At 39.9% G+C, this 119,830-nt stretch overlaps 3 protein-coding genes across 4 annotated transcripts; 1 reads left to right on the top strand and 2 right to left on the bottom strand.

Moving 5' to 3' along the window:
* Positions 1-5,492: 5,492 nt before the first annotated feature.
* LOC136374137 (vitelline membrane outer layer protein 1-like) lies at positions 5,493-7,179 on the bottom strand. The gene is made up of 3 exons (XM_066339349.1): positions 7,012-7,179; positions 6,459-6,556; positions 5,493-5,778 (listed from the first exon to the last, which is right to left on the bottom strand). The coding sequence occupies exons 1-3, from the start codon at positions 7,177-7,179 to the stop codon at positions 5,493-5,495; spliced, it is 552 nt and encodes a 183-aa protein (XP_066195446.1).
* A 20,834-nt stretch (positions 7,180-28,013) lies between these two features.
* On the top strand, positions 28,014-29,687 carry LOC136374141 (vitelline membrane outer layer protein 1-like). The gene is made up of 3 exons (XM_066339361.1): positions 28,014-28,181; positions 28,757-28,860; positions 29,393-29,687. Exons 1-3 carry the CDS (start codon positions 28,014-28,016, stop codon positions 29,685-29,687), a joined length of 567 nt encoding a protein of 188 aa, XP_066195458.1.
* A 21,537-nt stretch (positions 29,688-51,224) lies between these two features.
* CWF19L2 (CWF19 like cell cycle control factor 2) lies at positions 51,225-111,462 on the bottom strand. 2 transcript variants are annotated; one of them, XM_066313004.1, is made up of 18 exons: positions 111,345-111,462; positions 101,628-101,738; positions 100,814-100,933; positions 99,315-99,422; positions 97,798-97,917; positions 96,507-96,600; positions 95,307-95,422; positions 94,314-95,044; positions 88,328-88,421; positions 85,369-85,458; positions 72,916-73,041; positions 71,517-71,654; positions 61,939-62,151; positions 60,244-60,360; positions 56,014-56,169; positions 54,628-54,708; positions 52,661-52,762; positions 51,225-51,779 (listed from the first exon to the last, which is right to left on the bottom strand). In XM_066313004.1, the coding sequence occupies exons 2-18, from the start codon at positions 101,667-101,669 to the stop codon at positions 51,639-51,641; spliced, it is 2,589 nt and encodes an 862-aa protein (XP_066169101.1). In that variant the 5' UTR covers positions 101,670-101,738; positions 111,345-111,462; the 3' UTR covers positions 51,225-51,638. The 2 variants fall into 2 exon arrangements, with proteins under 2 accessions (XP_066169101.1, XP_066169100.1); XM_066313003.1 differs by lacking the exon at positions 111,345-111,462 and adding an exon at positions 107,929-107,986.
* Positions 111,463-119,830: the final 8,368 nt, after the last annotated feature.

Raw genomic sequence — 119,830 nt, forward strand, 5'->3', positions numbered from 1 at the left:
CCAGCATGGCCCAGAGGAGAAACCTAGTTACATTTTTTCCATAAAACAGTGATGTGTTCTCAGAAATTTGTTTGAAAAAATCTAGACATAGAAGTGATATTTTCTTCATTTAAGCACTACTTTCCCTGAGATGAAAGTCTCCTTTAAAATTAGAAAAGCTTTGTCCCCTGGACACTGCTCTTCCCAGCAAGCAGACAGAAGTTGCTGTCACAGTGAAGTACAAACATTGTAACTAGCAGGAGACAGAATTTATTTTTGTCTTTTCTTCTCAGAAAAGGACATGTTCAAATCAACTTTTAGAATCTATTTCATGTTTTCAATTGACAGCACTTCTACCCATGTTGTGGATTCTATAGCAATAAACTAGAATTACTAAAGGTGGTCTTATTTGATAAGTAGCAAAAGCTGAGACAGAAAGTTGCTTTCTAAATTACTTCTGGTTATCTCACTATAAAAAGTTCACTGACATAAAAAAAATTGCTGGCGCAAGGATTGAAGGACGTTCAAGAGATAACATCAGATTGGGGAATTAATTTTTTAATCTACTTCTACTACATGCAAAAGTGAAATTGGTTAATTTTTTTTGAATGCATGAAGAAAGTCTTTTAGGGTAAGAGTGGCCCTTTCTGGATTTTAATGAAGCCAGTTATGTAAAGTTTTGTCCACGGACTTCTAAGTCATTCATGGACAGCTGCAGAATGCTTCCCTGAAATGACTCACACAGTAACCTGACTTTTCATACTGTCCTGCTCCCTCTGAAAATGTTCTTTTTCACAAATAATAAATTTATTAAACTCCTGCACATGTTCTTGTAGCACTGTCACTTTTTTCCTTTTCTACACAGCACTAAAGAGGTCATTGGTGTCCATTTTGCTGGTTTATGCTCTTTAAGAAATGCACCAAACTATCACTACTCCATTGCTACTGTTGAACTGATATTAAATGATCAAAAAGAAATCTCTGTAGGAGATTTCAGAAAAGCCTCTGTGTTGTAGAGACCCAGCTGCAAGTGGATTCAAATGTCACCCAGTTAGGTGGGTGCCAAAGCTTTAGCAAGCTTTAAAGCCACCAAGCTTTAGCAAGCAGTACAGAGTCATTGTGTGTGCCGTAAGGGGTTATGAGCTGGCTGATGTCTACCAAGTTTTGCTCCAGTAGAACATGTAAAGCTCAGGAAGCACACACCAAATGCAAAGGTCTCTGCTAAAGATTTTATATTATCTGTCCAAGAGCAATACATTTTCTATATATCTGGTGTTGCTGCCTTGCTGCTAATCCTGTTTATGCATTGCCAGACAGCTCATTCGTTTCCCCAGCTTTCACTGAGCCAGCTACTCCTTTTCCCTGCCAGGACAACACCTTCTAACATTACTCACTGGAACCTGGACTGCCTTGGATAGGCTCCCTCTCTGCAGAGATGAAGACAGAGCAGGCAGGTACAAACCATAGAACAACTTAGAAAAAGTGAGTGTTCAAGCACAATACCATAGATATTCAGTCCTGTGGGACAAAGGCATGCCCACAGGCTCAGTACTGTGAGGGAGCATGAAAGCCAGAATTCAATCCTTCATGAGTCATCTCTCCAGAGTCCTGATGTCTTTCTTTTAATGACCCATAGGTTAATGTTCTCTGCTCCTCACATTCTGTAACAACATTTCTAAATAATTCAAAACCAGATGTTTTTAATTGTTTCTTCATTAGCAATCGCACTAGTTAATTAGTTCTGGTTTTATGGGGTTGAAACACTTGCTATAACAGGTTGAGCATGAGCTGCATGGTGAACTCATCATGTATAGTATTATCAGTGACGTGTAGCTAAACCATCTTCAGGTGTTTCCTCTGTATCTCACAAAAACTAACAATGTAAGCCTCAGAGCACATTTGATGGATGGAATATTTATTTTCCTTGTGCAACAGGAACAAGATGGCCATAAAGGCTAGGATTTCTACGGTCATCTTTCTCAGAGGCAGGCTCACAGCTTGGTTCATTGGAGCACTGCTAACAGCAGGTCTGGTCTTGGTCTGATTCAGTCTTATTCAATAGAATTGACTTTTAAAAATTTGGAAAAGTTCCAGGCCTGCTGCTTCTGCCAGTCTCCCTGGGAGCTGTGCCACATATGCATGGATCAGTGGAAAACTCCTCCTTGCCTTCCCCAAGCCTACTCATGCTCCAGATCCAAAATTGCCACATTATCAACAGATTCAGGGATAATTCTTGCTTGGTCCTTAGTGTTGCCACTAGTCCCACCAACATTCCACAGGAAGTGTTTATTAGTTCTTTGGCAACTTCCTGACTCTTAGATGCGCCAGAGACACACAGCCACTTTTCTAAGTCATGCAGATGGAGCTACTCACAGATTCCAGCTATGCACATTTTCAGCCACACCAGCTCCAGCACACTTAGATGATGGTTTTATACCTTCATTTCTGTTATAAGAGTGATTCATCCACTCTGAGTGAAGTAAATGCCTGAGACCTACTTTCCAGTTTGTGTGTGACCCACGTTTTGCAAGTGGACCATCGGAGGAGACCCAGCTGGTCCATCAATATTCAGATGATTAAAAAATAGCCATCTGTTTTTTAAGTTGCTGATAAGTACATGAGAAAACATGTGAGGAGGAGATGTTATTCTGTTTTCCAAACATTCCTTGGAGCAGCTCTCATTTGGAGTTTCTATTCACACTCTGACAGGAAGCTGTGTTACACCTAGCACAACAGGAAAGCATAGGTCAGTTTTGCTGGCACTGTGAATAATACTTCCCACAGTAAAACCTCAAAATTTAACTGAATCATTCATTTGCAAAGAAAGAGCAGATGTTCAGAGTCTCCCAGCCTGAGTTACCCTCTGGAGAGGGAATGTGCAATACAAACTACAAGTTTTCCATCATCTACATTTACATGTGCAAACAGATATATAAGAAAACCAGTACTGCTTCTTGAACAAGTCACTCAAAAGAAATACCATTCCTTCGTTCAAGCACTTCAGCTCAGTGGCATTGATCATCCAAAAATTAACTCTCTTAGAAACTTTCTCTATATGGAGATGATGAACTACCTGACCTTTTTCCCCACACATGATTGGCTGCACATACAACTCAGTATATCTTTCAAAAACACACAACTTACTCACATGCTAAAACAAAAGCACTTGAAATGTCCTGTTGTGAGATTGGCTGGTGGCACTGATCACACAGTGTTACAGTATTGATGGGGTTTGCTTGTCCTACATGCTCTGGTGGAAGGCGACCAGAAGCTGGCCCTGTAAAACTTCTGTGAAGTGCATGGAGCCACCTCTGCCTCAGCAAGGGGATTCCCCCGGCTTTGGAAAACGATGCAGATAATCATGTCACCATGATTCCTGCTCACTTTCATCGAATTAAGCCTGTTTTGCTTAGATCAGTGCAGCTATTTTTACTTTTATGTCCTCAAATATTGCCTCACTAATTATACTGGATGTCAGTTTGCAAGCTGAAATTATTTCTGTTTCACAGGAAAATGAAAGCCAAGAAACAAGATGCAAACTAAAATGTATCCTCTTGTGGGGTTTGAAAACAGTCATTTTCAAAGCTAAGCCTCAGTGTGGACCCTGCTAACTCCAGTTAACTGTGATAGCATCCGAATTTAGTTCTAGTTTAGTTTGGTTCACCTTAAAAAGGTTGCAATTTTGGGGTTGTTTGGTTTTGTTGGTTTTGGGGGGGGGTGGAGTTTGTTTTGCCTTTTTTTTTTTCTTTTTCTTTTTCTTTTTTCTTTTTCTTTTTCTTTTTTTTCTAATTGCAGGAGCTGAGGAATGTATATGTTTATAGAGAGCTGAATATATCAGAAATAAAATTTTTTTAGAAACTCCAAAATTGAGATGGAAGCTACAAAATCGTTCCTTGATGCTAATAATCAGTATTTCAAGTCATGACTGCCCTGGTTTTACAAAATCAGCATTTCTTCAATAAAGCATTAGCACACTTAAAATGTCTGCAATCAAGAGGAGGACAGAAAGCAGTTAAAGGATCATTTAGAAATACCAAATGTTAAGAAAATAAGTCGTATCCTGAAATTAAACAAATTAGAACTATGAAAATTTGCAGCAGAAGGTCTGACTGGAAAATTTCATATTAATTTTTTTTAAACAAAATCGTTCAAATGCAGGGATTTTTCTGAGATGCTTCTTGCACTATGGGAGCTTTGCTGAAGTGCTTCAGTAGAAGAAAATACAGTTATTATTCAAGTACTTTTTGAGGTAAGTGATGGTAAGAAAAACTTGTATGCCTGAAGAGCCAGAGTGGTTATGGTTACTATGTATGTGCTAAGGAGAGGATGTGAACTGACAGAAGGAACCTCCACCATCAGCTCTATGCAGCTCTACCTGGCCGTGGTCCCAAACACAACATCCCCACAGCCTAACCCCAGCAGTCACCTGGAGAATGCCAGCATCATGCCCCTACCTTTTTTCAAGCACACCAAGATGCACAGTGCATTACTTTGAGGGAATAGCAAAAGCTACACTTCCTCAAAGGTGCTCAGAGAGGCAGCAAGTCTTCTCAAACTCTTGACAGAGAGACTTGCTGGCTTGATAGAGCGTGATAATGATCTCCAAACATTATTTTTCCCTGAACCAAGAGTACATTCTTTACATCTAGCATATCAGGGCAAGGTAATAACTTCCAGCTTACCCCGCAAATTAGAGCATAAAAAATGGATGAACGACATAGAGTTTATTTTTAGTTTGGATTCTCCCCCCTTCTATTTAAAGCATGAAGCCCAGAGGCAACAAACAAAATCCAAGCCCCAGGAAAATGTTTTGCCCTAACAGCCAGATGAGCCAGCAAAGCAGCAGTGAGGAAGGCCTGGGGAGGTACAACCCACCCGGGTGGTTCAGTGCCACACAGCTGAATGCACAGTGTAAACACACTTTCTAGCTGTGTTTCCTAAAGCAGGAGCTCAGGCAGGAGCTAACAGATTGCTTGCAAAAAGCATGCACAAGTCTTGAGGCAATTCAAGCTAGGAGTAGGCAATGACAGCAAACCTTTGGCGCTTCTCATGAGCCCACCCAAACTTCTGTTCCATCCTGTTTGTCCCTCATTATTCATTCTGGTTTTGATCAGAAACTTCAAATAGACTCAAATATCATTCTCCCCTATTTGTCCTATCAACATATCAAGTATAACATCAAATAAGGGAAAAACAGACAGACGAAACCTCAAAGAAACTTACCAGTCAGAGAAAAAGAAAGCTGAGAAATCTGTCAGCTCAGCAATAGCTAGAGATTGAGCATTTTCACAGCAACATGCCAGCAGTACATGATGTCATGATTTGGTTACGCTAACATAGCAGTAGCTGTACAAGACATCATCATTATCTAAGGTATTGGCCAGAACAGCAAGATGCAAGCAGTCAAAACATCACAGGCATGTCCCAGGACAAAGCTAGAGCAAATCTTTACTGATGCTTCACTTGCTGTGGGACATGGGAGGTGTAGGCAGTGATGAAGGTGGAGCAAGTGCTCATTTGCAGCAGAAGAACTTCACATTGTTGAGTGCTGTGTCATCCTGAAGTCCCTGTGGGGGCTCTACCCTGGTCTGGAGACCACATATCTTGCAGCTGTTGGTCCAGGGGCCAAAGCTGCCCCATGACAGTCCATCACCTACCAGCACAGCTTCATCTGAGCATCTGAACTGGATGTTGTTGGCTGCTGTGTCATCACCTGCTCTTTGGGACTCCTCTGTTCTCAGGGAGAAGGAGATAAGATAGCCTCCAGGGCAAACTTGGAAGCTGGTCCAGGAACCCCACCTGGTAAAAAGCAAATGAAAAAATGTCTGGGCTCTATGAGCTGCTGGGAAATGCTCCTTTTCCTCATCATGCTGCTCTGAATCTTAACACTTCTTTGACACAGCATCCTGATGCAGTCAGGGGATTTACTTTCTCCTTTTGTTTTCCTTGCCTTCCAAATATGTACTTTTTTCTTCATTGATATCTCATCAGAAGACACCAGGAAGGCTCAGATTGGATTGTTATGGTTGCGGTGGAGGGTCCCAGGGCAACCTGAGCTCTTGTTTTATGAGGCATCCCTGATGTGTGACAGGTAAACACCAGGCAGCCGGGAGAGCAGCCAGAGGTGCAGTACTGCTCCCTGCAGCATGGCCAGGGCTAGGACCAGGCAGTTTATACATGTATGGTGAGAAACCAAAGAAAGACTCTGACCCTGGGACCATACTTCAGGTGTTCACAGTGCTCTGCAGAAAATCCAAGGGCAAAAAAAATGTGCTGAAGTGAAGTAACTATATTTAATAGCCCTCAAAATTAATGAAAAAACCAAACCCTAGCCACTTGTTAGACAACAGCAACTTGCTAGACAACAGCACTGTGTATGCAGCAAGACAGAGAGAAGAGACCCCTGCAAATGGTGACACCCATGAGTGTTTCGTGAGCTGGTGCATGACAAATAGGAGAGAAACCACAGTGCCACTTACTCTCCCACCGAGGACTCAATGGTTATTGAGTCATCCTGACAGTGCAGGCGTATGCCATTCAGAGCAGTGTCATCTCTTCCAAACTGGTCGGGCTCCACCTGCAATGGAAGTCACACAGGGACAGAGGTGAAGGCAAGGGGCAAAGCACCCAGGAAAAGTCCTTTACGTGCCTGTCATAAACAGTCCCACCTCCTTTCTGCAATGGGAAAGAGAAAATATCTTCAGAAGCACATCAGAAAAGATGGCTGTCACTGGGAAACCACCTAAGCCTTGTAACATATTCTTTGTGTTTTCTAGCTATTTCTGACCCAAGAGGTAAGGCAGAGCCTCAGAATCTCATGACAGACACTGGTGGTGGATACTTCTCTTTCTGAATCCAGATTTTCGCATCCACATGACTTCTCCCAGCAACATCAGCCACATGCAGACTTTTCTGGTGTAGCTACTTGCCAGAAAACTCCTAGTTTTGTGTACAGAGTATCATATTCAAGAAGAGAAAAACTGCAGAAGATCCTTAGGGACAGGAGATGGTAGGGAACAGGGAGAGTTTTACCTTGAGCGCGAATCCATTGGCATAGCCGTGATGGCAGAACTGCCGGCTGCCCCACCTGCCCCAGTGGCCTCCGTTGGGCACAGTGAGGACAGAGGTGAATTCACGTACTCCTGTGCCTGGGGGGCAGAGGAGAAGCAGGGTGAGTGCAGCTGGCATCAGGAACTTCATCTCTCATGCTCTGCATCTGCTGAAGGAGAGTTGGTGTATGGACTGGGGAATTTATACCCTCCCAAGGCTGCTTGCCTTTCCCTACCATTCCATTGGCAAACACCACTGGAACAATAGTTTCCACCCAGGCAGTGACACAGCACTTGCTGACCTGCTCTCAGTGTCCATGAGGAGATCTTCTGGGAGTTCAGCAGCTGACACACAGCAGATACTGTGGCCATAGGTGACTCCACCATCACTGTAAGGCTATGGGATCACCTACGTGCTCCTCGCTGTGCTTGTGGTAGAAGCTTAATATCGATTTCTGCTTCTGGCTATTCAGATATTTGGGAATGTTTGCCTTCTGAGATTAACTGCCATAACCATTTTACATATTGCTATTTGGCAAGAACAGTCAGACTGAATGAAGAAACATAAGGGACCTGGTCTGGAACAAAGAATAAGTAAACTCAAGTCCTGTGTCTCCCAATATCTTCTGTTGAATAGGATTCCTCGGAGTCTCAGCAAATTAGGTAATTTATGGTTTTAAAATATCCTTCTTTTCAACAGCCTTTTTTATCTCAATAAAATCTGTATGTTTTTCTTTTGCAGCAAGCTTAACCAAAGTCAGATATGCTGGGATGCCCACAGTGATTCTCAGGGCTAAGTGCCACTGGGGACAAGTTCAAAGGCAGTGTTTCTAGAAAGGTGATAGCGAGCCTGAGGGCACAGTCTTTGAGGATGTCACAACGCAGAGAGAGAGGTGATTTTGAAACCCTGGAGTTAAGATTCTCTTAACACAGAGCTAACCAGTGCTTTGGAGGACTCTGGGTTGGCCTTGCAGCATCTGGCAGAAGCTTTCCCTCAGTTCAATAGGCAAAGAAGAGAGAATACATTTTAGAGAAGTATCTTGATCCTCAGGACATTAAAGCAAGATGAGTTGCCAAACCTTGAACTAACAGAAGGCAAAGAATTTCCCTCTTCCAGGTTTCTCTTCCAGTTCCTGTTCTGCTCTGTCTGTTCCTGTCCCACTAAAAGATGGTGTTGCTTTTCCCACTCCTGACTCTGCATTCCCCTCACCCTCGTCAGTGGTCTGTACAGGTGGCAATATATGCAAATTAAGATTATGGGAAGTTGGATGAGGCTTTTAGTGAAAGACACTAAAAGAGCACAGCACATGATGACAGCCCAACCTGTTTTCCCTTTTAAACCAAAACTTTTGTTTTACTTCTCCAAAGGGATGTCAAAATCCAGAGGAGATGTGTTTTCTCCCAGAAGGACTGTGAAATCACATCTGGCAAACCAGGTGTGTTTGTTCAGGCAGGGTCAAACAGTGGTAGCCAAGGACATTCAGACCTGCCCTTGGCAGCAAATGGATGGAAAGGAGCAGAAGGAGTCAGAAGGAAATGGCTGGGACCTGGTTAAGGCTGCAAAAGGAGCAGGATTCCCCCACTCATTTCTCCTTGGCTGGCCCAAAACCATCACTCTTGATCACTCCACCTCTAGCAACAGTGATGCAGGTCCACAGCCTGGCAGGACCAATTCTCCTCCTCAGACTCTGCTCAAATCATAAGATTCCGCCTTTTCCCATCCCCAGAGGAGGATCCCAGGACAACAGTGAGCCCACAGCATGCAGGGGAGTGGGACAAGGCAGGAGGTGAGGACTCCTTCAGGGATTTGGACATGAGAAGTAACTTCTGTTCACACTTCACAGGTCCAGGAGAAAACTCAAGCTCAAGAGGAGAGCAATTAGAGAGCTATTAGTCCAGGACCTGAGAAGTATAATTTTCCCATTTATAACCAAGCAGCTGGTAACCTGGCCTGCCAAATGTGAGATGCCTTGGACTTGATTTTATTGTACATCACTTAGCTAGCACTTAATATGTGCAGAGCAGACACTGATTTTACTACCATGTAACAGTGCCAAATTTTGCTTGGATGCCTCAAGTTTCCAAAGATCAGCTTACACAGACTACCAAAATTAAAAAAAAAAAAAAGTCTACAATGGTGAGATCCAAATCTCTTACTGACACACCCACCCTGCTTTCTTGCTCCTTCTCCTGTATTTTAATATCCTTGAAAATGTCAGAACAGTTTTAAAGTAAATTGGAAAATGGTTGAATTTGATTAATGAAACCTGACTAAAGTAAAATTATGATGATACAGGGTATTTCATCCTTTCATTATTCATCCAGATTAATACAATTATTTTTGCAGCAGAGGAGCATAAAAGTTTTTGCTACTACTTTTCAGCTTTTGTAAAAGCTTCTGTTTTTTCATAAAGAGATTAATATAACATTAATCAGGATATTGATTTTATAAAATTATTATTGTGATGTTATGACATTTTAAATCTACATAGAACATGGAAAATTGTCTATAGCATACAAAAACATACCATACAAAATGTGCTTATTTTATGATGTTATTGGAAAAATTATATATTAACTGTTCTGGAAAATTCATTAATTTTTGATTTTTACATCTGAAACCACTGTACATTTAGCAATACGAGCTTCTTTTGGCAGTGTTGTGTTGTCTTTCTCATATTCATGTAGACCTTCTGCTGCCCAAAAGGTGGAGATAATCTGAGATGCTGGACTCTTTTGGGTGAGCTGTGGGAAGACTTAAAAGCAGCAAGTGCCCAGAAACTCCAAACAGGAGAGAAAGTAAACAGCATTCCCTAAAAGAGAAGTCAATAAACGTGGGGTAATGGTTTTGACTGAATGACTGCATGCTCTAGGCCATTGAACACTCCTCCCACACTGTCAGCAAGGCACTGCTTGCCACCCATCAGCTCTCAGCAACCACGTTCCTCAGCAGCTCTAATGCCAAACCTGACCATCAATGGCTATAAATCCATTGTAAATCACACAGCCTGGCTCTGCCAAACCTTCCTCACCTGCAGCTTGGGATGTAGATAAGAGCCTCCACAGCTAACCGCATCCTGCAAACGACACACCGTCTCATGGAAACGATATGCCAGCAAACCCAGAAATCACACCTAGTGCCAAAAAACCTGAAAGAGCAATAAAGAACATGTTCCATTCTATGAAAATATGAGTAAGCAAAGGGTTGCATTATTTAGAAAGGTGAGATTCTGAATGAGCACGGACATTTACAGTGCAGATGTCTCCATCTGAAATAATTGCAGTGAGCTCCCTTCATAGCTGCTGAGAGAGACAACATGATGACAATAGAGAGGAGCAGAGATCTTCACATGAACCTCTCCCTAAAATCATCCAATCATCACTGCTGACTGCAGGGAGGCATGATCCCATTGGAACTAGTCTTATCACCTCAGACTCTTTAGGTTTTTCAGGCTAAAAACAGGACTGCTGAATGAGAATTAGTTTTCAGTTATATGGCCAAATGTTTAAGAGAAAGTGAGTGATCAAATTATGTGCTATCTGGTCCTCATTTTCTTATTTCCTAAATTGACTCAGATTAATAGAAAATTGAACAGCAGGAAAAAAAGTGAAAGACATCAGAAATGAGACAAGAGCTGGGATTTTCTAGATGCATGAGCAGAAAGAGAAGTTTTAAAGCAAATAATGTAAGTATAGCCATTTCTCAGATAAAAGAGGAGATAATTTCACATTAGTGATGGGATGTAAAGACGACCTACACTTAGAGATATTGTTCCCCTTGTGAAGTTATTTTCAGTGTTTTCCCACTTGCCCACAACCCTCAGCTTTGATATAAAATTTTATCTTGAAAATTTAGATAGTTATCTACTAGGCTGAGCATACATTATTATTTTAAACACAGCAATTACAATCTGTATAGTTTCTCACATTTTTTATTTCTATGTAATTCATAGAACTAATTTCCTTCATCTATGAATCTGTATGTCTTCTTTCTATTGCCCTATTCTTTACTTGCTTGTTTCAATTTTTGTTTACAATTACTAGTAACATTTCAACACATTCTCCTGAAAGCCTAATTGCCCTGCTGTGGAATCTCTTCATTTCTTTCAGTTTCCAATTCCTGTCCAGGACCCAGCATGTGAAAACTACTTTTTTATTCCTTCTTCATTCTTCCCACTAAATTAATTTCAGCATTACCTGCCCACACAAGAACAGAAAACACATAAAATGTCCACCTGCCATTGAAATCTCATTGTGATTTCCACTTGCATACGATGGCCAGCAAGCAAATCAAATATCCCTAAGAAACCTGCTGAGCAGAAAGAAAGCAGAGACCATGGCCAGTATCAAAGAAATTGCTTCTCTTATGTCCCATGGTTTTTCACATCTTTTGCACTGAGACATTCACTTCTTTTTCTCATAGCTGTGTTAGGTCCAGAATCAGCAGGAAAGGAGGTTCACAAATAAGGACCAGAAAATAGTAGCTAAAAAAATAAGGAGTATCTGCTCAGTCAGGATTGTACAATGGCAGCCGAGGACAGAGAAAATACTGTCCAGGTGTGCTGGAAAGAGGTGGAGGGTGGAAGTGGAGGTGGAGGTGAAGAGAACACCTGGGACCTGCAGATAAAGGCCAGAGCAGACAACTCAGTCCATTTTTGCCCTGGGTACAGAACACCACTAGGCAAGAACAGAAACCGAGGTGTTGTCTCATTTGGTACTAACAGCTGACTCTTTCTGAAGGTCTAATCCTGCACACTGTTTTCTAGACCTCTCATCATTTTTGCTGATCTCTTCTGGACTGTACTCTGTTGGTCAAACACTGCTTTGAACAGAATTTCAACAGAGATCTTGTCACTGCAGCATGATAGTTTAAAGGCAGAAGTTTTCTAATGGTTAATTTAGTTGAAATACCCAGGATTTTAGGGTGGTACTTGCCTCTCTCTTCCTGTAGAGCTGCTGCCTCACCAGTGACTCTCCCTCAACTCTCTGAAAGTGGCTACTCTCATGTTAGTGCAATAGTTTGCACCTTTGCTTATTTTGAATTCTATCCCCAATCCTCTAGTGTCTTCATCTACCAGGCTGATGACATGTACAAATTTAAAAAACAAACTCTCTATTTTACTTTGTAATAAAACAAATTAAAATATTGAGTAACTTTAGACCTAGAATTGTCTCCTGGGGGTCATGGCTTGATATGTGTTTTTACAGTTCTATCAGGCTTTCAATATTTTTTACTATTGATTCAAATTGCTAATTAACAAAAAACCCCACAAAGAAATGGAGAGCCAGACCCTCCTGTGGTGCAGATTTACTGTCAGCCAGAGACCAAATGCCAATTTACACCCACTGCAAATCTTCAACTAAAGATCACTCCACATATGAAAACTTTAGCAACTTATTCTGAAAATTCATTGGGAAAAGTTCTCAGGAAACCTATCCATAACCACAGCCACAGAGCTGATCCACTCCCTTGAAACTGAGGCTGAAAAATGCCAAGACAAAAAGACAGATTAAGCTCTACTGAGGGTTGGGAGAGAGAAAGAAGGGAAAGAAAGAAAGAAACCGCAAAAAGCTCTGAAAATAAAGCTGAGTATTTGTAGATAATTTTGAGAAGTACCACATTATTCAAAGTTCCCTTTCTTTTTTAAATAAAGGACTTTATTAACAGATCCTGAACACAGGTAAAGGAGAGGATGAAAAGAAAGGAGAGGGCATGTCTTTGGCATAAAATATCTGAAAATGTTTAATATTTGTAAACATCTTTTTCCTACATCAAAATTTATCTCCTAAGGCAATTCAGGTGTTGGTAGAAAATACTTCAGCAACAACTGTGAGCTACATGCTCATAAACAGAACAGATTACACTTTGATCTATGCCCAGAGCCAGGCAATGTGATGGTACACACTATGCCTCCCATTTTGACAGAAAGTCTTGAGGCCACTACCTGTGGAAGAGAGTCCATATTCTTCCAGGAAATCCATACATGAATTACAATCCCCTCCCAGTCCAGAGCAAGGTAGAAATAAATGACGGCTTTTGGGAACTACCATGTGCAATTGCTGCTGGCCATTGCAGTCTGAACGTTTTCACTTTGAGAAAAGACTCAAGGAAGAGACTTTTCTCTCCCTCAAGAGTTCTTCACAGGCAGTCATGCTGATCCAGGGAATTTACTGTGAAACAGACCCTGTTGTCTATCATTAGCTTCCTACCTCTGGAATTCATGCTGCAAAGACTGTAAGCACAGCATTAATGTCCTGAATTTAATTTATATTCCTAAAGTTCACCAAGTGTTAAAGAGCTTTGCTGTATTTGATCTTGCAGCACCTTAAAAGCTCAGATCTTCAACTGTGAGCCTTCAAGGTCCCAAAGCCCTGACCACTGACCAGTGGAGTGATGACTTGGGAGTCAGCCCTGGTCCTGCCACAGCTTCAGCAGCTTTGCTGATGGTTGCTCTGAGGTCTCTGTCAGGAACAGATGAATATGGGGGAGACATTGGTTAGGCACAGGTTAACCCATGATATCCTGTACCTGGGAGTAGTTTGGAATGGAAACATGAAGGAAATATAGTCCTGCTGAGTTATGATTAGGTATTTATGCTGTGGTTTTGAGCCTGCTGTATGCTTCATACATACAGCAGGCTGAAGTCAAAGTTGACTTCAACTCCTGCAAACACACTGATCCAGACCTACATCCCTCATCTCACCTCCATCACAGCCGTCAAGAGCAAGAATTGGTCACCACCTACAAACAATGGTAGCTGTTCAGGGTATGATCTATTTACTATTTACACTCTGTTAAAACCTTCATCTGGAAAGGTCCAGTTTACTTGGTGAGTTTCCACAGCTTTCTTCCCTGAGGTATCCAAGGACTCCACAAACAGTAGTTTCCCTTGTGAAACAAGGGAGTGACATTTCTCCATGCAATATTCCAGGCACCAAAGTGCACAGACTAAAGACAGAATCACCCATTCCCTCTGAGGGCCATATTTCCTTGACTATATTTCAAAGTTTTGAGTATTACATAGGATATAACAATTCAAGGCAAAAATACAACTGAAAGAAAACAAAGAAAATGCCATTCTGAAGTCAAGACCATAGTGCCTCATTGCAAACTCAGACAACAATCAATGATTAGGAATTCATTTATGAATGAGTGAAATAATCGACCTTGAATCACCAAGGGAGTCATGACAGAGATGCCCAAGGCAGCATTCACCATCCAGACACAGGTTTAGGTCTGCAGGCCTTGTCTTGATGACCTGTCATCCCTGATTGACCATAGCTAGACCCTGACTCCCTGCACCTGATCCTGGTGCCAAGATTGAGACCCCTTTGCAATATTTTATGCTTTGTCCCTTGCCCAAAAACCTTGGAAAGGAAAAGAGGAGCAATTATCCCAGCATCACTAAAATTGTAGCACTAAATGGGGCATGTGTGCCACATCCCACCAGCAAGTAATGCTATTGCTGCCAAGGCTTATCTGCATAGGAGAATTTTTTTGTTGTTGTTGTTGTTGCATTTAATGTTCATGCCAATTAAAGATGACAAAGTAATGTGGAGAGAGAATTCATATAACTTGCGCTGAACCCTTGCTGGTTTGTATCACTCTCCTCCCAGCTGAGCCAATTGGCACAAGGTTCCTGATCCCTTCCTCTCCTGATCCCTTCCACTCCTGATCCCTTCCTCTCCAGAGTCACTCAGAGCAGAGGCAAGCCTCACACTCATGGGAGCTGACAGTCTCTGAATAGACTTGAAATTTCTGTGGCAGTATCCATGCAAATCACCTGTCCTGAGAACTTCATACACAGAGGATAGCCACATGTAATGACAGCTCATCTTTATACGTTTGTAAATTTATATGCATGTATCAAGAAAGGGTTAAATTCTTTAACAAGTTTAATATTGTTTGGTCCCCATCAAAGCCTGCCATTACAGCTGATCTGTGCAGGATCTTGCCTACAAGCAGATCTCCTACAGCAAGCCCGTGTAACTCTTTCTCTTTGCTGCCACAGGCAGTTTTCAGACAGTCCTGAGAGCTTCTTCTCTTGGAAGATTCATTATGACCATGCTGGGCTCTGCTTTGCTATCTCACTGCTCTAAAGAGTCTGCGTGTATGCACTTGTCAATCATGCTGGTTTTGGCATATCACTGAAACCCTGACACTGCTGTGTCCATCTCTTCCCCCAATGTTCATCCCTCATAACATCCTGGACAGGGGAGAGACCCTCATGTGGAGCAAAAGGGCTGAGGGAATACCTGAGTGCTGGCACAGTGGTCCCTGCCACCTTGAGGAAGGACCTCAGGAATAGCAGAGGGAGACAGGAAAGCAGACAGCTTCTTTTTATTCTTTTTATGGCATTGCCTGGAGGTCAAAGCCCTTTCTCAATGGTTCTCTTCACTACCTCAGGTCTGGGTGTCCCTGGCTCCTACTGTGTCACCCTGCCTGAGCAAACACACCTGGTCCTTCAGCTTCTCTCTTGGGTTCTTGCTTGGTTTCTTATTTCAGGGGAAAAGAGAGCCTTAATGTAAAAGCTCCTTTTCCCAGCTATTTGTTATGCTATGGTCCCTTCTGTTCTGTACTCAGATGAAACTCCTGTCCTTTTGGAGTGGGCCTTTGTATCCCAGTCCTGCTGCCTTTGGATCCTTCAGAAAATATTTTTCTTGCAACACTTTGCTGAGCCCAGCATGTCTTCAGTATTAAATTAATGACATAAAAATACTAAATCAAACAAATAATTGGTTACTCATGATATACTAATTAGTGAGTTTCCAGCATACCTGTTACAGTGGTTAATTTTCTAAGCAGTTTTTTAAAGGAGCTATTGCCCCTCAAGCAGTGCACACTGTGGCATCAGTAGAATTTGAATTTGCAAAATTCATGGCACAAGCCTCCACCATCTGAGTGGGGATCACAACTGTAGGAGAAGTAAGCTGCCATTTTAGTATACAATTTTTTGTCTGCCTACCTCAAGCCATAGCCTTATCACTGTTCCACAAAACTTTCCAGAAAGACTTCTGCATTGAGTCAGGCACTGCAACAACAAAAGGAAAGTTTCTGCACTAATGTACATAGACTGCAAAAGCTTCAAGCTACTGAAATCAGTCTTAGAGGAGCAACAGAAGGAATCTTCAACAGGCATTGCTAGCCAGGCTGTACACAGCAATAATGCATATAACTCCTGCTTGAAGATAATGTTAGCATCATGCTGAGTCCAGATATCTCCCAGTTTCTTTTAATAATGGAAATATATTTCAGATGGAAACATAGAAAATATTTGTTGGGGTTTTGGGGGCTTTTTTTTGTTTGTTTGTTTGGATTTTTGTGGCACCTATCAGGCTTCATTTAGCACGCACACAAAGACTTGGGCTGTGCATGAAACAAGCAGAAAAAATATTAAAAAAGTAAGAAAAATAAATACCCTCTACAAATAAACAAATAAGCCCCTTGCTCTTAATGTACCTTTCAGCAGCATCATTCTTCTGCCCCAAGGCAGAGTTAAGGTGCAGTTAGGCTTAGGGCTGGGGCCACAAGGTCCTGAGGAATGGAGGTCCCCCTGCATCTTGCTTGGTGGAAGAGTTTGAGAGATAAAACACTGTGGTCTAGATAAAGGATGCCTGGAGAGAAAATTGAATGACTATCTGTAAAGAGCTGAACTTTTTTCATAGTGGTGAATTATTAGAAGCAATATCAGAAAGGGAAGTTTGAAACTAAGAAAACATTTGCCCTCAAAAAATTCGTCCATTGCACTTTCTCCATCAAAGTTAGATGTACTTCTTTACTGGCAAGAGGTAGATGTAATTTTAACAGGGAAAACGTGCTACCCCAAGGACTTCTTATTTCCTTCAGGGAAGAAAAATGCAGCTATGCACTGCTTGCAGGGAAACTGTGCTTGCCTTGCTGCCAAGAGCAGCCTGTGTGCAAGGCTCCAGGTTTGGCAACCACAAAAGCATGCCTCGGCAGATGATGTTTTTCACCAAGTACTTAATCCTCTGATCATTTGGGGTTACCCTGGGTTTCATCTCTCTCTTCAGAACTGCTGGAAGCCCCCACAGGGCTCCCCATTAGGGCTGCCAGGCAGCGGGGTGAGCAGAGAGAAGCTGCTGATGGAAAGCACTGCTCTCACACTGCCACCATTCCAGAGCCCGGTGTCAGTGACAGCCCATGTCAGTGTCACTTCTGTGTCACTGGAGACCTGCTCAACTCCACGTCAAGGAGCAATGGATGTGCTATCACCAGGCCAGAGCTCACAGATACCATATCACAGGCCCTTGGTCTCCTTTTCTCCTGTTGCTTGCAGGGAGCAGGAGCACAAAGCACATTTTTGTCATCCCTGTTCCTAAGGAGGGGACTCTTGGGCAGCCAGGGGAAATCTCCACTATCACCTTAGTGGATGCATTGGATTTGTACTACAGGTAAAAGCCACCTTTGCTGCCAGTAGTGTTTTATGTCAGCTACCCACATGTCATTAACTCTGTCTAAAAACCTTCCTTGATCCCAGAACATGATTTTTCACTGTACCACCACCTGCAGTGACTGCAGCAGTTCACAGTTCCTAGGCGACATGCCAAAAAATCTCACATCTAGATTTCCCACAGAATGTCCAGTTTTTCAGTAATTTTACACAGCTGGAATCTGGATTTCTTCCCTTTCTTGAACACCTATGGACATTTCTCAAGAAAATCTTTCACAAAAATAAGGCAATCCATGAAGACATGAACCCTGTTAACCTCCCACACAAATGCCCAAAAGGTCAGCCTCTGTTTCCCTCATCTTTAATTATTCCTCCAAGTTGGATTGCACTTGGTCTCTGAAAGGCTTTGAACACTACAAATGTTATCTCCATACTTCACTTGAGTAACACTTGCTTTGGGGAATTTCCTCAGTGCTTTGGTCATTTTGTCCCCTCTTCACCCACAGTCAGGCATAGAAGAGCAAAGCCCATGAGTTTCTTGAAATTCAGGTCCAAGCAGCTTGGCCACAGTAGCTTCACCAGTGAGGCTGATGTCTTTTTTAATTTTAGCTGTGTCCCTACATGAAATGCAGTTACAAAAATTAAAATACAAACTAAAAAAAAAAAAATTTAAGAAAATACCACCACAATTTTCTCTCCAAACTGGGGCATGTCACTGTGGAAAAACACTCTATTAACAGCATGAGTCTCTTCTGTGTCCACATCTGCACAATTTTATCATGTAATTAGACCATGGCTCTGGCCAGTGAGGGATCTATTAGCTAAAATACCTCAGACAAAAGAAAGCCTTAGTGCATAAATTAATGCAAATCAAGCTTGGGCTCTTTCCTCCCATAATGCTGAGAGCTTTGTGTTCTCTGTGTTCCTGCAAGAAATGAACACTGCTATGGCCTGGGGACAACTAGCTGATGAGGGGGGAGACAAGGGCAAGGCAGAAGACAAGATCCAGGACTTGAGCTTTGAAGCCTGGATGAGAAAGAACTACTCAGAAAACAGTCAACTTTGTGGATCGGTATCGAAACCACACCAACCATGGTGTGTCCACTGGAGTGTCACCTGGAGGTAACACAGAATTCAAATGCTAGCCAGTGAAAATGCCTTCTTAGATAGGTCAGGAAATGAACATGCCTTCACAAAACAAATCGGGGATGGCTCAAATCTCCTCAGTAGCGTAGGAAAGTTCAGCTCCAAGACCTCACAAGTGCCAAGTGGAATTCACTCCACCTCTGCAGAGGAGAGCAGTGTTAGTGAGTGTCAGCTGCTGCAATGACTCTGGCTGCTACTGGTGCATTAGAGATCTGCTGTCCCTGCTCCACCAATCAGGTTTTCACTGCTGCACCAGGAGGACTCACACTGGAGAGGTTTTCTGGTCCCACTGTTGCAAACAAGTGAACATATTCCAAGGCATACATTGGAAGTCTTGTTCCCTAAATCATTCACTTAAATATGCAGTCCATGCCTGGTGATAGCAGACAAGGTCAAATGGGATTGGCTTTTTAGGCTTAGGGGTTTTTCGAGAGAGAGAGTTTATTTAAGCAAACCTCTTTTTCTACTCTTCTTTTCCCTGTTTGACCCACAAATGTCCTTTAACCTCTCCATCCCTTCATTAAAAAAGACCTGAGGCCAGTCTGAGAGAGTGTTTCCTAACCACAACCCAAGCTAGATCTGTGCCAGTGCTCAGGCAGGCTCACTTGGGCTCACCCAGCTCCATGAACAATGCTGTAGCTGGAGGAAAGTGCCAAGTATCCCAGAAAATTGGCTCCATGTTATTCATTTCATGTCAGTGCTTAGGCAGGATTTATTTCTTTGTTTGTTTTCTTCAATGGTGCTTGGGGGATATTTACCCTTCGCTAGGCTCACATTGCTGGTCAGGAAAAGACTCCCCAGGCAGCAGGAATTTGATGTCCCACAGTTTCTTATCTGCAACTCCAGTCCAGCTTGTATTAATAAAGGTTGAAGATTATTTAGGACTTCCAGTCTGTTGGCCAGTTGCAGAAGGGATGGGAAATTCAGGATAGACTTACACTCACAGTAAAGCATAACACATGTGTGATTTAACAAATATTTTCATATACTTAATCTAATAAACACAGCATATACATTAATGTATATGTGGCCCTGGTCACTTACATTCTCCTTTAACACTTTGTGTAACAGATCCCAGCTGTTCGACCACTTTTGCTCGCATTCTTGATGTTTCCCCAGTTTTATCCTGGAAATACAGAGAAAATAAACACTTTGTAATGATGCTTTTGGCAGCAGCCTTCTCCCATTTCCTAATGTGAAGCTCCTGTAGACTCCTGTCACTCGACATTTCACACTCCCCTCTCTGAGGCACTGATGGAGGCTTGGGTCCCTGGGGGCACAGTGCTGCTGGGGCAAGGCAAGCAGCCGAGCCAGGCCCCAGGGAAAGCTGTTCCCAGCAAGCTCACAGGCAACTGTGCCATCATCCTGCATGGCTGAGGGGAAGAGTTGGCATCCCTCTCCCACCCCTGTCCATTCTCTCTCACCTCCAGCAACCAACACCTCAGCCAAGGGACCCATGGCTGCAGAGTCCCCATGGTGCACACAGAGCCATGCCCACGAGAGCTGCCCTGCTCCCCATCCAGCTGTGCCCACTTGGGTGCCCACCAGCCCCAGGAGAAGCTACATGCCCAGAGAGTCTCCAGAGGATACAGCAGCTCCTGGGGGCTCTGCCAAAGCTCAGCAGCTGAAGGTCAGGATAGGCTCTTGGCTTGCAGAATTAGTCGTTTGATTAGAGCAAACAGGACTGGAAAGATGTTTAGGAGGTCTTCTGGTGCATTCCTGCTCCAAAGCCATCACTGCACACTAGGCACCACTGATACATTTCTGCTCAAACTTTCCCAAAAATCCTCCAGTGATAATCTTGCAACCTCCCTAGGCTTAATTATTGTTATTTAGGGTACTCCTTGGCCAATCTTAGCCTGCTGCAGTACTCATCCATCATTCTTTGTCTCAGACAGACAGAATCCAGACCATTCCCTTCCACTTTGCAGCAGCATTTTGGACTGTTGCAGGCTCTTAACCTGTGCCCCTCCCTCAGCAGCTGCGAGCTGTTTGCAATGCATGGGGTCCTGTTAAGCTCCCTGCAGACCCCGGGTGACTGCACTCCTACTGTGATAGGGTTTCTAAGTCTTTGGAGCAATGCCTTCCTCCCCAGCCTACTCCCTGCATCTTCCCCTCTGAACAGAGTTCCTGTACAGCCACCAGCCTCCCTCCTTGGTCCCTCACACTTGCCACCCAGCCTGGCTCTACATGGCATGGAGGGAGCCCAGTGAGGAAGAAGACAGAAAAACCTGGGGTAGATTTTTCTGCCCTGAGCACTCTGTGTTGTCCTTCCCACATCCTCCCCGTGCAGACCCCTGACTAAACTGCTGTTTCCAGGAATCCCTCTCCCCTGTCCTCCCACAGCTCAGCTGCATGGTCCCAGCTGTCATGCTCGTTATGCACAGATCAGGTTTTCCAGGCTGCTGATCATTTTTGTTGCTTTTTGTTGGACTCTATCCAGCCAGGCCATATCCTTTGGAAGTTCAGTGCCCTCAGTAGAGCAGGGCAGCCCCACTGGGGGCTCACACTTCTGAAAAGAAAACTCCCTCCATTTGTCTAGTAGGCTGTAATTTGGTTCACATTTCTCAGCATGGAGACGACCTGACACCTCTGACTCATCCATTGCCTTTGATCCTTTATGGCCCCCAGACCTTTCTCTGCAGAGTGATGCCAATGCAGGTATTTTTCTTCATGCAGCTGCTCATTTCTGCAGAAGGTGGGAGCTCACCCTTGTCCCTAGAAGAGAATTGCATCCTATTTCTCTCAAATTATTTCTCCAATTTGACAAGACCATTTGTCAAGCTCAAGCGGTGTCTTCCAAAGTACTTGCAGCCTATTCTGGCTTGCTGTGGCCTGCAAAGTTAATAAGCTTGTTATTTATTTTACAGACCACCATTAATAATGACCTGGCCTGACATTTCCCTGCTAGTGAATTTCTTCCCAGAGGCTGTTCTGTTCATTCTTCATGAAGCTTTCCCTTGGAAATTGGATTTGGTCAGGCAAGAGATAAGAAGAAACAAAGCTAAACGCAGATTATTACTCGTTTCCCATCTGAGGGGAAAAAAACTAACACATAATGCATGTCATCTGCTTCATTTAGCAGTCAGAGCCAGTAGCAAGTCACAAATGTGTGTCCCTATGCTGTGGGTGTGTCACACAGCCACCAAATCAAGACCACCTTCTGTGTGCCAGAGTGTCCCACAGAGGAGCTGAAAGAAGAGGACGGTGCATGCAGTGGCTGAGGCAAAGATTCTCAATGAGCCTTGGGGAGACCCCCAAAGCAGGACACAGCTGAAGGCAGGGGTCGAAAGGGAAAAGCCATGGGACCATAAACAGGCCTATAAACAGAGAAAAGCTCTCTGGCTGCACCTTTCCTTTGCGAACTGAGGATGTAACATACAACCAGTCTGTCTGTATCTCCTACAGCCCAAAAGGGCTGCCCAACTCTCCCAGGTCCTGAGCACTCACAGCCGCTTTCCTGCTGCACTGAGCTGTGCCTCTCCCCACCCCGCAGCTGCTCTCAGATGGCACAGGAGCAGATGGCAGCAGTGATCACAGAGGCTCTATTGCCCTGTGTTGCTGCAGTACAAATTCTCTCATTTCCAAAGCCAGGAGCTACGAAGTGCCTGCTCTTTCTGTAGGCTCAAGATGAACTGGTGACATGCAAACCCTCTGCAGCCACCTTCTGCTAGCTCTGTTCCTGTGTGCTCAGGAAAATGGAGCTCAGCAGCACAGCCCTGTCCCTGCTGTGCCCTTGGAGGCTCCTGGGCCAACAAAGGGATTGTTCCTCCTTGGCCACACTAAAGGATTTGCAGTGACAGTAAAGAACCTCTCTCCTTTTCCATGATCTACCTTCTGCCCTTGTACTTTCAGTACCCTGTCTCACAAGGAGAATTCATTTGTGATTGAGGTATTTTTCTTATGAGGTGTTCTGGGGTTTTTCTTCCCCTCTGTTTGCAATCAGCAAATGGGCCCTTGGAGTATAACAGCTACAAGAATATCTGAAACTCAGGTTTTAGCCTGGAGGGATGTTATTAAAGAAAAATTTTGGAGACTTTGAAGACAAGAGTAATGGGGATTTAACTATTCAAATGTTCAAAGTTTCCAGACAACACAGAAGATACCAGAAGGAAGTGCAAAGGAAGAGCTCAAAAGGATAAATCCGTGTGGTTTAGGAAAGAGAAGGGATGAGATAATGTCTGGAAATTGATTAAAGTAGAGAAGCGATTGTGTAAACTGGGAGGAAGAGCATAAATCAGGCAAGAAATGTGTTCAGAATTAACTCAAAGGACAAGTCCAGAGAAGAATTCTGCTGTCACAGTTATGGCAGTAACACTGCCATATATCTTCAGTTCAGTCCAAACAACATCTCAGCAGACATGGATTTTCACAGAACCTGAGCACCCTGCTCAAAGGAGGGACAACTTAAAAGAAAGATGAAGATTCTGAAGGTCATAGCCAGTCAAGTTTTGAAAATTATTTTTCCCACAAAAAATTCTTTTGTCGAATTTGTTTATTTTTGCCCTTCAAAGTGAGCAAGATCTGGCAGCAGTACATCATGCCAAGATAGCTATGGCTTTGCTTGGAATGAAGCACCAACAAAACTTTGCCAGTGATAAAGTTCCCAGGGCTCACCACCTGGAAGGAGCTTCTCAGAAGGTTTCATAAACAAAGAGAAGCACTTAATTCTCAATTAATTTCAATTCACTTTTGCACACACACACACCCCACCCCCATCCTCTCTTCAGATCTTCAGAAAAACTCTTCTAGGAATCTCTCCAAGCTGGCTGTGGGGCACCATCAGAGCTGCAGGATGCTCATGTCTTTCTGTATCTCAGGTCTGAGACAATGCTCTAGGTCTCTGTTGCCAGGTCCTCAGGAGTGCTTGGAGTAGCTCCCAGCTCTCTATTCCTTTTGCTCACTGAAAACCATGAATATAGACCCTGCATAGGGTCCTTCTCCATTCTTCCCACCCAAAGGCTGTCTTCAAAGAAATCCATGGGCTTGTAGACTGACTGACAGCAGGAGCAGCCTGAAGGTTGTGGTGCTGGAAGGACAGGACCAGGAAACACAAGTAATTAACTTTGACTTGGGGAAGGCTACAAGAAAATTATCAATGTTATACCATAAGGTAAAGGAGGCTGCAGGAGACAGTGAGTGCTAATATTGCAGCCAGATGGAAAAAACAGAAGCAACCTATCTGGTAGTAGATTTCATGTGAAAACATGACAGATTAAAGCACATTGAGGAACAAATAGCAAAGGGAATAAATGCTATTAATATTTCTTCACATCAAGGATACAGGACCTGTCAGAAAATCTGCAGGGCCAGCTGATATTATAAAAGATCACAGCAGATATGGCCAATTTTTAAATATTTATTTGCTCAGTGCTTACAGCGGAAGAAACTTTGTGTTCAAATGGCTCCAGCCATTCTTGGGGGTTGGGATTCTTATGAAAGATTAGGTAGAAATCAAAATTACTTCAGAAGAGAGATTTTAAAAGTCACAGAGTGAATAGCAATGAATGACTAAGACTGATAATAAGTACTCAGGAGATCTATGTCTCTAAACTGGAAGAGCTAAGATCATAGCAGTGATGGATGTGTCATTTAAAATTACTGGAAAGTTAAACAGGGGCAAACATGAGGTTAATTTTAAAATTTGCTCCATAGGTGACGGGAGTAACTACATGCCTCTTATTCCAGCTTAGATACTACAGTGGGGTCTGCCAATGTGTGCTGCATCTATGTGCTATGGCAATGTCTTTGCACGGGTGGCTTCTGTGAGAAGATGCCAGAGGCTGCTCCTGTATCAGACAGAGCCAGTGCCAGCCAGCCCCTGGACATATTCACCAAAGCTGAGCCCATCAGTGATGCTGGTGGCACCTCTCTAAAACATATTTAAGAAAGGGTAAAAATCCTGCACAGCATCTGGAGAGAGAAGTAAGAATACACGAGAGAAGCAGCCCTGCTGACACTGAGGTTAGTGCAGAGGAGGAGCAGGAGGTGCTCCAGACACTGGGGCTGAGATTCCCCTTCAGCCCCTGGTGCAGCCATTAGTGAAGCACTCGTGCACCTGCAACCCACAGAGAACCACAGGGGAGCAGAGACTTTTTGAGCCTCTGCATCTGTTTTTAAACTGTCAGGACAGAGGCAGGAGTACAACATTTCAAAGAATGACTGATGTCCTTGGCAGCACCTAAGAATTTTTGATACTCGGTCTTTTATCAAAGAACTATCTTTAGTTTATAGATGAGGGAACAATTTAACTGGTTTTATCTCCAGTGACATTAGAAAGGCCATTGCAAGAATGTTTTCAGCCCACACACAATTTAAAGTGGTTGTTCCTCACCACCATCTAAGAAGGTTTATGTTCCTAGAGAAGGTCAGCTGAGAACACAGCTCCTGCAGAGCCCCACTCATAAATGGGCAGTAAATGACAAAATACCTTCTGCCCTAAGGAAAGATTCACCTAACTTGCACTTAGGTATCTACAATGTAATTGTGTACATGCAATGTCAATAAGGCTACTGCAAGCACTTCATTCTTTAATCTTGATGTTTTGGCTGTGTGACTACCTTTTGCTCTTCTGCTGATTTCTGATTATTTTGAGCACGTACACTGTTTTCAAATATTTTGTTTTTGTTTTAATTCTCTGTTCTTTTTTTGTCATAGGGTGAAGGACTTAAGTTGTCCAAAAAAACCCCAGATATTTCCTTTTGGTTTATATGTTTGCGAAATTACAGTATTGATCTTTGCTCTGCACTGGCCATCAGGTCTTCACTTGCTGAGTCTAACACCATGCTGCCTTCTGAGAGCCTGATTAAAAGAAGAAAGGGCATGGCACATATAGCCCTAGGAGTAACTGCCTTACCTTACCAGCAGAGAAGTTTCCAGACTCACTGAGTTCAAACTCCAGCTTTCTAAAGTTACGTAATTAAAAAGCCACCCATCCTAGGCTTGCAAGCTGGTACTTTTCCTGCCTGACTAGAAAGCTGCAGGTTAACTGAAAAAGAGGCAGTGGGTGAAGAGCAAGAGCTTTCCCAGATGATAAAATGTTAATTAGCAGGGATGTTAGAGACATCACTGGATGCTCAGGGAAGCTCAGTGTACCAGCAGGTCTACTCATTGGCCCTGCACTCCAGCAGCACAAATTCAGTTGCTGGTACTGATCCCATCATTTTCATTTCAGTCCATTCCTTACTCCTAGGTCTGGGAAAGTTTTCTATAGGGAAAGGGGTGAGAAAGGAGGGGAGGGAAAGTTCTTTGACCCATGAAGATTCATCACTCTGGAAGAGTTAAAAATTAATGAGAGACAGGAGAGGAAAATATAAAGCTGAGATTAGTTCCTTGTTTGTTTTCTTGCTCCCCACCGTGAAGTTATAGAAATACATCCAGTGTTCTCTTTCTCCCACAGGCAGTTAATCACTTGTGTGAATAGTTTTCACTGCTTCCTGCTGGAATATCCCAGAACCACTGACCCAGTGTCACTGTCTGCCACCTCCTCCCCTCACAGCCAAAAGGAACAATAAAAAATCAGCTCAGCTGGGTCTTTCTGCAAGGAGGATCTCCCTTCTGTCACCTGCAGCGGCCAGACTGTTGGGGCTGGAGCTCAGATTGTTAGACAGAGAGGAAACTGGAGAAGATGTGTGAAAGCAGAGGATAGAAAAAACAGGCTCTGTCAATAAGAGGGACTCAAACAGAGAAAGGTTCAGCTCTGTGACTGTAACTACAAACTACGGAACATCTCTATTTTTTTGGCAACAGTCATCTTGGGGTTTCCTCCTCCACCTAGCTCCTCTTCACTGCTTTCTTTAAGATGCCTGTACAGTCGTAGGTATCTCTGCCACTGCTCAACCCTAACTTACCACATATCCTGAAAGCCTTAACATGCAGCCAGCATGGTTAATGGGAGGGCTGATAATATCACTTATTCACAACACTTCACTGGACACAGAACCTGGCAACAGCCCATTGCTCTTGCTTGTGGTTGCAGCCACTCTTACGAAGAAATCCAGTCAACACCTTAAACTTCGAAAATTCTATGCCACCAGGAATGGCAAAATATCCATGAGCTATCCATTCTCCTGAGCACGACCCTGCTCACACAGCCCTTCATTTCATCTTTCTGACATGTGTCTGCTGCCCATGAGATCCAAGAACACAGTAAGACATCTTTATCTTCACTGGCTCCTCTTGGGTGCTGTGAGTACCTGAGAGTCTTTACAATTCTACCTAAGAGGTAATATTAGAGGGTTTCAGCTGAAAGCAACATTTCCCCCTTCACCTGCACTAAGTGGCTCTTACAGAAGCAGGTCATTCCTTTCTTCAGTAATTGAAGCCTGGAATAACTTTTTCTCCCTATTTTGGCTGTGCTTATAGTGTTGGTATATACTTATAGATAGATAGATAGAGATACATACACATATATATTATACTGCTAATATATCCTGATATACTGGTAGTATAGGCCTCACAGGACAACTCTCCTTGGTGACATCACCACTGACTCTTCAATGGAATGGAAGCAGCTCATCCTACTCTAAAATTATTTGCAGGATACCCTTGAATATTTCTGTCAGCAGAGGTTTCTTCTCTGACTAGACACATTGGGAGAACAAGGAATGAAACAGGGAGTCACATCTGAGAAAGGCACCACAGCAGAAGTAGGGTCTGCTTCTGCTGGATACTCCCCCCCCCCTCTGGGTGCTCACACCTGCTGAAGACACACCTGGGCAGCTGGGAGCCTCACAGCTCCATGGCGTGATGCAGCCACAGGAAGTTTTTCTCCCCCTCCCCCGTCCCCAGTACAAGACACCAGTAAACTGAAGCGAGTTCAGCAAGGGCCACACCAGGCAGGCGGCAGCTGGAGCATTCATTTTGCAAGGTGAGACACTTTACTTTGTCACCTTCACTTGATGCATGTCCCAGATGAAAATGCAATGGCTTCCAGTGTAGGCACTTTCCTCAGCCTTAGTGAGGTGGGGAGGAAAGAAAGGAAAGCAAGGAAGAAACAAGTGAGAACTTCCACAGGGTGAAAGACCCTGGGACTGCTCCGTCTCAAGTTTTCCCTCAGCCTCTGAGAGGCTTCTTCCCCTTCCAGTCCATCACTTCTCCTCACACCTCTCTCTCTCTCTTCAACCCTTTCCTTGCAGCATTGCCAGGACCCTCCTCCAAACAACCATCTCCTTGAGGAATGTCCCCAGCCCTGCCCCCCTTTCCCTGCTTTTCATCCTCGGGTTTCCAGCGGATGCTTTCCCCGCAATCCCCCCGGCAGGGCACACCGGGAGCCTCCCCAGCGAGCACTCGGCGGAGCAGTGCATAGCAACAGCGACCTGCTCCCGGCAGCTTTGTTGACACTCCCCGAGGACTCGCACCCACCCTCCCGGCCAATAAATTCCCCTGTGCCAACCCCTCCATGCAGAGGCGCCAGCAGGTTCCTGCCATGCGGCTGGTGATCCCGGGCATCCTCTGCCTGCTGGGCTCCTGCCTCGGGGGCACAGGGGCACGGCAATATGAGTCCATCCTCACGGTGCCAAACGGAGGGCCCTGGGGCTCCTGGGGGCACAGGCAATTCTGCCCCAGCGGCTACGCAAAGGGATTTGAATTGAAGGTAAGCTTGGACTTCCTCTTCAGGGCGGGGAACAAAACCTGCTGTGAGACAATGTTCTTCTGTTCTGATCCTAGCCCGGCTGGCCACAGCACTTTGTCCCATCACAGCAGTTTGTATTGTGTCTGCATCAGGCAGGCTTCACAGCAAGACATTTCTAGTGTAGAGTATCTCTCCAGGCTCCTTAGCCTGTGATTAGTAAGTGATTCCTTAGCAGAGGGGTCACTGGGTAAGAAAATTCCTGGGGTTGGTACAGCAGAGCCTGTTCCCAGGGGCAAGTCCCACCTGCCAGCACCCCAGCTCTGGGTATCACAGCGCATGGTGACAGGGTGGGCATGGCCTGGGACAGCAGCCACCAAGCTCTCCTGTTTCCAGAGCGCCTGCTCCACTGCTTGGAGAGAAACAGAGAAAGGCAACAGCAAAATGGGCTTCCTGAGAGATGTGATGGAGCCGCCTCACAGCCCTGCTCAGCTGCACTAACGTTCTTGCTCTGTCCCCAAAGCCTCCTCACCACCATGACTCATCTCATCACCTCTTTTAAAAGGGTGACCTCTCCCTTTTTCTTTGTCTCTTCTAAGGTCCAGCCCTTCCAGGGATTTTGGCTGTTTGGTGACGACACGGCTCTGAACGGGGTCCGCCTGCTCTGCACGGACGGCACAGCCATCGAGTCCTCCGTGGGCGGGTGAGCAGCCTTCCCTTTCTCATCCTCCTGCAGGGCAGCAGCTCCTGAGGAGCTTGAAGGGAAACCAGTGCAATGGTTTCTCCACAGGCAGCCACACCCTCTGTGAAGGTGGCTCAAGTTTCCCCTTGAGGTGGATGAGTTCACCTTGGCCACAAAGTGTGAAGGTTTCAGGGCAAAGGTCTGGTCCCAGCGAAAGGAACAGTGCTTTGGAAAATGAGGGAAAGATCAGAAATTACAGATCTTAAAGCTATATTTTTTAATCTTACTTTGGAAAGTACATTAAGTAACAGGGACATAGCAAGCAGCTGAAGTTGCCAAGGGATTCTGCAGGAACAGGGCAGAGTGGAGCTGGTGGTGGCTGGGCATCCAGGGGATGATGGGGAAGGAGAGTGAAACAGGTGCTCCTAGAAACCCTCCACCCCCGTGTACGTCCCTTGCCCCAGGAGTGCCAGGAGCCCGGGCAGGTTGAGGTGTTGATTGCAGCTCAGCAGGGGCTGGACAAGCCTTGGTGAGTTGTTTTTCCCTCTGGCAGGTGGGGGAACTGGACCGAGGCCCAGCTGTGCTCCAGCAGCAGGCTGGTGTCGTTCTCTCTGCGCGTGGAAAGGTGGCAGTACCTGCAGGACAACACGGCAGTCAACAACGTCAGGTTCGCCTGCTCCAATGGGACACCGCTGGAGGGCTGGGGGCTTTCTGGGGGCCACTTCGGCCCATGGAGCAGCAACTGCACCTCTGGGGCCATCTGTGGGCTCCAAACAAAGGTGGAGAAACCCCAGGGAAAGTGGGATGACACAGCTCTCAATGACATGAGAGTCTTCTGCTGTGAGTAAGCGTGACTCTGCAGCCCATGCCAGCATCTACAAAGGTGCACAGCATTAAACCTTGAATCTGTCCTTGCACAAAGAGCAGTGTACAGTTTTTTTCTGTCTTATTTTGCCAAGGGTAGCCAGATCCCATGGCTACAACACTTCATAAGGGTCTTTGTGTTTATGGTGATTAAGCTTTGTTACAAATTTATAACCTACAAAATTTCTGTGAGGAAGCACAGGGGATTCCCACACATGTTGGTAAGGCAGGAGGTGGGACTATAAGGGCTGAACAACCAAGCAGAAGAGGGGTCATCTGCCCTGGCAGAAAATGTGGTTTCAAAGGAGAGGAAGGGGAACTCTTCCTCTGAGCATTATACTGGAAACTCTATTTCCATTATAATGCTTAGGATGTGCAGGGATCACTATTAGACATCCATCCATCCATCCATCCATCCATCCATCCATCCATCCATCCATCCATCCACAAATTAGTTTTAGTTCAAATACACCATGCAGCTTGTGGTCCCTGCTCCATTTATCTCCTTACAGCCTTCTCAGCACAGCACCTCAACACCTCCAGGTGCCCCGTGCAAAAGAGGCACCCCCAAGGATTTTTGTTTCAAAAACTGTAGTAATTCACATGTATTGAAGTCAGAAATGTACCACTGCATAGGTATTTTTCCTGAACCCACCATCTTCTCCTTCAGCATCCAAACCTCCTGCTCAGCTCTTTTCTGGAGTTCGTATTTTATGCTGCTTCCTGGGGCTGCAGGGAATACCTTGAGCGTGAGGACTGTGGCCATTACAAGGATGGGGCAGGGATTAGCCACAAACCCAGGGCTCACAGGGCATTATGCCGGAACAGGTTGGTTGGACAGCATTATGGTGCACGTGTGTGGGAAGGATTCAAGGAGGGAAGGAACAAAAAAGCAAGGATTAGGAGTGTTCCAGAGAGAATTGAAAGATTTTTTCAACACTTTCCTCAGTCTCGGGAGTGTGAAGAGGAGGCAAAAATCTGAGAAAGACATAAGAGGGAAGGAGAATATCCTCAGTTCTGTAAAGTTCATAGACTTTTCCCATAATCATGTAGTTGAAATTTGTTTGCTACAGTATTCTCTCGGATAAGTAAGTCTTGCTTACGAAGACTGTGAATGGTCCTCAGCCCCACCTGTGAGCCAAGAGTTTCTGTGCACACATCTGAACACACAATGTTATCTTTGCTTAGTCCCTGCTGGAGCCCAGATGTTCCAGAGGTTTCTGAAGCATTAACTGTATCATCCTGTGCCCTTATGCATCCAAAAGGACTGCCTGCCACTTGGCATGCAGCCAGGAAAAGCCTTACAATAGTTACATTTACAAGCACATTTAACCCTTTCTGCCAAGATGTTTAAACCAGGGTTTGAAAGTCCAACAGTCATATTTTTATTTCCAGTTTGGCTGGTTTCCACATGCTTCTCTTATTCCATACCCATACGGGTAAGACCCACAGAGCCACCTATTATCTCAGGAGAGTACCACATTTAAAATCAAAATAGAAACTGAATACATGATCTGGCAACAAGGTCACACATCCACATGGATGATTTCCAGTTTTAAGAGATAAAGGCACTCTGGAGGCAGCTCAATTTTTGTTACAGGAATCTCTCTCTACAATTAAATATAATAGGAAAATGCATAACTCAGCTTTTCTTCTGGAAAAGAAAGGGTCCCCTTGGGCACTTTGAAATGCACTGAGACAAAAAGATGGGATTCTTGTCATGAATGTCTCAAGGGTTTTTACGTTATTTTTGCATTATTATATCACTTTCATATTACTCATTATTCATTCACTTAAGCAAGTTGCTGTACACAGCACTTTACATGGCATTAAACATGAAAGAGTTTCTGTCAACAGGGGGATTCCTGCAAGAAAACTAGTCTTGAAAGTCATTTCATGGTCTTCCCACTCAGGTCTTAGCCCTCCTCATCATAACAAAAACATTTCATTGGGCTGAATCCAAATGGCATGGCATTTTTGAATAATAAATATCCCAGTTTCCAGGCAAAGGATATCTAACGGTGAAATACTGGAAGAGATCCCTGTCCATTACTCCTTCAAATTCATTATTTGACTAATATCAGATTTTCTACTGTGTATGTTACTACTCTACAGTAGTGAACATCAAGGTTTGTCACAGTCCACCACAAAATGACAAGGCTCGTGTCAAGCACTCACACCAGCATGTGACCACTCTTCTCTCAGGAAAACCAGAATGGAATACCAGATGGCAATCCAAGGCTCTTCAAAATTCATCTTGCTTCTTGTGCAATTATTCACCCTGATGTACCAGCAAGAGCTGGTTGAGATGTTTAATCTTACATCCCTTACTACATACATGTTTTGCCTTTAGGCATCTGTGGTGAAAAACAGCCAGCAGCATCCAGTTTTCCCCCATGCACTGGGCAGAACATTCACAGTGCTCAAAACTGTATGTGAGGATATTCACAGCCACACTTCCTCAAAAGACACAGGTGATGTGCAGCAGCAGCTGTTACTGAAGTAACACCAGTTATTCACACAGGGATGGGTTTGAGCCTCTGGGGGTGGGGACTAGCAATGAAATAACAGCCAGGGCTCACCTTGTAGGCATTTTCTTGGATATGGGGAGGGGTGGTGGTCTTGTTCTACCCAAAATAATAGCTTTGCTCCTCAGAAAGTCCTAGTTACTTGTCCAGTATGGACTGATTCAGACAGAGAAGTGCCAATGGAATTTCACCACAGTAAAGAAGTGCATCAGAGGGTATCCTCAAGCTAAAATCTTTAGTAAGGGAGCAGGTAATAAAGGCAATTCAATGATCTAATTTACACTCCAGTGAGCGAAATACAAACCATGGGGGTCTCTCCACGGCATAGACATGCACCCAACAGGAGCATTCCTGTGATGATACTGGCATGTTGTCCTTAGGCAGACAGCTGATAGCCCTTGCTCTCTCAGAGGGGCTCTGTCTCACTTTTACTGTCTGTTCTGGTGACAGACTTCACACATGAAAACCACAGTAATAGACCAGGGCTCCTGTGGCATTTGGCATTGTGCAACCAAAGAGCAGAAGGAAGGTCCATGCTCTAACCTTTGCTGCAACTCGAACACACACATTAGCAGGTATCCTCTTCATGCACTAAGTGAGATGACAGTGCACTTCTTAGAAGCCACAGTCCTGTCCCTGAGCTGTCACAACACTTGCAACACCCTTCCTGGAGTGAGAAAATAAATATTAGTAATGAAATAGACCAGGATGAAAAACACCTTGGAAATCTTCCTGGTGTTTCTCCCAAGAGCACTGAAGGAAGACACAGAACGTTTGGATCTTCCCCATTCTCATTCCAAGGTTTGGTTCCCCTGGTGCATTAGCAGCCTTTGGACATCCCTGTCACATGACACAGATGAAATAACAAATACTAAACCTGGGAAACTGCAGTATTCAGAGCTTTGAAAAATGTTCCTGTCAGACATCAGGAACTCACCTCCAGCCACTGAGCATTTCAAACAAACTACCTCTGTAACATAGGTCAGCCCTAGAAGTCTCAGGAAGTTTGTTTCCTCCCTAAAAGCAGCAAGGGTTGCTGCTCTAAACTGCACTGTTGCAGAGATGTTGCAACTGAGATGTTCCAGCCTAGAAGATCTCTGGTGCTTATCAGAATTCTCATCCTCTGAGACCACCACATTCCCTTCAAAAATACTGCAAAGTTTGAACTTGGCTCCACATTGAGCAAATGTCCCCAAGGTTCAGAACTCTTCCAAGCCAGTTTATTTCCTCTAGAACATCTTTAATGAAGTACTTATTTATATTTTCCTTGAAGTAGAAATACTGTGTCTGATTTTATCTCTTATTTTTTATTTTAGTAGGAGATTTGGTTTTGCTTCCACAAGTGTGTCTTTGACCTGTAGTAAAATCTGTACTGAAGTAATTGCTAATTCTGAACCAGTAATGATTCCAGTAAATCCAAGGAAGGGTACAAACAACTACATCCCTCTGACCTTTTTGTGCCCCATTTCAGTAACAAACATGTACTTTGAGCAAAATAACAAAATTTCTTGTGCTGTGGTTCTGCAGGGCCATAGCAGAGTGCTGCCTATACCCACATAATTAGAAGGAAGGTTAATTAATTGCTAAAGCACATGTTTCCAGTGGATAATTCAGACAGAAAGCATATTTAGGTAGCCTAACAGTTTATTAAATGAGATTATAATGGACACTTTGCTCCTTGGCAAGTGTCATTTCAAGATAAATTGATGTAACACTTTACCTCCGGAAAGTCCATTAGCAAAAGAAGGGCTGTAATCTCTACTGATGCAAACAAGTGTCAGCTGTCATTTCTTTGGTATTAATATTCCGCCCCCCCCCCCCCCCCCTTTTTTTTTTCTATACCCTGACATTTTATATCTTCTTTTTGATTTTCTGGCAAAAATAGCATTCAGCCTCAGCCATGACTTCAGATACACAATTTCTAGCACTTGCTGCTATATTGGAGATTTCCTTCTTCTTCTCAGCTTAACAACAGTGTTTGCAGGGACGTTTCTGTGGAGGACAGCCCTCTTCCTTGTGCAGGATCCAGCAGCTGACATGGGAATAACCAGCCTGCTGTACAGCTTCCCAGTGCTGCTGTGCCCAGGAAAGAGCAGTGGGGACAGCACAGCACCCACACCACTTTGCCAACACCTACAGCAGGTTCCTTGGATGTCCTTGGAGGAGGAAGCTGACCCCCTGCCAAGGTCTGAAGGTGGCCTTGAAGAGGAGGAAGTACACGTGTCCAGAGAGGCTGTACCCTCACTGGTGTGCATGGGGACCAGCCCCAGCACTGCTGCCCTTTACAGCCCCCTGGACCTTTCACAGCCATTTCAGTAACACACTTCACCCAGAACATTTCAGCAAAGGAAGCTGGAGCTTTTCTGCCTAACCTATGTTGTCTATGCAGCTGATTTTTCAGGCAAGGTTTCTTCCTAGTGTTTGAAGGGATAAGGACATCTTTTGAAAGCTTCCCAGCACCAACCTGCAACAGTGATACTGTGGGGGGAGCATCTTAATAGTAGGAAAAAAAATCTCTCATTCTTCTCTCTGAAATTATTTTCAACTATATTAAAAAACTAGAAAATTGATTCTACGAGGAAAGCAGACAGCACCATTTGCTGTTCTCATGGTGCTTTCAAGTCTCACATCTGGTTTTACAAGACACTAAGAAGGTGCAATAATTTCATCATCTTGCTAATATCTGTGTCTCAATTGCAGTTGTACTACATCTACCAAAGTCTCATTATGTAGTTCTTTGCCATTTCATCACAGTGGCTTGTCAAAAAACAACTACTGTCTAAGCACCCAATTGCCTTTCTTCTATAAATATTGCTTGTCTGCTTATGCAGCTTTATCTAAATGCACCTCTGTCATCTGTAATAAGGCAATAGGCCTAAAGAGTACTTAATGTCATCTTGTGTCTCCCACTTAGATACAGAACCCATTTTAAACCTAAACTGATGCATTTCCTACAGATCTTTCTTTCTGCTCCTTGTAGCAGTTTCCGATACCATGTCTCAGTAACAGCAACAGGGAGAAAGAACGTAAAACCGTTCCAATGTTAGTGCAATTTTCTTGGGCTGAAAAAAAAAGTCATAAAATCACAGAATATCATGTTGGAAAGGGACTTCAAGGATCACCTGCTTCAATCTTTCTTGGCAAAATCATGGTGTAGACAAGATGGCCAGCACCCAGTCCAACTTAAAATCTATAGCTGGGCAGGGAGCATTTGTCATGTCATCCATAAATGTCAGTTTTCCCCAACTTTTTTCATCAATTTGGGTTTTATTTTCTTTGGGCTTTAAGCTGTTTAGGCTGAGCATAATCTTACATAGGGTGTCTACTGTAAGAGAACATCTAGACCCTGCAACAAAGGGTTTGCCTCCTTCCCAAGGCTTTTCATGCAAACTCAGGTAATTCCAAGAGGAAGAAATGTTGTGTCTTAGGAGAACCTGCCTTTGACTAAGGAATTTGCATCTTTTTATACTCCTGGATAATTTTTCTAAGAAAATTAATGCAACATCTTGAAGGTTGAACATTAAGTTGATGGAAATTTCAATAACTGAGTTGGAAATCCCTCAGAAAATACAAGATTTATAATAGTAGAGAGATACAAAGACCACAAAATTGGCCGCAGAGCAGCCATTACAGAGTCATACATCTCCAGCATTAATTTTCATAAAAACTGAGTAATATAGCTTTAGTCAGGCCCAACAGCCACAAAAACCTGAGTCATTCCTTTGCACAGGAAGAATCAATTTTGTTAGAGGTCAAATTGTGCTGAGGTTCGTCAATAGAAAAACGTAATTAATAGATAAGCACAAGTCCTTGTTAGGCGATGTTGTCCTTAAGAGCACAGAAAAAGCAAGTCAAGAACCCTTGGACTCTTGTCCCTACTGTCCTTGGACTTGCCAGGAAATCTTTACTGCTGACCTGCAGCCCATGTGTCAGGCAATCCATACCAGTGTGGTTAAAAGGCTGGTGAAAAGGTCATCTCCAGCTCCTTGGGTTGAATGTCTTTCAGTCATTTCTTTCTATATCCTCAACTTTAGCATCTAAGGACACTTCTTTTAGTACAGTTTCACAAAGAATAATTGGCCAAATGAAGGTTTTTAAAAGAAAATCAGGTTTGATTTTCTTTCAGAAAATCACATTAAAGGAAGCTAGAGCAAATCCCCTGCCAGGGAAAAGCAGACTTTGTTGTACCTAACCACACTGTTAAAATCACTAATTAATGGAGAAAATGTGTTCCAGAGACACTATGATCTGTAGGTCCAGATTAATTAGGATAAACTTTAATTATTCAGTGGCAATACATGCCACCTTTGAAACCAAAATCATCAAAAGTGGGTGCTTGCAAGCTCAGCAACTATTCCAAGCACATTTCCCTCTGCTTGTACCAAGGCAGCAAGTAGACTTAATGCAATTCCTATTTTCTCTGCAAGGCCTAAAGCCACCTCAGTTAGGCAGATTGATTCCCACACATGGAAGAGGAGAGAGGACTTTGCAGAATATTTCTCCCCCTCTTTAGAAGAGCTGACTCAGACCTCTTGAAAACTCTTTTGTCTCTCCTAATCTTCCTATTGATTGGGGTGAAAATAAGAGGGAAAGTTTTTTTCCCAGCTGCCTCTCTCGGTTGCTCTTCCAATGTTTTGTTTTCCTTACTATTTTCAAAACCCAGTTTTGTACTTTCCCCAAGCACCCTCAGCAACCTCACCCAGCATCATTTCAGGGCCATCAAAACTCCTCCTCCATCCCCTCTGATCAACACTGCCAGCACACCTTGAGCAGCTTCCCCTTTTGTGCCTTGTCTCTCTTTTGGGATTAGCTTCTCTTCAGGATGGCATGACCTCGTAGCATGAAGAAATATCACCACCATTGCCATTAATCAAGGCTCTCCCACAGGTAGGAGCAGACATCAGCAGACTACAGGCAGTCAGGAAAACAAGGTTATTTCATTAGCAAATTTCAGATAAAAGCTGGACATCAGTCAACTAGATAACTACAATTCCTTTTGGCTTCCAAATTACAGAGTAAAATAGGATCATTTTCAAGTCTGGGTCCAGCAGCACTGTGGGAAGTGCATGACGATGGAATATGTACCTGGAAGGGATCATTTTCTTTATTTTGGTCTGCCTGTACCACCACATAAATCAGCAATATCTTCCTTAAACCTTGCCGTTTTCTTGCTTCGTTTTCTTGGCAGGTACAGCAGTTTCCTCTGAATTTTCCAGTTGTTTTCTCTTCAGCTCTGAGTCAGGAGGTGCTGGAGCTGGGGATGGTGGAGGCATTCGTCACTGGAAACCCCACTGGAAACATTTTTCTCCCAAGCCTAATTCCATGCTTGAGCTCAAACATGCCATGGAGCAGAGTCATTATCAAAGTCATGCCAGTGAGGTGTGTTGCTGTAAAATTGAGACCTCCACATAGGAACTTTGTAATTAAGGAATAAACACAGGCAATGAGTCATTACATTTGGTGCTGTGGGAGTTTTAGGGAAGCATGTTTTTGGTAATTCATGGAAATAAGACACGACTTTTACACAACTTCTTGCTTTGTTAGCAGTTGTAGGAAGTAGGACACAGATTTTTCCAGCAACAGGCATTTAGGTGTCTTATACACAGATGCTGACAACTGGGACTCCTCATTCCTTCTCCAGATGCTGACACTTGGACCTCACAGCTCTCACAAACAGCACAGGAAGATCACAAACAAAGAATGGCTTGGGGAAAGGATTTAATACAAAGATAGGACAGGAATGCTGGGCAGGCACAGGGTTCAACAGGCATTGAGCCATTTCTATTCCTCTTTCTCATTGCCTCACTCTTCTCACCCATTTACGCTAGTGTCTTCCACTAAACTTCCCATAATGAATTTTACATAATCCCACAAACCTCTTCTGATATCACACCATAAGCTTCACATAGACCCCAAATCTCCCTCAAATTCTGAACACACTTGCAATAACCATGTTTTCCCTCTCTATCAGTGACAAAGCTGAGGCTGATGCCATCAAGGCTGTGCCTCAGTAGGCTTTTTACTGGTCCATTTATTAGCACTAAAGATTTTTGTATTAACTGGGTTGTGTTAGCTTGACTTCCAATTGTCTCTGTCTCACCAAAAGAGGGAATCTAATTTCTAGGTATAAAGCATTCGATACAGGTAGTTAAAAGGTTGTTATGTACATGTCAACATGTCTCAAGATCAAATCTGAAAGACTTGAAAATGCACAACAATCATCTGGAATACAAGTATCCAAAATCACAGCTGTAGCATAACAGGAAAAGATATCTTTCTGTACCTCAGTTTCCCATCTCTAAATAAAAGACTGAGAATCTTTCCCATAAATTTTGATGTATTTGGCACAGAAACTGCTCTTGTTCTGTATAATCACAATATTTCTTGTCTCATCCTCTTGGCCACCCAAGTAGTAATAGTGTATTATTTTCCCTGTTCTTCAAATAACTTTTGTTTCAGCAAAGAAATAGCTATTAGACAATAAACTCATCATGCCAACAGAAAACTGAGGTCTGAAACTGGTATTACCAGGAATGAGCAAAGTCAGAAATACCACTGCATATCATTCTTGAAAGTCTTGAGCCATTCCACCAGAATAAAGTTATTAAAAAACAAAAACAAAAACAAAATAACAAAAACACAAGGATATTGAAAACTTCTTCTATTGTAATTGCAATCACAGTGGCAGTCAAGATTCACCAAACAACCGCATAATCTTCTCAAGCTTAGGGAAATATCTGTGCTGCTCTTTGCTGGGGAACTTTGGAGGACAGATGCCACATTGTGGGCTGTTTAGTCTGGAGCCAGGGACTCTTCTCAGCCCCTCAAGCAATAGTTTAAAAACAAAGAGAGACCTTCTTGCAAATGTAAGCTGTCATGAATCCATAACCAAACTCTTGACCTTTACAGCTGTACATTACTTTTACTAAGTTTTCTGTTTCCTGATCGTCTTGCAATACATCCAGAAACAATGAGCACAAGGAACAACAGATCCTCCAAAGATACATATCCTATCTGAAACCACAGGTTCGCTGTCAGCATAAGAGTCCAGAGCTCCACACCAGCAACTGCTCTTCTTTGCTGTGCTCAGCATGGGTACAGAGCCCAGAGCTCTGTCGTGCCCCTGGGATTTCTGATGACTTGACTGGAAGTGCCATATTACCCACAATGGTGTGAAGCAGGAGATCCCACCTGTTCTAGGGCCTGTACCAGGGCAAGCAAAAAAACAAAACAAAAAAAAAAAAAAAAAAAAAAAAAAAAACAAAAAAAAAAAAAATACAAAAAAAAAAACACCACCCAGAAACCAACCAAAACCCCAAACATCTGAAGTCATTAAATAAAATGGTTCATAAAAGTCAGCAAAAACTAAACATAGGTGCTTATCCAGTCAGAGAGACAGAGGGAGAGGCTACTGATGTGACCTAAGGGAATGCATACCACCATTTGTGAAAGAACTGGAACCCAGCAGAACACAGCTGGCATGTTTAAATTTGACCTAAATGGGGAAAGGAATAAAATACCATGTTCTTTTCATTAAGGGCAGAGAGACAAGGAGGAGAGGCATCTGACTGCTTCTGTCCAATTTACATCCTTCATTATTTTCTATCACCTCTATCATCCCTTTTTACCATCTTGTTTTTATGTGAAAGGCAGCAAAATTACACTTCAGAAAGATCATGTGTTACTACAATGCCTCATCTCATCTTGAGCAAAATATTTTTATAAAGTCCTTCATCTTGACTGTGGATTTGAACACAAACTCAAAGTAATTCCCATTCTGCCAAAATAACCTCCTTGCTGTTCTTCACATTTTCAGGATTGTGCTAAAGCTATAAAAGACATATATCCTAAACCTAACAATCACATAACATTTAACAGCATCATACAAGACCAAAGATGTGAATTGAATAGTGGAATGTACCAACATTTCCAGGGTTTCATTATCCTCGTAGGTTGATTTATGGAATCATAAAAAATCCATATATATATCTATTGCTTTCTCTGTAGGCCACTCAAACAAAAAACAGTCTCACAGAATTTTCAAAATCCTTTTTGTTTGTTTTTTTCTTACTCATATACATCAACCATTAGATGTTTACTTGCTTTTTTCTCACTTCCAAGGTATGGGTTACAAGAGTGCAGGTCCCTGGGTTCTCTTTAGTCTGTTTTTAGAAAAACATTTTTCTTCTGCAAGTCCTCTGAGACATTGCCCAATTCCTTTTACTTCTGAAATATAAGTACTGGTTTTTATAAAAACTTACCTTCATTTTTTTAGGAGCTGTCCTCAGTTAAGATCCTGAGGCTCTGGACAAAGGAGAGCTTGGTTTTCCCTGTATACCCTATCCCTCATTAGAACATTAAAATACATTGCCAAACATCTAACATTCAATTTGTGAAACATATTGAACCTTCCCACCTTTAATAAGACACAATTGGGCTGATATCTTAGAGCAAGAAAATTCAATAGTGTTCTGATGACTGCTGCAAGACTCACAGGAGAAAAGTTACATACTAAAGGATATAACTCCTGTATGGGACTAAAAATTATGGCAATAATTTCCTATATAAAAACACGAGCTACAATCCACCCTTCTTGGATTTGAGTTTCTCACAGTACAGATGTGTCTGTGTGAGGCAAGTGTCTTGAGTTCCTGTCACAGCCTATGGAGAGCCAGGCAGGGCAGGACATGGCTGGGAGTCCACTGACTCATCCCAAGAATACTCACACCAAGGAGACTGAATCACTCTCTCAACTCTGCTCACCATGCTGACTGTAGCAGGAGTTTAGACATCTTCCCTATACTGGTGGGAATCACCCACCCCAAACTTAAGCTGAGATGTATTCTACTCCTTGCCTCTCACCACTGAGACGCAAAAAACCTACACTTTTTTGAAACATTTCTTAGTGAAACTGCAGAAGTAAATTCCAAGCAAATTCTGACACATTATAGAAGAATTGAAGGCTGAGGATTACCTGCCAGCATGGGCAACACTGCCTTTGGTGGCTTCTCAGAAGACAAAAGGTAAATTGTTCAATTTAAAAACTGAATTCAAGAGAACTCTCTCTATTAGTCCAGGACCTGGACCAGGTCCTCTTCCAGAGGATACTGATGGACATTTGAAAGATATTTCTTTCCACATATGGACAAAGTTTCAAACAGGTCTATGATTTAGCTGGGAACAAACACAGGAAACCGCTGAGGTATTCAGAACTTCACTACCTCTTGCTGATGCCTGCATTGGAAAGAACACACAAACGATGTCAGCACAGCCTCCTCTCAGGAAGACTTGTCCCAACAGAAGGAAGAGATGCAGACATGAAATCACAGCTCATTATTTTTAATTCCCAAGGGCCATTTTCCTGTGATACTACAAAATTTGCCAAAGGTGACAAGAAAATGCTGCAGGACTTCTGCTTGCCTATGGCAGTTGTTAAACATAAACAGATTGTCACATGTGAGATTTACCTTCTTGTTTTTGCCCGGCAGTGGGAGAGCACAGCGGAAAGAAGAAGAGAATTTTCATAAAAGCTGAGAGTTATTGGAATATATCCTTTTGGAAACAGCTGTGGATTAGTGGATTATTTGATTATAGGAAGAAAGCACACAGACGGCTTTCAGAATCGTAACATTTTGCTTCCTGCAGCAACGCGTTCTATCTACTTGAGGGAATTTGGGACTAAAAAAGAAGCTTCACGGCCACTGGAGGGTGCAAAATTACCCAGCACAAAGAGCAGGTTTTGTGCACTTCAAAACAATCTTTCTGCTGCACAAATTCCCAAGAGAAAAGTGAAAATTATACTCTCTTTCTTGGCAGTAAAGCTCTATCTAGAAGAAATTTTTCAAAGATGAATTTTATTTAGACTGCATAAGACAGAAAACAAAGTAGAAATATTGAAAGCTTTGCTTAGATGGAAAGGTAACTTTTTAAGGAAGTGTGAAGATTATAATGAAGAGAACATAAGAAAATGCATTCTCTTTGAAAATTTGTTTTCTTCTTTTTCACCCCCACAAAAAAATTCCTTGAGAACAGGAACAAAGCTATGGGATATAGGTCTAGGCAATTTTACACATGTCATATTTGAATGTATCTGTAAATATTTATAAATGGTACTTTCACATCTCCCCCAAATATTCTACAGCATCCAGATAGTTTCTTGCTGATTTTTTTAGACACTGACACACATGTAAGTTACTGAATATTATGTTCTACCTCTTCTTTCCTTACTGCTGACAACTATTTTCCCCTTTGAACACTTAATTAATTGTGTTTGGAGTTTGGTCAAAATTATTCTTTTTTATAAAGTTAAAAGCCAAAATTACTTAATATCTCTTTTTCATCATCAGTTTTTTGAGAGTCTTCCTAATTCAGCGATGATGCCATGGTATCATTGCCTTCCTTTTAGTGTGTTAAAATCCTCTCCTTGTCCTTGATGAGCCTAAAAGCCACTAGATCCACTTCACATTTTAATCCTTCTGATCTGGTCCCTACACATTCCTGTTATGCCCTCACATAGCTCTCTATTAATTTTCCTTTCCCTAATTTTGAGTGGATTTTCATCTGTCCCATCAAACCTTGCCCTGTGCTGCCCACACTGCCCAGCAGAGAGTGCACACCGTTAACTGGAACCCCGCCCCAGCTCTAGTCTTCCTCTAGGTTGTTCCTCATTAGCAGAATGGGAATAAAAAGAATGAACTTTACTCTACTCTAGGTGGGTTTTTCTTAATGCCTAATGACATGCATGGCCTAATAATGTGACTGGGCAACAGCCAACACAACAGCTGATTTGGTCTGCAGTGTGCTGATCGCAATACAATATTTGTAAATTCTAAATCATAATGTATTTATGATATTTGAGAAACAGTTCAAAATGCCAACACTAATGCTATTCCTTTCCCATTATAATGAGTAGAAAGATGTATCAGAGACCTGTGATAGTATGATTTTGTTAACAGCTCTCAGTCTTTGCTGCAGGCTGCAGATACCCAGCTTCTCTAAGCCAACCAAATATTCTGAAGGTCAAACACTATGAATATTTGCTAACTTCAGCTTCAAGACCTGCTTGTTCAAGTCAAAAAGGATTCTTTCCTAGCTCCAAAATTTCCCTACACATTTATATTATATCTCTTTATATTCTTTGTGTATTTGTTTTAAATCATAATCCATCAGGAAGACATCCTTTATACCTATCAAATCCCTCTCCATGACTACTTGTCTCACTGGCCATTCATGGCTGCTAAGAGTGACATACAGTCAAACTCTGGCCAATACAAACAAAAAGCAGGGAGTAGCCTTCAAATACAGGGATCTGCACCACAGCATGGCAAAAACATTTCACCCAGAACTGGGACTACTCACCACATCTACCACAAAAGAGAACTCTCCAGCTTCAAATGGTGACAATGAATCAGTGAGAAAGTCAGACTTCCATATCTCCAAACAAAATAAAACTCTGAATTAATTCATTTCTTTAATCAAAGAATTGAAAGGAATCGAAATTTTCTGCTAGGCATGCTGTCAAACTGACAAAGTGACTCAGCAAGCAGAATAATTGGTCTGTAATGTGATTATATTTGGGGATTCAGGTTGGGATTTAGACATGCTGTTAAAGACTAAACTGAAATAACTGATTTACTGACAACAAAGTTGTCAGGCCTGCAGTTTAAAAAGGTCCTGCTGTCAGTCATTAAACAAGTGGGAACTCAGGGCAAAAAATAATTGGCTGCTGTGTCACCTTACTGGGGTTTCATTAGTAAATATCCTTAATAAGCTGATCCAGATGTGAAACACAGTTGCTGAGAAGGTGAGAGTGATAGTTTTTAGATTATTCCCCAAGACCTGCACTCTTGCACAACAGACTCCTTTCAGGAAAGGGAGATGATCAATAACCACACAGCCCATCTCCAACAAACAGACCCTCTCTCCAAGACCCCAGCCATTAGGAAAGGGAGCAGCAGAGGTCTCCAAGAACTCCCCAGGATCAGGCAGTACCAATCTACTTAACTAAGAGTCAGTCATACACAGAGGAGCTAAGCACAATACCACACAGGAGAAGCACTCTTGTTGCCACCCTGAAAGACTGCAGTGTTATGGGGAAAACAAAGCTAAGCAGAACAAAAAACCAAAAATATGCAATGAAAACTGCATAGCCAGAAATCTTCTGTGAAGCTAAAACGTATTGACCACAAGTTGCACTAAGATGTCTGCATAAACCAAGTAATGCAATTGCGGTAATTTAAGAAAATGAAACATTGCAACTTTATTGCCCAAATAATGCAGACACATGGAACACCACAGGACCAGTAGCATCAGAACTGAGGAACCACATGATGATAAAAACCAGAGCAGAGCAGAGGGGCAGAATCCCCTCCCTTGCCCTGCTGGCCATGTTGCCTTTGATGTATCCCAGGATACAACTGGCTTTCTGGGATGTGAGCACACAATGACACCACCATATTCTTCTTGGCCAGGCTATTCTCTGTGACTTCTTTTCCCAGTCTGTTCTCATGTCTGGGATTGCCCTGACCCAGAAGTAGCACTTAGACTTGTTAAACCTCCTGAGGTTCTCCTGGGCCCACTTCTCAAGCTTGTCCAGCCCACCAGGATGGCATCCCATCCTTCTCTTGTGCCAACTGTACCACACAGTTCACAACCTCTTGTGAGTCCTCACAATCCTCTTGCATGTCCTCATGTCCCAATATAAAAAAACAATCCAAGCTTTCTAGCAGTGCTGTTTTGGTAGGCAGAGACTCACTGACCTTTTTAAAGTAAATTATTTAATATCCCAGAATTATATTACTGTTCTCATCTGTACCTGTTTGTGTAAAAAATACACTAAGGAAGACAACCACATGGTTTAACTGCAGGACTCGTTTTTTGTGAGTGGAAATGAAGACAACAAAATCATCACAGACAGCAATTCCCATCAAGATTTGATTTCAAAGCTTTGCACAGAAGCTAAAAATAAAAGACTGTGCAGTTATAAATCATTTAAAACTGTGTTCATGGACAAAGAGCACTTCAAGAATGATGTGTTCACCTGAAGCAGATGGGATCCCAGCGATACAAAAGGAGCTAGAATCTGAGAGGGTTTTCTAGGTGCCCGAAGAAACCAAAATCCCAGCTGCTGGGTTGCAGCAGGGCATGTGCAAAGGCTTGCAGGGAAATTCACTTGGTCCAAAGAGACAGTAGGTTTGCAGGTGTCAGAGGGAAGCTGTGTTTGTCAAAACCTTCAGACATACTAAGTTCACATTTGTAAGGAGCTTTGAAGATCAAGGTCCTATGGATTAAGATTTCCTTGGAGGATAGGCTTTTTTGGTGTTTATTTTTCTTCAGTTGGAAACAAAGTTTTTTAAAGGATTTTTTATTTGATAGGGAGTATAAAATGTTATTTATCCAGCCTTGCAGACAGCTATATACAATGACAAGAACTACTCACACAGATGTCAGATGAATTCCATATCATCCGTTTCTGTTCTAATACTGGCCAAAGTATTTCTGCTCCAAAGAGAAAATAATTAAAAAGCTTTCCACAGAAGACTACACTTCAATAAAAGTGGGGAGCTGGTGAACAGGAACCTCTCAAGAAGCCATGTGTTGTTTGTAAAAAGATAACAGCCAAATTCTCTTTCCACTCTCTTCCAAAGCCTATCAAGTTCTTTAGGGCTCTTAAAATTCTAAATCTATGTTTTCATTACAGATAATATTTTCCTCAGAGTTTTCAGGAATGGCCAGCAGCCTATAGTTTTAAATTCCACTAAACTGACTGTAAATCACTGCAAGAACTCATGGTACATAATTTCAACCACCTCTCAAAACTCGTGCTGAGTGGTGACATGGTCACTATCTGTCAATAACAAAGAGCAGAGCTTGAATAGTGCTGTGAATTAGATCCGTGACCAAAACAATGCTGATAGGACACTGAACTTTCACATTTTGCTGAGCAGTGTTTGCACAACATCACGGCCTCTCCTGTTTCTGCATCTGCCCCCTCAGTGCTACGAGTGTGCAAGAGGCTGGGAAGGGACCCAGGCAAGAAGATGACCTGAATGAGAATGCTATCACATCAATATCTGATTTTAAGTCCACTTTTTCCTATGGAAAACTAGAATATAATCCTAAGAGTTCATTTCCATCTCACCTTTTACAGATTATACAAATTTCTGACTCTACTAAAAAGCAACCCTTCCTGTTGCATTTGGTACTTGAGATGCCCACAGCAACCATACCTATAGCAAGAATAATGGACTCAGAAGTTGCAGCAACATCAGCAACAGTCCAAGTGAGAGTAGGGGAACTGTTTAAGCACACAAACATTGGAGGGTGAACATGGATGTGGCACCAACTGCTAGTTGTTGCAATACAGCATTGCTGCTTAATTTTGCAGATGACTCAAGAGGGTGAAAAAAATTAAAAGCAGAAGTAGGATTTAAAATTATCTCATCAAAATGAAAATAAAAAAGGTCTATAAAAAGGAAATGAAGTCAATAATGATACAAGCAAGAACACAGACTTGGGTGTAATTTGCTATAATAGTAAACTGTTGTCTTGAGAGCAGGAGAGGATCTAAAGACTACAGGTAGTCATGGGCTTCACTATGTCAGAAGAAAGAAAAAACATACAGGAAAACACTGAAAGAAGATGCAGATTTTATCCTGAAGATGAGAATTTGGAGACAGCCTGACTGCCGTCGTCAGATATGCAAAAGTGGCCTCCAAAGAATGAAATAATGTTTCACACATTTGTAACACACAAGACGATACTGAACTTGAAGCAAATGTTTCATGATGAAAAACAGACCTAGGAATGCCAATGCCACAAATGTACTTGAATTTCTCTTTGGATCAGCTAGATAAAATTGTCTCCTTTCCTTCTCCTCTGATTCTATGGATGCCACAAACCATTTATGAAAGGCTTAAGGTTTACTTAATACATTTTATAAATCTAGTATTAGCAGATGTACATGAACAATTAAAAGTTGTAATTTCTTTTGCGTACTTAAAACTACCTTCTCCTCGTGATAAGGGACAGAAGATAAGAGACATGCTTAATGGTGCACAGCCCAGTGTAACTAGTAAAATCCCAGGAAGTCTCAGCACTCATTCCCTAAATGTAATCAGTACATATCCTAACACATAGAGTTACACAGAGACCTGGAGAGCTGGTCCCTAACAAACAGTAGCCATACCAGGCTTTGCACCTTTTCCACTAGGCAACATTAGCAAACCCTCATTGTCAGCCATGGGAAAGGGTGATTCAGGAAAAAACCCAATATTGCAGTACAGACTGGTCAGTCTGAGTGGCTAGGAGGCTGAACCAGCCATTCCTAGCAAGTTCTTACTAAGTCTTAGCAAGTATTGCTGACTTACCTAATGAAGGAGCAGCTTGGATAAAATAATGAAAATCTAAGTCCTGCAATAGCAGCCAGGAAAGATGAGCAAGGGACTGAAAGATCATAATGTCACCATTTCTGATACAATTTGCCTGTGGTAACTCTGAAGTAAAAACCTCCATATCCAGTTCCAACTGGAGATGCCACTATCCATAAAGCCATTATGACTGTTAGTTGTTATCTTCCACCTCATTAGCCTCCTGAACTGTGGTCAAGCATTCAAAAAGTTGTTCTACACTAAAAGAGAGAATATTTGAAGAGCTGGAAGAGCTGTAAAACTTTCAAACTACAAAGCCTACACCTGAAACTGGCCATAAAAACCATCTGGAGACATAGGAGATCACTTGGCATTCCCAAATGCCCTGCAACCTGTGACAAGAGGCAAGGGGAAGCTGCACAGCAGCAACTGTGTATTTATGCCCCATTAAATATCTATCAGTTGTTAGCTGCTCATGTCTTACAATGCTGTTCCAAAACATTTTCACACAAAATATCAGAATCAAGATCTTAAAATCACAGCAGAAAGAGCTGGGAGAGACTTGGAAAAGTCATCTTGCCTGGTCTCAAAAACAAACTGTATCGTTCTCATTCCAGATTGGCAGGTGACCAATAATAGTGCATCAGTGGTCAGAAATTACAAACCAGAAAATCTTGAATAAAAATATTACCTCAAAGACAGTGGTCCATGAAGAATACCTTCAACTTTATTCTAAAATCTTAATTGTGCTTGTGGGGTTTTTTTGGTAAATTTGTTCTTACCACATGTATGCGGCTAGGGTACTTGCTTTACAAAAGCTAAAAATTTAAAAATACTGAATTGATGAAATTTCAACTCTTATACAGAACTTAAAGTCAGCTCATCAGAGCAATTTCAGACTCTCAGCTGCCCTCAGACCACATGTACAAAGGCACACACAGCTTAAGCACTGAGGAATTAACTTTTAACAACTACCCACACATCAAGAGCTCAGACTCTGTTTTCTGTAATGTAACCAGTCTGCAAGATGTGCCTCTGTTGTATAGTGCTTAGGCAACACCCAGAAGCCAGGGGGGGTAAAGATGCTTGCAGGTAAATATCTTTTGTACTCTAGTGTCTAGTCCTAGTTTACCTAGGATATTAAAAATCTTGTTTACAAAACAGCTACACTTAAAGCAAGAGTATAGCAGCCTGTGTTTCTATGACTATTCACCTTTAGTCCAGTCAGAATTAGAAAAACATACTTTAATGATAAAATGACATATGCAGAAAACAGGAAATGCTGAAGAAATTTCAACCAAATTGAGAACTATCAAAATGTCTCTTCTTTCATAAGATTTCAAGAAACTGGTGAACTGCCATAAGAATTACTATTAATTTTAACACATCTTCCTTTCAGAAGAGTAGCAGCACATGCTACACAACCTTCTTGTAACAGAGGACAAGACACGGATATAATCTAGTATCTGCTAAATCATACACATAGATTCACTTGATGAAAGAAGATCCTTTTCCTCTCTGGTTACAACAATAGTACAGAAGCACATTTGTAACAATGTAAGAAATCAAGCTTCCAATCCCTGTTTTCCCTGAAAACACCTGAATTTATATCTTCTACCTTTTAGTGTCAAAGAACTTGGGTTATTGGGTATTCTTCCAGATGAAAGAGGTCTATTTAAAATATTTTAGTATTTGTAAGAGGAAAGACTGAAGTCTAAGCATACCATGGCTTCCACAAGTGCACTAACAAGCTGTGTTGACTGTCATGGTCTCATTAATATTTAGGAATATTTATGAGGAGGAGCAGCTTAACCTGATGATCATCAGTGTACGTGGTAAACACAGTCTCCCATTCTGAAAACTTCTAACAGGGTAAGAAACATTTTCCTGTATCACTAGAGTTTCTCTTATCCCATATTTCAGAGTCCTTTCCAAACAATACCAGCAGTTTTGTAGTTTTGCTGAAAGCAGAATAATAAAATAGGCACAGATCATGAGTCAGAGGACTTTTCTACATACAAGTTAGATATTCTTTGTCAAACATAGCACTTCCCTTGAGAAATACAAATTCTGAGAGAAGTGATGTCAGAAGAATTACATTTCCAGCACAGCACTGGATAGACTTTTCCATGGCCTTAAAAGACAGTCACCTCTGCTGCTTCCAGCCATCATCCCAGGGGGCAGATGAGACTGGAGGCTACATATGCTTTCAGAGAAAACAATTTTTAGTCATGCTTTACACGACCAAAGACTGCACTTTAGCTAAACTTGGTTCAGTATCACCACATTCTAAGCTACTACTAGCAGCCACTATTTCACATCCTGTTTGCTAAGCAATCTTTCCAGTAGCCTAAGGAAAATCAAAACTTACTGTCCCTTTTATCCATGGCTTGCTGGTGAGCACAGTGTAAATCAGACATCAGATCACTACAATCATCATCAAAGCTTACTTTTAAGTTATTTCTCATGCAGTGGCACCAATTTGCAAAGGACCTACAGAAAGTAATTCACAACACAGCACATTTCTGTCTCTCCCAGACTTATTTGCCAAAATGTGGCGGTGGGGGAGGAACAGGAAAAGCACCAGATCTTCAGCAAAGCTGCAAAAGACCACCAAGTGACTAGAAATGAACACTTATTCAACCCTGTAATATTCAGTGAACTATATCTTAATCTGAGCAGTTCACAATAATTAACAGAGCTATACAGAGCAGTAGTTTAGCAGTAAAAGGACAGAAGCACAGTGAGAGACTTACACAAAGCCTTAACTTCTCCCAATGCCAAGGGCCTTCCACCTTCCACCATTTGCAGCCTTTCCCTGGAGCACTGCAGCCTTCTGTTCACCAGCCTGCGCCCTTTCCCTTGTGCTGCTGCAATGTTTCTATCCTTCTATCCTGTATTCCTTGCTCTCCCAGCTCCCTACCCACACAGCCCAAGCCTACTGTGTTAGGGTTTCCACAGGAAGTGGTGGACACTGATGCAAGAATGATCCTTTCCCCACCTCATACTTCCCCCCCCCCTTTCATATTTTTACACAATAGAAAAAACAAAATCTAGCAAATAAAATGGTGGAAAGTGGTCCTTGAAATAGCATGCAGGCGTTTCCTAGTGACATCCATGCTTAACAATCAATTAAGATGCAACTCTTGCCTCTGGTCAGAGCACGCTTTAAACAGCTCTAAGGGCATCACAAGTAGGAAAAACAAGCAAGAATTTTGAGCTGCTCTTGATGAAAACTGTAAGAACAAAGTATTATGAGAAACCACCTGTGACACTAGAGGGGACACTCAGGGGAGGAGAGTCACCTGGGGATATCCCTGTGATGATTTTATTCTTTGCTGGCCATCAAAGAGTGTTTTCCCTTGAGATTCTTCTTTTACTGTTACTAAAAGTAATTCTTAGTATTAAAGCTGTCATTTGCCAGCAGCTATGGACTGTCTCATTATCCTTTGTGCATGAAAAACACTACTTCATATCGAAAGAAAGTACAAAAGAATTGCATTCATTCTTGTGTCGGGGGCAACAGCAGGTTTATCAATCACATCCTTCGTGAATGTTTGTTATTGCAATGACCTCAATTTAAAGACCACAATGACACAAAATCAGAAGACTATTTTCTGTACAATTTCCTTCTGCAGCAATGTATTTGTATTAATAAAAACGTTCTTAAAATGTACACCATTTTTGGGAAAAGTTCACCATGATAATTACACACTGGCTTAATACAATATAAAAAATATCAGTTGTCTCAAAGATTATAAAAAACTCCAAAAGCAAAAAGGTACTCAAATGGCCACAAGCATATAATCCTTTTGGATGCTCAGCTGAAAAAGAAAAACTAAATTCACTGGACAAATCTGGTTTTTCAGGCTTACAGCTACATGTGATCCAGATCTGTGAAACAGATCATCAGCAATTAAACAATATCCTATATTTTAAAATATATTAGCCACACATAATACATTGATGTCATTCTTAACATCTGAAGTATCCTTTAGTGTAATTCATGGCTTATATAGTCCTTGACTCCAGGTTGTTCTCATTCTTTCTTTTTGGTGAAGTCATATGGTTTCCACCACTGTGCAAACTGCAAAACCTTTTTCCGCTGCTCCTCAAAGTTCTGTCTGATTCCTTTTCTCCAGAGCCGTGGTTCCAAGTCCAGCATGCCACCAATAATTTCCTTTGCAAGTAAAAGACAGATGATGATAAATGCAAAGTTATCATACTACTTAACACTATCTTATCACAGAATGAAGAAATATTTATTTTCAAATTATGAGATTTTAAATTATTTTCTTCAAGTGCTAATTAAAACTTGACATTCTGAAAAATAAACCAATTTGAATATAGAACTGCAGTTGTTATATGGTTGCCTCAGCAAAATTCTTGTAAGCACAGCACATTGATGTACTGGTTAAATATCCTAACACTGCAAGCTTGTTAATGCATTAGTGCATTTGTGATTAAAGTAAGTTCAGAGAAAGAAAGCTGCCCACTTTGCTGTTTCTAGTGCTGTATTTATCCCCAATTACTCTTCATGTTTTTGCCCCACTGACTCTTTCAAAAAATGTTTTCTGTGACATAATAAAGAAAGGAAGAATTTATTACAGCTCTCCCTGTATATGCATTTTATAGTATGCATACCACAAGTAGCAATTTAAGCACACGAGGATTTTAGTAGGGGTTTGTATGTGTATGCACACTAATTTATACAAGCAGGTGTCAATGCACCTATGCATCAATACTATGGCCATGAAAATTCTTTAAGTAGATGCAAGTATCTTCCATCTATAAGATTATATACCTATAATGTCCAGTATGAGCAGTTCAGATCAAATGAAAAGAAACACAAATTTAGAACCACAATCTTAGTATCAACTAGTGAAAAAATCAACTACTCCTTCATTCAACATACCAAGTTACAATGACTCATCAAGAAAAAACAGATAATAAACTGAGATAGGGTACATCAAAGTAACTGTTCTGACAGCATCTTGGTTTAATTACTAAATTTTCCAAAACAGAGTATAATTGGTAAATTAATCTTTTACATAACAGTACCTTTCCAAAGTAATGAGGGAAATTGTGTTGATCTTCAATCACATGAGCAAATCCTCCCTGAAGGCCGAAGTCCACAGAAAAGTATGGCAACCCTTTAGGAACCTACACATGCAAAACCACATTTTCAGATGTTTAACGAACATTGCTGGCATTTAGTCAACCTCCCCACATGAGAATCAATTTGAATGTGGTTTTGTAGTTGACAGTATCATATTTTATTTTAAACTACCTCTCAAACCAACTACAAGTAGAATAAAATTGCAACAGAGAAATAGTAAAGCAATAGTAAAGCAGGTAAGGGAAAATAACAACATACAGCAACTGGACAAAAAGACAGTGAAGAAAAGATGACTGAGATGGCAGAACTTCCAGAGGCCACAGCTGGAATAGCAGGTAAGAGAGGGGGACCCCAAACAGCAGTGTGCACAGTGGACAAATGCCTCCCTGACTCCAGATCTCTGAGTTATGTAACTTTAACAGAAATTTTAAGATAACCACTAGCAAGCTGCATGTATTAAAGATAAGATGTTGACTGGCAATAGGAAATATTTACCCAATGAAAAAACTGACACTTACGGGGAAGAGGAAACAACTTTTTGGACAACATATTACCAGAAACCCCCTCTATGTGAATGGACAGATATTGTCCTTAACTTGCCAAAACAGACAACTTAATAATCTTGTCAGCCTGCAGGGAAGAAGCTGGATATCTGCCACAACAAAGACCCTTCAGCCTAACAGAAGTGAATCCATTTATTGCTACAGTACTGCAAGTAATTTCTGGTGTTTCACTGCAACAAGTTATTTTTCATTCCTTTAATTGTTGAGGATGTTTCTGTACTGGTAAGATTTACAAAGCCTCCAATTTATAAGCATTCCTTTGCTGCAGTCCAAATAACCATAAAACTTTCAGGAGGCGTGTTCCACACTTGAAATACTGACTCTAAAAATAATTAAGATTAAATACAGAGGGGCAATGTAGCATGGCAAGAAACATTTAACACTTTAAATGGACTTTAAAAAAACATTAAATAAGGAAAAATGGGTTGGCAGGTGACACCTTAAAGAAAAGGTCAGCTTTGTCCTATTTCTCACAATTTCTGCAAACAATCCACTGACTGAGCAATGTCTCAGCCATGAATGACTTTCCAGCCAGCTACCACCATCTCCCAATACAACTCTTCAAATTCCCAAACCTCAGCTCAGTCTCCAAGCCACACTCTCCCCTCTTCGTGCAGTCTACAAACATTTCTTACCCTACAATAATGTTAAAATCGCACAACTGTGTAACAATTTATGTTCAAATACATTGTATTAATGTAAAGAACTGCCCTGACTTAATCTGAAAACTGGCCTGCCTTCAATAAATATGTAATAGTCACAAAAATGTACGGCTCTATAACACGCATCTTCCACCTCAATATTAAAACGACAGAACAATCTTTGAACCTAACAGATCCGGCATTATCCCTCTAAGGTTTGTTTATATAAAGATGTTTCATCTCAGTATCCAGGAGACAGAGAAAGTACTGTTCCCTTGTTTTACAAAAGAAAGATTCATAACGCTATTTATATTTTCACTTCATAAACTTAGCAACACAAACGGCTGTTCTAGGTTAATGAAAAAGACACATCATATTTGTTCCAGGAAAGTAATTTGCAAATCTTTGATCTACCTTAATTCTTAAAGTTAATCAGGAAAATTATGCCAGTACATGTGCTCGAAGTGTCAGCTTTGTTCTCAACTAATGCTGGCAGCTTAGTCCACCAGTTGTTGAAATAAATGGGAATCTTTCTCCTAATGTCAGTTAAGAGTGCAGAATGGTAATTCTCCTCATACCTATGCCATCTTCTGATGCACTAATCTAATTGTGTTCCCTTTCTTCTCTCTTTGAAACAGTTAATAATGGAAAAATGTTAGAAGAATTTGATGATAAATTCAGGATACAGAACACTTCATTACTTACAGATTTCCGAATATCTTTTGAAGAAAGATCAATTAACTTCTTGTTCATGGACCACTCTTCATCAGACTCCATTATAGCTTTCTGTAAAATAATTTTATCTAACAGTGAAAATAGTCCATCATACAGCAAATGAGGGACTACATGTAGTGAAGTACATTGTAGTAGCACAAGTAAGAATTCCTTCTTAACAAAGTAACTTTATTTTTGGTAACCTTTCTCAATTCCACAAGCTCCTTTATAAAGACATCATATAGTATCTTCAGACCCACCCAATTCAGTTCCTCTCTTTCTTTTCCTATTTTAAGTTTTGCTTGACACAACTATCAAATAAAAGTTCACATTCTCTTTTTACTCACCCCATACAAAACCTCTTATGAATTTATTACACTAAATTAGCCTTCTCTTTTAAACACTAGGAGAAGAATCCAGCTTAGAAGGATGATTGCTCTTAAAAGCCCAAAGCTGACTCTGTATTCCCCATAGTATGGAATTTGCTATAGCACAAAGTAGGTACCTTTTAAATTTCATTAGCTGTGCATTTTAATGGTAGATACTTCCAAAATAAATGACATTACATTAAATCCTTTCTCTTTTGTTGTGTATTGAAAGAAAACACAAGTTTTACCAGCACCTGAAGCATGGCAGTCAGATCTAACAGGTGGAAATGTGGTTAAAATGCGGTAATTAGTTACCGTACTGTTGTTCAACATACTGCTGCCCCACTCCATCAAAACCTAATCACGTTATTTCCAGAAAGCACAAACAGTATTTCAAAAATCAAATAAAATAATTTACTTACAAAAGGCAAGTGATGAGTCAGTTGCTGAAAGCTGTAAGAACTAAGTTCCAGGCAAAAGCCTCAATGAACATTCTCTTAAAAGGTCAGGGGAAAGAGCAGAAAAGCTATAGAAGAACTATCTATCATGCTGTATAATGCTCATCAGAGGCCTAGGACACATTTAGAATTTGGGCTTACTGAAATAACATGGGGATGGAAGCACTATCTACCTTGGTTTAATTCTTGCCAAGGCACAAGTATTGTGCTTTAAGTTTACACTACAGGACTCAAGTAAGAAGTACTGCAATCCTTAAAGCACTTCAAGAGACTACAATTCTCTCATCTTCTTCTAGTATTTTCAGTGCAGTCAGACTTGGCACAAATGCTCAGAAAAAACAGCTCTTCCACTAGTCCACGCCTGAAAAACTAAATTATTTCACACCACTGATTTTAAGATCAAGGAACATTAGCAACGAATGGATCCAGAAGAAGGATCAAAGATTACATATTTTCAAAAACTGCACTTGACTATCAAAAATGTTTTCCAGAAATAGATGGATTATGACATATACATTCAAATTATTTCAGAAAAAAACATTTTCATGTACCTTAAAGTAGATAGGAGCCATATCTCCTACTTCCTTTGGAAGAGGAATGCATTCATATACCATATGATACCGCTTCTTCATACTCATGTTTGTTTCTAGGAACACACAGTCCAAGTCTTTAGCTTCAAACATTTTCACCAGTGCATTTCGGAACATCTGTTTAAAGAAAAAAAAATGTGTTACTTAAACTAGCTTTGCAAAACTTTCAGATAAAATGTACTATATCACTAGTATAGTATATTTGTAATAAACTAACAACAAAATGGAAAGCAATAGGAATCATACTAGGAAAAATCTGTATTATTTGCTAATTTAATATTAATTATATTTCCTCTGAATAAAAATAAAGAGGTCTAGGAAATTATTTTGAAATACACAATATAATTAACATTACAAACTTAGTTTTACAGCTGAAACTGAAACTATATTGAACTTCTCAACTGTAGTGCTCCATAAAAGAACATGGCTTTAACAGTAGGTCTCAAGCTGGCAGTTTCTAAAAAGGTAATGACCTGGCTTTTACTGACTATAGTTACAATTACCCTTTTACTACTCCTTCCAATTATACACTTTAAAAAAAATTTAAAGGGAAAGTATTTTCATTAGATATGCTTGATCTTTAAGCTGGATATTAATAATTGCCTCAAAAACATAAAGCCACCATCCTCACAGCATGGAAGCAAACCAAATGTACTACTCAAAACATGTTGCCTCAAACTACATTTCCCTTTCAGAGGGATGAGGTGCCTAATTCAAAGTATTTCACTTAATTCTGATAGCTCCAGTATCAGGGTCCTGCACAAACCCAAGGGGCCCTGCAGCCTCTTCTACCTGGTTGGGGCTCTGGCTGCCCATGTAGGTGGGGAGCTCTGATGTGCTGCAGTTGTGAACTGGACTGGATCTAGCAGAAAGACATGGGATATTAAAGAGTGGTGAGAAGTGTGGACCTGGCCTATCACTCAGGAGATGCAATTAAGTCCAGGCTGTTTCTTTTGGTCCTTGCCTGAGCTGTTTCAGGGATGCCTATGCCCAGCCAGGTACGGGGCAGCTGTTGGCTCTGACTTGATCTCAGACCTATGTCATCACTGTAAACCTTCCTGGCCATCACTGGGCCATGGATGACCTTGCCTACTAACATGAGAACACTCCTGGCCTGGTACCATGGGAGTGTGTCTTGTCAGTGAGATGACTTCCCCACCTGCCTTGCCCATCACCTTGAACCCCTGACTTGCTTTCCTGCAGAGCAGCTGGCTCTGGCCGTTCCTGGCTCTTGACAGTTGGCATTTGCATCCAAGATATGCAAAAGCATCATTCTACAGCTTACAATGTTCAAATGCTGCACAAATTATCAAGAACAAGGGATGATCTCTGACAGTCATTCAAACTCATATTCAAGTGCACAAAAGATCTAACTTTTTGACAGGGTGAATGTTTCTGGAAGTTTCTCAAGATCTTGAAAAATACTTTATAAAAATGAAGATTTTTGTCTTACACGTGCTTCTACATTATTTCCACAGGTACAGTGGCTTACAGCCAAGAAATCACTGAAACTGTGGGAGCCTCATAGACCAAAGTACCATAGCCTAAAGACTCACATGATTCATAGGTAGTCCTTTTTGCACTGATATTTTTTCCCAGTTAACAATGCTCAGAGGTACCAACAGCACCATTAAAAGGCTAATCCCATCTAAAGGTTTAAGATTCCTTATGTTAATCTAAATGGAGAGTTGATGAATCAAACACATCATCAACATCAGCAAGTATTGAAGTAAAATAGAAGGAAAACAAATCACTACCAAGTTTTCAATGCAACAGGACTAGAACTTGAGCTCTCCATCCTTTCTCCATCTTGTTCAGCATGAATCAAACTGAAAGCCTAAGAAACATGGCCAAATATCTATCTAAACTAGGCATTTAAGCTCTTCAAAGCAGGCCCTTGTGCCCTGAATTTCTCCTCACTAATATGCTGCTCCATGCTGTGACAGGAGAATGCTACTATCATTCCCCTCCAGCAACTGCTGAATTACAGCCAGAAAACACTGTCCAGTGTTCCATGACTGACTTGGGGCTCTACAGCACAGGGTGACAGGCTACTCTGGACTAACAACTTTTGGTCTACTCCTTGTCACTCCAGCCACCAGATCTCTACTTCTGAAACACACTGAAGCAAGCAACGTGATGAGATACTAACAGCTGAGAAATACTATTACTTACAGCTGGTACCCTAGAGTATTTACTGAAAGAGAAATCCACCAAAAAGCCTAGAATATCAGCAGATGTTAGTTAAATTTCCCCAGTTGCATTTTCTTGTTTTTAAATACATTGGATTTTTCCTCCAAATTCTGAGCAGGCCAAAGCATCAAGAATAATTAACACTAGAAAGGAGAAAACGATCCATAAGGGGAAATAAGAAAGCTTGGCTTATACTCAAATGCACACAACATCAATACATGCAACAGTTCAGTCAACACAGAATATGTAAAGATTTATATCCTTTCACAGAAAAAATATTCTATGCATATTTGCTTTGGCAAGTGAGCACATCAGTGTCTGAAGTACACAATATGTTAAATTCAAGAGCTTGAAGGCATACACTATAAAGAAACCCTTTTTGCTTTATTCCAATATATCCTAAAAAGAAAACCCAGCAAAAATAGCTAAAATACATACTTCATACAACACTTTGTGAATGCTTAAAGTGTGGTAATTTTTTTCCCTTCAACAGTAGTAAAAAATACGTTTCTGGCATCAGAAGGTTAGTCACTGACTGTCTGCTTATGCTCTCGCTAAAGCTTTCCAGACTCCTCCTTCTGTAATACATAGAAGCTGGTGAAAAAAGAAATCATGTATCCATCACTTTCCAAAATACTTCATTGCAAAGAATATTTAAGCTGCCTATGTATATATTCAAGGGATCAAAAGATAATGGTTTTAGCAACTAGTTAGCTACTAGTTAGCAACTAGCAAATATCAGCCTTTTCTAGCAAGTAAAAGACTAGTGTTGAAGACAGGGACTGCATCTGCTTATCTTTTCCTTATCCTATTTTATTTCTCATACAATTAAAAAATCATAATTGTTTAGTTAAAAGCTTAGAGTAAACAGAAGATCTAGGATAAACATTATTTATCACTTTGCCACATGCTCTTTCGTTCCTCCTGATTCTACTTGTTGCACTTATTTGCTTCTTATCCAACTTTCTTAGTCATTTCTGTCATATGCAAGAGAACTAATTTTCTTCCTGGTTAGAAGGAAGCATAATTTACTGTATGAAACGACATCAGACATGAACCTCGATGTGGGGAGCAAGTTTTACAAGTCAGAGAATCCATCTGCCAGACTAGGGACAAAACCAATGTTATTTAAATTATTATAAACTTATAAATGATTCTGGTTTTAAATCTCAGCAACTAGAACAATGAAACATTTCTCTAGCCTGATATAGTCTCCAATATTTCAATATAAGAAGTTGCAAATTGTTTTTCCCTTGTTATAATCCTGATGTCAGAATAGGGGGTTGACAAACACAGTCAATCTCCTAGGCAGAAGCTTGTTACATCCCTCCCTTGATTTTCCATCTCCAAAGAAAACAGAACTAAAAATCTTCAAAATGTCTTCATAAGAGAGTTGGAAAGCACAACCCATCATGCTTGGCACTTTATTTTAATAATTCTTTTCAAAAAAGGTAGAATATTGGATTTGAACAGGGATCTCATTGACTTTAGGAGTAAGACAGTTCTCTTTTAAATGACATCCACCCAAAAAAAGATTTAAAAACTGAATATATGTAAACAACATTAAAATTTCATTTTAAGTAATCTGCCTGCTCCAATGATTCTTTTCTTTTCCTTGGCACTCCCAAGAAAATCCTATGAAGCCAGTTATTCTATTTGCTGTAAAGGAGTAGCTGTATCTACTTCATTTCTAATAGACATTCCTCTAACATGGGTTCAAAGACCTCCAAGGATGCATGCTCTGCAGCATTCCAGGAAACTTCTTCCAGTGCTTATAAATTGAAAATTTGCTTCGGTATTTACCCTGCCTCTCTTTCCTGTTAATATCTGGCCACTAATTTTCATTCACAATGTGAGAATGTTCCACCCCTTAGTGGAATCAGAATAGAGCTGCCAGAATGCAAATTATGAAAACATGTGCTTATGACAAGGATATTATTATCTACAACAGAATTATTTTACAAAAGTGTTAGAATAGGAAACAGTTTCTCAGCAGACCTGGATTTCTTCCCAGATGTCTTCATCCAAAAGAGTGGCTGCAGTATGGTGCTGTAGAGGGGCTATCAGGCAGTGACCTTCAGTAAGGGATTGGCTGCCTGGTAGAGACAAGTACACCTAGGAAAAGCAAACAAAAACTCAAGTGCCCAGTTTTCCAGCATTAAAAACCTTCTCATTGCTGAGGCTAAGAAATTCATCATTTGCTAAATTCAAACCAACAGAAGCCATTAGCTACTAATTACAGCAAGGTATTAGCAATTTTAGGGCTTTTTAAAAGGGCCTATTGTCTACCAGTAGCTCAAATGAACCAGGACTATCTGGAGAGCAGTTCCACCACCAAGGCAGTAATATCAGCCGTATAAACAAACTGGTATAATAGCTGTTATGAAATCACACTGTTTAATGCATTCCAGTATTTTTAATATATATAGCTGTATGCAGTTTTCATAATATGTCTGTATGTGTGTATGTATGTATGTATATATATAAAAATAAAAATAATATATACAAAAACTGCACACTGTTCACTCATTCCCTGTTCCCAGTGGGATAGGGGGAAAGAATCCAGAAAAAAGTAGAATTTGCGCCTTGAGATAAAGACAGTTTAAAAGGACAGGAAATTAAATAACAATGATGATAATAATAACAACAACAACGTACAAACCAAGTGATGCACAATGCAACTGCTCACCACCCACCAGCCACTTCCCAGTCACTGGCCCCTGGTCAACTTTCCCCCTGGATTCATCCACTGAGCACGATGTCATATGGTCTGGAATATCCCTTAGGTCAGCTAGGGTCAGCTCAACTTCTTGTGCCCCTCTCACCTTCCCACTGGTGGGGCAGTATGAGAAGCAGTGGAGTCCCTGAGCACTGCTTAGCAACAACTACAAGTCTTATTAACATTACACTCATCCTAAATCAAAACACAGCACTGTATCAGCTATTGGGAAGAAAATCAAGTACTCCAGCCAAAATCAGGATACCTTGTGTATTTATCCATCTATTAGATAGATAAACAGAGATTATACACATATATGCACCTGTATTAATTTATATATAGAGAGATAATCTCTAAAAAAAAGGAATGCAATGTATCTTAAAACATATCTAGGCACCTAATTCCTTTACTTATGAAGAGTTTCAGATCAAATGAAAACATCAATTGTAAGTGAAAACTGTAGAGAAAAACATGATAAAAAGGCTATATTGAAGAATTTCAGATGTTATAAATCCAAATATTTATGCAACTTTTAAAAGCATTAACAGAAGGAAAAAGGATTCCAAACCAAACTTCTGTCTATTTCAAAGGATTTTAAGCTTAAAATTTGAATTCTCCAACCAATTTTCTCTGGTATCAAGATACGGTTTTTTACCAGTTCAAATTTCCTCCACCAAAGTGTGATTTAATCTTCTACAAATCCACCTACAGTCTAATCTCTGCTCTGAGATCCTTCATTATTGCTCCTGTCTTCTACAAACATGACATCAAAGATTAGCTTTAAAATTCATGACAGATTTATATCATTTTCCTCCTCACCCTTGATGAAGTTGTGGAATCAACTGAAAGGGCAATGGAAACTAAGATGCAGAACAATAAATCCTTCCCTAGAAGCAATTTTGTTCCTAATTTTAAACACTCTAACACCATTTCTTTTTTATTTCTCTATTTGTGTTAAACTGCTATCTTCTTACCTTGGTGCCAATTGCAATAATAAGATGTTTAGAAAGTTCACTGCTATCAAAGCAGTAAGGGCACTTTTCCATGCATGCAGCGAGTTGCTGGTGCTCACGGATTGCTTTTCTTCTTTGAACTTCCTCCTCTTCCCCACTGCGTGCTCTCTTGGCTGCTTTGGAAACAAACATGTCATCCAGAGTGTAGTACTCTCTGTCAGTTTTTTCCATGAGCTGAAAAGATATGCAGAAAAATTGCACGTATTTATAAAGTAGCAAGAAAAACTACTTAGCTCTTTGTCTTATCCTTCCTTGAGAAAGGCATTGAGTACATAAGCAGTAGCATTTCTTCCTTTCATATGGCATCTGCTGCAGATGAAATCATCAGGTACCTCTCCTGAGAGCAGTCATACACAATCTTAGTATAGATATGAAAATATAGATATGTGACAGCAGTGAGAAGAGTATATTACTATATTCCATTTCAAATTAAGGGCTAGGTATTTCAGTATTATCTTGACATAACTTCAGCTATCTTTAAATAGATGCACAATTTTATATATCATTTATATCATATATTTTATCCTCTCCTTTCTCCTCCTCCTCTCCTTTTACAGCTACCATTAAATCATCTTTTGTGAAATAACTAGACCATGACTCTGCACTTCATATTCACATTCTGTAAAAATATGCCAACTGTTATCCTTATCAAGTGAACAAGACTAAGCCATTTTGGGAAGAAAACAGTCTTTGCCTTCAACACTAAATCTTTCTGAGTTCACCTGCTGCACACCACAACAAATCTTAATATATTTTAGGATACTAACTAGGGTATCCCTAGGAAAGGACTAATGTTAACTGAAGGCATTTGGAAGATATGCTATTGTAACTGAAGCACAATCTCCAAACTAAAGAAATTCTCTCAAATATCCCAGGCATAGTTTCTGTAGGTAATTGGTAATTTTTTTACATATATATATAGATATATATATATATATATGAGGACAGGTTTTTTTTTTTGTAGAGTACATAAGTAATTTTTCCCAAAAAAGACAGCATCTCTTGCTTCTCCCAAATACTGAAGTTCTCTAACACAGATTAATACCTTATTTTAAATATGCTCAGAATTCCCCTTATCAAACAAATGAGGAGGAGCCTCCTTAATATTGCTTTATTCAGCTATATTACACTTAATTGCTTATGTGCATTTCCTACTGGAAGCCACTGCAGACTAAAATCAACAGTTCAAGAGTTCAACTACATTCTTCTTCCTTTGCCTTACTATAATGCTGTAATTCTGCATTTAACAGAAAAAGGAGATTCCTGAGATATAGAAAAAATATGTAGTGGTTTCGGTGTCTAAAATCAAGTCTCTGCTCTTCTGTCATATAAGCATTAAAAAGGTAAAGTTAGACCTGCAGCAGAAGCACTGCTTAGAGAATAGCAGCATTTTGTTATTACTAGAAGTTTGGGATTTTCCTTAAAATAAAATTTCTGCCATGAGAATGGAAATACACAGGAAACATGACAGTTGGCAGACTAGAAAGGAAAGGAAGAGTGGAAATCACAACACTTTGTCTATCAGGATTATCACAAATAGCACAGAATACCATTACTACTTTGCTCTGCTTGCACTCATGGAAGTAGTCATGGAAATACCCAGTTTGTTACACACAACCTGTTTTAAATAATAGTACTTTTCAAAATATTCCACAGAATCCCTTGTGATATATAATAAATATTCATCTTATCAAACAGCCTGGAAGATACCTCTCTTCAACATGGATAAATTGTATACATCTGGGATGCAAAGCAAAATTCTTACATACAAAGTAGCAAACTTTTATAAAGTAGGTGCTGTCTAAAATCCAGATTTTGGTTCTTCTGGTACAGTCATGACAAACAGATCATAGAACCATACAAATGGTTTAGGTTGAAAGAGACTTTAATGATCACTTTCCTCTAAGTCAAGCTTCTCAGGGCCCCATCCAGCCTGATCTTGGACACTCCAGGGATGGGGCATCCACAACTTCTCTGGGCAACTTGTCCCAGTACCTAATTTCCCTCAAAGTAAGTAATTCCTTCCAAATAACAAAACTAAATCTACCTTCTTTTTGTTTGAGGCCATTAGCCCTTGTTGTATCTGCCTGTGCGAAAATTGCTATCCCTCTCTTTTCTAATCCTCCTTTAGGTACTGGAAGGTGTTATAAGGTCTCCTTGGAGCCTTCTCTTCTCCAGGCTGAACAACCCCAACTACCTCAGCCTCTCTTCATAGGACAGGTGCTCCATCCCTCTGTTAAAACACTTATACTTCTATTTGCACAATAAGATGTCCAGTGAGTCCTGCCAATTGCATTATTTGGCTACAACTAAATCTCACAAAAACAAGTTAAAAGGAGAAAGAGCAAGAAGAAACCATTCTCTAAAATGCCAGAAGGCAAGCAAGTAATAATTTAAAAACTGATTTCTTTCATACATATATTCTTCTATACAAAAGACAGAGCTTGTGCACATCCAAAGAAGGAACTATGCTGATGTATTAGAGCTGCTGGAAAGCTGCTGTTCTGCATTACAGGTGCAGCATCAGGCCTGATGAACTTAAAAGCCAATGCATTTTGGAAGTTGTGTATTTAGTTCCCTCACCATGATTGGTATTGTTCAGTATCACCCTTGCTGCTCAGGTGCTGAAGAGAGATCAGAAAGAAGCAGGAAATAATTTTGATCTATCAGTTTAAAATTGGGGTATCCTCCAATACATCACTGAATTGCCTAAAGCTAATTCAGGTATCTATAAGGGCAATACACCTGAAGTCCTTGTTTCTACCAGATGCTGACCAAAGCCCAGTGCTGTGCTAAACTGACATGTTCATAAAACAGATGAGCTCTACAGACCCCAGTCTTCTTTCTCCTACTTCACTTTTCTTTATTCTTGGCTTATCTGCTGCATTCTTCCTTCATATACACCCTCTTTTTATCCAGCTTTCCCTTCTCTTTTGGCAAGCACTGATTAACCAGAGGACACAAAGGCAGCTTTAGGACTCTTAGCACCAGGCAAAATGACACGGCCTCCCACATCTCATAACATAATTGTGCAACTATGTAGTTTCTATCATCCATCTGATTTTCCACAGCCAGGATGCAGTTTTCGTTTAATGAACAGAGAAGAATCACAACTGTGCTTGCCCTGGCCAAGAGAGGCCTGTAATACACAAACACTTAAACAGCAGTCAGGGAAGGCATCCAAACTTCTCTCAGGAGCCCTCTGGGCTTTCATTTGGACAGCTCAAATACAGTGCAAATGTGGCTAAAACCCAAGGAAAAGAGTGAGATCTCTAACCATTCAACACAGAAGTTTAGAAAGAAATCAGCATCTGACTATGCATAAATTAGAATGATTTGAGAGAGGGAAAAATTACAGTGTTGTATTTTCTGATTAAATCCTTATCATGATAATTACCATGAATAATATGAATATATTACATGGATTATTTCATTATATAACATTCTGTTTACTAAATAATTGAAGCCCTCTTTAATTTGTTACATTAATGGAGCCATCAGGCACCACAGCATGGGGCTACTTCCTAAAGTAACTCCTGCAAATCTGTGCAAGGTACACTCCAGGGTCAGCCTCATTTTTCTGCCAGTCTATGTTCAGGCCACTGGAACCATAATTCATAGCTTGATTTTAAACCAATTCTGTTTTTCTTATTCCACTGTAAAACCCCTGGAGTCTTATACACTGCTGGCTTCCTACACACTCCACCTCAAGTGTGCTGAACGTTGTGTCTCTTATTTCTTCCTCTGCTGCTATTACTTGCTTTTTGGGTGGCCCCTTGCAATAAAAAGCCCTGCTAAAGAATTTAGTATCATTGTAATACTGAAAGGAAACCTTGAGAGACAGAACTCCTAACCATTGAGATTATACTTGGATAATACCTCAAGTATACTTTTTTCCCCTCTTCAAATTTCCTTTGAAATTTGAAGATGAAATGGGAAATTCTATTAAACACAATTAGCAGAGGAACAAAAAATACCCGCATGGTTCCAGTGTGGGTTATTTTCAGCTTTTCTGTACTGTTTCTTTTCTGCTTATTTTCTTGCTCCAATTTGTATGCAACTATTGAACTTCTGCTTTTCCTGTTTCCTTGCTAACGCAATCATAGCTAGAGTTACTTCCATGTAAGCTAATAAAAGTGCATCTGTTTGAAAAATTTGTGGAAAAAAAAGTCTATAGATTGTATAAAATGTATCAGTTTGGGTTTAAATTGTCATGGCAACACTGACGTCTTTAAATGACAGAGTTAATATTTGCGGAATGTTGTATCATAATATATTTCAGGAAGCTGCAAAGAAGAATAATTATTATTTTAGAATACAAACCTGAGTGACATAAGAATACATCTCATCACATGTAAATTTATTCAGCATTAGCACCTATTCTGAAGAACAAAATCACCTCAGAAAAATTTCTGATCTCAAATAATATTTGCTTAAGAGAAGCAAAGACAGAATTTTTTTCATGTAAACCTTATTACCATTCCTGTCTCCCTATGAACACAGACATTTGAATTTGTAGATTTAATTCATCGTATAATTCAGCAAATAGGCATTTTCAAAACCTATCATCACACTGAAATAAAGAATATTTTAAACACATAGTATCAAATGATTTTAAGGTATCGGTGCACAAAGTGCTTTTAAGGCCCGTGTCTGTGACAGGAAAAGATTACCCACCACGCCGGTGAGTGCAGTAGCTCAGGACTGCCTTTGACCAGCAGAAGACAAGCAAAAAACAGATGTCAGAGGACTGCTCAATGGCTAGGGACCAACCTCATTTTTGTTTCTGCTATTTGAAATGAAAACTGTTAATCTTGCTGAAAGTAGTTATTAGGACAGATAAAACTTTATATAAAAGTCAGTGGCATAAAATGTAAACCAAACAAAAATACCTGCAGCCATAGAATTTTACTATTAAAATTCTGATTAGCATTTAACTTTACAGTTATTCCTGGCCATCATTTTAATGTCTAGGAAAGACTGTCCTGCACAAGTCTTCATTTGCAACATATCTTGTAATTTTTGAATCATTCTGGAAGAATCCTAAATGCTTTTTATGCAGTCATTTAGTATGGGCTACATCTACACAGTTCTTACTGTTCTCAGGTCTTTTTCCCTAATTCAGCTGTCACTTTTGTTGATTTGTTTCCACGTGCAGGAACAGCTTTAACTTTGCATCCACACAATATACACAGAAGGATGTTGTTTAGTGCATTGAATTAAAATGTAGCAGAAGAAAGCGTTGTAAATTATTTCTCTGGGGTTTTCCCAATATTTTTTTTACAGCAAACCATGCATATGATCTCTAAGTAAATGTAAAAAGCAACAGGGCACCAGAGCTTTGCTGGTTTATCATGTCTATTAAATGTTGTGCTAAAATGGCTTCACCATGTGAAGAAGGAGAAAGAAAAGGTTCATTACATAATAGTAGCAGCAGAAGCAACATTTTGCATTTTTTAGTCTAGCTTCTAAGGTTTTTTCAATACTATCATTTTGGTTTATGATGATGGAAATGAAAAAATGTGAACAGGCAGATTTGCACAGCAAGTAAAAATGATAAGACTGAAAGTAATTTTCCATTTTACATACTTTACCAGAAGCAAGCAAAGGCAACATGCAAATTTCCTTTTCACAAACCTATAATACCAGAATACCCCTTGGCTAAATACATAAAGGAAGGTCAGCATTACTAATAAAGCATTTTATTTTTCACTGCTGAATTCCTCTTAGGATTTTAGCATGTATTTTAAAACAAAATTAGTTTTTTGGCCAAAATTAAAATGTCCTGATAAACAACACAAACTAATTGCTCTCTCTTTCTTTAAGTAAAACATAAAAAGGAAAGAAAAAACTTTTGTAGAATTAATACATACAAATACAAGGTAATTTCCCTTGAGGTAATGTTCTAGGAATCAGTCTCTAAACACCCACAAGCATCTATTGACATAAGTGAAAGGATTACATAAGTCTTAACAGCATGAATTTGGGAAAATTGAACCACTTACAACAGTCAGGGGCTGAAGAAACTACAGACAGGGTACTTAAAGCTATCAGTAGTGAAAATCTAAGACTTCACACATATTTTATACTCTAGAAATGCCAGAAAAAACAGTTTTCAAATGTTTTATTGACTTTTTTGTATCATAAAGTCATGCTTGTACAACAGTGAGAACCAAAACCCCTTTCAAAGGTGAAGAAAATAAAAAGCAGATATAGTGATTTCAATGGATGTTTTTTCCCTTGAGACATAACAATGAAACATGAACAAATCAAACTCTAGTCCTACTTTTTTCCATATATCAAAAAGATTAGTGTTGGGTTTTAAAAAGGCTTTTTCACCACTGTAAATTAAAAATTTGGGCGTTTTTCATGGTATTCATAAATGTGACATATTAGCATGCATGGGATGGCTGTGGGAAAGGCAGCATTTCAAACTGCTGAGATAAGCAACATCCACATCAGCCACCTTCAAATAGAGGCCAAAGGGCAACAGGAGGCAAAACCCTCAAGCACAGCAGGGTTGTCTTAAAACCATGACTACAAAAATAAGAATGGACCAGAGGGCAGTGATAAGTGAGTCTAAATTTAAAAGAAAGACTCAACAGGTAAACAAATAGCAAGGAGACTGCAAAATCCCTCCACCTCATTGAGCTCTTGAGAAAAGGAGAGGTGGGAAAAAGATTTAATAAGTACGAGTATAACTTGAACACTCCAGATGTTTAGTCTGTCAGACTGAGTGGGAGACTGGCATAAGATAATATACAGACTTTCACTTGCCAATGGGATTAGACAGAGGTTTCATGAAGAGAGGCTTTGGGTATACTTACTGATATTTCTTCCAAGTCTCATTTAAGGAAATAAATCCTTAAATGCATGATACCCTTCTATTCCAACATCCCCAACTGTCTTAGAAAACTGCAATTATGTTATTATCTTGAGTAACAACTAGCTTGTATTTCATTTGAAATACCAGTAAAGCACTAAATATCAGGAGAGTAACACTGATCTAGAGCAGAGCATTCAGCTGTGTTTTCTAAGATGCTGGTCTGTCGTTCTCACTCTGCTCCCATTTGTGAGAGCAGCGCCTATTCCCTCCATCCTCAACAGCTGTGGGGCTGGAAGCTTCTTTTGGGCATAGTCTGGGAAAGTGATAGAAGCCCTGGGAAAATCCATGAAGGAAATAATAGTGCCTTAGGCAATTCACATTGATTAGATGAATTAAATTACTGAACACAATATAAGGGAAAGCATCTCTTTTCTCCCATCCAAGGTAGGATATCATTTGTAGACTTGCAGCAGTTTCCTCCCACCATTCTTCTGCAATACAACAGATTAATTTTTGTGGATAATTTTTTCATTTCTCAAATGAAGGCAGAAGGAGAAAGTAATTTGTATGTGTCAAATTTGTGTACTATGTTATCAAACTGAAACTGGCAAAAGAGGTTAGCTTGCTAAACTTCCTGCTGGAATAAAACACCCTGCTGAAACCACTGAGGAGAGATGCAAGAATTTTGAAGACTTACTGAGCTCCAGATCATAATGCAAATACTCCATGCAATATAAGCTTATAAAGTACATAAATAATCATCTAGAATATCTGAGATCACACCCAAATTTTTCAGACTGCTGCCAACACTTCAGTGGTAACACTGATCTTGTGCTGTGAATAAGAATGCATTCTACAGACAGGAAAGACATGGAAACCTCAAGGAGGCCTAGGAGCCAGTTTCTTAATCTAAGATGAACAAAAACCACCATCTGGGGAAGACCATCACATTTTGTGGTGACAGGATCTGGGAATCACCTGCACAAAAACTACCAAAAGCATTTTAGATCTTAATGGGGAAGAACAACTGGCATCTGAGATGCTTCTTTTTACGAAAACCAAACAAAAATATTTTCAAAATCTAAATGTGACATTTCATAGGACTGAAGGACTACAGTACCATGAATTAAAATATGGACACTGTAATTGCTTTGACAAAATATCTACTTTGACAAAATACCTACTTTCAGCACATGCTCCAATACACTTACCCAGTAAATAAATAGCATGGCTCAATCGTAAAAGGTTAGTCAAGAAACTTGTTCTAATAAAATAATGTGATGTAGTACATCTTTGCCTAGTAAAAAAAAAACCACATTACATAGCATCTGATCCAAAGCTCACTGAAGTTAGTAGGAATTCAGAGCCTTCCATAACTAAAATGAAGTATTTGCACAGGCTAGGAAACAAAGTACATTCTTTTAACATTATTAATAAATTCTATCCTTCAAAAAAAACTAAACAAAAACAAAACAAGAAAACAAAAATGAAACCAAAAAAGAAGGAAAAATGAATGAAACCTACTACATCCAGTTGCTTTCTCACTCAGTATGACCATGTTGCAAAATCAATCTCGAGTAATGGCTAAAATATATGGGGAAAAGCTCACAGAACTGACTCCTCTGCTACACATCTGCAGCTCTCAACATTTACTGTGGAAATCCTAAGCCAAAACCTATCTAGATCTCCCTATTTCATATTTAACAATGAAACAGTATTTCACTAAGTTGCTGAACCTTTTTTTGGTCCCACACACAATTAAGGCCTCCACTGCATTTCATGCTCTACAACACAAGTTCTACAATCATCTTCTTCACTGAAAAAAAGTCTCAAATCTTCATGTTAAACTCTGTTCTGCGGCCACTTCCCATATCAGAAACAAAAATAGTTGTATTCTATTAAACTTTTATGCTAATTGTTCTAGCCTAGCAGCTGCCTTCCCCTACCCACCCACCCACTGCCCCCAAGCTGAAGAAATTTTGTTTACTTAGGTTTTATCAAATGGCCACCGCTTTGTACCCCTGATTACAGGGTATGCTTTAACAGCTTGGGAAGCATTCAAGATATGGGCGCACCATGCATTCACTAACTGCTTTAAAATGTTCCTAAATTCTCCCTTTTCATAACCTCCAAAATTCTGATTTCCCTTTTAATCTCACCAACACTGAGATGATGTTTGCAGACTCACAATGACTCTCAAATCAAACATCAACAGCCTCTTGTACATGTACAGTCATGGCCTCACTCAGCTTCAAGATTGCCAACATCTTGCTTTCATTAACTCTGTCTCTCACTGAATTTATTGCCTCAATACCTATGATGGGATGTCTTCCTTTTTATTTGAGTTCTATAGCACAATCTCCTGTGCCTGAACTGGACATCTTAATTCCTTTTATACCCATAATGCCTTTCAGATGGCATTTAAAATAGAAGAGGCGACTCACATCACTGAAATATGTACATCTCTCCAGTAACTCTAAAGTCAAACTTAAGAATCAGCGCAGATGTTTCACAACATTAGAAAAATCCCTGCTTAGTAGTTGGAAATTTTACAATTTACAATTACCTCTATTTTTGACAGTCCTGCATAATTATGTAACCATAAATAATTCTCGTCTTCCTCCAGGCCTTCCTGTTACTCAAGCCTCATGTCCTCCCTGATATTTCTAATGATAATATGCTTAATTAAAAAGTCATGCACACAGCATCTTACCTTTGATGCCATACGCATGAATAGTGAGTTTTGATCCTCTGCTGTTCTCATCTTCTCATTTTTGACCAAATCCTTCAGGTTCATACTATCATCATCCTGAAAATACCTTACTCTTTCTTTATCTACATGAGTAGGCATCTGGAAGCAAGCACATCAAAAATAAGTATTAACCTAATGAGAAGGATCAGCTATAAAATTCAGACCGTAACAATTACAACAAGTTTAAAGAACCATGAATAAAGCTAAGCAGATCCAAAACAACTGGACTAACAGCTCCATCTGATCTAAGAAGAAAAACACCTTTTCCTTTCTTCAATTGCATCACTATGTCTAAACAAAAATATAGCCTCTTCCTGCAGTCACTATATCCTTAACATCCTTAAGGTATCAGAGCTACAACATTACCACTCAGGAAAGATAGACAGTACTTCACTGAAACAGTCAATTAGCTCATAAAACTGAAATATTCTAAAAAGTAATTGTATTATTTATTTTAAATTTGTTATAAATTATTGACAACTCTAAAGCTTTTGTTAAGTCGCAGATATGACTGAAATACAGTAATCACAGACAGCACTGAAAACTTGTGTGAATATGGTACCTCTGGGAAATGTTGCCATTTTAGACAGAGTACACAAGAAAATAGAGGTGTCCCTTAGGACAGGACTAAACTGAATTCTGAAGGAGTACAGGGAGTGGTCATTAACATAAAGCAGGATACCATTTTCCAAAATGGAAACAACAGGACAATGACAACAAATTCCTCACCCTCTTATGTCTTTCACTTCTCCATAGCAGTGTTTCAAACTGATCTGCCCTACTAATCAAGAATGCTTGCTAGAATTATGAGGTAGTGTCATGTCCTCTTATCTCAAAAAGATCGAAGTGCTACTATATTTACTATTGGAAGCAATTATCCTAAGAATAAAACACTGCTCCAGCTTCCAAGCTTCTTATTAATCCCCAAAGCACTTTGTTACAAACATTAGGTAATTCTTATCATCAGTAGCCGTATTTTTTATTAGAACTAAAGTGAAATTAGCCGCTGAGACCTGAGTATCTCAGCAAAATCTTTCTTAATTTGGAAATATGCAGCTCTACTAATCTTCATTATTTACTTAACTTTATGTAATATAAACTAAGAGACTGATAACTTTTCCTTGAACATGCATTTAAATAAGCCCTAAAGTGATCCCTTGGGAAATGCAATCTGAAAATAAACAGAATACACGCTTAATAAATACGTACTCTAATACTTAATTACCATCATCTTCCAAAAGGAACTTTTGAATCACCTATTGACATTCTGATAAGTTACTCATTAATTATGGCATCATAAAAATAAAACTAGAAAATCATTTAAGAATTGCAGTTCAATACTGAGATTTGTAAAACTTACCATCTGCTGCTTTCTTCGCCCTCCTTTTGGCTCCAGTGGCTCCGTTGGTCCCATCACAGGCCAGGCCCTTCCACTTCCATCTGTTCTGACAAGGACCACTTGTTCATCTTCTTGATGGCTTGAAGCCTGTGTCAGGTTTTAAGACATACTTTAAAACAGATGGTACAGACATGACAAAAGAAATACCTAATCCACATTAAATAAATGTTTAAAATCCTGAAGATCAAGTAACAGATTCTTTACATTTTGTGTGTTCAGTATAATTCAAAGTAGACAGTTTCACCTTAGTAAGGTATTCATTTCACATTCAAAAAGAAGAAAGTATTAAAAGTACGTTCAATTAGCTAAACGTAGAGCTTTTCTCTCCAAAAGAATCAGGTTTGTATTCTTGGGTTTTTTTTGCACAAAGCTTTATCTCCAGAAGATATGCAATGCTTCTGGAAGAGTTAAACAGATAATATTGAATTAATATACACCACCATCATTATAATGCTGTATTCCTGAAACCATCCATACAGCTACAGCCCATTACCATTTATTTTGTGGATTAGGGGTGTGGAGAATGACACACTCATCTCAGCCCCCCAAAAAGTTATAGAACCTGTCTTCATGGAAAGTCCTTTACAGGGCCCCCAATTCATAGGGGTGTTCTCAAACTTAAATGAGGATATATTATCTACATACACAACAGAGGGGGAAAAAAGGCAGAAATTCTTCACCAAAAAGTGAGTATTTCACTTTCTAAAATATTAGGAATAATTTAAAAAATAATTCAAAAGCCTGTGAACTTCCTGATATACTCCAAAGATGTTTAGGTAAATCAGCTGATTAAATTAGAGCACATAATGGGGTCACTACTTAATCAGATGACATTAGGACAGCCTTTGTCAAATCTTATAAACAACTTCATTAATCTCCATTTCAAGCTATTTTCTACCAAACTGCTTTCCACCTGCCATCCTTGCCTAAGGAAAGCTTGTCCCAGAAACTCAAATAAAGTCTGGAATCAACAGCTCAATTACATTTTTCCAAGGAAAGTCATATGAAGGTAGACGTTATGGACCGAAAAGCTGCCTGGGTAAGCCAGACCTCTCTCTTCTGTAACACCAAAGGCAAATCTCATTTTGCAAAGTGAACCAATACGTGCAGCACCACTTTGGCCTCAATAAGAATACTGATATTTTCAGAGAATACAACCGGACTTATTTCCAGCATCAGCCAGATATATGTTATCTATGTGTAACCTGTACCTCACCTGTTACTTTTTCAAAAGGTAAGGGCTTTTGTCCCTCTTGGGAGGGGAAGAAAAGGTGGTTCATCCCAATAGAGAAAAAGGCTGTGTACATTCACCCCACACATGTCATGTGATAAAAACGTCACAGCTGACTGCGATATAAACAGCCAGACTGGGAGAACCATGTTTTCAGGTCATCACTGTGCCATCCAACCTTATTCACAGCAGATACAGAAAGCCAAGATGAAGTTAACATCAATAAGAATGTATCACAGGAAACTTCTCAAATGCCACAATTCCTTTAAAACTCAGGTAAATTTACAAGTTTGAGGTTGAACAGATAACCATAGATATTGCAGCGGAAACTCAAAATTCCAGAGCACTGCTAACTAGTCTGAAATGATACAGACCTTTGCAGAAGAAAAAGACCCACCTTGCTCTAAATTCATCATACCCACATGGCCAAGCAGGCATACAAAGCTCTTTCCCAAAAGGACTAGTCAAACCCACACAGCAGACCTTTTACAGTTTTCAGTGAATAATCTAGCAAGTAACCACTTCTGAAGGGTCCTACTGATGTGAAATTCAATTCAGTAGCATCTTTCCCATAATTCGGCTCCTTTTACCCGCTGGCCGTATAGAGTCTCCAAAACGATGCTAACTTCAGGTCTCTCATTTCCCACACCTTTGTGTTAGTGAGACAAGAAAAAGCATTAACTTTTCCATTCCCAGTGTCTAAACTTTAACCTCACTGAATACATGACTTTTAAAAAATACAAATCATTAGAACAAATAGTCATTAATTACAATAGAAGAGCGTCAACAACTGCAAAGAACAGTAAATACCAGATCCTTCTATCAGCTTACAAACATTTAGTTCCTCTTAAAGACATCCATCCCAAAATTTGTCTTTACTAAAATTCTTAATACAGACATTTGAAAAAGCGTATCACTGATGTGCAAGCTGTTATTTTCCCAAAAGTTAATGGCATTCACAAGGTGTTCTATGTGTCAGGCTTCATTTGCTTTTGAAGAAGGGCTCTACAATATTAGATCCAAGCAACATTTGCAATTTCTTTTTTCTTCCCATTTCTGCATGCTTACACACTAACATGCAAGCAGCAGAAGAGTATCTTCTGGACCTGAACCATGGAATGAGTTAGGACAGAGACAGGGAATGGAGAGGGGTGCAGTAGATATAATACATACTGAATTCTTTGAGTCAGAACCCTACAGCTAGGAAGGTTTTGTCTGCTTTGTGAGGGTTTGAGGTTGTTTTCTCCCTAATTTCCAAGTGTCCTGAGTCCTGACACAAAGCATGTAATACTGACTATAATGTATTTAGATTGAATATTCCAGAGGGGGGAAAAAAAGGCAAAAAATTACAGTAATTTTTAGCTTTAGAATACAAAGTATAAAAACATAGAATTGGTACTTCAAAGAGAGATTAAAGGAAGCAGATAAAAGGATTAAATAATTATGGACAGTATGAAGACTAATGTGAAGTCATGTGAGAGACTAACAGCAAATGCATACTAGGAACTAAAATGAATCCAACGGATGCAAGCCAAACATGATTACTCAGAAGATTAAAGATGTTATTAGAGGTAAAGACATCCTTCAGAACTCAAAACCCCATCTAAATAGAACTGACTTAAAAATACAGCATAACAGAAAGTTAACTTTATTAATGCAAGAAATTGATTTTGATGAAAATCTTACTAACAGTAATTAGTAATTTCTAAACACATCAGAAGCAAAAAGGTTTCTGGTAGAAAAAGATGCTCAAGTGGTTACGGCATTCTCAGAAGGTGACATTTGATCAATGCATTAATTAATTGTATTTTATTCAGCAACATTTTTTTAAAGAAAAAAAAAAGAAAAATAAAACTAGAACAAACTTTAGAAAATATCTTTAAACTGCAATATCAGTAAAAAGAGATTTTAAGTAAGCTGCCATGAAGTAATGATTTTCACAAGAGCTTCCAAAAAAGAATTCCAATATATAATGTTCACATCCTCCAGCATACACTATAGTCCTTAAACAGGTCTCTGTACAAAAATAGTGGAAAGCAGCCAATGTAATAAAAAGCTTTAAAATGTGCCAAAGGCTGATCCCAGGAATTCTGGGGCAATGTATCTAACATCTGTAATGGACAAGTTCATACAAGTACAATGAAAACCACACTTCCTCTACACTTGAACAACTACACCATACTGAGAAAGAGCCTTTGCAGGAAAAATCTTCAACTCACTGAAGTTACAGACTTTTTCAAAGAAGTGTGGACATCAATCTAACTGCAAGAGGTACTTAATGTGCTCTTTTTATCTATCGGTATTTTCTTTACACTTGCATTCCCATAACTGTATGACATGGTATATGGTAACACAATGTGGTCATTGTGATATAATAAATACTCATTAATAATTATGATCAGATAAATAATATTTCTACTAAATACAATGTAAGTTTAAAAACTTTAAAAGTATTTTTAATATACCTATTGTTAAATGTTAAAATTGAAGCTGGAGAAGAGGCTCAGTCACTATCCCCAAATCTTGTGATGACTGCTAAACAAACAATATCATTTACCGTCTGAAATGAATAAAAATAGTGTCTATTTCCAGAATGAGAGAGGAATTGTTTGTTGCCATTAATTAAGGAACATGAATTTTTACTTCAGGCCAATTAAATACGCAAAGTACACAGTTGTTATCACCAAATGTAGGAACAGCTATATAGAAATTAACACTCAACTGAACAAAACAAGCAGACAAGTCTGGTTTTGAAAGATAAAAGCTTTAAATTAAATACATAAATAAATAAGATACAGATCTGAAAAGTATTTTTGAACTCTCCAGAGATTATTCCTGTTCCATAATCCAGCAGGAGGAAGTGGAAATCCTCTGCCGCACCAGGTGCACAGCTTAATTTGAGGAACAGACACTGGAGCAGGTGAACAAATGGAATAATGAGGCCAAGCATCTGAGATAAGATACACTTAATTAGAACTGTTTTTCAATCCTAGTAGCTAAAGAGAATAAAATATATTTTAATAGTCAATGTACTGTGGGATAGGGAACAAAAGCTAAAAAAACCCCATTTCTTTAAATTACTGAGCCAACAAAAAGCTGGATGCTGCATGATTTTAAAGCTTTCTGCAAATGTTTACTGAGAGCTACATTCAAGTGGTACAAGCACAGTGTAATGAAGGAATAACAAAGGAACAGTCTTCAACAAGGAAGTAGCCTCTACAGCCAAATGTTAGCTCTGTCAAATCTGATGCTGCCATTAACATGCCACCTGTTTCCTTCCCCCTACAGTCTTTGGCAAATGGAAAAGTTTTGACTATTGCCTTATCCCTCTATTGGAATAGTCTGTCCTTATGTTACAGTATCACTAAGTGTCTAAAAGATATCTAGCACTTCTCAGACTGCTGGACTCAGCTACTTTTTTCCATCCACTGTCTCCTGTTCTCTTCCACTGCTTCTCATTTCACTCCAGTTACCCTTCTCCTAGGCTCTCAGGTTGCATTCACACATAATCACCAGTTACCAGAAGGATGAGTAAATCCTGTGTAGAAAGAGCATCTGCCACCATCAGTGCTGGCTATTCCTAAGGGCACCATGTCTCACACTGAGGGGTCATTTTACTCCCAACCTGGAGCCCCCAAGTAACAGGTTTCAAAGCATCAAAGCTCCCCTTCATTTGACTCTAACATTTGTTGTGAATAGTGGCACTGTAACCTTCAATGTGATGCCTATAAAAATCAGCAGGTTGACCATTCTCTATAGCAAGACTGAGGTGTGCATCTCATATCTTCAGGAAGATGAAATTAAAATGGTCAGAGGTCTATAGCAGCAGCCCACTGTATACATGTTGTATCTTTGATCTGGGTTTCTCAAAGCAGAAAAAAGGTAAGACTAAGAGAATTCGCAACATGAGGAAGGAAAGCAAAAGCAAATTTCTAAAAACTAGGTTAAAAATTTAGTATTTCAAGAAAGACTTCATAAATACATTAATGAGTCACTATTACACATTCAAAAGGTGCTAACACAGTAATGGGATTTTTAAAAGGTTTTACAAGATCAGAAAGTTGAGACTGCCATAATTAGGCCCTTGTGTTTAACAGTGAAGAGAGCCTTAGAAAATCTAGGGCAGGCTGCAATACAGAGGTGAACTATTCTACAGAATAGCGCCTGTATCAGGTAGCACTTCGTGTGTAAAGCATGAGACTAAAAAAATCCTAAAACTCCAAACCATGGAAAACGATTAGGTCTCTATCCTTTCTTCCTGCCAGTAAGTGAGTGACAATGGTTAATAACATAATATGTAAAAAACTTCATTTTTTATTATTGATATAAAGTCAATTACCCCTTAAAATTCAGCAATTCTTAGTTCTTTTATTACAAAAAGATTATTCTGGCTAAAATGTTTATTACTCAGAATAAACAGTTCATTAATCATTATTAATCTCCTCTTTACAATGAATGTCTCTGATCAGCCCTGCATGCAGAAATCTTTCTATTTCTGCTCAGTACTTATTTTCTTAGAGCATCTATAAGATGGGGTGATCAGAATATCATGTCTTGAGTAGAATGGCCACACACAAAAATATAAAGTCAAATTTAGTAAGAGTCATACTGTCAGCCTGTGGAACTAGTAACACGTAACCTACAGCAGCTTGTAATGTGTGTCCAGTGATGCACCTAGAAATGAGGAAAACTAAAGCAACTGAGTCTAACTTTAAAATAATACTGGGTACCAGGAAGCCACATAACCTTGAAAATACAACTTTTAAAAAAGCTCTAAATATTCAGTTTGATACTCTAAATTGTTACCTACACTTTGAAATGGTTAGTCACTTAGCCACATCAATGAGCCACTGCAGGTATGAGATATAAGAAAACTTGTAAAAAATTTAATGACTAAATGACTTGTCTTTACAGCAAGAATATCTGACAGAGAACTTATATACTCAGACTATAAAAAAAGAGAAATATTGCAGCACGTTGGTTCACAAGTTCACAGATTTCTATTCCATCTTATCAACTGATTTAACACAGTGAAAGGGTAAATATAGCAGTAAAAATATGTAGAAATTTAACATCATGTTGGGAGAAAAACAGAGCCAGAAAAAATGGCACCATCAGTTAAAAGTGCTGCATGAGACTTGAATATGGTTTTTGTTTCTGGTGTCAAAGCATACTTGAAAGTTTTTGTATTCTCAGTTAGAACTCTAAGAAGTTTTAGCCATTCTGCCCTTTTATACATTTTATATGTACTAAAATTGTAAGATATTTTACACTGTTTCATTGCTGATACAATTTCTCCAACATGTTTTAATTGCAAATGCCAATTTTCTATAAATTACATTCAGGAAGATAAACCACTTTGTCTTAATATGCCTTTGTCTTAAATAATTATGCAATCCTCTCTTACTGATATCAACAACAATGTTCAGGAAATATACAAATCAATAACAGCATATACCTATCAGTTTTTAAAAGTATGCTCTAAGGATATGAAAGCTGTTCTGCAGAAGCATACCCCCTTCATTATTCCATGTTACATGTAGAGCTAGTCAAGCCTGGATGGAAAACACAAACTTTTGCTGGACTAAGAATGGCACGGTCATCTTGCAGACAAAATTCAAGTGTGATGGAACAGCAGGAATCAGGAATTATGATAAGCTGAAAACAGCTGAGAGTAAACAGGCCATGAGCCATCTGTTGCTGTATCTCCTCACCATCTGAAGTTTCAAGTAAAATCTCAGATTTTTACTGTGCATTTAGTGAGGAGCATTAATCCCCAGCCTTCTAGTTTTTATACAAGTGTCTCAGCTATACTTCTCTGCAAAACAATTTTAAATAATTTTTAAAGGATTCTTTATATATGGTAAGTCTGTAAGCATTCCTACAGCTGTGTTTAGGTTCTGCATTGGTTAAATCAGAATGAAAGTTATGAAAACATATTACTGGTAAATTTTGACAACCAAATATTTTCATTGCAGAAAAATATCTGTGTTTATAGTCTCAATCACCAAACCTAAAATTAAACATCCTGGCATACCTGCAATTTTGAATGTTAATTTTTAGGGTGATTTGGCTTTTGCTTTCTGTGTGTTTGTTTAGCACTGGCTTTGTTTCTTTTTAAATAAAAAATCCCCACACATCAGAAGCATTGATTGTTTTCCTTCTTTCTTTCACTTCCTACTCTGAAGTACTAATCACTATCTAAATTTTATGTGTATATACAAACATACACAAACACACATGTACACACATCCCCCACCTTAGTTTGACATAACTGTCTCTTTCTCCAAGGAATCACTGTCATTTTAAAGCTACTTGTGAACAGGTCAGTCTTGAAAACATACGAAAAATAAACATACATTCTTGTTTTCCCCATTATCATTACTGGAACCAATAGAAAATTATTTCAGGTTTGTTCCACAACTGATTTCTCTCAGCTACTTACTCCTAATGTCACACAGTTTACTTGTGTCAGGATAGTAACCGCGCAGCAAATCATTTTTCTGGATAAAGACCCAGCATGTTTCATCCTGTCTCTCCTAATGCAGAATGATATACAATGGGATGCAATGGATGCAATTTTATAGAATCAGAGAATATTAAGGATTTGGAAGGGACCTTAAAGATCATCTAGTCCCATCTCCCTGCCATAGGCAGGACCTCCCTCTAGACCAGGTTGCTCAAGGCCTTGTCCAAACGCTGCCAGGATTGAGGCATCCACAACCACCCACCCTGAGCAATCTGTTCCAGTGTCTTAGCACCCTCACAGTAAAAAAATATTCTTCCTAATTCCTAACCTAAATTTCACCTCTTTCAGTTTGTACCCATTATGCCTTGTCCTATCACTACAGTTTCTAACTAATAGTCCCTCTCTGGCTTCTCTGTAGGCCCCCTTCAGACAAGTAGGATTTGAGATTTAAGCCAAGCTGTTTTATTCAGCTTCTTTTCTAAAATCCAGTGTTAGCTCTTCAAAAAGAATTTTAAAAGTATTTATACTGAGCTATTTTCCCTAGAATTCTCCCTCAGTCTAGAATCTAATGAATCTCAGGAATCCAAATTAAACATCAGACCTTCAATACATCAAAATTCGTGTTCAGACAGGAGGTGTTTGCAACATAATCAACCTTATTATTTATACTCAAAAAAATCAAATAAAAATAGCAGAAGCACTTGAAGTACATGGAGTTCTTAATATTATGAATGATTTCACTAAAAGATGAGCCCCACCTATGCCATAAAACTCACTAAATTAACTTTTCCCTGCACCATGAATCTTTTCCACCTGAGACGCACAAGCAATGGCCTGGAGCCTGTTACCCTTACAGATGCAACAGGTAGCCTAGGAAAGGTTTTCTCCTTGAAAGCAGCATCATATCAGCCACTGTAAAGTGAAATGCTGTGCCTACCAAAATTCCGGTCTTACTCTATGGATATCTTCTACGCCCAAGAGGCTTCACAGAAGCACTGAATACTCTTCAGTAGAAAAACACTCCTACTAGACCAAAGGCTGAAGGACTTCAACAGAAAATTCACTTTTTCAAATGAAGACTGTATGTGATTAAATAATTCATATTTTCCCTACATATTCTCAAATGCATAACAGAAAAGCCTATAGCTGTTTCTATTTTTCTGAACTCTCTTCTTTTAAGTAATCACTGACACTATACCCTACCATGTTATTCTGCTTAAAGTACCACCTTCCAGCTTTCATTCAATTTTGTATTGATTTTGTCTTTCAAATGCAGTTCATCATTATTGAAAACTGTCTCTAGCATTTGCTCAGCAGAGACTACTTTCTGTTTCCTGCATACTAATTATGTGCTATGAAATACAGAAAAAAGCTTAGAGTTGAGAAGCTTTTCTTCTAAGCCATTTGGGACTGAAAACAGTTTTAAAAGATGCATACTCTTACACTACATTCATCTACCACCGTGTTGCTGGAATAGATGTTCATGATAAGTCCCTTCCAAAGGATATATTCTGTATTCTGCCTCTTCCTCATTTAAATTTTAAACATCCAATTCTTGCAGTAGCAAAACCCACTGCAAATTATGTGCCTCAAAGGAGTGCTAATGTTCCAGATATGGTTTGTTAAATAAAAATACTGAATAAAAGTATAAATTACATCAGTTGTGACTGGTACTGACAATGGCAGAGGCGATATCCTCATAATCAATGTAATAAAATCTAGAGTTGTGTTGCACTTTGAGAACAGAAATACAAACTGTATTTAAGAGGTAAACAACGAACACACAGAAGTTGTTTTCTAACAGCTGAAGTCTCCACAACTTTCTGCTGTCTCCTTACATTCCATTAGTATCATTTTCATCACCTATCCCAACTCAGAAGGCCTACAGTACAGCAGCATTCTCTTTACACAGTTTCCTAGGACTCAAAGTGCAGCCATGCTTTCTCAAAATGCCCATGACAAATTAGACAATAAGCACCTGAAAATAAGCATCATTTCACTCTATCCCAAGTGAAATCAAAAGCTTTTGATTTCCATAGAACCTGAAGGTTGCCACCTGCTCAAACTCAAAGACAAAAGCACAATCTAAATGTGGCCCAAGCATTTAAGTACGATACCCATTTAGACCCCAAATTCCATTAACAGATAATTTAACTGTATTTATACTAAAATTAATCGGGTTACATACTTAAGGCATCCTGCAGTGAACTACAGAAGGTTTCTACCCAAGCTGAAACTTGGTGAAATATACCAGCTGAAACACACAACGTTTTTAAACACCAAACATCAGTTTTTGAAAACTGTACTTCACAACCACATTTTTGAGATTTATTGGGGTAGAATTCTTGTCTAAGTCAAAAAAATTACAAAACTAGTCACTAAATCACACTGTAAAAGCTGTATTAGCCTCTACTATCACAAACAAAATTAAATTATATAAAATTAAAAAAGGATTAAAACTAGCACTTTATGGTCCCTTCAATCTGTAGTTTCTTGATCACCTTAAGGCAGAATAAACCAGCACCTCTATCAAAATAATTGACCCTGTCCTCTGTACAAACCCCAGTAATTCATACATCCACTTATACAAGCATAAGTTTTCACTCAGTCACACAGGGAACAGAATTGGGAAATTGATTCATGTCCAATTAATTAAGAAAAAAAACTTCCTAGCGAGATGCATTCAAAATTGCCTTCACTGCCTCCTGATTTATCTCCCCAGCTCTCTCGTCTGTAACTGAAAGAAGGCCAAGCCACATTTTAGGACCTCCCAGCATGACACTGGTCATGCTGCTCCACAGAAGCAGAGACAGAACTGCCTGAAACAAAATGCTTCATGTTTGTTACTGGTAAAGGAGGCAAAGCTATCAAACTTCGGGATCAGTAGGATAGCCATTTGGAAAACCATTTCTGTGGAAACTGCTTCAGGTACCTCACTCGCAGTGCACCTGCCTGAAGTGGATGAGCCTGGTGCTTGGGTGGTCTCTGCCACAGAAAGGGCTGAGCCACGCAGAGTCAAACACCTTCACAAATCAGCTTCCCTTGTGTTATGGGGTGGGCTGTTGAGACACAGTGTGATATAGCTGGCCTTTGATACACAGGAGTACCGAACACATCCTGCCTGTGTCCTAGTAGGCAAAACCAATTCAAAGCTGTAAAATCACTATCAGTACCCTGGCATCACAAAGACAGGGCTTATGGCAGAGCAACTGTAAGCTCTGCTGGACTTCTGACAGTCAAACACCACATAATACAGACTAGAAGAAGCCAGGAAAGAGGCACAGGCAAGGTGTATACATAAGTACTAACATTTGGTATTTTTGCAATGACTGTTAGTTGTAAAAATGCTCTAATTAATAATTAAGATAAAAATCAAGAATATGGTTGAAGACCAGACCTAACCAAAATGATTATCCATTACTCAGTATCTTAAGGAATAGGTGGCACTAACATTTCTGAGGCCTACCCACAACGTGCTCTTTACTTCCCAATTTTAAAATCTGAATGGATTTTTTTCCATATATTAAAAACATGCCCAAGAACTGCACTGCAATGAAGCAGAGTCTATCTATGTGTTCTGGTGTGAAATTTAGGTTACTAAATTTCTGTAATATGGATTGGTCTACCCTACCCCCTGTTCAAACCCCTTGGTCTTTCCCGGGTCATGGGTTTTGTCAATCACCCTGTAATACTGCACAGAAGCCTGGAAAATTCTGGTGGGGCTACACTGCGATTTAGCAAGGTCTGTGTTACCCTTCCCTGTTTTATGTATAAGATGTCCTGCTAACTGTCTTCTTGTTCTGGTCACTCCCATCCTACCTGGCATTGGTTCTAGATCACCTCCTGCCCCTTTCCACGCCCCCTGTACTTAAGTTGAAACCCAAAGCCCAGGAGCCACTTTTCAAGTGGGCTTCCTAGGGACAAAAACCTGAGCTCCAACCCACGCGAGAGTCCTCCTTTCTTCCACGGATTGCCACACTTCTGCTCGAGGTTCAGACTCACCATACCCAAAGGATACAAAGCTGTACCCCTGTATGCAGACCCAGTGAGCGAGCGAGCTGGTAAGCACCTCTGGACACCTGCATATCCCTACACAGAGCTTTTGTAATTTTAAATTCTTGTGAATTCAGAGTGTGAGACTTAAATACTATTGTCACAAGGTAGTCAGCGGAGACCAAAAAAAAGTTAGCGGCTTTTCAAACTCAACTCACTAGCAGCTGAATTTTCACTGTGGAACCAAGGTCAAATTGAAAAAGAATATTAGTTGTTGCCTGAAATTTTCCTCTCCATCATGAGGACAGAACTCATAACTCAAGATATTAACCCTACTTCCTTGTATCACTGTTAGTACAGAAGAAGCTTTCTTACATTTCTTTAATACCACCCTTCAAAAGGAACAACATTTCAAGTGCCAGCTTCTTTGGAGACAGCAATTACATAACAGTCAGCTCATATCAGTTTCATTTTTAATGGAAGATATGTATGTATCTTTGCTGAGGAAATATTATGCATAAAAAAACCATATTGAATTTGTTAAAGTACCATGGAGAGAGTTCTGTTTACCAAGAAAAAGTACAATTCAATTTGGACATTCACTCACCTGAAGTCACACTTTCTAATGTTCCTAAGTACATGTGATGTTCTCTAATTTAGCTCCTACATGTATCATATCATTGTGTTTGTGCAAAGAAAAGAAAAATATTTCTCCACTTACCTCTCTTGCAGCCTTTGCTGGAATCTGTCCTTGAGTCTCTCTCAATTTGCGAGCATTGTCAAGTTCTGCTTGAAGCTGTGAAGCTAAATCCTTTAAAGAAAGTGATAATACTCCATTTGTTTACCTATCTTAAACTTTTAAGAGACTTCTATATCAAAATGAATTATTCGTTTCATTTTTTGTGTTTTGATATAACATTTTAAACTCTAATGACACAAAAGACTAAAGAGAACATGTCAACACAATTCACACAATTCTTTATAGGACTTTAACACGAAAAAAATGTTCAGAATAGAGGCACCTGAAGAATAGGAACAAGTACTGCCTTAAAAAGACCAGAAAATCTATCCTTAAACATTATTAAGTTCTACTAATAAATGCTTTGCATAAGTGAATATAGATACTACTTCATGTATAGGAAGCTAAATAAGGAAGCCTGAACACATCACATCCCTGGTTTTTTTTGTTTTTTTTTGTACACACACATACACATTCATATGTTTACACACATACATCAGCTCTATGGGTCTAGGGAAGTATCTCTCAGAAATTTTTGCTATGAAGTATCACATCTCTCTACATTCCATGTCCAACTTTGCACTTCAGACCTTATTTTGAGAATTAAAATGTACAAGACATAGAAAAAAAGAACTGTTTACAGTCTTGTTCAAATTGGTTTTGAATGCTCCTGGTTCCTTATCCATCTGACTATTAACTAAATACAAGTATTTCAAAATATCATGGATTGCTAGGAATTGCCAGCCTATCAACCTGTAAAGTAATAGAACCATTTATGCTCTAAGCCCTCTGCCAGTTTCATTAATTGGACTCCAACCATCCTGCCCATACTTGCCACCCCAAAATTAGGTCATTTGATCAACACCAGGCAGCAAATCAGTAACAAAAATCGATTCAGAATTAATTTGGCCCACATGGCCAACCTCAAGCTCCAGCCACCAGGACATACTGTTACATAACCATCTGTTGAGGTGTGTGGGGATGAACTTGCTTAAACAAGCTGCAGCTTCAATTTGATTAGAGAAAGACCAAGAAAAATATTTAAAATGACAAGGCTATTATATATATTATATTAGCAATTTTATTATTTAAACTGCTGCTGTTTGGTTTTAGTTTGGGTTTTTTTAAACTTTTAGAACTTGATTCAGAGTGCATCTATAAAAAACTGTATATATAAAAATAGTAATAAAATTGTAGTACTGTTTTCTGCCACATGATTTCGGTCAAAACAACAGAATATTAAATTAATGACACTCTCCCCATAGAATATGTGTATATTTTTCATCAAATCCCTTGCATTCAGTTCCTATCAGATTGAAAAAAAAAAAGGCCAGATTTGTGCCCAAAGTTTTGTTTAGGCAATGCTACTGAAACTGAGCAGTACCAGAAAAAGACGTTAGTTTACAAGTTTTTGCTGCTCTCCACCAGTCTTTGAAAAACCTTCACCTCCCCAGTACTTTAGTAAACTAATGTATAGATAGCTCACACTACACCAGTCCCTCACAAACCTATCATACAATTACTTTCATAAACATATTTTTCCCCACTAGTGTATGTTTTTCAGTATTAACTAAGAAAACTAGAGATTAACATATAGACACATCTATTTAAATCATTCATACTATACCTTAGTAGGAAACACATTGCTTCAAGTCACTTTTCATTCACCTTTGAAGCTAATAACATTTAAAATGGACAGGATTTCTAGATAAGGTACTGCTGTTCAAATGTTTAAAGCTACATACCCACATCTATGTCTAAAGTCTGTGGAAAAAGAATTCATAACATAAAACTGGTTTGAAAAGAAAGTATTTCTTTCCTCCTTCAAAAATTTGATTTATCTGATAGGGGCTTTAACAAGGATCAATACAATGTCCTAGTCCAGTAATAATGACAAAACATACTTAAACTTTTCACAAATCAAAGAATAAATAGCTCTTGAGAAATGTTAATTTACCACTTGGAGACATAACATGTTTTATATATTACTATAAATAAATATTTATTATTTCTTAAAGATGCAGACTTTGCTGCAAATATTATGCCACAAGAGGCAAACTAAATAGGTGCAGTAAATATTAATCTTTAAAAAATAAATACAAAATCCCACAGTGATAGCACTTGCTTCTAAAAAATATGAAAATAGTTCCTTAAGAGCAGCTATTCAGAGCCAAGCACTTGAAAAACATAGACTAATAACTAACAGACTCTGACCTTGTTATAACTGAAACTTCCAGACAGTACTACTGAAGGGAATTAACTCGTTATAGCCATGTTTAATGTAATAAATAAAATACATAAACTTCCAATTTAGTGTTGCAAAAGAGTGAAATTCTTGTTCCACCAGGGAGCTGGCTGAAACAAGCCACATTAAATATGCAGCTGTTTCTCCCAGCTCCACAGACCAACCTCAATCAGGGCAGGACCACAAAGCATTCCACAGCTGTTCTCAGTGCAGAGCTGGCTGCAACGGCATATGCTATGCCTTTCAGTTTTACAATTTCCATTTCATAATTGATAAGCCTGCTTATACAGCAGAGCTATGGACCACAAGCACCTAATTGTGACAAAGCTGATGAAATAAGTAAAACTCCAAACACTGATTACCTTGTAACAAAGACAGGGGGCTTTGTAGTTTTCACCTGCTCCATTTTTCATGAAAAGACAATAAATACTATAAAAAGGGCAGCAAACAACTGGTTTTTGATATGCTGTTTAACCTAAAAAGCCCAGGGTCCTGAATCCTCTGTTCTAGTCTACGAACTATCGTGTTTAAAGCAGAAATTACTGAAAAAGCAGTATCTTCAAATCCTACCCAATTTTGAAAGTCTTTATTTGCTTTAATCAATACCCTTTAAAAAAAAAAAACCCAAACAATTAAATCCCTGTGAGCTTTGAAGAAAAATTGCAGTAAATCATGACATTTTTTCACAGCCATTACCGTGTCTCCCATGAGTTCTGCTTTCACAATCCTTGCTCCCAGTTTGTTCATCTCCTCTTCACTAAGGACCCGAAGTGGCTCATTCTTTGATGATCTGTAAAACACCAGCTGCACTAAAGCCACAGAAAAACAGGGCAATATTCACCTGTGTAACTAACTATGATAAGCATACTACTAAGCACTTGTACATGTGCTTCTATTGGCAAAATAACTGAAATCAACATGTTATAAAAATGTATTTGCAGACAGAAGTTGCCAAGGACTCTGAAAAAGAGCTCAAATAAAAGTTTTATGAGGTTTGCTTCCTTTTACTTTTGAGATCAATTCAAAATTAAAAGTACTATCTATGAACATTTTCCCAGCAGGAAAAAACAGTCAAGAGTCAGTAGCAGGTATACGCAGGAAAAAAACAAGGGAAAGAGAAATAGAAAGTGTTATTTTAACCCACTCTAATTCTTCTTTCTGGCTTTGGCCATACTTTTACTTCTCAGCTTCTGCAAAATCACCTATTTCTGAGTTATTCTGTTTGTCAAACGATCTTCTGCCTCTTGAAAATTACTTTTTTCCCCATATTTATCTGCTCACAGTACAATCTTTGTATCTGAATATGTTATAGCTGATACAGTAGAGTCTCCATGGAAAATTAACTGGTACCATTTTAAAATATGAAGTCCCCCTAGAGAAGCCACAGCTGGTAATAAAGAGCATTGTACCTTAATGTTAATAATAAAAACTTAGACTATAAATTTTTACGATATTTATTAAATAAGGACTCCAAGAAATACTGCAAAGAGGAATCAAGTAAGTTTGGCTCTTGTTCTCTGACCCTAGTAAAGACTAAAACAAATTAACTCTAAAAGTAAAATATCTAACACAAAAGATACAAAAGAGTACAGTTATGATATTGGTTCCTGCTGTTAGAGAGAGAATTCACTCACTAATTGATATGGTTAAACCCTGTAGGATTTGAAGAAATCCTTGAAGATTGTGTCCTTGTTAAGCACCAGATCTCTCCAGTCCTGAGAAAACTGAAGTTGCCTGTTTTCATTCTCAAGATGCCCAACACAAATCCCCAAAACTCAGCAGAATTTACTTTAATTTCACCAGAAACAAAACATTCAAAGATTATGTTCCCACTTTTCCTTATGCTGTATCTTTCAAAGGCAGACTACTTCAGAAAAGGGAGCTAAAGGTGTTTATTAATTCCTGCATGCTTTTTTTAAAAGTGATTCTAGTGCTTGAATTATTGTCTGAACTTTTTGAGACTTGAGACATTGTTTTGATTTGCTTTTTATCTTGTCTCAAACTCTGAAGCAGTCACATTATTAAGTGTGACTTCCAGCAAACACTAGCTGATGGACTTTTCCATTAAGGGGAGATCCCTTGGACATCCAATCAGCACTTTTAATTAACCTGTGTCATAACTGTCCAAAACACTTTGATTTATAGGCTGAAGAAATTTTCTCTGTGCTTCAGAAAAGGTAAAATTTAAAAGCCATATTTCCAGCATGAGAGATGAGGAACTGAACTGGCAACACCTATTAATTCAAGCCTTCACCTCAAAGATTTACGTTTTGTGATTGACAACACTACCAAAAGAGTACATGTATTACAAGTCTTGAAACTTGAAGAAGAAAAAGAAAGCAGCAGCTTATAAACTACTCTCAAAAGGTATTTACTGCACATATCCAAACCTGAAATGTTCCAAAAGCCAGAATCTTCTACAAAACACAATATAAGGAAAAAAAAAAAAACTACTTCTGACTGAAGGAAACAGGAAGACAGGTTATTCACTATTTCAAAACACACAAAATCTCAGGAGTTAAGAAGTCATTTTAGAAGAACTTGGAAATAAGTTATGTAAATAAGCAGAGGCTACATGGTTTTGCAGGCCTAAGTAATCCCCACTTTACTAATGAGTCAGCTTAGTAATTGCATTGGCTAAGAAATATGATTAAAATATCAAAGACGATGCACAATTGGGTTTAACAGCACCAGAACGGAAAACACATGCAAAAGAAAATACCAGCTGACCAGTTTCTACATCTAGTTTGCTTCTATGAGGAAAACAATTATCTTTTCTATCATAATAATTGAATTCTTTGAACTTGAGCGAGTAAACCACTTCCGCACACAATCTCATTTCCCAAAATTTGCAGCTTTGTCCAGTTACAATTACCATTGCACTTAGTAAATGTGGCAGTTCAAAAGTAGTTACTGTTTTTGTACCTCCAACTAAAAAAAGTGAATCACCATTATTTCACAAAAAAAAGGAAAAAAAAATAAAAAGAGAGAGAGAAAAGGGACTGGAAAGAGTAGCTGCTTCTTTGCTGCTTCTTTGAAGAAAACAGTACTGAGGAAATGGTATCCCTAACTTCTATTCAAAGATTACATATTTTACTATGGCTGGCTGGATGGGATGGAATTTATTTTTGCCACAGCATTGCGGTGGTGCATTTTCTTCCACACTCTGCCTAGCTCTCCACTTCCCAGGCCATTCTGCAATCCCAGGAATTCCTGTTATGCTTTGGCCTTTGTGGACCAATGAAGTATCCCTTGACTGTAGCAGGAACTCTTGCCAGGCTAAGGTGAGAGCACACTGTCCACACCCAGAATTGCTGGTGCTGCCTCAGTGGGAACAAAGACAGAAATACTCAGTCAGACCCTGGCAGCCTCTGATCATTACTCACATGAACCACAGCCTGAGTGAATGGAACAGTACCATCGCTACGGGAATTTTCAAAATTCCAGTGACTGAACCAGATTGTGGCCAGGATATAAATGTACTGATGACTGCAGCCCAGCACGTTATGACCCCACAAACATCCCCACAAAATCTGTACAATGTGAGGCCCTCTCAGCTCTCCTAGACCACAGTGGGCTGTGCCAGTGTCGGACACCTCTCAGAACTCACCAACTCCCAAGTTTGCAAAGATTACAGCACCATCACAGAAAGCTGAAAAGGGGACCTGGGCTGAAACCCTCCACTCCTTGAGGCTCAACTCCTGCTTGTTGATAAATTCCAATACATTTGACGGATTTCACTGAACTCAAGAGGAACTCTTAACAGGCATTTTTTATATATTCACATATATATATTTATGCATTTATACACTTCTATCCATATATATATTTTTGTCCATGTGCATACACATGTGAATTAAAATACTTTATAGCAAGTAGAGTATGAATGTTGCAATCTCAGACCTATAATTGTCACTGTTGTGATTGTAGAAGATCCTACTGACTCACTATATAAATGTTACATTAGTCAATAATTAAGTACTGCTAAAATCTTGTGATTCCTCTTAAAACTCTAAATATGTTCAGACTGCTATATCAGAAGCCATGTAAAAATTTCACCTGTGGTGAACTGATACTTTTACAACATCTTACTAAGATCACATCTTGATGATATCTTGGACAGTGGTTCTTCAGGTGATCCTAATTAATTACAGATGTAATCCTTGACATATAAACTGATCAAGTCTGAGACAAAGATTGGACCTAGCCACATCTAAGCTCCATCAGGAGTTTCGAAGCAAGGGTCTGCTTAATACCTTGTGACTGAATGGAAGGGTCCCCCTAATACTTTTGTGTCTTCAGACTCTGCGTAAAACATTCTAAATCAATTTTAACTCAGTTTTCCTTTATGTGTTTCATTCATGTAGTAAATAATAGAGTGAAATCGACCACCAAACTTTGTTAAGTCTCATTTTTATGACTTTTATAGATTTATATTAAAATTACATTACTTTTGCTAATACCTTAGATGGTGACTCTTTGAGCAACCCTAAACCACTCATTAGTTAGTGACCAGCATCCCCTCTGGTGCCGTGCTTTGAATTTCTCTGGAGACAGTGCTGAAAACACAGCAGTGTTTTGGCAGCTGCTTACACAGCCTCAAGACTTTCTCTGGTTCTCGCTGTGCATGCCCAGCAAGCAGGCTGGAGTGAGCAGAGGCTTAGGGAGGGGTCACAGCCAGGACAGCCAAACAGGCCAAAGGGCTTTCCAGGCTACATAATGTCATGCCCAACAAATAAAGCCTGGAGAGAGCAGTCTTTCCAAAGTTGCTGCTGCTCAAAAACTAGTTGGGCATCAGTCTGCTCATGGGAGGCAGTGAGGGACTGACTGCCTTTGTACCACATTGTCCCCTTCCTTCACTCGTCAAATTGCCTCTCCTCTGCAGGAGTGAGAATGAGCAAGCAGCTGGGATGTGCTTAGCTGCTTGCTGGGGTCAACACACCATGCACACAAAGCAACAACCAGCTCCACACCTTCCACCCCACCTCCACTCCTGCAGGCAGGAAACAACTGTGGATTCTGCAGACCTTGTACCTGAACAAAGTCATGAACAAACCAGGACTCAAGAGGTGAGGAAGTCTCATAGGCTTCACTTCAGACACGCCACGGATCATTCTAATCAGAAGTTTACAAAGAGCATTTAACTGGTAAACACCAGGCACTTCAGTGCAACAACTGTCGGGGCAATATGTTGGAGAAGAAAAAGGATCATTAAATTTGAATGTCTAATGTTTCATATATCCCAGGTTTAATGCTACCAGATCATTTTTTCAGAGTAATCAAAACAACTATAAAAATATAGTTCTCATTTTCCAGCAAAATAGCACTAGGCAAACAATAAAATAAACAATAAAACAAAACATGACAAACACTTATGAATGGGACATAGTGAGTACAAACTAGTCAGGCCAGAATGTGGAACTACTCCTGCCATGACTTGTACTCAAGCTCATGCTTTAAAAAAAGAAACAGATTAAGTGAACATCATGTAAATAATTTACATTTTTGCTATCAATGAAAAGTCAAATTTCATTGGCTTCTATAAAAGTATATCAAGTAAAATCTGGAAAAAATACCCAACATACAAAATAAAAATAACTGTGTAGACTAAGACGCCTCTTTCTGATTAGTCATGGAGTACTCATTAAGGTACATTTTTTCTTTGGAAATACCTATGAGGTATATAAGTATACTACATGTAGGAATAATTATAAATAAAATAAATACTTCATAACCCTGCTATAAGAAGCTTTTTCTGCAAATAACTGTCATAAACATACAAGAATGAAGGAATTATATTTGATCATATTTCATTAAATGCTTTTTTCAACCAAATTATATCATTCTTCTTACATACTCCAACCAAGAATATTTACTTATTCAGCTTACCCAAGCAATTAAATAAAATCACCCTGACTCTAAAATACTTCTGCACATGCTACAAATTATTGGAAAGTTCTCAAAGAAAGGATTCATAGTAACAACCACACTAGCCAAATCACTGGAAGAACCAGCAAGCTGCTGCTACTGGACAACAGGAGGCCTTCAGCAGAGCACAAGGTCAGTTCTCTCCATCTTGTCTGACCACCTCTCCTTACTTCTCTCCCTGGTCTCTCTCAATAGCAAGTCACAGAAAATTAAATTCCTGCTGCCGATCAAGTTTGTGTTTCCTTTGCCACTTCTATTAATGCTTCCTCTTCAACACAAAAAATGCACTTTCTATTAAGTACTTTCTACTATTTTTCATATGCTACTATTTCAGCATATGATCTCATCTCACAAGTGGCAAACCTATCCCTGCTGTATTAATTATTTCAGTTTTTAGTCAGCATTTTCTAACGTTTCAAGATTGTATTTTATAAATTCAATGACTGTTAAGATATTTTGCAGGTTTTTTTTGCCTAAGAGGCCAATTTTACTGCAGTGTGAACTAACATTAGAAAGAAGCAGAAAATAACCTATCATTAGTAATTCTCAAATGTGCTGAGGAGACAGATCAGGTAGGGGATGTTCACCACTTCTGCTTAACTTACTTCTTCTAGCTGCCCTTAGCTGGAGGCCAATACTCCTCCAAAATAAAGAGATCTGATATAATCAGTGCTTACACTGTCAAAAAGGAGAAAGAGCTTTTTTTATATCTTGCCATGGAAAATACAGCAAATAAAAAGCAAGTTAAATATACCTAGAGGATGATGTTTTACTGTCAGATAAAATCTGTTTCTTCTCAGAAGTATCGCCTGCGTGTTCCTGTTGCGATTTCTCTTTTTCATCACTTGGAGCTCTTTTCCAACTTTTGCCATCAGTTTGTTCCCTAGTACCTGATGATTTTTGATCAGATTTTAATTTCTCATTGCTATCTTCTGTGTGTGTTTTGGTCCACCGTGCAGTATCCTCACCAGGTTTCTGAAAACGGCTGCTCAAAGAGCTCCGAGCTGAATCCTCCTTGGAAGAGGACTGCTTTAACTTGGAGTCTCTGGGTGCACTGTAAGACATTAAATCATCTTCAGAGGGCTTCAAAAATTTGTGTTTCAAGCTGCTTAGAGATGAACTTTTTTCCTGATTTCGTTTTTCACTGGAGTATTTTTCTGCTTTGGAGCTGTAACCCCTTGATACTGAGTCCGTGCTAGTGCGTCCACATTCCTGGTTTGCTCTTGACACATCCCTTTTGTAACTCTTGTCTTCCTGCACGCACTCCTTGCCATACTTCTCCCTGGTATAGCCCCCAAATCTGTGTCTGCTTCTGTCATCTTCATCTCGTGTCGACTTTTCAGTATGCTGTTCTTTCTTGTCTTTCCTCTCTTTCTCGCTTTCTGAATAGTCAGTCTTCTTCCATTTTCCACTCCTATGATAATTTTCCTTTTTGGATGCAGCTTCTTCAGCTTCTTCTAATCGTGACTGAAATATCTCCACTGACTGAAAGAATGAACATGGGGTATTGTGTAAGTATTTAAAATTTGCTATCTGATTCCACATATTAAAAACATTTAACAAGAAAAATACATAAAAGGCTGGATAGCTTTAAACCCCTCATCACTTGGGAGAAGCTTCAGAGGCTGTTTTTTCCTGCTTCTTCTCACGTGTTTTACTTAACACATTAAGTACTTGTGCCTTTATATGAAAGTAATCTCTTCCAAGCATCTACTAGTATGAAGCAAATTTAACTGAAGATCCTTACCCCGTATCTCTCAGCTACAATTTCCTCAAAATTTCGCTTCTCTCTCTCAGCCTGCTCCTTCATTCTTTGGTATGATTTTCGCAGCCAACTTAGTCCAGCATCTTCTACCACTGTAACTAAAGTAGAAAACAATGAGAGGTTGTAGTTTTACATCTCAATTATTTCTATTTAAAGAAAAACAGAATTAAAGCATAAATACAATTACATATTTTCATAAGTTAATGCTGGTTGTACCTCAGCAATACCACTCATTTAATTTAAGCTTCTCTAGTTTATCACAAGCAGCTTCCAAGACAGTAGTGGCATATGAGAAGTTGTGGAGTCTCTTTACAGCTTTAAAGAACCTTCCTGTCGTTCCCACATTCTGTGTCCATTCTTGGGCATAACCCTCACACACAAACAAGTGAATTCCCTTTCTCAGAAATAGAATGATTAACCCACTGCTTCCCATGTGAGAAGCTTACAGTGGTCTTAACATTTTGAACACACACTCACTGATGCCTGTCAGCTCTCACAGATCTCTGATCTCTGTGACTCCTAAAAGCGGACATGAGGCTAATGGTTTCTGGGACTGACTGTCCACAGGGAAAGGCTCTCAAAAAGCACCGACCCCACTCTACTCCGTTGACAGAATACAAGGACCATTCTCACCCCGTAATAAATGCTTCTGGACGTTATGAAAAGGTTTTTGATTTCTATGTTTGCTGGAAATGAGCAGGATAACCCTGGGGTAAGGAAAAAAGTGAAAAGGCTACAGAAATACTATTTTTTACAAACTGCATCTGTAATGTACTTCATTTTGATGTGACTCAGACTTCCGTGGGTGAATACTTTAAAACTGTAATTTGTGCAATGGAACGAAAGGAACCAAATGAGTTGACAACAATTCATCTTGTCTTGGTTAAATCATGCTTTTCTTTAATTAGTTGAAAATGGAGAATTTCTGTAAGGATATTGAAGGTCAAACCACTCAAGATTAAAATCCAGTGAAGAGAAATTCTCCAAAACAACATACTATGATACTAACCCAATATTCACAATGGAATTTTCATCCAAATTTTACTTCATTACATATATTATTAATAATATATATATTATTTACAATCCTGTTACAACAACATTAGGAGTAATTTGTTAACAACCCAAAGTCCAGAAACTGGAGACAGAAATTTAAGGTTATTACTAGAAGTTACTCTTTACCTTTCTTAACAGAAGCTTCTTCATCCTTCTCTGGTGGCAAACCTGTACCACCGTCTTTCCAATAGGGATTGAGTTCTCTCTCAGACAGCATGGCCTAAAACAGAAATAATTTTAATGTCTGCATAGCATAGGGTTCATATTTTATGGAATATCTGATAAATTTTGAGACTCTTGTGTGTGAACTCTGTGTTTTATTGTCAATTCTCTACCATCGCTTTCATAGTCTAAGCATCTGTTGTACACTTTGTTTAGGGTACCAAGCAAAAAGCAGACATTCTGGTGTAGAAAACACAGGAGTATAAACCTGCATGGACAGCAAGTAGCTGTGTGGGAGAGTCTGTAAAAATCACTCTTTTCTAAGATTAAGAATACATATAAATTTTCATTAACCATATAATACATGCTGACATTCTGGTGATTTAAGATGTTCACATTAAATGGTCCTCCAACAGCTCTGAAATAATGTTCAGGAAAAAAATCATGGAGAAAAAAAACTTTAAAAATATTAATCTCTTGTCAAAAGACACTAACAACAAAAGAACACAATAACTACATAAGAACACAATAACTACATAAGAACACAATAACTACATAAGAACACAAGAACACCAGAACAGTGATCCAGGTCAGTCTGGTTCCCAAGCACAACACAGCTAACTGGGAAATCTAATGGCAAAAGCAAGCCTGCTGTGAGATATGAAGACAAAGAAATATTAGCTAGTGATCCGTCATTACGTTTTCAGATCAGACTACACAGCATTTAACAAGATAAGTGAACAAATGAAGGAGCTACCAACTGTATGTAAAAAGAGTTAACTCAATGACAGTAACACTTTCTCCAGCCAGACCCTAAATGAGCCATATGTTCACCAACAGCTGAGACATGGAAGGCAACAACTGCTCTGAGTTCTTTCTTTAGGAAAAAACTAGCCTCAGTACCCTACACTTTAATACAGTAACTTAAGTAAACTTTTACCACACTAAACAATGGTGTTCCTTTCACACACCATGGAGAAGGCCAGACCAACAGTCTGTCATTGTTACTAACAGAACTTAGTACCAACAAAAGTAGCTTTCTCCTTACCTAGAAGACAGTTAAAAGGCTTTTCTCCACAAGACTGACGTATGAAGCCTTCCATCCAAACAGACCAATTTAATTAAAATCATTATCACATCAGGCATTAGATTTAATAACAATAAAGACTTACATGTTTAAACCAATTCATTACTTTATTCATTACACAAAATTTAGCTAAAGGCAGAAAGAAATTAAGATATTAATTCCTCCTACCTGCTCAAGTTCTTGAGCTTTCTGTCGTTCCAATACTTTATCTTTGTGTCTTTCACCTTTCACAGCTGCTACTGACGTTGTTTTCAATGACATGAAGTTTAAATTCATCCACTCTTCTCTCTTTAAAATAAACACAAAGAATTAGTGTTCATAATTTCAACAAAAACATGGCTTATGTGCCAAACCAAAGCAGTGCAACTGCCGACAAATGCTGCTAACAATAAACAATATACGTTCTACAAACACATACTAAATACTTGAATGAAAAGCAAGTATGATTTTAAGAACCCTAATCTTCCATTTTTTAATACTTAAACAAATTTCATGTCTCCCTGTAATATGAAACACATATTTACAATGGTATTTAAGACATTTGTAAACATGCAGTTTGTACAGACCACTAATTATTAGCATAAACAAATACTGCACATCTCATTTAGCTAATTCTAATCTCATGATCTCTTACATCTCTTCTAGTGTATACAAAATTTTCAGTCAGTATCTAAGCACAGATCATACTCAGATACCCAGGCCCTACCAGCACCCTTAAACTTAACAGTTATGCATCTAAATTCTGTGAACTGTACCCACAATAACAGCTAGAAGACTGCATTTACAAAACCTAAGCCAGACCAAGATTTTAAAATGACTAGACTAAAGAAAAGCAGCATATTAAAAGCCTAGATATATCTACTACCTTTATACAGGTAAAACCTGAAGCCTCAAAAGCAAGCAGTGACATACACATTGTAAGCAATTACTCTATAAAAGCAAGTATTTCTTTAAATTCTACAATTCTAGTATAGCAACCAAAATGACCAGATTACATCTATTTTGAAACATGTCCTAGCAGAAGAATCTTCCTATCTTCAACAGAGTTCAAGTCTGAGTTGTCAGTCTGAACAGATGCCATATGCCACTTTGTCTCTGTTATCTAAAAATTATGTTAGGCAACATGCCAGAGAATTTCAGAGGTGAAACAACATGCCATTTCTCAGATCTCCTCCATAAAAGAGAAGGAACTGAAAAATGATCTGGCTCAAAGTGATTCAATAATATCTGTGTCCACATCAGCAAGCAATGCGCATCAACAAATGTGGATGTGCACGGGACCTCTGGTATTCATCTGGTCCAAACCCCCACTCAAGCAAGGTCACTGAGGGCCAGCTGCCAATTTATTCAGCTGTAGAACAGCCACAAAAATTATGAAGAAAAAGGTAACATGTCTAGTCAAAGCCTTTAAGATGATGTCTTCAAGAAAATCAAACTAACTTGAAAGAGCCTCAAAACCGGATAGAAGGAATTGGTGCTGGGCAATATTAAGAGTAGTGCCTTGTTAAATGCTAAGAACTATTAGGTAGAGAAGTCTTCCAATCAGAAGTAGCATTTATCCAGCTAAACAAAGACACTTGTCTGTAAAATAGGTTTTGCTCAACAATCTGCAAAAGAGCTCCCAAGAAACCTAGGCACGTTGCACAAGCTGAATTCATCTCTGGAGTAGCTGTGAGCCTGCCCACCTGCAGGGAAGGTTCTTTTGCAGCATCTGGTTGCTTGTTGACCTTCCAAGCCTCTTCTGTGTCATCCGACTGTGACACATTTGACTCAACCCATTCAACTGAAGAATCCTAAAAAGAGAGTTTAATGTAAAGAATAAAAATAATACCTTAACACACTATTTGATAGCATGCAATATGTAGCAATTATATTTATAATCAAAATTAATGCTGATCAGCATTACTAATATAATACTGTTTAATATTTTAAAATATTGATAATAAATATTGGTATTTCCATAGAAGATGGTTCCATCGTGATCGAAACATTTCATTTCATGAGCACATCGCAATACACAACACTAGCTCACACTGGCAGTTCATTTGCATAATTCTGCTAAAATTAAAAGAGTCAATATAAAAGCAAAATCAAAACCAATTTGGCTTATAACATAACAAAAGCAAAGTTTTAAAAAATCTAAATGCATTACTAACTATGTTTCACATTTATAAAGTTATATCAGTTACACAGCACAATATAAAGCACGCTACATGCTACTGCCTGCTATTTTTGTATCCAGCTTCCTACACTTACACTTGCAAACAGTGTACTGAAATTTTTCACTTGAATCCAACAGGACTTCATCAAACAGAGTTTCTTTGCTATTCACATGAACCTGTCTTAGGAGTAAAAGACTTTGGACAGAAGTTACAGCCAAGACCGTGTTGCATCCTAGGAGTCTCTGTCGTGATTGGAAGGGTTTTGGTGACTCCCATGGAGAATGGGGGACATATGTGCCTTTAGTTACTTTTCATAGTGACATTATAGTTTTCTTTCTGGTATTAACCCCTGAAAAATAAGTCTCATTATAATGGACATTCCTTCACTCCATAAAAGCAACTCTGAAAATTAACAGTGCCACCTGACTTGCACCAAAAATGCTAGGAAGATGTCTTCCACAATGTGGCCAGAAGGCAACACCCAGATTTCAAATGCAGTCTCTGCACTGCTTTGCCATAGTGCCCCTCCGTGTGAAGACATGTCCTTACAGATTCAAACGTACAGGTCCTTCAGAGCCATGTACAACTCCCAGGTTGTTGGGAGTGTACATGGTTAAACATCTGTGAAAAAAGGCAGGGGTAATTCATGCTTAAAATCTAAGTCAAGCATTTGCAATTTTAAACACATCTTTCCATCATATACCACAGACTACAGGGTATCTATGAAATTTTCCACTCTATATCAGAATGAGGATTTTTTCATTTTCTCCCTGCAGAAAAACTGTAAGTCCCTTATTTCCTAATGAGTGAATTTAATATTATAAAATTCACAAGCACTCACATAACAGCCTATTTTAAATCGATTAAATACTCAGCACATTAAAACTGATTTTGCCGCAATTTTTCCCAACAGAAAATGACAAGAATGAGCTTTAATTTTACTAACCATGCGTAACCACAAGGACTAAAATGGTTCAAGTTTTAAGACTGTAATTTGAATCATTTTAAAATTTCTTACTTACCGAGGAACTATCAAGTAAGTCATCCTTCTTTTCAGATTTCTGTTTCTTACTTTTCTTTTTTTCCTTCTTAGCTTTTTTGGAATGCTTATCCTTTTTCTTTTTTTTCTGAACAGAGTGTTCCTACAAGTAAAGGTAAATAAGATCCAGTAAACCAAATCACCCATATACAAAAAAATAACCAAAACCTACCCACCAAAATGCACTGAAAGTAGAATATGTAAATACCTTTTATTTTTGCTACCCTCTCTTTCTTCTGTGGGTGGAGGGATGGGCTGGTGTGGTAGGGGCAGGGATGGCATACCTCACATCCATCATTAATTTTTCTTCCCCCTTTCAGTATCTTTTCCATTGGAACTAAGGCACTACAACTAAACAGGTAATTTCTACCACACTACATTTATTTTATAAACACATTTCTTCAGGTATCACTACATTATCAATACACGTCTTTCCACTGTTGAAATATCTGCACATTAAAAGGATGTGATATTCACAGGCTCCATTAAGGCTTCTCCTGTGAATGACCACAAATGAGACGGCTATGAAGCCTTGAATCCTCCAGATTTCTCCCCATGGGTCTATCACTGACAGTACTTGTTTTTCTGCATTTGGTAGAAATTAAAGCTGGAATTGGATGAGAGAATTTTTCCTCCTGGTGAATAAAAGATCATTTCTACCTTAAAAAAAGCTAATATCAAAGCATAGAGAAATCAGAAATTGGGATGCATTTAAAGATGGTCTTTAAGCCCTCAGTCTTCTGTTCATACATTCTGTAAAGGTAACTATCCAATTCAATTATTTACAATTTCATCACCTTTTCCAGTGGCTCTACACGTTCATTGACATCAGCAGGCATCCCTGTACCTTCACCTCGCAGATCCTTTAGCAGCTTGCAACTCTCCTTCTTTTCAAAATTAATTTTGGCCTAAGATGAACAGAGAAGAAAAATGACCAGGTGGAGCTCAGTAGCGTTTCCTTACAGACACACACTGACACAACCACACACAAAGGTGAGAACAGCATTTCAGGCTTCAGAATGTTCCTCCCTTTCTAGTTATGGAAATAAAACTAGAAACACTTTTACTACCTCTTCTGAAAAAATAACTATCACTGCAAGCAGTTTCAATTTCTAAAAAGGATTTTTATAAGCCTTTGAAATGCCTAATGAAATAATTATTTTTTCAGTGTCTGAAGTTCAATCTGTTATGTTCAGCATAAACATGACTTTAAGAAGCAAGTTTACTTAAGTATAACTTGTCTTTAGGAAATTCTTTATCCCATACATCATATGCTATATATCACTATACCCTGACTAAATAGGAGGAATGTTACTTCATATTATTACAACCCTAACTTTGTGTTAGATAAGTCTTGCAAATTTTAATGTGCTTTTGAGTTTTTATTTATTTGAAGGGTTTCTTTTGAAACAACTAAAATCAAAACAAAAACTAAAGGTAGAGTTTGGAATTCTTATCCTTAAACACCAACTTCTACCAGAAAGTGTTGTCAAAACAAAAGCCAAGAGAACACATACAAGTTTAAGAAAGACCAATATTTAAAACAAACAAATAAAAAAGCCTGTGCACTGCACAAGACAGTAACCTCCCTAGCAGAGGGCAGTTTCTCTTTTTTTGATATAGCCAAGAAGGAAATCTGAAGCTTTTTGTCCTGACAGAAAACAATGCTTGCAGGAAGATGACCAATACACTATAAGGGTTGAAAGAACAGAAATACATGCTAAAAAAAAAAAATTAAAAAAAAAAAAAAAAAAAAAAAAAGATTAAAGGTTTTTAAATAAGATAAAAACTGGTTTTTTTAGAAGTGCTAACTCCCAATATGGGACTGCTGTTGTATTTTTGAACATTGGAAACAACATTTTGAAAGTGGCACAACACAAAAAAAAAAAAAAAAGCCCACTATATATCTGCTCTCAAACAAAACACCCTTTTAAACCTTCCTTGTCTACTTTCTTAGCAGCCCCATGTGATAAACTTCTAATACACTGAAATGCAAGCAAAGCACAGCTGCTACCCAGACTTCTTGATTTTAAACAAAGGAATATTGTAAAACAAACAAAAAAATAGTATACATCAGCTTGAATAAAGAGACCAAGACTAAGATTTTCATCTATAGAATAAAGCTGACAGTCTACAAAGGTGAATGTTACTTCTTAAAATTCAAAAGGCAGGCATAAAGAAAGAATGAGTTAAGAACACATTCAGACATCTATTCCAAGATCAGAACATTTTCTGGTTTAGAAGTAAACAAAGTACAAAAGAATGAGCAGGACTACAATTCAGTGATAGTGAAACAGCTGTTAAGGACAACACAGCACCACTAAAACCACCCAGGACTCCAAAAAATGCTGGTGTGTTTCCTGCAACCTCTCCATGATACAGAGAGGTAACCCTGGCCACCCTAAGACATCAGGGACAACACACTTGAAAATTCATGCAGAAATATATCAGATTGATATATTCTCCTCTAGTCCATTTGGACAATGATAGCCCTTTTGTCTTAAAATATTCTGGCCTGACTAAAACAAAGTAACTAAACATGCCACATTTTTGGATGAGCAAAGGATAATAACCTCAGCTTTGAAACTCACAAAATGTCTACAAGCCACAGACTCCAAACTTCAGCTTATAACTGGACACAGATGAAACAGTAGAGATAAAGGGAACCTGAATATAGTTCTAAATGGAAAAAAAAAAGCAAACCCTGACTCCAAACTTGTTTGCTCCACAAGCAAACACAAAACAATTTGCCAAGATGTAGACTGAAAAAAAGGGCAGGCTTTTCTACATATTCCATTTCACTTTTGGTTGAGAAAGAACTGCAACTGGAGTCAACAGCTTCCTTCCACCCCTTCTGTAGTTCTCAGGCCCATAAATCTATAAATGCCACAAATAAAGGCCACTCAAGATCAGCTTGTCAACATGTCTTCATTGCAGATGGCCTCTGCCTGTCATGGAAGATTTAGCCTCTTAGCATTTCCTATAATAACGAGTATATTTTAAATAACATTACTATTTTCTTCATGCTACCAAAGCTACAAATAAACATTGCATAAAATGAGGTAATGTTATAAATAAGGCCCAAACTGAGCTTTTATACTTTTTATTAGATCTAAAAATAAGCAGAAGAAATGAAGGCAAGTATTTAAGTAATTGAGATACATCATTCTAATGAAAGAGGTGGATCATCATTTTGGCTGGAGTACACAAATACTCATTTAGAAAACAGATTGACTAGAAATCATCATCAGACTACAGACTGCTGTCTCCTCAATACTAAATGAAACAGGAATGGGCAAGATGAATGTGTAGTGGCAGATTGACCACCAGGCTGTTAAAAAGGGAAAGGCAAACAAAAGCATCAGATGGAAGTTTGTGCCTCCCAAACAAGGATACAAAATATAGAAGATTCTTAATAATATATCTATGCAATAAAAAGAAAGAAAAAAAATTAAAAATAAGAACACTACCTATAGATCTAAAAATACGAAAGAAGCTATAATTTCACCTAAATTATCATTTTAACACAAGACTACAAAGTCAGCAGCAATACCCTCTAAATCTTTCTATCTCTAAAATCTTGCTCCCTCAAATTAAAATATTCAATTTTTACTGCTCGTGATGCTTTCCCCTCACACACACACAGAATTACTTCAAGTGGAAGTGAGGTGGAAAATCTGCCTACACTACTTTATTGGCTTCAAATTTTACCTCTATATTCTACTTTTCTTTTCAAATGCTGCAGGGCATACTAGCATGTCATAAAATGTAAAAAAAAAAAAAGAAAGAAAAACTAATTAATTCTCCTGTCAGACCTACCATTCTATCTGAGGACCAACTCTAATAGTTTCTCATCTGTCAACCCACAGGAGTCCAAGCATTTAATTCACATTAAGGTTCATTAATACTTATGATACCACAGCAATATCCAGTAATTTATACCTTCCCCTTTACAAATGAGGTAAAACCTATCAAAGAAGGACAAGCATCATGCTACACTACACACTTCTGCAACACCCTAATAAAATTGCTCATGGTCTCATTTGCAACAAAAACAAGGTGAGGTCTAAGGCTGGCAATGCACTCTGCAAGGTCTGTTGTTAAGGTTCTGTAAAACCAGTAATTATTCTACAGCACAATGTCAGCAATGTTTGCCATGGCTGAAAAGAGACAAATTTTACAGTCTTTACCACAAATAGGCAAAAGGGGTCTGAATTTCACAGATCCATCTGAATGTGGGAGGAAACCAAGTTCGAGGAAAGTGCTTTCTGGTTTCCATCAGGCAGGTCATCAAGGCCAGCCTGCCCAGCAGCTGACAACATGATCTACTAAATGAAGAATAAAATTTGCTCCAAAGCAGCCTGTAATACACTGCAGATGCAAAACCCAAAAGCTATAAAAATTACATCATGCCACACCAGGAAGAAGCAGAAAATACCAAAGACACTGCAAACAGCCAAGTTATGGGTCACACAATAAATGGAGCTTGTTAGACAGCAGTTCCTCAAGGATGTCCAGAAGCAATGGAGGGAGGTCACCTAGAGCTAAAAATTCCCTCCTCAGCTCACAGAAACCCCCTGACCAACACTTTCCTGACCTCAACTCTATTTACTGTTTCAGCTCTCATGAAGGCCAGGGGAAGTTTTCCACAGCACTACAAAGACCTCGCAAATTTTCCACCTATAACTGTGGTCAATCTCTGGTTCTTAAATGATAATCACCATGACTCAATAGTCAACTTCTTCATCCAAAAGAAGAAAGACTCCCTTTTCCTCCACAAGCAACCAGAAGAAAATCTACTGCACGCCAGGTCATTACAGTATGACAAAAACATTCAATATAGCACCAGCTAAGCTTCTGTCCTGGCCACCTGCCACTGAAGGGCAGGGCTCCATTCCCACACTTCTCTCTGCACTGCCCCTCACATGTTCCCACCACCTTACCCACCCAGGCCTGCTCCTGCACTCCAGTCTCTAGGCAAAGTCACTTCCAGGACCACTCTGACACAAAATAAATCCCACCATAAGCACGGGGCAGCTTCCTGAAGAACAAGCCTACAAGTTGCCTACAAAACTCTAGCAAGGTCATCAAAGCTACTAGTTTAAGCACAAGGAACAAAGGGAAAAAGTGCACTTTGGGGAAAAGAAGTGTGGAAAAAACTTAATTTCAGCAACAGCTTCTTGTTAGGAAAGTTCAAAAAAATCTAACACCTAGCCAGTCCTTCAGACACCAACATAAGGCATTCAAAATATTTACAATGAACTTTTCTTTGTAATTTCAGGATCATCTCCCATGCTGTCATACAAACCACTCCACTGTTTAAACTGTTTTCATAATCAACTATCAGAAAGGTTGCTATGGCATGTATGACCCTCTCAGTTTCCATGACCCCAAAGCTCAGAGACAGAAAGCTCTGGTTATGTGAGTGCTCACCTCCAGGCAACTTAAACATACCCTTCTTTGCAGTTCTGATGCTTTTATACCAATTCTCTGTCTGAATAACACACTCACTTTTGTGAATGCTTAGATTATTTTCCTAGTCTCGATATTCCAATTATTGCTACATCCACAAAGATTTCCCAAGGAAGACAGCAGTGGAAACACAAGAAAGAGCTCAGTTTCCAGCCCAACTTGGCAACTTGCAACAGACAGCTGCCTGCACCACCACCTCCTCCAGACACAGCTTTGCCAACTGGAAATGTCACTCTTGTCATTTTCACCTGCCAAAAGGCACAGAAAAAAGGTCACTGAAGCAACTATCACTTCAATAATTTAAGCTTCTTGTGATCAATAATCAAAAGTCAGATGTGATTTAAAGAGCAGGCTGCAGGAGATGTCAGCCTTCAGTCAGAAACATCTGGGAGGCAGCAGCAGGTCTGCTGGTACACAGGCAGACACAACAGATAACTACAAGCTATTACTGCTAGGAAACCATGAACAGGTATTTCACGTTAATGCAGGACCTCTCTACTGCTGTGGCAAAGCAAGCTCCAGAGGAAGGCCTTACAGAATATAGCAATGAAGACATCTGGTTTCATCACTGACCTTCAAAAATGACAGGTCTGTTAAAGCTGTTGCTGCAAAAATGCATATAGGTGCTTGTGACAAAAATTAGAAAATCCTCTGTGAAAAGGCAGTATTCACTTCTCAGTACCATTACTCTTCCAATACCACAGACTTAAGTACTGAAGTGCTTCTTTTCTTCAGCAGGTGAGAGTTAGGGATGTAACACTTCATGTTGGATTTAAAAGGGAAAGAACAAAAAGGAGGTGCTTACTGTTACAGCACAGAAACACCTATAAGCCCTAACAGAGATATGTTTTGCTACTAATTGCTGCCTAAGGAGAGATTTCTGTAATTTTCCACTGAAAACTGCAACACAAAATAGTGCCAAGCACTCCATCACCTCAGCAAATACTGCTCACTGCAAAAAGCCAACTGTTAGGCTTTTAGGAGGAAATACCTGATAGTACTTCACCAGCAAAACCTGCTGATTTCACAGCTTCTTTAGAGCTCTAGTACTGTGAACTCAGTGATACTATTATACACCATTTGTTGTTTGCTTTTAATTTTAAGTTGTATTTTCAAAGAAAATAAAAAACGTAAACCAAAAATAAAAGGGAGAAGTCTAATCAAAAGCATCAAACAAAATGTTTCCAAAAATAATGGCTTGCAAATCTCAAATCGATTTTTTCAGAAATACAAGAAACTTACAGAAATACAAATACGTGAAACTAAACATGTAATTTCTTGTTTGTGCAATGAATTTGTTTTATGGTATCAATTTATTTCCATTGTTTCAATAACAGACATTATTTGACTGAGGTCTTATTTATCTACACTCAACTTCCAATCTCTCAGTAATCCTTAAAAATTAAAAGGAAGGATTTTCTGCACAAGGAATGGTCAAACCACCACCACCCTCAGAGGCCAAAGAGTGAGAGACTCGAAGTCCATTGAAAAAAAACCCAAGTAACAGAAGAGCAACCCTAAAATACAAAAATACCATATGAGACAACAGACATAAGAATAATCCAAAATTTGAAGTCTTGATAAGAAGTGTTCATGTCTAGGAAAAACACACATCTCTGCTCTTACTGCAACACTCATCACATTATTTTCTTGTTGTAAATTTGTAAACCAAAATAGCAGTGTCATGAACTGTCGTGCTTATCAAAACAAGATGCTATTTCTGAAGCTTTATGACAATTTGCATGCCAACATTTAATTATTTGATTATTGATCTTTATCATAAACATTATCAGCTGCTGGGTTTTATCAGTGTGGTTTGGAAGATAGACCACACAAATAAAATAATAGGCTTTCAAGATTTAAAAGAGAAATGTTGATCAATGAATTGTGTGGCATGTTGCTTCATCAAAACAAGTGCAAGTTCACTATTTCATAACAAAAAGCTCCTTAAGGTAAGTTGGCTGAACATCTCCTCTTTCCAGAAACAGATCTTCTGAAGTACAGTTATTTCTGAAAATTTCTAAGATTACCAGAAGCAAAGACAACACAGATTTCCAACTGTCTTTCCCAAAGTAAAGGGGTGCCAGGATTACAACCACAAATAACTGTCCTGACTATGTTAGCCAGCTGTGGCAAGTCCTGCTAATCTCTTGCTGCCTTTCTAAGCAAGACAATCAAAATACATTGAGAAAAACTATCTTGCAATAGTTTTCTCCTAGTTCTGTTCATAGAATCATAGAATACCCTGAGTTGGAAGGGATCTACAAGGATCATTGAGTACAGCTGCTGACCCTGCACAGGACACCCCAAGAATCACACCATGTGCCTGGGAGCGTTGTCCAAACATTTCTTGAACTCTGCCAGGCTGGTGCTGGGAACACTTCCTTGGGGAGCCTGTTCCAGTGCCCAACCACGCTCTGGGTGGAGAACCTTTTCCTGATACCAAAGCTAAACCTCCCCTGACACAGCTTGAGGCCATTCCCTGGGTCCTGTCACTGTCACCACAGAGAAGAGATCAGTGCCTGCCCCTCCTCTGCCCCTCACAAGGAAGCTGCAGACCATGATGAGGTCTCCCCTCATCTCCTCTTCTCTACACTGCACCAGCCAAGTGACCTCAGCCTGTCCTCATACACCTGCAACCTCTAAGCCCTTTGCTGTTGTTGTCCTCCTTTGGACACTCTCTCCAGCTCAATGTCTTGCCTACCTTGTGACACCCAAAACTGCCCCCAGCACTGGAGGTGAGACTGCCCCAGCTCAGAGCAGGACAATCCTCTCCCTCGGCCACTTGGCTGCTCCACTGCAGCAGGCAGCCCAGCCACAGTCAAAGCAAAGCAGAGAAAGTCAATACACTTAGGACATTAATCTGTTCTCACACAGCCAGCAACAAGTCCATTTCTGAAAAGCAGACAGCACAGTATTGACATGGCAATTATGACATCCTCATGCTTTCACATTATAAAATACTAAATTGACTTTTCACAGAAATAACAGAGTAGCTACAGGAGAAGTCTTAAAACTGTTGCCCTTTTACATAGCTATATCAGGTTATTGGGGCCATAAATAGGAAAAAGAAACATGAAATGAGTTTAATGAAAAAAAGTTTCATTCCTAAATTTCTCTATCAGCCAAATTAGTAATAAAGGAATCCCTACAGCTTCCGTTGTCCCACATGGACTCATACAGGATAAAATGCTTATGATACACTTTTGCTAACATATTCTAAAGCTTTGGTATAGAAAAGGGGGTGGAGGGGAAACTCCCAACCTTCAGTATGGCCTCTCCTTACTTCAACTTTTTGTTCTTACTGAAAGGAAAATAAATACTTCAAGGACATTCCTAAGATGATAAACAGCAAATCCATAGGCAACAGCAAAGAAAACCATTTGATCATTAATGTATGTTTTAGTCTTACCCAACACACCCAAGAGAACCCTTGAAAACCAGAGAACCTGACTTAGCTTTAGGTCGCTTGGAAGTGAAAACATAACAATGTGGAAACATAACACAGACTCTATATTGTGACTTTCAGTAAGAAGCTGAAAAGTCACATCAGGGAAGTTTCTCATCAGCCATACAGGGATAAGCATTTCTAATGGTTAACTTCTGTAGAAAACAACACCATTGTCTCCTACACTCCATGAAAAATGGACCGGAAAAATCATAGTGTCCAGTATTTCACAAATTATACTCTATTCTGTTTCCCCTGTACTGGATTTCCCAGTGCTCTGACATTCTCACAACTGGGAATCGAAGCTATATCCCAACTAAAAAGTGTCCAGCAATGCCCAGGGAAGCTGAAGTGTATACAGGCTTAAGTTCAAAGTGAGTCATCTCCAAAACGTTCCTGCCTCCTCCAGCAGGAACAACTAAAGGCTAAACAACTTTTCAATCAATAGCTTTCAACATCTATTTTAGATTTTAAGCTATTCTTGTCCAGATGGAAGTGCAGGCTCTTTGCAATATGCTGTACAAGAGACCCTACATCATCTGAAAGTTCACTTCCTTTGTCTGCTTGAAGCTGGCTACCAGTAAAATCCTTAATACTACCTAGTTTTTAACCTGAAAGAGCCAGCAGACAGCACTTCTCTATTTCCTTCTCCATATCATTTAACAATTTTACAGAACTCTCTTGTATTTACTTTATTTTCAGCCAATCTCACAACCATATTCTCTTTCCATACCCTTTCATTTCTCTTATCCCCTCTTAAACCTCAGAACAAGCCATGCCACTTAAGTGATGTGCCATCTGTGATGTCAGCATTCACTCTACCTACAAGTCTCAACAAGAATCACCACAAATACCAAAACCAGCACACAGGCAGGTTTTGAACAAAATGCATCAGGATTAGCATGGGTCTCCAAGACACAGCAGCTCTACCAAAGCACCTGTGAGAGGGAGCCTCCAATTTCTTGTCTTACAGTACAGCACCATATCACCAGGCAAGTAACTCAGCCTACGAAATCAGGCTCCCACTTCTTAACACACGCACATAACTTCAAGTTATTACCACTCCATGACCAGAATGTTGCACTGGAGGGATACAGGCTCTTTAGGAAAGACAGGCCACAAGACAAGGAGAAGGAGCTGCCCTTTATGTCTCATTTAAAGAAGGGCTGAGAACTGCGCCTCTTCAGCCTAGAGAAGGGTCGGGGAATGAGGGTGTATCAAGGTATATTAAAAAAAAAAAAAAAAACTGAAGAGAGAATGTAAAGAAGACCGACTCCGGCTCTTTCCAAAGGTGTAACCACAGAAATACATAATAAGTGAAACACCAAGAGGATCAACACCACAACTGGTAAAACGCACGAAATCAGGCGGGTGTCAATCAGAAATGCCAGACTGCGTCCTGCCACTGTCGGTGCCGCAGCCCGGCTCCCCTCGGCAGCGAGGGGCTCTCCCCACGCCGTCCCCTTCTCCGGCTGCCGCGGCCAGGGCAGCCTTCAGGAGCGCACCGACCCCGCGCAGCACCCAGAGCCAAGCCTGGGGAATGAGGAGTGCGGAGCGGCCCCGGGGCAAGGCTGGGCCGGGCCAGTCACCCCACCTGCGCCAGCAGCACCTCTCGCCGCTCCCGGCTCCGCTAGCCCTGCAGCCCGGACGCCATCCGCACGGCCCGCCGGAAGCCGCGAGCGGCCGTACGGCAGCCCCGCCGCGACACTGTCGTGAACAGCGCCCCGGGCCAGGGCGGGGCGGCTGCGGCTCCTCACGGCGGGGACGGCGGGGACGGCGGGGACGGCGCCGTGGGGCCACGGCGGGGACCTCTCCGGAGGCGGCTCTGGTGCCGCGTCTCTCAGCCCCTCTGCTCTCGCCCGCGTCCGTCGGGACGCGCTCGGCTAATGAGAGGGTTATAGAATCAATATCCTGAGTTGGAAGGGACCCACAAGGATCGTGGAATCCAGCTTCCGCACACGACCATCCCCAAGAATCACACTGTGTGCCTGAGAGCATTGACCAAGAGCTTCTTGAACTCTGCCAGGCTGGTGCTGTGACCACTGCCCTGGGGAGCCTGTTCAGTGCCCAGCCACCGTCTGGGTTAAGAGCCTTTCCTCAATATCCAACTTAAACTTCCCCTGACTGAGCTGCACGCCAGTTTCCTCGGGTCCTGTCAATGGTCGCCAGAGAGAAGAGATGAAATCAGTGCCTGCCCCTCCTCTTCCCCTCCCAAGGAAGCTGCAGACCGTGATGGGGTCTCGCCTCAGTCTCCTGCAGGCTGAACACACCAGGCGACCTCAGCTCTTCCTCATACACCTTCTCCTTCACCATCTTTGTTCCCCTCCTTTGGACACTCTCTCCGGCTCAATGTCTTTTTTATATTGTGGCACCCAGAACTGTCCCCAGCACTGGAGGTGAGGTGACCCCAGCTCAGAGCAGAGCAGGACAATCCCCTCCCTTGCCCAGCTGGCCATGCTGTGCCTGATGCCCCCCAGGACAGGGTTGGCCCTCCTGGCTGCCAGGGCACTGCTGGCTCATGTTCAGCTGGTCACAGACCAGGACACCCAGGTCCGTTTCCATGGCGCTGCTTTCCAGCATCTCATTCCCCAGTCTGTCCATACATCCAGGGTTGCCCCATCCCACCCACCCAGGTGCGTTCCTCACACCTTGCTCAGAGCTCACCAGCCTCACAGGTGGAGGTCACAGCAAAGACCATGTCATGAGCACAGCAGCTCATTGGAACCCTGGGCTGCTTGACCAACAGGACCACATAGGGCATCAAGGGGCATCAAGGAAACTTCCCTGCCCAACCATCCAAAAGCCTCTCCAGCAGCTGAGCTGTCCCTGGCAGCTACACACCCCACAGTCAGACAAGGCTGGCTTACCGCCTCAACCCCGGGTTTCCCATAGCAACGTCTCTGACGTCTCAATCCTTAAAATAGTTTAATCATGATACTACAACAAAATAACAGTTTGAGGTGGGTGCCTTCAAGGAGGGACCCCAAAAGAAGAAACCTCAGGGCTCTTACACCCCCACAAGCACAATCCAAGCAAAGTCACATCTGAAACCCTCGGCTCCTTCCGTGTCCTGAGTGTCTGGGCACCTGACTGACACCACATATCCCTGTGCCCTTTGGCCATTTCACAGTCTCTTGCCTCAGGCTCAGGCCTCTCCCCAGAGCTCAGCCTGCAGCTGCACACCAAGCACTAAATGTAATCCTCAACAAGGGGGATACTGATATCCATCCTGCTGGGCTGAAATTCCCTTACGAAGACTCTGGCCTCCTTATCCAGATTGGCATTAATGACAGCAAACAAGGGAACGCAGCCCAAAAGATGCTCATAGGTGCCAGTGCCATGCAATGCCCAGTGCTCCCCATTACTGTGAACACCTCCAGGTGATCTTCCAGACACTTTCTTGATGGTTCAATGCATCCATGCTAGACTGTGACCTCTGTAATGTCAGGGTCCCAGCCGCTCAGAATATACCTGGGTGAGCAGAGGGAAATTAAAAATAGGCATGTTCAAGTACTTGAAAGTTGCAGTTGGCCAACAGTATTTGACAGGGCTTCCATGCCTCTAGTGATGTAAATGTTTAAATGGAACATAATTTCTCTGAGATGGCATCAGAGCATTATTAATGTGTCTGACACCAAATGTGTCCACAGCTGCCAAGTAATAACGTTCTTTAGGCCAAGGTCTGAGCATGGAGCTTGGGTAATTTGTTAGCTATTTGCATGGGACAGTATGTTTTCAAAGTGATAACAGTAATTTAATCATCATCTCCATGGTGGTATTAAATGTGTAAATTGAATTTGCATATTTGTTCAATTTATGCTGACAGTTAACAGCATCTCAAGAAAAACCTGTTGTAGATCACCACTAGGTGTAGAATGATAACTGATAGACTTTCATAGGCACCATTTGGAAAAGCAGCATGTGAACCCTCTTCAGGGAGCCATTTACAGAGCAAACAGATGGATACAGAAGATGTTCCAGCAGGATTGACTAATGCTACTTTCCGTCCTTGGCTATATGCAGCAAAGTACACTGCTTGAGACAGGAGAAGCAAGAAAAGAGCATGTTTGCCACTTTAAGGAAAGCCTCTTCTCTGATTGTGATGTGCTCTTCTCACAAACAAATTAGTTTCTTTCCATTCCAGTGCTACCACTTGTTCCATGCAGCCAGCAGAGTATCTCAAGTGGGTGCTCTCTAACTCACTCAGCACACAGCCAGGCATATGGGCTTGATAGATTTGTATTAAATCTAAACAGAAAATTGATAGTCAACAAGCTGAGCCAACTACTTGTGACTGAATCAGTTTCGTAAGTATTTGAAAATTAGAACAGAAAGTCTGGAAACTGTGGTATAGCGTGAATAGTGACAGATGTGGACAATTTGGGAGTGAGAACAGGGAATGTGTTTTCCACAGCAGAAAGTTACAGACAAAGAAGAGGATTCAAAGCATGGGATGAGCTCTTGCAGTGTTAGGTGTTGTTCTTCATACCTGTAACCCTCCATGTCGTTAATAGGGTGGTTGTGTAAATTCTAATTTAAAACCGTTTTCTAATACTCCTGGTTTTAGGAAAGAAAATGCCACAAATACTCTAGAATCTCAAAAACTGACAAATACACTCTGGAATCTCAAAAACAGTAAAACCTAGAAAGTCATGTCTGAAAGCTGCCTTTAATTTTGAAGTCAGCAGTTAGGGAATTGGTGACATAATTTAGTTTCATTTCCTCTCCTTGTTCAAGAAAAGTATTTTCTCAAAGGAAGCAGGTAAAAACTAAAGTTTAGCCTTATTTCTTTAAAGGTATTACTATGTATGAGAGCTCCTCACATGCTCAGAAATCTTCAGTGAGCCTAGAGAACGACTTCTTGGTATACCAGTTTTAATGGTCAGCTGGGCACCTCTGTTCAGTAGTCTCATTCTCTGTGCCAAAATTAAATAGGCTAATAAAACAGTAATGCCTTGGAGATACTGATTTTTTATTAACTTCTTCAGGGAGGAATTGACCTTTCCTAGTGAAGTATTATTTTCCATTTAATTGCACATTTTGCACTTTCTCTGAAAGAAACTGGTGACTCTTGAACTGACCTGTGTTATAAACCTCCATGCTTCCAACTTTCACTACTTTCACTTCAACTCTCAGTTTGATGTTTTATTTTTATTTCAAAAAGGTTAAAAAAATCATCTCCACTCATTGTGATCCTGTGCAATTTTCTTTAAATAAGAGGCAAGGTTTCACTAAGGGAAAAGAGGTTCTTTTTTCCTGAGAATACAAAACCTTTTTCCATCATGGTGCTGGAGAGAATTTCTTACCTCAGTTATAATAACACATTATGAATCCTCATACTAAAGAAAAACAATATCCAGTTAGATGATGGTAAGAGGACAGAAAGGGGACACACCCCAGTCAAAATGTACTTAGCTTTAGTTAATTCTCATTCTGTTAATTTTTAAAACCACCTAGTTTTCAGTTGCCATTGGTTCTATCAAGCAGTCCTTTACATTCACTTCTGAGGGATTACTTAGACTCAGATAGGAATTTTCATTGTCTTGTCTCAGAAATAAAAACGTTAGTCCTTGGAGAAATTGCAGCAGAAAAAAACCCCAAATAAACAAAGAATGATGCAATTACAAGGAAAAGCATATTTCTTTCATAGAAATTTCATTATGTTTACTCAGGAGAAAATTAAAGCAACTGTGTCTAAATTCACTGCCATGAAATGATAGAACACCTCACCCAAAAATCAATGCAGCAGCAATGCCCGGGTTATTAGTTGCTCTTGCCTGAATTGTGCTGTGAGTGCCTCAATTGTGCAGTGAGCACCTGAAGTGAAAAACCAGACGATTTTCTACTGTCCATCAAGAAGAGTGCTCCTGGCAGCAACAAAAGAGCCCCAGTGACATTGAGGCTCCTGACAGCCTCGCTTGGAAAGGAGAGCTCAGCTTGCAGTGAGAACAAATGAGGAGGCTGTGGTGGATCGAACAATGATTCACGCATTGTTCCATATTCAATAGCAAATTGCAAGTTGTCTGCCCCTGAGCAACAGTTACTTTGTTAATTTTCTCAGCTTCTTTGGAAAGAGATGATAATTTCGGCCTTAGTTCAGCAGACCAGGGGTATGGGGTTTAGAGACATCCATTTTCCATCTCCTCACCCAGGTATTGTAACTGCGATAAAGTGAGTCCTTCATCTGGGAAATTCTCTAGTGACAACTTGGCAGTTCTAGGTTAGTGATTGGACTTGGTGATCTTAGATTAGAGGTCTTGTCCAACCTAAATTATTTTATTTTACAAATAAGTATTTTATTTATTTTACAAATAAGTATTATTCACACATGTGAAATAACTCATTCAGTTCATTTCTTGGGAAGCTTTTACATGCTTGCTTTGTTTGCCTTTTTTTTTCCTTTGAGAAGTTGAAAACATTTTTATCAGAGAGGAAGCTCACAGCAGGGGTAACACTCATCCTGTCGGTGATGTGCTGAGATCGGTAACACATTTCTCTCCTTTGGGGAGAAAGGACTACATCTTATGGTGCCTGCTCATCTTGGAGAAGTCCAGAGCTGCACATGTCAGGGAGCTTCAGATCAGCTGCTTTGAAAGTGAGACACAAATACTGACTCAAGATCACCTGGCTGGGGCAGGGGATTAAAGCCCTGGGGTTTTCATTTATCAGTCCCTATCCATCAGACCAGTGTAATAGTAACTAAAATACTCTTAGAGTTTCAATGCAGTGCAATGGGTTGGTTTTGGTCGTGAGATTAAAGCATATTTTTGGTTCTTAAATGTAGGCCAGCTCCAGAGGCCATGTCCTAGCATAGTCCAACAGAATTGTATCAGCCCATTTGTTGCAAGAGCAGCTTGCACTTAAACTGATACTGGAGACAGTGTAAAGAGTAACCACAGCCTTTGGCTGCTCCTGAGACCTTGGGGCTGTCTCTGTCCTTCTCTCCTGCAGTGCTGTAGCTCAGTCCAATGCATGTTCACATAAGCAGCACACAGCAAACTGAAGAGAGCTGCAGTAACCGTCCCAGCTGGACTGTAGACATGAAGAATTGCAGGAGAGTCTCCTACTTTCACTGCAATATAGAGAATAAAAAATGTTTGGAGCATGTTTTTCTCTTATGAAAAGGTGAACACTTGTGGGAAAAAATTGTTGGGGCCAGTGAGGTCTTGCTCGATGGAAAGAGCTCCAAGGCACTACAGGACTGTGACAATAATTGTACAGAGAATTTGCCACAGAGAGCATTCATAATTGTCTCTTTCAGTAGCAACTTGAACAATTTACTGTTCTCCAATTTTCACCCCACAATTCCTGAAAATACTTTTCATTTTTCTTTGTGTTATACTACTGTGTCTAGAGGGAAGGACAATTTCAAATCCAATTGTTGTCTTAGCCCTTGACCCAGAAATAGCTGTAAATACTGAGTAATATGCCTGACATCCCAAGTCACTGTCTTTGTCACTGTTCTTGACAGGAAATCCTCTGACAAGCCCGACACTACCAGCTTGTCTTGCCACTCACCTCATTTTGAAGCACAAAGGCCCCTCCAGGCCCCTGTTGATGCTGATGCACAGGCTACACTAAGCAAGCATATCTCCAAGCATATGCCACCGTGCGGGATACCACTGAGCTGGAAAAGAGACCATAAGTGGGAGGACACTGGATTTCCTTTAGTGTGCTTTTTGGGCTCTTCTGTCCTAGGAGTTTCAGAATGGGAGAGACACACAGTATGTCCCATAGTCAAGTTCCATTTAATATTTCCCCATTATGTGGTTTCAAGCCCTTACCCTGCCTCTCAGAAGCATCTTAGGGAGCTGCTGCCACAGGCAAAATATAAACATATACCTGCCAAGATGGTGGATTCAGAAAGGGATTGGCCACATCAGAATAATGTCTTATTATGAAGTCTTCATTCCTTGTAAAGCCAAGCACTTTTTATACAGGGAAGATGGGCAAGAAGTGATTTTTTTACCCTATGTTTCCTCCTGCCTGTTCTCCCAGAACTTTGCGTGTCAGTCTGTACAAGTGGATTGACTCAACTGAGAGGATTATTTGGAAAGAAAAATGGTGAGGCAAGAACTCTGCCCATCCTAACAAACCTCCTACCAGGGGTCTTGGAGAGATAAATCTAGCTGTGACCTGCAAGCTGCCTCCATGTCTTTCAGGTTTTGTAACAGAAATGAGAGAGAATGGGAACAGCACCAGAGATTGCACAACTGTGCTTATTTAATCTGTGAGATATCAACAGAAAGAGATTAATCTCAGTGATTCCTCTAATTTAAAGCATACAGATAAGCTACATCTCCATAATCAGTACTTTTGCACCAATTCCTTTGAATGAAGATGCGTTTTTACTGCAGAACACCTCCTAATTTACATCCTTGTGACATACAGCCTGAGACCCAAGAAGAATGCGTGATAAATAAACTTTTTTTCTTTTTTTAGTGAATTCTTGGTACTCAACAGCTGGGCCAGAGGCAATATATCCTCTCATTGTGGTAGCTTGGTGAGAAACATTGATGGATTCTAAATAAAACACCCTCTGAACCTTTCTCAGAAGAGTGAGGAAAGTGAGATGTGAAGTGAGTACATGCAGCAGAAATCATTACAATGGCAATTAAAAAAAATAGGAAGCATTCCTCAAAGAAACCAAGCTCTCTTGAAGGGCATAACCCCTTAACAAAAACGTCATGAAGAAACTGCTAGGGACTGGTTCTTATGTTAAATTACAACCAGCATCAAGCTACTTACCAGATGGGTTACTTACTAAAAGGCTTTATGTCAAAATTTCCCTGCCTGAGATGCCCATAAGGGGCCCAGAGATAAATAACCTGAAGAGTGGGTTTGAATGGGAAATACTAAGTGTTAGAATTTTCAAGGAACCAAGCATGTCATTATTTATGAGTCAAGGAGTTATTTCTGTATTGGTAAATTAGGAAATCTAATGTGGATGGGAATTCAGAGGCCATGAGACCAGAGAGGCAATATGTACATAAAGAAAGGTGAAAAGATGGATAGCACACGCAAACAAGTCCTCAGAAAGGGATGCCGTGCACAAAAATTTGATTTGCAAAGGAAGAAAGAAGGGGGGGAAACCCAGCAGATGTGTGCTAATAGATTTAGAGAGGACAGGAGAATATTAAGACTATGTACTGGACAAATGACTTGTGGAAACTAAGCAAGAGGGAAGCAGAAAAAAAAGAATGAACAACCTCTTCTCTGTTTCTTATCCTTGCCATCTTTAACTACAAGAATAAGGCAGTGTGAAAAGCTGGGGAGCTTTGAAATTGGGACTGGAGGCAGGATTTGCCTTCTAATAGCAGGAACGTGGGATTCACTGTAATTGTTCTAACAGAGCTTCAGCTATTGCCAGATTGTAACTTGAATTTTTGCCAGAGCATACTGTAAAGGACCCTGCCTACCTGAGACAGGTGCTTTAGCAGTTCCCTGGTTGCAATTTTATGCTTTGAATTCATCCAAGTGTATGAGGAGCCTAACATTAGGGACTAATGTATGTTTGAGCAGTTGAATGTAATGAGAAACATGTTGCTTCATCTTCTGCTCTGCACAAGGCATCAAAGATGAACTTTCTGAGGAGACAGGATGGCTCAGCAACACACTGTGACCTACTTTTATTCTTAGTAATTTCTAAACTCTCTCTAGGCCTTGGAATCACAGTTTCAGTTTTGATCTAGAGTCTGAATAAGACATTACATGGAGAAGCACAAAACCATTTATAAAAATATGTTTCATATTCATTTACTCTACTGTCTTGTGCTTTAGTTCAATAGTTTTCCTTTTAATTAAATTTCAGTAGGAATATAAGACAAAGACATAACTAAGAATAAATACATCTGTATAGTTTATTGTGATCGAAATTTGGTTTTCTTTTTGGTTTCTTTCAGATAAAGGGCATTGTTTTTTTAACAAAAGTAAGCCTGTCATCATGTTAAAGTAATATGATACTGCACTGACATATCTTTCCACCTTATTTGTTTGTGAATTGGAAATTTCCTGCCACTGCTTCTGTAAAATCAAAGGAAACAGTACTGCTGTCATCAGGGCTGCTGTTTTGTAATGGTA

This window comes from Sylvia atricapilla, chromosome 2 (assembly GCF_009819655.1).
Source record: "Sylvia atricapilla isolate bSylAtr1 chromosome 2, bSylAtr1.pri, whole genome shotgun sequence".
In the NCBI taxonomy this organism is placed as follows: domain Eukaryota; kingdom Metazoa; phylum Chordata; class Aves; order Passeriformes; family Sylviidae; genus Sylvia; species Sylvia atricapilla.

What these genes read in the sequence shown, in the direction of transcription:
- CWF19L2 (XM_066313003.1), bottom strand. An exon ending in CAGCAAAGGCTGCAAGAGAG is followed by an intron (nt 73,042 to 85,368) that starts GTAAGTGGAGAA and finishes AACCTGACACAG; the next exon opens with GCTTCAAGCCATCAAGAAGA. An exon ending in TGGCTCCTATCTACTTTAAG is followed by an intron (nt 54,709 to 56,013) that starts GTACATGAAAAT and finishes ATTATTTTACAG; the next exon opens with AAAGCTATAATGGAGTCTGA.
- LOC136374141 (XM_066339361.1), top strand. Translation starts at nt 28,014, where the DNA reads ATGCGGCTGGTGATCCCGGGCATCCTCTGCCTGCTGGGCTCCTGCCTC. An exon ending in CAAAGGGATTTGAATTGAAG is followed by an intron (nt 28,182 to 28,756) that starts GTAAGCTTGGAC and finishes GTCTCTTCTAAG; the next exon opens with GTCCAGCCCTTCCAGGGATT. An exon ending in ATCGAGTCCTCCGTGGGCGG is followed by an intron (nt 28,861 to 29,392) that starts GTGAGCAGCCTT and finishes TCCCTCTGGCAG; the next exon opens with GTGGGGGAACTGGACCGAGG.
- LOC136374137 (XM_066339349.1), bottom strand. Translation starts at nt 7,179, where the DNA reads ATGAAGTTCCTGATGCCAGCTGCACTCACCCTGCTTCTCCTCTGCCCC. An exon ending in CCAATGGATTCGCGCTCAAG is followed by an intron (nt 6,557 to 7,011) that starts GTAAAACTCTCC and finishes CTTCCATTGCAG; the next exon opens with GTGGAGCCCGACCAGTTTGG. An exon ending in ATTGAGTCCTCGGTGGGAGA is followed by an intron (nt 5,779 to 6,458) that starts GTAAGTGGCACT and finishes GCTTTTTACCAG; the next exon opens with GTGGGGTTCCTGGACCAGCT.